This window comes from Limanda limanda, chromosome 7 (genome assembly GCF_963576545.1).
Source record: "Limanda limanda chromosome 7, fLimLim1.1, whole genome shotgun sequence".
Classification (NCBI taxonomy): domain Eukaryota; kingdom Metazoa; phylum Chordata; class Actinopteri; order Pleuronectiformes; family Pleuronectidae; genus Limanda; species Limanda limanda.
This window is the reverse complement of record NC_083642.1, coordinates 30,069,931-30,214,109: the sequence shown is the minus strand read 5'-3', so window position 1 is coordinate 30,214,109 and position 144,179 is coordinate 30,069,931. Positions and strand designations below refer to the sequence as shown.

The 144,179-nt window shown below is 39.7% G+C and overlaps 3 protein-coding genes across 5 annotated transcripts in view; all 3 read left to right on the top strand.

Annotated features, from left to right (window-relative positions):
- LOC133005479 (troponin C, slow skeletal and cardiac muscles-like) overlaps positions 1-34 on the top strand; it is a 6,665-nt gene extending 6,631 nt beyond the window's left edge. The window contains exon 6 of the mRNA XM_061075168.1: positions 3-34. Coding sequence (XP_060931151.1) covers positions 3-34 — 32 coding nt within the window. The remainder of the gene's footprint in view (positions 1-2) is intronic.
- Positions 35-12,602: 12,568 nt separating this feature from the next.
- Positions 12,603-47,706, top strand: mfn2 (mitofusin 2). Its single transcript, XM_061074207.1, has 18 exons — positions 12,603-12,780; positions 13,755-13,936; positions 16,204-16,339; positions 16,479-16,641; positions 16,726-16,850; positions 18,275-18,383; positions 18,525-18,632; positions 21,313-21,466; positions 22,181-22,248; positions 23,959-24,080; positions 24,184-24,310; positions 24,533-24,637; positions 36,512-36,614; positions 36,885-37,105; positions 37,683-37,838; positions 43,323-43,519; positions 44,152-44,286; positions 45,582-47,706. The coding sequence occupies exons 2-18, from the start codon at positions 13,759-13,761 to the stop codon at positions 45,649-45,651; spliced, it is 2,277 nt and encodes a 758-aa protein (XP_060930190.1). The 5' UTR covers positions 12,603-12,780; positions 13,755-13,758; the 3' UTR covers positions 45,652-47,706.
- Positions 47,707-65,330: 17,624 nt separating this feature from the next.
- On the top strand, positions 65,331-121,460 carry LOC133005140 (paired box protein Pax-7-like). Of its 3 annotated transcripts, none has more exons than XM_061074727.1 (9): positions 65,331-65,415; positions 65,935-66,170; positions 66,450-66,579; positions 66,820-66,948; positions 92,630-92,829; positions 95,653-95,818; positions 97,488-97,687; positions 115,115-115,382; positions 121,345-121,460. In XM_061074727.1, the coding sequence occupies exons 1-9, from the start codon at positions 65,331-65,333 to the stop codon at positions 121,458-121,460; spliced, it is 1,530 nt and encodes a 509-aa protein (XP_060930710.1). The 3 variants fall into 3 exon arrangements, with proteins under 3 accessions (XP_060930710.1, XP_060930709.1, XP_060930708.1); XM_061074726.1 differs by having other exon boundaries at positions 66,450-66,594; XM_061074725.1 differs by having other exon boundaries at positions 66,450-66,594; positions 115,115-115,388.
- The last annotated feature ends 22,719 nt before the right edge of the window (positions 121,461-144,179 follow it).

Here is a 144,179-nt window from a genome sequence, read left to right as displayed (position 1 = left end):
AGAATTTCTGGAGTTCATGAAAGGTGTGGAATAAAGGAGTAATCCGAAGTCCTTACACAGCACCATGTTCACTTTTTGAAATCATCATCTCAGGCAATTTTCTGAAGACAAGCTTTAGTCTTCTTATAAACTTTCAAACCACACACCTGTCCTCATCAGTACACAACTATCCTATCTACTGAGTCAAACAACTCCAAGGCCCTGAAGGTTTGTCTTGCACTGATATAAAGGCTATTTTCAATTAAAAGATGTTCACATTTGTGTATTTTTTTTGTCATAATAACCAAACCCCAATGTGTTCATACATATGGAGGACCATACATGACTTAAGTTTAAATAAATAAATAAATGTATAAATAAAAAATAAAATAAAAAAGGAAATACAGAAATAAATAAATAAATAAATACCTAAATAACAACCGAAATGTCTAAATAAATGTCTTAAATATATTTCCACATTTATTTATTCCCTCATTTCTGTGTGCTTATGCTAATGAGAAAGGCGGGCCCTACCGCAGTCACATGCAGGATTGGTCACAGGAGTGTGATGATCCAGTCCTAATTATTCTGCCTATCGATGCTGACTGGTGTCCAGTAGCTGTTTGCAGTGTTAAGCCGGTTCACACTTAAAATGAAGTAGTTCAAGTTCGGAAGGTTAGTTCAGGTTATTTTTTATTGGGATGATTAAGGTGTCAGTAATCCTGACTGTGAGCGTCACGTCTCGTATTCTACTGAGCACAATATATAAATGTTGAAATAAATAAATGTGAAAAAAGATAAATAAATAAATAAATACATGTGAACATAAATACAGAAGTAAATGAATCAATGTGTTAAACATATTCCCACATTTATTCCAACTTTTATTTATTTCAACATTTATATATTTCAACATTTAATTGTCCATATGTAAACGAGGTAGGCGATCCCAAACTCAGTCTCGATCAGGATTGGTCAACTGAGCTATACACACACACTCACACACAGGCCCCGGGGCTCCGCCCCTCACAGCGCAACACACTCGCTGAGAGACAGAAGCATTGACTGAGACATGGGCTCGTCACCGTGAAGCAGCTGCTCAGTGACTTTGTAGAACAGTGGAAACAGTGAAAACACAGAGTTTCTCTGTTCTCATCTGCTCAGAGATCAGCTGCTTCATGGGCAGAGCAGAATGCAGGTGGTTTGTACCAAGCTGAAGTTTTATGTTTCCTCCTCCTCTCTGCTCTCTCCTTGTGCTCAGTAGAACACGAGACGTGACGCTCACAGTCAGGATTACTGACACCTTAATCATCCCAATAAAAAATAACCTGAACCAACCCTCTGAACTTGAACTAGTTCATTTTAAGTGTGAACTGGCTCAACACTGCAAACAGCTACTGGACACCAGTCAGCATTGAAAGGCAGAAGTATTAGGACTGGATCATCACACTCCTGTGACCAATCCTGCATGGGACTGCGGTTAGGCCCGCCTTTCTCATTAGCATAAGCACACAGAAATGAGGGAATAAATAAATGTGGAAATATATTTACATAAATGATGTACGCATCGTACATCTACCTGAACCTATCCGCATTGATACAAATGTTATTAACTGTGAGTCTGTGGATATAACTGCAATATGCCCATCACAAGTTATTGCTTAAATCCCATATATATATACACTACCGTTCAAAAGTTTGGGGTCACTTAGAAATGTCCTTATTTTTCAAAGAAAAGCACTGTTTTTTTCAATGAAGATAACATTAAATTAACCAGAAATACACTCGATACAGTGTTAACTTGGTAAATGACTATTCTAGGGGGAAAAGTCTGGTTTTTAATGAAATATCTACATAGGTGTATAGAGGCCCATTTCCAGCAACTATCACTCCAGTGTTCTAATGGTACATTGTGTTTGCTAATCGCCTTAAAAGACTAATGGATGATTAGAAAACCTTGAAAACCCTTGTGCAATTATGTTAGCACAGCTGAAAACTGTTAAGCTGGCGAGAGAAGCTATAAAACTGGCCTTCTTTTGAGCTAGTTGAGTATCTGGAGCATCACATTTATGGGTTCGATTATACTCTCAAAATGGCCATAAAAAGAGAACTTTCATGTGAAACTTGCCAGTCTATTCTTGTTCTTGGAATTGAAGGCTAAGGCGAAGAAACTGAAAATTTCCTACAACAGTGTGTACTACTCCCTTCAGAGAACAGCACAAATCAGCTCTAACCTGAGTAGAAAAAGAAGTGGGAGGCCCCGGTGCACAACTCAGCAAGAAGACAAGTATATTAGAGTCTTTAGTTTGAGAAATAGATGCCTCACAGGTCCTCAACTGGCAGCTTCTTTAAATGGTACCCGCAAATCGCCAGTGTCAAGGTCTACAGTGAAGAGGCGACTCCGGGATGCTGGCCTTCTAGGCAGAGTGGCAAAGAAAAAGCCATATCTGAGATTGGCCAAATAAAAAGAAAAGATTGATATGGGCAAAAGAACACAGACATTGGACAGAGGAAGATTGGAAAAAAGTGTTATGGACAGAGGAATCAAAGTTTGAGGTGTTTGGATCACACAGAAGAACATTTGTGAGACGCAGAACAGGTGAAAAGATGCTGAAGAGTGCCTGACGCCATCTGTCAAGCATGGTGGAGGTAATGTGATGGTCTGGGGCTGCTTTGGTGCTGGTAAAGTGGGAGATTTGTACAAGGTAAAAGGGATTTTAAATAAGGAAGGCTATCACTCCATTTTGTAAGGCCATGCCATACCCTGTGGACAGCGCTTGATTGGAGCCAATTTCCTCCTACACCAGGACAATGACCCAAAGCACACCTCCAAATTATGCAAAAACAATTTAGGGAGAAGCAGGCAGCTGGTATGCTGTCTGTAATGGAGTGGCCAGCGCAGTCCCCAGATCTCAACCCCATTGAGCTGTTGTGGGAGCAGCTTGACCGTATGGTACGCAAGAAGTGCCAATCAAGCCAATCCAACTTGTGGGAGGTGCTTCAGGAAGCATGGGGTGAAATTTCTACAGATTACCTCAACAAATTAACAGCTAGAATGCAAAAGGTCTGCAATGCTGTAATTGCTGCAAATGGAGCATTCTTTGTCGAAAGCAAAGTTTGAAGAACAAAATTACTATTTCAAATAAAAATCGTTATTTCTAACCTTGTCGATGTCTTAACTATATTTTCTATTCATTCTGCAACTCATTTGATAAATAAAAGTGTGAGTTTTCATGAAAAACACGAAATTGTCTGGGTGACCCCAAACTTTTGAACGGTAGTGTACATACATATAATACATATAATAGCGTTACACCTGTTGCCTATTAGATTCTCACAAGGTATTAGGTAACAATCTGAGAAATGTCTACAAATGTGATTTTAAGTTTAAATATTTTTTTATCCAGCCTCACCTTTTCTGGTATTCTCATTGTGTTGTTTTGGTGATGGTTAATTTGCTATGAATCCTCAGATGGTCCATTTTGGGATAACTTTATTATGCATTACTCAGGGATGAAAAGTAAGTATTGCTCCTCCATATTCAGTCCACATAGAGCTTAAAATGGTCACAGAGATGCAGTTTTAGTTGAATGCTAATTCTGTGTTTAATTCAAAACAGTATTATGGATATAAAAATATTTACCAATGTTCTATAAGAATATGATTTGAACCTATGCATAAACATAATAAAGACTATGGGGGAATAAAAGAATATTGTACAAAAAAACTATTACAGAAACTTCAGTGCAACAGGCACAATATGCCTCATTTGCAGCACTTCCTGCTACATTGCTGGTGTCGGCTGTGGTGCAGGTACCAGGAGCACTTGCTGCTGTAGTGCTGGATGGTGCTGAGGTTGAGCTGTCTGCAATTTGAAGAGAATTTGGAGGGATGGGAAAAAATCTAACCGAAGAGAGAAAAGTATATATTGACTATACTGTATGTACATCTCTGACTATATTTATCTATATATATTTAAAAATATTGCTAATGCTACTTAAGTAATTTTAAAGGTAAAGGATCTGACTATTTCTCAGTTAGTATCAGCATCTTTTCCATTTATATATTGTGACACCCAGAGGTTGTTTGTACTCTTCTCTCTTCAGATAGACACTTTCCCTGCAATATATACATGCTGTAATGTTGAAGGTGGCGTTCTGATCGGTTTTGGGATCTTTGGGGCTTTTTATGCTTCTGCGCTGGCATCATTCCCGTGAACGCGATATCTGAAGGACGCCTTGAGAGAATTACTTTAAATTTTCCACAAATGTTACATTAAAATTAAATTATTACATGTCATTTAGCTGACGCTTTCGTCCAAAGCGACTTACATTTGTAGTACACTCAACATTTATGAGGGGCCATTTAGGGGTTCAGTATCTTGCCAATGACACTTCGGCATGCAGATGGGGAAGAGTGGGGATTGAACCGGCAACCTTCTTGTTGGAGAACACCCACTCTACCCACTAAGCCACACCCCCCCCATGTTCACTTGGACTTAAAAATGTACTGATTACATTTTGGTTGTCAAGGTCAAAGGGTCAAGGTCACATAACCTTGCATTGTTTTGAACTCAATATATCAGGGATGCCCAAAGGGAATTTCATTAAATGTGGCACAAACATTTACTTTGTCTCAAAGATGACCCGAATAGAATTTGGTCACTGTGACATCACAAAGCATATTTTGCCTTGTGTCTCCTGAACGGAATCTCTAAAAGGTCAAGTTCATGGTAACCTCACAAAGTATGTTTATGTCTCTCTTGAACATGATATCTTAAGATCACCTGAAGGGAATGTCTTTGGTGCAATTTGGTACAAACAAACATCACTTGGACTGAAAGATGAACTAATAGATTCTGGTGCTTGGAGATCAAAGCTCAACGGCACAATGACCACATGTTTCTATGAATATTAGGACTACCCACAGGGAATTTCATTACACCTGGTACATTCACCTGGACTCACTGATTAACTGATAAGATTTCGGTGGTCAAGGGTCAATGTCACGTGGCCCTCGAAAATCATGTTTCTGGCCCCTGAATGTGATATCTCAAGAGTGTTTGAAGGAATTTTTTCAACTTTCTATCAGTTGTCACAGATTTTCTGATAAAGTGATTACTTTTCAGTGGTGAAAGGTCAATAGTCATAGTGACCTTATATACATTTTGGAAAAAATAATGTAGAAATATGTACATGGAAACTGCAGTGGTTGGCGGAGGCATAAAACCACAGGGCGGTAATTTCTATTGGCTAATCAATGTTTGATTGTTAAAACATTACATTACAACCTATAACATTCTAAATAAAATCAGTATGAGTAATTATACCTGCATTTATGTATAAAACAGTTTTCAATTATAATATTTCACATATGCTTCTGTTTGCTTCAACTATTCATGAAAATGCAGAGGCAGTAACTATTACTTTCAAAACAGGATAGAAAAGGGCAGTGCTTTAATTGTTTAACTCCTTACAAGCAGGGATAACATAAATTAACTTGATTAAGATGTCAACAAATAAAGTGTCTTTGTCCAGAAACATACCGTTTGTTTCATTTAAAAGAAAATGTGTGTTTATCTTATAGGTTATTCCTCAAACAACAGTTCCAACTTTCCACTAGTCTATTAACCATTTCCCCCATGCTCTGCTCCTTTATTGTCTTCTCTAGCCACTAAATTGCTTTGGTCTTGACATGATATGTTACTAATAAGCTGATTTTAATCATATCAATTAAGGTAGCTGTTGTGCATTGATTCAGCTTTGTGGGCAGGGGAGTGATGTGCCACAGGTGTGAATAGAGAGGGAACCAAGAAAATAGGGCCCAGAATGGGTTGCAGAGCTATGTTGTTGTAATATTGTCTTAATGGTTTTAAACAGGGAATAACGATGAAAACCGCAGCTTTGATAAAGCTGAATATTTGTTATCACTCAGGTCCACAAAGAACTGGAAAATAATTAATACTGGAATAAAGACCAAAACTACAAATAAAGACCAAAACTGCAGAGTTGGTTAAGATGGTAACTTTTTCAATCACTGACTTACAGAAAATAAAATAAAGTCCCTGACACAGTAAAATTAGTTTAAAACTGAAATCTTGTATTAGATGGTAAACGTTGAATCACTCAGTTACACATACTGCCTGAAAATGTTTAAACAGCGAAAACTGCAGCATTGCATCAGATATTAACTTTTTTAGTCAATCAGCAGGAGGGGCCTTAAAAATTGCTACGTCAGAATATTAGGATTTTTGAAACAATCTGTTTCAAGGACAGAGTGAAGAAGTCAGTTGACTGACTGTTTTCATACTTTGAGGGTACCTACTAACCCATTTCAAGTATGTATGGATAGTAAAAGCCCAGAAAATGTATTTTAAATCAATATGGGGCCTTTAAGATGTTGCACTCTTCCAACTCGTGCTCACTTTCTGGGTTCAATGTCTTCCTATGAGCAGACCAGTTTCCCACTGTCCTCTGCCCCAGCATCTCCTTGCTGAACTTGAAGCGGTTGGCAATAAAGGCAGCATGTCTCATTCTTTTTATTTCAACATCAATCAAACAATCAATTGTTAAACTGTAAGTTGCAGGAGTTAGAAATGCAGAAATTTCCATGCCACGATCAATTAAAAGGACTTGCAAGTTCCATTCAAGAACAAATCAATCAAGATTTGTCAGTAAGAAGCACTGCCAACCCAGTCGACACAGTCTTTCATTGTGAGCAAAGGCTAACCGTCAGGTTTGGTCGCTCCCCAACCGGCCAGACTTATCAGATTTATTGACTATAAGACAGGGAGGACTCCACCAGCTGTAACAGGCCAGTGAACGAAATTAGTTTCAAACTTAGCTATAATCTGGAGTTATTCAACTACACCTTCTCTTTCTTTGAAAGCACCACAATATCCTCTTCCTCCTTCTATGTGTCAGTTCCTCCTAAGATCGACAGGGCTGACACTATCATCAGCAGAGAGCGCTACCACACAGGCTCACCCATTTCAGCACTGGACAGCTCCCCAGAAGGCACAGGAGTGACAGTTACAGATTACCGTGCATGATACAGTTTTACATTATACATATTATTGTGGCACAGCCTACTCCTACAACTTCTGTCCGGAGTAGCATTAAGATAATCATTATCACCTACTTTTTCTTGGACACGAAAGGGACCACTCAAATGAGCTGATAAGAATTAGACTAGAATGTCTGAAGTCAAAATGACCCAGGGGTGGGCCTGTGTCCTGCGCAAACATAATGTTCTCTTACTTTTGCTGTTTCAGAGCTTGCAGGAGTTAAAAAGGTATTCATAGAAAAGCCACTGGAGTCATCCATATTCCATTGAAAATAGAGTTTTTTTGTGTGAGGCAGCAGCTGATGTGTTACGCAAAAGAGTTTAATATAGACTTGATGCATCAAGGAGATCAGAAGGGGAAACAATACCAACGTTAACAGAGTAACATGTCTGAAGATGTCTCACACAGCATCCCAATAATCTAGAGACTACACAACCGAAGTGCTACAGAGAAAAACCCCCCCACATGTAACTCATTCACTAAATCAGGACACACCACTTAAAAAATACAATCTGGATTCAATTACCCAAAACGGATATAACAGCTGTTTGAAAGAGCCCCGAAATATGTAATGGCCACATCAATCATGGCTCTCTTTGCAACAGGTGACATATTTAAAAAGACGTCAGAGGCTGAGATAAACATTCAAACAAGTGTATTTATTAACAAAAGTGTCAATCTTAAATAAACAAAAAAAAACGTAAGGGTCAGGAGGGCTGGCCCAAAGAAATAAAAGCTTAGAAGGTCCACACCAACTACACAAAGGGTTGTCAGCCCTGGAGTCTTCTCCCCTAAACTAATAAACTGTACCTAAACTAGTATTAAAGCTGCATAAAAAACGTCCATGCCAAAGACACTAGTTATGCAGGATCTCCATTACCTCATGAAGGATGCCTTGTGAAGCCAGGACATAGCGTAGATCTCCAAGAGCTCCAGCACCTGAGTATGCACCTGGTTCGCCCATTATTTTATGGCCAGATTGTTCTGTGACAAACTTTAGAGGTAAAAGTTATAAATAATCCCGATATTGATTTAAAGTCATATCACCATCCCAGGTTTATGGTGTTACTTCACTACATTAGCAATTTGTGTTTGTCTTCTTCCATCTATAATCTTGAAAAGTTGTATCATTCTATGAGCAAAAAGTCAGAGAAGAACTTTGGGTGAGAATCGAGTGACACATGGAATGATAACAGGGTTTCCAGTAGATGAAGACTTGGAAAAACTCAAACAAAGTTGTCATGAGGGCGAGGTGAATAGAATGAAGAGATTGCTAAAACTGTTAATGGAGCAAGAGTTACTTGTTTTCTGCACTTATTGAGTTTCAGGAATCAATGCGATCTGAAAGAGTCAAAGTCAGAGGCATGAGTTTTCTTTTAAGGCATTACATCCCGCCACCACTTTGCTACTTTAAATGCCAGAGGTATGGACATATTGCAGCAGTTTGCAAAGGGAAACAGAGGTATCCCAAGTGTAGAGAGGGTCATAGGTTTGAGGATTGTAAGGATCATGGACGGGATAAATGTTGCAATTTTGGTGGAGAAGACAATTACATATGGATGATGTGAAGTCAGTAAGAGGGCTGTGGGAAACAGGTCAAAGCAGTAGACAAGATAAGCTATGCAGAGGCTGAGAAGAAGGAAGGACAAGGGGAAAGTAATAAAACACCTTACCGTGTTCAATCTTTAAGAGCTGAGGCAGGTCAGAAAGAGAAAACCTACACAGCTCTGACAGTGGGTAAGATGATTCTATTTATCGCGTATGTCATGTGTGTGTGTGTGTGTGTGTGTGTGTGTGTGTGTGTGTGTGTGTGTGTGTGTGTGTGTGTGTGTGTGTGTGTGTGTGTGTGTGTAGAGGGGGGGAGGGGGTGTAGTGGAGGAGGATGTATAATATTTGTAAAACGAGGAATACAGTATAAAGGTTTTGGGAAAGGAGCAGAGAAGGGATATTTGATCATTGAAATTTGGACAAGAGGAAGAACTATCAGAATTGCTAACTCGTATTAATTGTTCAATGGAATATCAATAGCATTACAAGACAAACTTGCAGTACATTTAGAAGGAAAGTGATATGTTGTGAAGATTTCAATGCTAAGCAAATTATGGGGTAGTAGTGATGATGATAATGGAATGGTGATTGAAGAATTAATGGAGATAAAATAAAAGGTGTTGGACAAAACATGAGAACAGGCACAGAGCCAGCCATACACCTCCCTTAGGTGTCAGATTCTTTGGCATTAGTTAATAAGAGGTTTAAAAAAAACGAGATAGAAGTCAATGTCAATGGATGAGATTATGTACAGCAGCATTACAGGTAGAAATGGAAGAAATGCCTCTAGATATGAAAAGGACTCAGCTTGCATTAAATAATGGGCTAATTTACAGGGACACAGTAAAGAACATCCAACACAGGACACTTTAAAACGTGGGGCGGAATAGGAGAAAGATAAAAAGCTTTGGATGGACAGTGGCACAAAGAGCAAGAAGGTCGCGCTCAGGAACCGCCGACGTCAAAGGGGAACACCCGCGCCTCCTCGCGGCTGGAGGAAGTAAACCATCCGGAAGTAAAATAAAATATAAATAAGAATAAAAGTAAGAATAAACAATATATATAAAAAAGTGCAGGGATAAAAGATGCATTAAATGAAGTGAAACAATTAAGACAAGTAGAATGAATCAGCAAAAAACTGAAACAAACACTTTACAGAATAAAAGGAGAAACCAGTAATGGCCTAATTATTCCTTGGGGTTAAGTAAAACCATAAGCTTTTATCTTATTTAAGCTCTTATCAATGTCTATTTGGACCTTTAACCCTAGAACACTAACGTAAAATTAGTTACACCATCACTAATATTGGGTAAATTTGACCCTATATAATATACCCGATAAAAAATACTTCTCATCAAAATATATTAAAGGTGACATATTATGAAAATTCCACTTTTTTAGTGCTTCTACACGTTAATTTGGGTATCTAGCATGTCTACCGTCCCAAAAACTCGGGAAAAAAACAACTCCTGCGATTTGTCAGAAACGACTCAAAACAGGTCAATCTGAGGAGGGCTGCTTAAGACAGGGTAAAAAAGGGTGCTGTTTTAAATTATCCTTGTGGTATTTTGACCAAAATATGTTTCAGACATTTCATTAAGACCCCAATGAACCATATCAACTGCGGTAAAATGGGCATTATATGTCACCTTTAATGTACAACAATACGTGGCAATTTGAAGTACTCTTCTTTTCTTCATTTACTAAAAGAAATGGAGGTCTAAAGCAGAATTGACTCTCAGCTGAGTAGAACAAGTTGTGAAAAGCAGGATAAAAAACACAGTCTGATACAGAAGCAGCCAAATTATTTTGAGATAGATTTGATGATGTAAGAGGCCAAGTTTGATACAAGTGTAAATTTACTGGAAGCACACATCCCAAAAAAGCCCTCAAAAAGCCAATTCATTTGGGTTACAACAATAAATGGGGCTGCAGAGCAGCACTGAACGGGCTCGAGCACATGAATTTTTAAGCCTGTTGCGGTTAGTGGAGAGAGCGATCATGACCAAGCGCACGTCTCTGTGTTGCATGCGTTTTGCGCACTGCAGCAAGGATAAACACTTCACTTCCTGCGTCCGTCACGTGATGTTGATTCTTGCCTTCTAATTGCTCATCACGGTAAACGCGATCAATTGCATAACACACTGTGAACATTTTATGTAAATAGAATGTTAGTTGTAAAACAAAGCTTATTTCCTGTTGCGAGTAGGTGGCGCCATCAGTATTATTACGTACAGACCAATAGATCTGTTCAAGTAGGGGCTCTGATGTTGCGTGAGCAATTTTGTGTCAATTGGACAATGTTACAACAACTTCATTTTCACACTGATCAGTAGGTGGCGATATGACCCTGCACTAATATTAATATATGGAGCTGTTCAGGTCAGGATGCGATCATAGGTTAGTAGTTCGGGGCCGGTTGTATTGGATTTACAAAGTACTTTGGCTTTGAAAGATTGATGGCAAATCGGTAGGTGGCGCTATCAAATTTTGACACATAGAGCTGTTCAGGCTTGGACTCTGATCATGGGACAGAAGTTTGGTGGTGATAGGACAATGCACAGTGGAGTTATGACAACATCGTCTCCTTTGGCGAAGGGAACCTTCGCCGTACCTCAATGTTTACATGGTTTGAGGAAATTTCCCAATTCTGAGAGAGAGAGAGAGAGAGAGAGAGAGAGAGAGAGAGAGAGAGAGATGTCACCTTTGCAAGAAATCATAGATTGCTTTGATCTATGACCACTGACAGTGTCACTGCAGGAGTGGAGTTGTTTGTTGACGGCTCAGCATCAAAGGATTCATGGTCCATGTATGTCTGAGATACAGAACATCGTGTTTTGATGACGCATAATCAAATTTTGACTCTACGCCACGATCACACCGTGTGACGAAAATTCGATCTTCAAGTTAGTTTGTATCTCAGTCTTGTTGAGATGACACTCATCTCAAGTTGAAGTTAATCTGATGAAAGCCCTGGCACAAGTTCGTCAAGGTAAAATGTGAAAAATGGCCACTAAATGCAAAATGGAGGGCTTCCTGTTGCGTTTTTCATAATGCCCTTGAGACTTTTTTGTCTGTCTGGTCATGATACACCTGTGTATCGATTTTTGTGAAGATTGGTCAATGTGAATGCGTTCCATGGGGCTCGCTGTTGAGCCATTTTGCCACGCCGATTTAAAATTTCTCCAGAATATGTACATTTTCACCACTTTCTAATTTTCTGCAAACGTTGGTAACAATTTGAGCATGTTAAAGCCATCAAAAAGCCAATTATTTTCCCTGAAAAAAAAAATGATCCTTACAATTTCAATAGGGCCTCAGTCCAACAGTACCATTACAAGTAATATTACTGTGGATAGTAGATGGTGCTACTGTATATTTCACACTATTAAAAAAGGGGGGAAAAAAGATAGAGGGTGTATTTTCAATTTGCATACAATAAAGGCACATATTCAATTACTAAAGTTATATCAAGGTTTATCGAATGTATCAAATAATTTATACAATAAGGTGAGAGTAGCAATTACATTCATGAATTTCATATTAAAGTAGGAAAAAAGATAAGTGAGGGGCTATCGGAATATAAAGGAGAAATGATTGCAATAATGTTAGTACGGCAGTGGATAGAGGACATATGAGCAACAAAGAATACAGCTAACTGTAACCGTGGCAATATTTAATGTAAAAGACATCCTACAAAATAACTCTGGCAGATATGAATTGTAATCAGCAGGAAACAGTGGAGCATATATTATTAGACTGTAGACAATATAGACAATAATATCGACAGAGATGAACACTTAAATACTCACTCCAAATAAACCGTTTAACGTTAAGTCTAAGGAAAATACTACAGAGGTACTCAGGTGATATTTCGGTTTCTAAAAAACACAGGACTCTGTAACAGAATTTCGATAAATGCATTCTGACTCACACTCCTGTCCAGACGGTGGCGGTAATGCACTGATAAGTTATTTGCCAACCGCTATTAAACAGCAGCAGAAGAAGACGAAGAATGAGGCCTATTCTCATGTGAAACGTTAAGTAACACTTCTTCTACTCTACGTTATTAGGGCTAAGTTCAAATTCCAGCTGTTCAACAACCTTCGTGGCTCGTTAACCTGCTTTAGAAAGCCACGAGACCAGGATGCAAGAGGAGTATTTGTGAAGAACGACCCCCGACCACGGTGAGTCCCGAACTGGGAACATTTAGACTACCTGTCAGCTAGCCGGTGCTGGACCTCACTGAAGGGACTAGTTAGCTTGTAACCTAGGAAATGTTTGTCTCCACTGGACGCACTGTCATGTTCGTCAGGTCCATGAAAGTTACACCACATGGACAAATGGTAAGAGGACATACATGGACAGCCCTCTGATATGAGAGTTTACCGCGAGTCTAACGCGAGCAGCTGAAAGGTAAAAAAGCTAGTTGGAGGACATGTATCCCAACAGGGCTGCCATGCTGTAGTGTTATGTGATTTAACAGATATTAGTTGGGTGTTTAGGTTTTGTTGATGTTGTATGTAGTACGTTAAAAGAATAAACTGTGAACTCTCCATCACGCTACATTGCTACCTTCAAACTGTGTGAAAGGTCACAGCCCATCTCTGGCCTTCAGCAGACAGGGGCGCGGACACTGGAACGTTACAGCCCTGCTGTTATTCACCTGACTGGTTGAGAAGCCTACGAGCTTTTGTTGACAGTGAGCCTGAAAGCTGCTGATGTGGTCATGTGAATTGTTTCTAGTGTTGGACCATGTTGTAATGCCTCCCTGTATTCTATCCTCTAAGTGTACATATCAGCACATTTTTACGAAAATATATTGCAGTACCAGACCTTGCTGACCAGATTCCCGAGTGTAAAACAGCTCTGCTTCTCTTAAATATCCTAAAATCTCTACTGGAGGGACAAAACTATTTGAAGCCAGATTAAACAAAAACAACACAACACAAATTATGCCAATCCTGTAGCCTTCATCTGGGTTGATGAGCAATGCCAAGCATTCTAACGTTTGACCCATAAATCTGGGATTCATCAATATACCTTAATTGTTCAAATTCTGGTTTTTGACATTTGTATCACTCCTACTCTGATTGTTTGAATGTCATTTTCTATCAGTGGATTTCAGTGAAACCTTTAAGGTAAATTTGTTTTCTTCTAGTGCCATGTCTCTGGTTTTCCTACGACCTAACACCAACGCAGTCCACAGTAAGAAGGATAAAAGACTGATGGCAGAGGTGAATGCATCACCGCTCAAGCACTTTGTAACAGCAAAGAAGAAGATCAACGGAATCTTTGAACAATTGGGCTCCTACATTAAGGAAAGCACGTCCTTTCTAGAAGGTAAACACCTACTACCTAGCCTTTGTATCTCATCATTTTGGTAATCTGAGGGCAGTTTAATAGGTTGGTGTCCGTTTCTGAGTAAGCACTCTCACTTAAAACTTGAAATATAAAAGTCACAGCATCTATTTATCTAGGCTAGAGCTGTAACATTGTCATCATCATGTTTAACACGACATAAAGCAACATCTGGTTAATGTACATTATACATATAACAGCAGCACAAGGTTCACAGAGAAAAGGCGAGCAAGAGAAATGGGTATTCCACCTTCAAATGGCACTGAAATACGTAATATCGCAAAACAAAATCAGTTTGATTAACCAGGAAATGGAACAAAAGTGCCAGTTTTAAGTTGTTTAGGAAGTGTACAAATCTCAAGGATTAAACAATTAACCCCACATTAAATCAAGAATAATGAATTTCCTAAAACGGCTGTGGTAAAGTTTATTGTCTTGAACCAAGCCGTGAAACTTATCAAGTTCTCTTCATCAATACTGAGAACCCAGGTATTTAATTTCTTTGTTTTTAATAATTGAAAAGAGCCCTGGACAATCATTTTCCTGAGGCTTCTTGTTTTTCCTTTTTGGTAAATTGCACCTAATGTAAATAGTTTAAGTCTGTGAAATTCACTTCTGGGCGGCTGTGGCTCAGGAGGTATCCACTTACCTGAGGGTAGTCGATTAAAATCTAGTCTCCCAATTTCTGCTAACTAAGTGTCCTTGAGCAAGTTGCTGAACCCAAAATGGCCACTGATGGTTGTACTAGCATTCTGTGATTGAATCTATGATGGAGACATGCGTACATGCTTTAAGTGGTATAGGTGTGCAAATTCACTAGCCTTTAGATTACGATTCAGCAGTCAACAATTACTTTCACAACAATGCAACCGGATGCATTTCAATGTATCACATCCACCATTTTCTATATTACTACACATGGCTGTTTTTTCAAAAAATAAGTCAGACAAACATGAACTCTTTTTATTTAGAAGTGCCAAAAAAAGTATTATAGACTGGTACTGTTATGACAATTGTGCCGTAATTTACAAATTTGCTTTTTCAATCAATATCTGACTACAGCAGTAACTGAATGACAGAGGTCAGTGCTCTCCACATTTATTCAGTTTAGACTTGTGAACTGCACCTAAGGCTTAAAAGGAAAAACTGTGATTATAACCTTCATTGCATTAAGGTGGCCCCGCCTGGCCCCCATCAGCAGCACCACTGCAATTAGGCGCATTACTACACTGGTCAACAAGTGACTCTGCTCCTCTTTCTAATCATCACACTTACAACTGATCTTTATAAAAACATGCTGAATTCATATTAATGTTCCTGGATAAATGACTTCTTCTGCGACAATGAACTTAACCACAGTGTTACGTCGTATCTGCGGGAGGAACCCTTACTGCAGGAGTGAGTGTGTATCAGCTTGTCTCTGTCCCTCTTCACACAAACTGATATCACATGTATTCATTTATTAATGGATGATGTCTGATCATGACTCCGGGCATTCCAGTCACTTTAACCCTGATGTCCTCACTGTGCGTGATATGTCTCGTGTTGTGTAGCAGGTTTAATCATTTGTCAAAAACTCTAGAGCGAATCAAACAAAAACAAAGTAACGTTGATCTGTACGTGTCCTAATAACTTGTGATCAGATCTGGTTTGTTAAATGCTAAAGTGTGAAGTGAATGCAGGTCAGAAGAGTGAGGAAGAAGCTCCAACAAAGACTCTGACACAGTACGACATACCTTTTTAATCTGCATCTGTCCTGAAGCAGCAGTGTTATTATTATGCAGCAGCGTGACATCGCTAAAACTATGAACTTAGCAGTATACATGAATCGATCATGTTCAGTCACTGCATCAATGCAGAGTTGTCCAAGTCCGCATCGCGATGCATCTAAGAATTGAGAAGTTTCCACACCTCTAGTGTATATATAGCGTTATATAAATAGAGACTATTTACTGTGCCTCCAATTTATTCGCTATTTCATGCTGTTTACTCACGTTGCCATTAATGTGCAAAGACCTTAACTAATATTTAAACGCCTGCTTAGTTAGCTGCCAGCTTGATCATGAGCATGGAGGATATTATTCAAACTCCCTTTGGTGATGAGAACAACTCTACACCTAGAACCAATTTTGACATTGATGTACGTAAGTCTTATACATGGTGTATGTTTTTTGGTATCATACTGTCTCTTCATGGAAACAGCTGTAACAAGATGCATTGTCTTCTGTCCGATCACCTCCACATATTAGATACGTACAAAAATGATGAGTTGGACCCAGTCACCACAGAGGAGCAGGTCCAGGAGGTGCAAGCTTACCTTGCAAAGGTGGCTGGGATCGGCGAAGTGCTCGCCCGCAGACATATGAAGGTGGTCTTCTTTGGGAGGTATGACTATCCGTTTCCTACCCTAACCGTTTAGTTTTGGAACTTCTGTTTATCTATATTCATCTTATTTAATTGAACCTTTTTTTATTCACTTTTCAAATGGACTGAGGAAACACTGACTGAACGGTTTGTTCTATAGGACCAGTAATGGGAAGAGCTCAGTGATCAATGCCATGCTATGTGATAAAGTGCTGCCGTCAGGAATAGGACACACCACCAACTGTTTCCTGAGGGTGGAGGGCACAGATGGCAACGAGGCCTTCCTCCTCACAGAAGGCTCTGAAGAGAGGAAGAACATAAAGGTAAGCAGAGCTCACTGAGGCCCTTGCATATATACTGGCCTTGCTGTATGTGTTAAAAAAAAGTGTGTGTGTGTGTTTTTACAGACGGTAAACCAACTAGCCCATGCTCTCCATCAGGATGAGGACTTAGATGCCGGCAGCTTGGTCTGTGTCATGTGGCCCAAAGCCAAGTGTGCTCTGCTCAGGGATGATCTGGTGTTGGTGGACAGGTGAGACACAAGTTGATCTCAATTAGCCAAATCTCATCAGTGTTTGAGATTGGTCTGACTGCACCCATTATAATTGTATATTGTAGTTCTCTATCACTCATACATTCGTACACTGTCAGCACATCAGCAGCAGTTTGGGATTCATTTATTTAGAAAATGTTAATGCGCTAAAAAAAGGAGAATGTTGGCTGAAATAGACACCTGGTTTTAGGCTTATAATTACAATCTACATGAACAAGAGTGATTCTGTTGGCTGTAGTGAATAATAGCAGGTATGATTATACGTAGGGTTGGGTATCGATTCGTATCGATTCCCCATTTGGATTCCAAAATGGTAAAAAATAAATAATCTAATGATTAGATAACAAATATATCTTTATTGGACTGGACCATTGCACAGTATCTGTGCTTCATGTTATACCGGGGCAGCACTGGTAATGCCTTATGATAGACAGGCAACATTACAAAAGAATACCCACACAACTCATCTCAGAGCATTATCAGACATGCTCAACTACTTCCCAACTGTGTAAATTAGTGGTGTTTAAATTAACCAAACACATTGTCGTATTTGTGGATAATTAGTAGGAGGTGAAGTCTAATTGTCCCTTTTCAACTAATGTTACATCAATAATTGTCAACTTTAAGATCTGTGATGAATATTAATCTCTCCTATATTTTATAACAACTGAGTGGAAACCAGCGAGAACTGCCGTCGCTTCTCGCTCTACTGGAGGTGCTAGCGAGGTGCTACTAACACTAGCTTAGCCACGTTAGCCATTCAGGCTAGGTCATGTCTAAGCAAACGAACAGGCTCTTGCGTGGTGTGTGACGTAGTCACATAGCCAGGTCCTGGCAGATACTTAGGGTGTCCTTGCAGTTTAGGAACCGATAAGCAGAACCGGGACTGACATTTTTTTTACACCGTCATTTACACTATGTTTTAAGCCTAAATGTCCACCATCGGAAGTAGTGATGCTAGCTGAAGTAGCAATGCTACTGCCCAACCCGCGCGTGTCTGTCTGCGGCGTGCATGCCGACATGGTTCTAGAGGAGGATAACAGAGGAAATTCAGGCCAATAAACATGGTGTTAATGACGCCGTTTCAAGTTGAAGTTGAAGTTGAATGCTGGGGCTTACGGACACATGGAAGAAACCACACAATCAGTATGGAGGCATTTTATGTATTTTTTACGTCACCAGTCCTAAAAAAAATTGTCGACTCAAACACTTCACCCACCACCTCCATTATGGAGATTAGATAATTAGTGTATTTTCATTTTTCAGTGAACTATCCCAATTCAGTACAGCCACAACAGTATGGTTTTTGTCCGGTCATAGCACAATCCCAGCTGCGGTTTCAGTAATTGATAACATAATCTCCTTCATAGATGATTTATCGTAGATCTTTCTTTCCGTTCCAGCCCAGGTATCGATGTTACCACAGAATTGGACAGCTGGATTGACAAGTTCTGCCTTGATGCTGATGTGTTCGTTCTGGTGGCAAACTCTGAGTCCACACTGATGCAGACGGTAAGACATGACAACTGTATATTTCATCCATTCAGACAGCTGTATAAATAGGTGAACTGTTTCATGATGAGATTATACTCAAGTTTTAATGTATGTCGTATTTTCAAATGCTGTCTTTAAAACTGCTATGTTTTCCTACAGGAGAAGTCCTTTTTTCACAAGGTCAATGAGCGGCTCTCCAGTCCCAACATTTTCATCCTCAACAACCGCTGGGATGCTTCAGCCTCAGAGCCTGAATACATGGAAGAGGTCAGTCTTTTGAACAGACTACAGTGTGACTGCGTTCAATATTAGCAAAGCAAATACATCTCAATGACAGCGTTTACTCAAAGAGTGTTCCGAATGCTTTTACGAAATTACCAAGTTTCTGAGTCCAAATTATATTTTTGAGACAATCCATTAGGGCTGGGTGATTAATGGAATTTCAGTTCGGCTTCCCATTATCATAAAAGCAGATAATCAACATAAAATGGTTATTGTTCTGCATGCTGTGTTGCTCTATTTTTGTTTGGTGATGTAAATGTAGGGCAAACCTTATTTAATCAGTGCGATCCGCCTCACAGTAGTTTCAGCTTGTGTTGAGAGGGAGGAGGGAGCCACGTCACTTTTCCCCAGTTATTTTTGAAACTGACATAAAATTTGAAATTCTTTTAGAAGATGGCAGAAAGGCAGCCTTTGGTTGACAAGAAAGGTAAAACAAATTCAGTCATCTGGAAACACATGATTTTAAAGAGTCAAACGAAAATACAGTACAAAATTTGTTCTTTAGTTGGGAAAGCACCACAATGCAACACGTCCAATATGTTTAATCATTTGGAATAGAGTTGCATCCACATATGACGCAGACAGCACAGTGTAAGATAAAAATTAGGGATGTGCGGATGACGATATGACTTGCAATAAATAAACAAACAGTCCCGGGCTACGAACTCAGAGACCACAGACAGCTCCACAGCCAGGAGAAGGCGCACAGTGCGTCCGCAGTGCCAGCAAGACCGCTGCAGACACCAGGGAACCATGCACAGCTCCACTAAAGGCCGGCGCATGCTTCTGCAACGGCGTCTGCGGCTTTTCACGCAGCTCTGTCGACGGACTCGTTTTAATTTATAGTTCCCCAAGGATTGTGCTTGATGCAAAGCAATTCACCGCCAGACCACTAGGCGGAGTAATGTTTTTTGTCGAAGTCGGCTCTTCTTCGTGTGTGGCAGTCGTCATCGACTGTTTATTTACATTGCCACAGCGGCTCCTCATAGCCTTTTTCTGGCGGACAAATCCGCCAGTCAGTGACGTGCTGAAAGTGCTGAAATGCAAATCTCTTAATCTGGACCGCATCCTTTCCAAATTCTTGATAAAAAGAAAGTTTTGCTACAGTATCATGTAGTAAGTTCAGGTGTCATACAATATTAACATGCTGCTGATTCAGCAGCAGCCTCAGATAAGAAGGTGAACTGTTAATCTGGTTTTACCTATCCTATTTCTGCTCTGTGATTGAACTGAGGATTACCTTCTGCCTCACAGGCCTCTGTGAATATCCTGTATTCAAGTTTAAAGCCATGCCAGTGTCCCCCACTGTTTATGTAGCTGTGTTCAGGATGAAGTTAGTATCTATTTGCACAGATCTGTAACTAAATGTACGTTTGAGACCTGACATTAGACCCACAGTTTGTGGTTCATTCAGATGATTAAATGAATACGCTTAACATGCACACTACATGATTTTGTAAGATTGTCTAGTTTTTTGTTTTCCATAAATTTCCCCCAACAAACAGAAAACGAAAGAAAGATCGCAGCCTGGTGGATCAGTGGTTTCCATTATTGCATTACAGCAAGAATGTCCTTGCCTTTACAACTCAACTTAACTCTTTGGTTTTGTTTGTAGAATTAAAAGCCTTTTTGAGATTATTTTAATATTCAAATTTTGTCCTAATTTTATAATAGTCCTCACAGGCTCCCAGCAACTCTTCAGATTTTTATCAGAACAGCCATGGTAAGCGGTATTACGTTTTCAGTTCGTCTTTCTTAATGCCATTCTGTCTGTCCAATTCTCATGAATGCAAGTTGTCAGGTATACCTTTTTTATTATTTTGATGTTTAGCTCCACTTTCTCAGTACAGTTCATCTCTGGAGGATGTCCCTGCTCAGACAATAGTCTCAGGAGGATTCAGACAGCGTGTGGAAGCACGATATCTTCAACATGTGTGGGTCCAGTCTTTCACCCTTACATATTTGTTTACTTTTGGTTTTCTGTCACGTGTAAGAAACATAATCAACCACCCACTCACTTGTGGGGAATCCTGCCAAGGCTCTCCTGCTGTGTTTTCACATCGGCTCCTTCAGACACTACGGTATTTACAGTATACTCGGGGTCTGGCCAACGAAACTCAGAAAGTCTGGATGCTCTCACTTAGATATTTGCGTTCTTGCATACAGCCCCTCCACAGAGTGTTTTGAGATTCTCCGAAGTTCTGTGCATGTATAGAAGCAGCTTAGGAATCGAGGACATATTGGAAGTCTACAGATTCTCCATATAGTCTCTAATAAGTCCATCCTCTGTCTGGTTGTTAAAATACACTGATCTTGAGGTGTACCATTGTACCCTTTCACAAAGCTTTCTGTGAACAGCCGCAAGCTGGTAATTTTAGTTACTCTTACATAACCTTCAACCTATCTGATATGATAGAAAAAGTAAGAAAGGTGGTAACGGTAAAATCAATGTCCTGCAGCCTGAGCCTCACTTCTGTCTGCTGTGCTGCCCTCAGTTTTGGTGCTAAATGACAAAATAGTCAGCTGAAATACACCTTGACTAAATTACACTGTGCCACTTCTTCTTCTTCTGTTGTCCTGAAAGATAGCTGACGTTGAAGTTTTCCTCCCTAATGAATCCCTTGTTGAAATTCATGTTCAATAAAGTGGGCTGTTTCTGTTTCAGGTTCGTAGGCAGCATATGGACCGCTGCACCAATTTCCTGGTGGATGAGCTGGCTGTAGTGGACCGGACCCAGGCCAGTGACCGCATCTTCTTTGTTTCTGCCAAGGAAGTACTGCAGGCTCGAGTGCAGAGAGCTCAAGGAATGCCTGAAGCAGGTGGGGATGGTAGTCGGTGCGGAATCTGATGTCCAGCAGCACTGCCTCATGATAGAGTTTATGCGTAAACATTAAAATTGCCAAAGTTAAATTCAAATTTTTTTTTTTTTTTTTTTTTTTTTTTTTTTTTACACCATTGCTTTATACCCCTCAGTTTGAGAGCAGACTTATATCTTTATAATTGAAGGCATTTTATACGCTTTTCATGTACACAGAAATCACTGAATGTGTTAGAATTACAATTTAATTAATTCAGGTTAACATTCCTACTGACATGTAGTGTGTTAATGAAGTTATGTTCAGTGACGATCTTGCATTAGTACTAGAGGTGAACAGCTTTTACTGTTTGATACAGTATATTTAATCAAATAACTGAATGTCTTTAGTAAGTACCACCTAAATGTTTGAAGAAAACAAATCAAGTGTAGAAAATTTATGTAAAATGTCTGGTTAGGTACAATTTCCATTACATATTCTTTGATGGGACGGCAGTAACTGTGTTTATGCCCATTCAGAATGTGCCACAGAGTGTAAGCAAGCAACATTGTGTGATGTTAGCTTATCATCAAAGTCACTGCTAATTTGTGAAACACACCTCGTACAGTTAAAAATAAATGTTGGTTTAGGGCCAGGGTCTTTTCCTTAACAGTTGGAACCTCGGGGTCTCCCAGGGTCCTCAGCAAATTGAACTGGATGTGATTCCATGTGTTTCAGGTGGAGCTCTTGCAGAGGGTTTTCAAGCCAGAATGTTTGAGTTCCAGAACTTTGAGAGGCGATTTGAGGTAAGATCCTCATCCCTATAACAATTAGGTTTAAGATTTATGTGCAGTATATGACAGGTGCGTCGCGGTTCTGCTGTGTATATGTTCACGCAGGGAGCATGTCCGCTGCGTTCCTACAGCAAAGCCGCTATTTACCGTTTCTGGTATAACTACTGTATTTTCTTGATTAAAACTAGGTCTATTTATCCAACTAAATGACAGGCTTCTTATTTTTAAGAGTTATTTATTTATTATTTGTGACATAGTCAACATATAGACATTGAAACTGTGGTGAAAGATCATTTTTTTAGATCTATTCTACTGAGAACCCTGCGCAGTACGCATAGAAAAATAGGCAAGACCCTGACACTCTAGAAAAGCAGTGCAGACGTCTTACATTGGCACCAAAATGAAAAACAAGAAATTCTGTGTCCCACATGCTTCCATTATGGATCCAGTGTGGCCTGAGCATTAGTTAAAAAAACTAAACAAAGAAGAGCCTGCACACTTATTTGTGCCACAGAAAATTGTATTAAGTAATGTTTTGTTCCAGAGTGGGCTCTTAGTCAGGTCCTTTTGTGGTTAAAAAAAGAGAACCACCCATATTTATATGGCGCTGCAATGGGCTGGTAGGCCAGGTGAAACACATCTACCAGCAATTACAAATACAATAATTCGTACAGGTGATAACCGTAGCCAGAGGTTATCATGGCCACGATGAACTAGTGTTTCCCCTTGAGTTCAGCCTTCAGAGAAGTAATGTTTTTCCTCAACTTTGACACGGTTAGATTGCAGGATTCACACGATCCAGCCATCATAATGTTATTTTGTCCATAAAGCTGCTTAAAACCTAGAATCCACAATAAGTCCATAAAGCTCTCAGAGATGAAGTTTTTACAGCGAAACAGCTGTCCTAGCCAAGCCGCCTGGATAAAAACAAACCTAGCAGCCAGTTAGCGCCAACTAGCCGAGCGAATGTCCATTGTTACAAGGTGTATATAGCTGGCAAGATCATCCACTGTTTATAAAATCTTAATCATGTCAATTGAATCTTGCCCGTAAGATGGCAAAGCAGTTACAAAAGGTTTTATGAAAAAATCTACGTAGTTAGAAATCTGTCCGTTAGTGATCCAATAGCAGAGACAACAGGTCTACCAGGTGGGTTTTGTGAATTTTTTGAAAGACTACGGGAGTAGTAGGATGTGACTCATTCATGAATTCACACTTTTTTTGTGATCTCTCCTGCTATTATAAAACTCCCACGCTGTCTTAAATTGTACAATGGAGTCTTGATGATACTCTTCTTCCTGGCTTTGTGCTCTTTTTTTGATATACATATTTTTTCTTCCTATTGTATTACTTGTTGCTTAGGTTTTACCCATTTATCTTTTATTTGTATTGGCCGATTGAATTATTGTATTTGTTATTGCTGGTAGATGTTTCACCTGTAGTGGCTGACACACACCACAGAGCCTACCATCCGTATAAATATGGGTTGTTCTCTTTTTTACCACAACCTGAAAAAGATCCCACTCTTGATCGAACTATAACTTAATTATATTTACTGTGGCACGAGCCTGTACACAAGCCTGTTCATTCATTGTGGAAAATGCACTCAGTAATTCAGATAACAAAAATGTATATCAGCTGCACATGGAGAATTGAAGCATCCAATCATTTGTGGCCATCCCTTTATCTTTTTTGGATTGTTGGCCAATGTGCTGTGTGCAGGAGTGTATCTCACAGTCAGCGGTGAAGACCAAGTTTGAGCAGCACACTGTGAGGGCCAAGCAGATCTCTGAAGCCCTGCGCCATATTATGGATTCTATACATATTGCTGCACAAGAACAGAGGTGAGTCAAGTCTGAAATGTATTGATTGAGTCTGTGTGAACCTAAGACTGGAGACAAATAAAATACCTACTCTGATATATTCACACTTTGTGTGTGTGTTTAGGGTCTACTGCCTTGAGACTAAAGAAGACCGTCATTGCCGATTGGAGTTCATCGATAAGCAGCTGGACCTGTTGACCATGGACTGTAAGGCTAAAATCAAGAAGATTACTGAGGAGGTGGAGAGACAGGTGAACTCCCAAATCATAACATGCCTACAACTGGGCTTCAAGTTATCTCCTTAATCCTATTACTCAGTTATCAAATGATATTAAACCCAGTGAAAATAATTTTTAAATTCAGGTTTGTTTTCATAATAAACATTGAGGAAAGAATCACATTGTGATTTGCTGTTAAAAGAGGGCAAACTTCAGCAGGAAGTGCAATTCATCCTGCTCTTTGCTTGTGTACAGGTCTCTAATGCCCTGGCAGAGGAAATCAGGAAGCTAAATGTTCTGGTGGATGACTTTCACATGGACTTCCACCCATCATCAGTAGTGATCAAGGTCTACAAGAATGTGAGTTTAACACATATGTTCAACAGAATTTATTGTATTTAATGTGAACTGAGGAGGAGGGCTGCACACCTTCTGTTTGCATAGGTGTGCACACAACATCAATACTGTCCATACTGTTCTTTCATGCAAGTGTTTGACTTGTGGTCATATACCATCTAAAACCAGATCTTGGTGTTAAATATCAAGAAAGACTCTTAGAGCATGGAGGGAGTGAAAGAAAATGGAGAGATCCAGCGAGTCTACGAGTGTTCAGAGACACAGAAACACTGAACCGAAACGAATCAGTTTACAAATGATGAAAGTGGACGCACTACCGACCAATATCCAACCTCACTTCCTGTCTGAAATCATCATGAAAGTTGTAGACAATCAGCTGTGTGAATTTCTCCAAGAAAGAAATGTACAGGTGCAGCTCAATAAATTAGAATATCATGGAAAAGTTTGTTTATTTTGATAATTAAATTTTATAGATTCATTACACACAGAATGAACTATTTCAAGCGTTTATTTCTTTTAATTTTGATGGTTATGGCTTACAGCTAATGAAAACCCAAAAGTCAGAAAATTTGAATATTGTCAGAAAATTTGAATATTGTAGACTCCCTATGGTAGATGTCCCACTCTAATCAATTGATTATCTCAAAACACCTGCAAAGTTTTCCTGAGTCTTTAAATGGTCTCTAAGGCTGGTTCAGTAGGATAAACAATCATGGGGAAGACTGCTGACTTGACCGTCATTGACACCCTCCACAAGGAGGGTAAGCCATGCATATTCATAGAAAAATTTGTGGAAGGAAAAGTGTGGTAGAAAAAGGTGCACAAGCAACAGGGAGAACCTGATAACGCAGCCTTGAGAGGATTGTGAAACAACGGCCATTAAAGAATTTGGGGGAGATTCACAAGGAGTGGACTTACGCTGGAGTCAGTGCATCAAGAGCCACCACACACAGACGCATCCAGGACATGGGCTACAACTGTAGCATTCCTCGTGTCAAGCCACTCCTGAACCAGAGACAACGTCAGAAGCGTCTTACCTTGGCTAAGGAGAAAAAGGACTGGACTGTTGCTAAGTGGTCCAAAGTCCTCTTTACAGATGAAAGTAAATTTTGCATTTCATTTGGAAATCAAGGTCCCAGAGTCTGAAGGAAGAGTCGAGAGGCCCAGCATCCAAGTTGCTTGTTGTGGAGTGTGAAGTTTCCACAGTCAGTGATGATTTGGGGAGCAATCTCATCTGCTGGTGTTGGTCCACTGTGTTTTATCAAGTCAAAAGTCAAAGCAGCCGTCTACCAGGACATTTTAGAGAACTTCATGCTTCCCTCCACTGACAAGGTTATTGGAGATGCTGATCTCCTTTTCCAGCAGGACTTGGCACCTGCCCACACTGCCAAAAGTATCAAAACCTGGTCTAATGACCATGGTATCACTGTGCTTCATTGGCCAGCAAGCTTTCCTGACCTGACACCCATAGGGAATCTATGGGGTATTGTCAAGAGGAAGATGAGCAACACCAGACCCAACATTGCAGACAAGCTGAAGGCCATTATCAAAGCAACCTGGGCTTCGATAACACCTCAGCAGAGCCACAGGCTGATCGCCTCCATTCCACGCCGCATTGATGCAGTAATTCATGCAAAAGGAACCCCAAAGCCCCCCCCCCAAGTATTGAGTGCATATATATATGAACATACTTTTCAGTAGGCATACATTTCTGTATTAAAAATCCTTTGTTTTATTGGTCTTATGTAATATTCAAATTTTCTGAGAAACTGAATTTTGGGTTTCCATTAGCTGTAAGCCATATTGATCAAAAATTAAAAGAAAAAAATGCTTGAAATATTTCACCCGTGTGCAATGAATCTATAATATATGAGTTTCACTTTTTGAATTGAAATATTGAGATAAATGTACTTTTCCATGATATTCTTATTTATTGAGGTGCCCCTGTATATGAAGACTCAGTCTTTAGCCAACTACAGAACAATATCCAACCTCCCTTCCTGTCTAAAATCCTCAAGAAAGTTATAGCTTATTACAGCTAGTAGGGCTGCTCAATTAATCGAAATTTAATCGTGATTACGATTATTGGGGCAAACGATCTCCGAACTACTATAATCCAGTTGAAACGATTATTTGGCATTTTTTTCGAAAGAGACGCGCATTCGCAATTCAGTCCCTCCCCTAAAGCATTCAATGCGGCCCCGCTGACTGGCACTCACTCTCAAGCAGCTGTGAAGTGAAGGAGGCGAGTTGTGTGTGTGTGGACCGGCGATGTTTAAAAAACAGCGCGAGTGGAAAATGGCAGAGAGAGGGCAGCCCCGTCTGATCGACTCTTCGAGTCCGACGAGCAGCAGCACCACAAAGTGTAGCGGCCGCGCTGCGCAGCGTCCATTCTACAGCGCGCAGCAGCCCGGCTGTTCACATCGGACCCGCACGGGTCAGCTCGCGATTCTCCCCTTTTTGTTGTATGGAACCCGTTCAATTCAGGAGAGACAGGGACACAAAAACTTAAAGGAATCATGATGTTAATGTGTTTCTTTTAATGATTTTGAACTTTACATTGGATTTCTGACCGGCGCTGACAGGCTATTCTGTGATTCTCAGACGTCATGTGTTTGTCCAGTTTGTCCTTTCTGTAGGACTGGCAGGGAGACTCTATAAGTGGCTGGGTTTGGAAGGGGAGGGTGAGGGGTATTCAGCTGCAGCATACAACTTCACCACAAGATATCACTAAATTCTACACACTAAACCTGACCTGACACAAACACTGACTCGAGATAGGTAGTACTGTTGATTCAAAGCACTTGGCTCTGAAGGCCAATTACTAAAAACTGTGGCAAGGGACGCTGCCACTGGGGTCTCCCAACAACAGCCAGACACAAATCACTCACTTTTTAACATTCTAATTGGAATAAATCCAAACTAACAAAGAAAAATTCATCAGACAAAACATAAATTGTCCGGCATAATATCATGTTCAGGTGGTTTGGCAGCTCTTTCAGCAGCTTTTTTAACCAGGGAAGTATCAGCCAACAGCTATCAGCTGCGCTGATTGCCCCCCTAGTACAAATGGAGGGGCTCCCATGCCCACCGTGACCCTACAACACTGTCTGTGTCCTTATTGCAATTGATAGCTTTATTCATTATCAAGATTTTTTCAGATGACTCTTTGAAACCTTTATCACTGTAATTCCAGTGACATTTGTATAGTGACATTTTTTAGTTTACCATTGAACTGTATGGTGTTGGGCAAGGCCCAGTGATCCGACTTAGAACAAAGGGTCGTAAAACCTTAGGCCAGGCTCGGGTAACCCCTAACATTTAAAAATCCAGCATGGGCCCTTATCTCCATGTGGCAAAAGATCACGTCCTGGTCCCCCACGGTAAGCCCGCCCCTGGGGGCCAAATCCTGACAACTCAATTGGCTGGAGGGCCACACTGACCCCTGACCCCTCCTCCCAGGGGGGAGTCACCTGAGACATGACTTAAAAGGGCTGAGCTCACAGAAATCTCTCTCTCTTCACTCAGATGCCCAAGCAACAACAGAACCCCTCCGGGGTTCTACTAGTTAACTCGGTATTTTTAAGAGACTCTCTTCGTCCTCCTCTTTTCCACGCTGCTCAAGTTGTCTTCTGACCTCAAGAGGTCTAACCACACGACTCAGTAACTAAGGAGGCGATTAGACGTTTGTTTAATATCATTTTTATTTGAAGTCGTTTCATTTTCTTCTTATCTCAGTCAAAGTTTTATCTTGATAGGACCTTTCCGGTTTTAACTTGAAATATCGAAACAGGAAGTGCCCCGCTGGACGGACTCCGACACTTCTATAGACTTCCCTTTTTCCAACGATCCACAAACGGCTTCCACAAAGCCGTTCCCTGCAGAAGCGCGACGTTCATCCCGCTGAGGAGTAAGAGGCAATCCACTCCGTTCCTGTAAAACAGCACGATCTCCGCTGTTACAGAAGAAGACGAAGTTTCATTCCGTCAAGGCAGCACGAATAATTCGCTTCCTTTTCCGGTCCAGCGGCCGAGCCCGGAGCTCCGCTCGTGAGAGAGACTACGTGATTCACTGGCCCCCGACACATTCGCGCCGAGGTGCAGACACACCGCGAGGGTGGTACAGTAAGAGGCTTGATTATCTGGGCAGATGTTAGTTTTGATACGTAGCATATTATTTAACATTTGATTGTATTTGTTGCGAGACCGCTGAGTCTCATTGTTTTAGCCGGCTACGACGAGCCGCTACTTCCGGTTCATTTCCGGGTTTTGTGTTAGTGCTTGAGGCCGCGAGGAAAGCCTCCAGCCACGCACTGTTAACGTCTGTGTGAGTCTGCAGTGATTTCACCGATCAGAACCTCGGCCCACAACGCTCGCTTGAGGGCTAAGGGGTGAATCACAGTTAACTCATCTCAGGCGTGTACTTTTAAGAGCTTCTTTGAACTCTCCTTACATGTTTTCTCATGTTTTCTCTCTCTCTCTCTCTCTCTCTCTCTCTCTCTCTCTCTCTCTCTCTCTCTCTCTCTCTCTCTCTCTCTCTCCTTCTAAACCGACCTATACACACTTCTGACCTGTATTTATAATACAGGTCATGTCACATAGTTAAATCTATGCTTAGAGAGGCTGAACACATCTGGAAACCATTCGGCCCCCAAAGCCAAGCAGAGATAAGAATTCTCTTTGTCTAAAATTTCCTTTGTGTAATTCATGTGACGACCACCAGTGTGCGCTCCGGCCACATGGTGTCATTAACATAGACTCCATCTTGAATAACGCAAGTTAACCCACCATTTTGAGTCTATTATTGCCACGCCTCCGCTCTCTCTCTCCTCCCATCCTGGCTCTAAATTCATAACGGCTCCGCCATCTTGTTTTGTAGTCAATCCGCCATTTTGAGAGTTTTTAGGCCTTGATTCCACGAATCATGATCGGCCTCCATCTTAGATGTGATGTCACTACGCGTCATCGCCACCCCCCTTCTTTTTCTCTCTCTCGCACACACACACACACACACACACACACACACACACACACACACACACACATTGATAGACACAGACAGACACACACACACACAGAGACACATAGATGGACCAGAGGTTACATGCGTGTTCTAAATTGTGATAAGCTGCTGTTGTTATCTTTGAAATATGGGAGTTTGTTAAGATGATGAATCATTAAATAACACTAACTTTATTTCACACACACGCACATAGACACACACACACAGAGAGACACTTTGACACAGACACACACACACATAGAGACAGACATACATAGGTAGACCGCAGGTTGTCCATGTATTTTCTGAATTGTGATAAGTGCTGCTGCTGTGTTTACCTTTGAAATATTGGAGCTTGTTAAAATGATAAATCATTGAATAACATTATAACTTTATTTCCCCTTTTTAATAAATACTTTTGTAATTAAAGTATCTGTAGTCTGTGATTATTTGTGCATATGTATGTGATTGCAGCTGGATTATGATCGCCTGTGCTCGAACTTAGAAGCCTTCACTGTTTATTAAGTAATCGTTAATATTAAAATATTGACATTATTAATTTGACATTTATCATTATGAGACTGATAATTATAGCTTGACATCGTTGGCCCCTGGAAAACCAGGGTGGTGCCCCCCTTTCTCAATTATTAATATAGATAGTATTATTCTTAAATTGATAATTTTATTGTTTTGGACTAATTATTTTCATTATTCTTGGTTGATAACCTTATCATTGTTAATTGATAGCTTGTACTTTCTAATTGATAATTCCTATTTTCTCATTAGTGGTTTTATTGTTATTTGATTACTGATCATCTTCAATTAATAATTTAATTATTTTTGATAGATAATTTTTATTATTTTAATAATCATATTTCATGATTATTATTAATTAGCCAACGTCAAGTCTACTCCTATTGCACAACATAAATGGTGCCCCGTGTGAGGGGATCTAACTCCAGCTGTATCATAATACTGTGTACAATAATCCAGATTCTTTTTTTCCAGAAATTTGATTTTTTTGAAAAATTTAAATTTTTTTGAAAATTTTTAATTTTTTTTCAAAACTTTTCCTTTCTCTCATTTGGTATTGATCATGATGCGTTGTTGAAGAAGAAAATAATTTTGGAAATTTATTCTTCTTTGCAAAGTTTTATTTTTAATTCATTTGAACTTTTACCAAACCGGTTTACCAGTGCCTGGTGTATCCGTAATTGGCTGCAGAGTGCAATCGTGGTTGTTTTCTCGAAGCACAAGAATCATAAATAATTTAAGAAAAGAGAAATACAATTCTGGAAATTTATTTCTCTTTGAAATTTTTATTGTAATCCCTTTGCACCTGTCCCAAGCAGGTATACTAGTGCCTTGTGTATCCGTGGTTGGTTGCTTCTAGCATATAAGTGGTTGTGTCATCTCAATGCACAATAATTATGATTAAATTTTTGAATAGAGACATAGGTTCGAAACTAATTTCTCTTTGAAGTTTCTTTATTCTTAATTCCCTTTGCTAAGCAGACTTTTGTGTAACTTTGGTTGGTTGCTGACTGGGTTTCAGTAGTTGGTAATTTTTATAGGAGATTTTCTGCATGCTTTTTGATCTTAAGGAGACAAACTAGATTTGAGAGACTAGTTTTGAGAAGACTAGTTGTTGACCAACTAGGTCTTAAGGATTGAGCCACCGAGCTATCCTTCATTGACACTTTATAGACACAGGGTGAAGCTCACCTGTGCATCTTGTTGTGTAGTTTTTTAATTAAGTGTTTTACCCACTTTTTCTAAGCAAGCGTGAGCAGTCCACCAGGTGCCTTTTCGCACTCAGAAGATGAGTAGCATGTAACACCGTGGGGCAAGTGCTCCCTCAGGACCAGAGGTCCTATTAGAGACTGTAGCCAGTCTGATTAATTTTTTCTAATGATGCGGTGAGTGAATTGAGTGAGTATGAAATAAGTACCTGCGATCGTAAGATCAAGAACTGTCCATGCACTCATCAACCCCACTGGCCCGCATCCGAAACTACCCCATGCTCTGGGTCAACTGACACTCCTCTACCAGCAGAGAGCCGAGCTGCAGACCCAAGAACATGCGAAGGCGCTCAGAGCCATGCAAAGCAGCATGTCGAGCGGAGCAGGAGAAAAACTCCCACCTGCGGCATATCATCGAGACCCGCAAAGAACAGGACCAGGCGGTGCAGGAGCATGCGCAGGTCAAAGGTCAGCAGAAAGGGGGGCACAGTCAAACGGAGCTGCCCCCCCCTCGAGCTGATATCCCTGATGACAGGGCCAGGAGCTGACGTCATTCCCGGTGGAGCCAGCAGAGCAGAGACACTGGGAGAACAGCTGCGAGCACAGCTACGCAACCCTCATGCAGAGGGAGCTTTGCTCTGGAGAGCCAGACACACCCAGCAGTCAACCGCTCCGACCCACTCAACACCAAAGGGGGAGCCGGACTCAACCCCTAGACGTGCAGTGACCTGGGACCGCTATGAGGCAACATCAAATGCTTGTCCAGCGGACACACAGCATCCACTCCAGCCAGAAGGAACACATCCTGCGCGGAGCCATGCTGATCCACATCACGACGACGGAAGGAATCCGTCCTGGAGGGCTGAAAGAGATTCCCAGTCTGTCACTCAGGCAGAGGCGCACCATGACTCACGGTCGCGTCCTGGATGGTCCTCCAACCCCGGTGCAAGAGATGGTGGCCACGAAGATGAGTACCGTGGCACATTCGAGTCAAAAGACACTGATGACTCAGCACCCCCTCAAAGAGAGGAAATCCGCAACCGGCGGCAAGAGCCCCTTGAAAAGACATTTATCGCTTCGACCCAGACAACCGAGGGTGTAACGAAGACGACACCGTGGTTCTGGCAGTTCAAGTCCAACTCAATGTGGACCCGGCGCTGGAAGATGACAACTTTCCCCACGCCAGGATGAACCCCAGCAAAGAGAACCAGAAACAACGACCCTTCCAACAGGGTGCCCCTCAAAACCAAGGGGGTGAGGATTTCAACCAGCCCCACAAACAGTTTCGACCTCAGCACCTGAATCCCTCTCCACAGAGAAGTAGGGGCTGTAACCAAAGGAAACCTCATCAATACCAGGAGTATAGTGATGGTGACCGAAATCCAACACATGGGATGCATCCTGGCACAGAGGAATTAATACGGAGATGTGTGGATGAAGCAATGAGAGACATTGTGCCACGTGTTCCTCCAGGCTCCCCTAAGAGACCAGACACTGAACCCCGTTGGCGAAACTAGAAGCAGTTGCCCTCCTTCTCCACTCCTAAAGATGACTTCAATGACTCGGAAGGACCGAGGCGCTGCCAGAAACCCCCTCTCACCTCCACACCTGAAAGGGGGGGGGGAAGAAATCCCAATTTTAAAACAAAGACCGCTCAAACCACTCACTCCATCAATAGCTGCATGCTTTAGACCCTCTGTCAGTAAATCGTATAACGTATGTTCAGGTAGTGAACTCCTTAGACCTCGTTGAGGATTTTGAAGTCGTTACCACTACGGTTGTGCAGCCCTCACGGGTACAGTTGGCAATTCAGTCTTGGCAGAAAAATTTCAATATCTGTAGATTTGCAAACCTAGAAATAGGATTTACCATATATTCACAGATTAGCGAACAACAGAACGTGACTCGCCGTTCTAAATGTTTTGGTTTGACAGAATAACACACATGATTACCTCAAAACACCAGCACCTACTCAAACATTTTCTTCTGTTCCTTTTTCCACTTTTCTTTCATTTCACTCTTCACCGAAATTCATCAGTATGTTAACAATAACTGCCGATAAGCATTATGTGAAATTGAAATGTGCGCCGTGTTTTAGAATATATGTTGTTTAGCCTCTGTCTGCCCAGACAATTACCTCTCTCTGTTTAGACTCATGCCTCAAAGACATTTATGCCTCATGATGAACTAACTTTCAATGCTTCAACTCCACTCAAGGATTACCTCTCATGGATTATCACTGGACTCTCGACCCTAGCGTGCCCTGGAAACTGGGTAACGACCCACTTCCCAGGTCAAAGGGGGACTGTTGGGCAAGGCCCAGTGATCCGACTTAGAACAAAGGGTCGTAAAACCTTAGGCCAGGCTCGGGTAACCCCTAACATTTAAAAATCCAGCATGGGCCCTTATCTCCATGTGGCAAAAGATCACGTCCTGGTCCCCCACGGTAAGCCCGCCCCTGGGGGCCAAATCCTGACAACTCAATTGGCTGGAGGGCCACACTGACCCCTGACCCCTCCTCCCAGGGGGGAGTCACCTGAGACATGACTTAAAAGGGCTGAGCTCACAGAAATCTCTCTCTCTTCACTCAGATGCCCAAGCAACAACAGAACCCCTCCGGGGTTCTACTAGTTAACTCGGTATTTTTAAGAGACTCTCTTCGTCCTCCTCTTTTCCACGCTGCTCAAGTTGTCTTCTGACCTCAAGAGGTCTAACCACACGACTCAGTAACTAAGGAGGCGATTAGACGTTTGTTTAATATCATTTTTATTTGAAGTCGTTTCATTTTCTTCTTATCTCAGTCAAAGTTTTATCTTGATAGGACCTTTCCGGTTTTAACTTGAAATATCGAAACAGGAAGTGCCCCGCTGGACGGACTCCGACACTTCTATAGACTTCCCTTTTTCCAACGATCCACAAACGGCTTCCACAAAGCCGTTCCCTGCAGAAGCGCGACGTTCATCCCGCTGAGGAGTAAGAGGCAATCCACTCCGTTCCTGTAAAACAGCACGATCTCCGCTGTTACAGAAGAAGACGAAGTTTCATTCCGTCAAGGCAGCACGAATAATTCGCTTCCTTTTCCGGTCCAGCGGCCGAGCCCGGAGCTCCGCTCGTGAGAGAGACTACGTGATTCACTGGCCCCCGACACATTCGCGCCGAGGTGCAGACACACCGCGAGGGTGGTACAGTAAGAGGCTTGATTATCTGGGCAGATGTTAGTTTTGATACGTAGCATATTATTTAACATTTGATTGTATTTGTTGCGAGACCGCTGAGTCTCATTGTTTTAGCCGGCTACGACGAGCCGCTACTTCCGGTTCATTTCCGGGTTTTGTGTTAGTGCTTGAGGCCGCGAGGAAAGCCTCCAGCCACGCACTGTTAACGTCTGTGTGAGTCTGCAGTGATTTCACCGATCAGAACCTCGGCCCACAACGCTCGCTTGAGGGCTGAGGGGTGAATCACAGTTAACTCATCTCAGGCGTGTACTTTTAAGAGCTTCTTTGAACTCTCCTTACATGTTTTCTCATGTTCTCTCTCTCTCTCTCTCTCTCTCTCTCTCTCTCTCTCTCTCTCTCTCTCTCTCTCTCTCTCTCTCTCTCTCTCTCTCTCTCTCCTTCTAAACCGACCTATACACACTTCTGACCTGTATTTATAATACAGGTCATGTCACATAGTTAAATCTATGCTTAGAGAGGCTGAACACATCTGGAAACCATTCGGCCCCCAAAGCCAAGCAGAGATAAGAATTCTCTTTGTCTAAAATTTCCTTTGTGTAATTCATGTGACGACCACCAGTGTGCGCTCCGGCCACATGGTGTCATTAACATAGACTCCATCTTGAATAACGCAAGTTAACCCACCATTTTGAGTCTATTATTGCCACGCCTCCGCTCTCTCTCTCCTCCCATCCTGGCTCTAAATTCATAACGGCTCCGCCATCTTGTTTTGTAGTCAATCCGCCATTTTGAGAGTTTTTAGGCCTTGATTCCACGAATCATGATCGGCCTCCATCTTAGATGTGATGTCACTACGCGTCATCGCCACCCCCCTTCTTTTTCTCTCTCTCGCACACACACACACACACACACACACACACACACACACACACACACACACACACACACACACATTGATAGACACAGACAGACACACACACACACAGAGACACATAGATGGACCAGAGGTTACATGCGTGTTCTAAATTGTGATAAGCTGCTGTTGTTATCTTTGAAATATGGGAGTTTGTTAAGATGATGAATCATTAAATAACACTAACTTTATTTCACACACACGCACATAGACACACACACACAGAGAGACACTTTGACACAGACACACACACACATAGAGACAGACATACATAGGTAGACCGCAGGTTGTCCATGTATTTTCTGAATTGTGATAAGTGCTGCTGCTGTGTTTACCTTTGAAATATTGGAGCTTGTTAAAATGATAAATCATTGAATAACATTATAACTTTATTTCCCCTTTTTAATAAATACTTTTGTAATTAAAGTATCTGTAGTCTGTGATTATTTGTGCATATGTATGTGATTGCAGCTGGATTATGATCGCCTGTGCTCGAACTTAGAAGCCTTCACTGTTTATTAAGTAATCGTTAATATTAAAATATTGACATTATTAATTTGACATTTATCATTATGAGACTGATAATTATAGCTTGACATCGTTGGCCCCTGGAAAACCAGGGTGGTGCCCCCCTTTCTCAATTATTAATATAGATAGTATTATTCTTAAATTGATAATTTTATTGTTTTGGACTAATTATTTTCATTATTCTTGGTTGATAACCTTATCATTGTTAATTGATAGCTTGTACTTTCTAATTGATAATTCCTATTTTCTCATTAGTGGTTTTATTGTTATTTGATTACTGATCATCTTCAATTAATAATTTAATTATTTTTGATAGATAATTTTTATTATTTTAATAATCATATTTCATGATTATTATTAATTAGCCAACGTCAAGTCTACTCCTATTGCACAACAATGGTTATAAGAACAGCTTTCAGGTTTGGCTGCTTTAGGCATCAGTGAAAAAGGAATGTTAGATTTCATCTAATGTGTGATTACAGCATTTGTGTTGACTGATTGTTTTCTTGTGTTCTAGGAGCTTCATCGGCACGTAGAAGAGGGTCTGGGAAAGAACATGTCACAGAGGTGTTCCACCTCTATTACCAGTTCGCTGCAAGCTACACAGAGTGACATGATTGGTAACAGTCCCCTTTACACCTGGAACAGACGTCCAATCTATTCTTGTCACTGCACAGGCTGCAATTTTCTTAAATGAGCTTAAATGTTTTACAAGCACAATACCCTAATAATTCTGGCCACACTCTTGTTGAACTGCTTACTGAGTGTAATTTGCATGCAGAGATGTGTAGGATTCATGAATGTCTTCTGTCAGCTTATGTAAAAAAATGTATTTAGCCAGACTGTGTCCCTAGTTTGGGTTGATCTGTTTGCTGTCTGTGTTTGTACAGATGGTCTGAAGCCTTTACTGCCCAGCCCAGTCAGAGAGCAGGTTGATAAGCTAGTTCCTCGCCAGTGCTTCAGTCTCAGTTATGACTTGGCCTGTGACAAGCTTTGCAGTGACTTTCAGGAGGATATCAGCTTCCACTTCTCTCTGGGCTGGACCATGCTGGTCAACCGCTTCCTGGGTCCCAAAAATACCAGACGGGCCCTTGTAGGCTACAATGACCAGGTAACACAGGATATAAAACTCCTCCCAGCTCAGTGTTTAAGTAGGGCTTCATGACTTTACAAAAAATCCTAATCACGGTTTTCTTGCTGAGCAATGAGATCAAATTTCCCCATCACTGTGTTTTTCCAATATAATAGAGTTTGATGATTGTCTGAATATATCGTTGAATCAGCTATTCCATAGAGTCCATAGTGTGTTTTTTTTCTGTTTGCGTGAGAGAGATAGAGAGCGAGAGAGAGATATGCACTTAGAGTGGTGAAGTGAGATCCAATCACAAGTGGTTAAAGCTCTCATACACTGGCCAGTGCTTGTGCATGCACACACATGCGTACAAATATATTGCATTGAGGTTTGTTTTTTTGACAGCAGCTATTTTTGCCTGTTTATCAATCATGAGGTAAAATCCAAGTAAGTAAATTAGTGAGGGTTAGACTTAATCTTCAGGCAGAGGAACACAAATGTTTTTTCATGTAGGATAGTGTCTTTTTGATTTTCAGTTTCATTATCCTGCACTGTCTCTAGTCCTCTGAGCCAGTCACTTTGCTCTGTGCCATTATTAACTGTGTTCTCCCTGTAGGTCCCTCGGCCCATGGCCCTGACTCCTGTCAGCACTACCATACCTCCTTTCCCGCAAAGCTCTGTGACCCAGGAGGAGCTCATGGTCTCCATGGTGACAGGTCTTGCATCCCTCACCTCCCGTACTTCTATGGGCGTCCTTGTGGTTGGTGGCGTGGTAAGGACACATACACACGCACTGAATACACATATTGGTAGTAGTAAATATCTTCATGGGGATTATGCTTTGAACTTGTTTTTGTTAGTTTTTTTCCCGATCCAAACATTATTCCCAGTGAAATCAATAAAATGTCAAAAAAACACTTAATCTTGCTGTAATAAAAATTGAAAATAATGTCCCGGATCTGCACCAAAATGTAAAGGCTTCTACCCTGACCCTTACTGCATATTTTTTAAAAGTTTTGTGCAAATCCGTCCGGTAGTTTTTGCATAATTCTGCTAACTATCAAACAAATGCAGATGAAACATAATGTTAACATAAGTGAGTGGATGAGGAAGATCCACAGAGGAACCCATGCTCAAGACAGCGTGGGTCAGGCTAGTGGATGTGACATCCAACCTGTATAACCTCGCAAATGTGAAGGGAAAAGACCAGCTAGCTGCAGAGCCAATGTATTGGATTGAGACTCCCTTGAACAGGGCCCAAGAGCTCGCAAAAGCTCTAGTAGAGTGTGCCCATAAACCAATCGGAACCTGAAGGCCCGAGCTGGAGTAGGCCAACGCGATGGCGTTCCACTATCCAGTGAGAAAGTCTTTGTTTGGTGATAGGTTTGCCCAGGACACAAACAACTGATCCCCTTTCCTAAAACTCCTTGTCCTCTCCACATATGTTTGTAAAGCACGGACAGGGCAAAGCGTGTGTAACTGCTGCGGTTCTGCAGAACCATTGGGAGGTGGCTGAAAAGCTGACAGTTCCACTGGATTAACAACGCCCTCGGCTGTGAGCCTGGATGCATCAGTGGAAAACATTTTGTTGACACAAACCGTGTGAGTGCTTGTGAGACATTGATGTGGCGTTGAACAGTCCCACATCTGAACCTTGTCTCTTCTCCTCTTGACTGGAAAGCACGAACTGAGGTCCGGGCCCACGCAACAACAAGAACAGGTGGGCTTGGTGTCAGGAGGTCCAGTGTTGCTCGCACCCAGTAACTGAGCACCAAGCAACAGACTTGTTGCTGATAGCAGAGCGGGCCTGATCCACCCAAAACAGGCTGAGCAGACCTGGTGTTTGTCCTTGCTCGAAATTTTATCTACACAGGCGAACATCGCCTTGTTGCAAGGTGAACGGAAGCTTAGCAGCCTGGTCCATTTAGCTTGGTGTGCTAAAGGGAAGCAATTATCTGGAAGGGTAACTCTGTAAACTAGCTCAGGTGGCAGGCACTGTGGTGACGCAGACCCCCGATCAGTTAGCTTGCTAGGAAGTTAATGAACTAGGTAGTTTTAATGAAAAAATACTAATGGTGAAGGCAGTCGGATCGGCATTTCTTACCACTAGTGTCTGGTGATGGAGGTGTTGGCTCTGATCTATGGACAGTAGCTAGTTAGCATCCAGGCAGATCAGAGTAGCTGGTTCTTGAAGCGAGAAGAGGTGTTTGAATGACGTGTGACGCCGGGTCCGTAGCTGTGCCACCTTGACACGGATGTCATGACTGCCAGCCACTCAGGGCTGGTGAATTGGTATAAGTGCTTCTGTGAATCGTAGAAGTGCTTCTGTGAATCTGCGCTAGGGGCAAATCTCATAGTGAGACATCAAAACGAATGCTAAAAAGAGAACTCCACCACTGCCTGACACTCTCCTTATAAAACCACAAATTCACTTGACCGTTATTTTAGTAGTACTGTTAAAATCAAACACCCTAATTCCAAGTGTCTTGTTATCTGATGATGTGTGTGCTGGGATTACTGTCATGTAGTCTGGTTACTATCGCCCAATCTAAATGTGAAGACTTTGCTTTATTATTGACATGTTAAGTGATATAGGAAATATACTGCAAAACTATTGGGGAACTGTTTTATATGTGTCTGCCTATGGCATGGGTGAGCAACAAACAGCCTTTTGTGTACAAGCTGAAATTATGTTATTGTTTGCATAAGGTTCAATCATAATCACATTGGTGTAATCAGCAAAAAATAGATAATACAACGTTTCAGTTTTCCCCCTTCCCATTTCATTTTTTCCCTCAATTCACCATTCTCCTAACCCATAAGCTGGTTTCAGACATGCACTGAACTCTGGAAATTCTGTCTGTGAAAATGCAACAGGAGTTCCACTGCAGAATTCACTGCAAGCGAACAGACCCAAAAAAGAAATAAAGGAAATCAAATATCTTGGGATGAAAATATGGTGCCATACAATTAGAAGACACCAACGAAGATGTCAAGAGAGTTTGTGGTCATGAGGGCAGACGCCTTTGTCAATCAGCAGCAGAATTAATGTTTTACATCAGGTATCTGTTTGTTGCACGACCCCTCGCCTGAATCCTGTGGAGTATTTGTTGCTTTTGTTAACATGTCTGAGCGGAGAATCTACCGCTTCATGTTCATGAGGACATCCAGACCGGACGTCATAATAACTCCTGATTTGGTGTTTTATGTAAAGTGTAAAGTGAGTGCAAGTCAGCAGGGGAGTGAGGTAGAAGGACATGAAGCGGGGTAATAAGGCACGGTATAAGGTACCTGGGCCACCACTTCAAAATGAACGTAGCTGAAATCGAATAGTTTGTGAATGCACACATTGTGGAAAGTATTAACCGAATCAACAAGCCTTGTTGAAGCTGTGAAATAGCTGCATCCAAACAAAGTAAAATTGTGTGAAAACTAGGGCTGTCAAAATTAAAGCGTTAATCTATGAGATTATTGTGACCTAGATTAATGCGATAAAATATTTTAACGCAGTTAACGCAGCTTTGTTTACATCCGGTGTGCGGAAGAAAATTCAGCTCCTCGAGCAAGCTGCCAGCGTCGCCCTAATGATTAGTCCCGTCTGAAAGCACAGCAAACTGCACAAGGACAGCAGGAAGAGTTGCTAGTTCAAGATGTTGCCACCCGGTGGAATTCTGCCTTGGAGATGATCAAACGGATCCAGCGAAACAAGGGTCCGCTCGCTGCCACCCTGGCTCAGCGCTGGCTGAACTGTATTTCTTTTATTTTGCCGTGTCTGTCTTATTTTGAAGGCCCACAGCAGGAACTTCTGGGGAATAGTGTAGGAGCGCACCCTTTATTATCTCAGAAGCAGATTCCCCCGGTCTGAGTGAGTTGTGTCGCTCTGTCTGTTAGTGTTTTAGTTAGTTTCTAATGGTTATTTTAGTGTATGAAACTTGTTTAGTAATATGCAACTTTTCTTTTGTAGATAACTGTGACTGTGTCCCGCTACAGAAAATAAAGTTAAACTGTTTCACTAAGCCTGAGTCAAGTGAAGTGAATGAAGAACGCAGCAGTGCAAACAGAGACCGTCACACAGGCAACTCCACTCTTTCCTTCCTCTCATGTGCATTTTTTTAACTTCCTCGAACTGTGTGTGTGTTTGTGTGCATGTTCGTGTGTGTAGTTCTACTCTGCGCTGCTGAAGCGCCGCGCAGCGCCAATAATATCACGTACTTTTGCTGTTATCAGCCTGCAGTAAAAACCGCATTTAATCATTTTTTTCAAGCATATACTTACTTGTTGCTCCAACATTAACTGCAACAGCGTCCCAACGTTTGTATTTTTGCCTCATATGTGCTGAGGATCATACAGCTCACTTTACTTCTCCACTTCAATTATTAATTTAATGTCATCCATCTTCAAGAATTCTCCGCAGTTTGCTCCGTTCAATGTCGGGTGTGGAGGGTAAATTACGTATTCTTCACTCAAGCCGATGTGGAGAATACGTATTCGTAATGGTGTCTCAAATACACCTTTTTTTTTTACCTTTTACTAATCTGGATGTTTCACTGAAGAAAGAAGCAGTGTTATTGTTTCCAAGGACATTGGGAATATTTTCAGCTGTTGTTTTTAAATATTTTTTTTACACAATTTATCATACATGATATTTAACAACCTGGCTGCCACTTTATAGGTAGGTGTTATAGGCCTGAGTCTCTTTGAAAACACAGCATTGTGTAAAATACAGGCTGTCTGAAGTGATTACTTGTTAATTCATTAGATTTAGTCTTTAGAAGAAAAACAAACTTTTAATTTAGATTTAGATTTAGATTAATGAATTTCAAAATGTGAGATTAATTAGTTAATTTTTTTTAATCTATTGACAGCCCTAGTGAAAACACAAGCCTGCTGCCTATAATTCATTCAGACATTTGTGAAGAGGAATTGACCATATCTGTTAAGTTGATTACACCAAGTCCTACATATTGGCTGCAATGACATCCACAGTCAGACATAAAATGTGCAAAAATCAGGCTATTCAACATCCTGAAGGTGTGTGAGTTCACAGTTCAATCTAACAGCTTAAATTTGTATATCTTGGGACTCTTTAATACAACAGTTCGTAGGATTAATACTAAAAGTACACGCTCTCACAAAAGCATGCACACCTGAAGGCAATGTTGCCTTTATAAATCAAAATCCACCTGGAAATGTGTGTACGTGAATCTGCCTCAAAGTCGACCCTCTACACGCCCAAATTCAACCATAAATGCTCAATGCAAAGCACCTAATGAATATTAAATGATCCTGCTGACCAATGGGTTTCTCGGCTGTGGCTGGGGGTAGAGTGGTCGTCCTCCAACCTGAAGGTCGGCAGTTAGATCCCCAGTCTGACCCATCTGCATACTGAAGTTTCCTTGGGCAAGATGCTGAAACCTGAATTGCCCCCCATAGAATAACAAAGTGCTGCGAATAGATGCACTGTATGGAGGCAAAAGAATATCGCTTCACACTGTCAGAATGTGAGCTTACTTGTTGTACCGCCTGTTCATATTTTAACAATCAAAACTGCAGGATTATTAAATTCAGGGACAGCTGTGTTATTCCCCAATCATTACAAATTATAAAATGAGGGTCTACAAAGAAAGGTAAATATTATAAAGTTGTAATCATACCATTTACATACCTGTTGGCTAATAAACCAGAGTGGTGAGTACTTGTGTTTGTACAGGTTTGATTTCATCGGGTCGATCTGTGTAATACTTCAGCCCAAGATCACAGATCTATAGAATCTATAGCAGCTGATTAGTTATCATCATGGGACAAAAAAATCTTTGTGATTGCTGAACATCTGTTTCCTCCGAATCCTTTCATTCGCGCACTCTATCAGTGCCAGGGCATTCATCACACAAGTGCCACCACAGTATTTTTATAATTAAGGCAATCAGACCGATTGCTTGGGATCAGTGGGATCCTAGCCTACACTCTGGGATATTTTTGGAAGTAAAAGTTACAATCTAAAGTTGGACTAAATGATATACACAGAGTGTTAGAAAATATTATTAAAAACTATTACTCTGCACCTCTGCTGTATAATGGTATCTGAAAATAATTTGTGTAAGGGTACATGTTTAGAATCCATTACCCACCAAAAACCTTTGTACTGAAGGAAGATATCATTCAACCATGATATCGCTGTTATCCCTGCATTCACAGTGTGTTTATGTATGAGGGGAATGGGGATTCAGTTGGACCTAAAGCTGTGTTGTGTGTTCAGATCTGGAAGGCAGTGGGTTGGCGGCTGATCGCCTTGTCAGTTGGCCTCTACGGGCTCCTCTATATTTACGAACGGCTCACCTGGACCACCAAGGCCAAGGAGAGATCCTTTAAGAGACAGTTTGTGGACTACGCCAGTGAGAAGCTGCAACTCATCGTCAGCTACACTGGATCCAACTGCAGCCACCAAGTCCAGCAGTGAGCATGTTAACTGACTATATACATTTGCTGTCTCACTTGCTCTCATATCAAATACAAAGTACACACACATAAGTGTATACATTCTGACATAGTGATCAAATCAGATGTTGCAAGATGAGGGTAAATTACAAATTTTATTTGCACATTTTGCACCAACAAAGTGTCCTCCTTACTTGGCTACCAATTTCACAAATTTGAAGCTTTCAGCCATAACTCCCAGTGAATGTACTGTCCAGATGAGAGATAAATAGAGAAAGAGGATACTACAAAAAGCTGTTTCTCCAACATGCCTCCACTGCTCTCGCAAAGAAAATATTTAAGAGGCACTCGATTATTTACATGATGTAAATTTATTAAGATATCTATCGTTCCTTTTTGTAAATATTCAAATTTTTTAAATACTGTGACAGCTATAATTGGGACATGCTGATAATAATGAAGAATTACAGTAGTCCTGTCTATCGTATAGGAAGTATGCAAATTGAAAAACAGCAACTGTAGCCCCTCAGAGCAGACAAATGTTTAATTTGATCAGTCTTTTTGATTTCGGTCTCGTAAAAAGAAACATGGTTAACTCTAGTTATTATTATGTTGTCTAACCCTTTTTCTGTTTCTGCTGTGCTCATCAGGGAGTTGGCCGGTGTGTTTGCCCAGCTCTGCCAGCAGGTAGATGTCACCCGTCAGAATCTCGAGGACGAGATCACTGACATGAATAAGAAGATAGAGCTGCTGGACAGCCTGCAGAGCAAGGCTAAGCTTCTGCGGTAAGTGCATCACCACACTCAGCGTACAAATTACTAAACAGCAGGACATGTCTACATGAAGTAGATGCACGTTGGAGTAGGGGTGGGTTTAAATCACACCTGTTAGACTGATATTAAAAAAGCAAGTTACTGGTTTGAAGTCACCTGGGGCCTTCATTCGTACTAAAAGTGTACTTCCGATTCAAATCAGGCGCGCACACATCTGAAGGCAATTTTTATATCCTTTTTAGGGCTGGGCAACGATTAAAAGTTTTAATTAATTGCATCGCATGATTTCCCTGATTAGTCACGATTAATCGCATTTGTATACGCAAAATCCAATAATGAATTAAAAAGTAGTGTATAGCGCAATTTTATTTTCAATGTTCTGCCATATGAATGAAAGTACCATAACATTTGTTGTGCAAACACTTTTAACATCAGCATTTAATACAGTAGCAGTTAAATAAAATAGTCAGTGTAAATCTCAACTTAACAATGTTATCAAAGCAAATACAAAATTAAAGCTCAATGCCACTGCCAGGGCATTAATGTTATCCTCTTCGTTATGAAAAATGTATAGTCCTCCCTGCGTCTAGCGTAGTCTGCCGAAGCCTCGCTCCGCTCGCTGTTTCGTTGAGTGATTTGCTGATATCAACTGTGTGTTTTGCATTTAGGTGATATTTTAGACTGGAAGTGCTCCGGTGATAAGAAAATTCACCTTGGCAGTGGCTACAAATTACTTTGGTTCTGTCGACTCCGCCGTCTGGAAGAACTTTAAAATGAAAATGGCCATGTAAGAGCTCCGTACCCTTATCCATGGTTGTTTATCCGCCAATTATTTTCTTTTTTCCGGTTCCGCAGCAGTCAGCAACAGACTTTCACAAAATAAAAGCCTGACTTTCCCAATAAAACAATAAATAATCAAACCTGAGTTAATGCGAGATAAAATTATTGTCTGAGTTAAATAAGTGATGAGTTAACTCGATTAAAACTAGTTAACTTGCCCAGCCCTAATCCTTTTATTTTTGATATATATTATATCAAACTGTTGCCCTAGTGGACTAATTTGAAAATGCTGACCCGTTTTGGAAAATTATTTAGTCATTGTTTCGGGAAATGTAATAGTTCATTGTTGGGCAGAGTAGGGAGGAATTGTTGAGAAGATATCTTTAACTCTACAGTTTGTGTACCCATAACTCAGAATCTGAATCAGTCTTCATGTTGCCTGCTGTAGAGACGTCCATTGGATTACACCTTCAAGACTTATTATTATGCTTCATGAATAAACTGGCAATTTTTGTGTGTGTGTTTAGGAACAAGGCTGGCTGGCTGGACAGTGAGCTGAATATGTTCACCCAACAGTACCTCCACCATAGCAAGTAAAGCAAGCAGAGGCTTCACCTGAGAGACTGAAGGACAGCAGAAGAACATCTGCTCGCTCCAGCTGTTGAAGTATCTCCTCTGGTTGCCACGCTGAATATAAAGAGAGGAAACGTTCGAAAATGTTCTGAACAGAAGAGTAGAAGTAGAATTGGCAGTTTAGATGTTACTGAATGGATGTGATATGGATTCATGGTAACAAGTTACGGATCAGCTGGTGAGTAACCACCCAAAAAATATTAAACATGAGGCACAACGTTATAAGTAGTTTTCAGTTACTCTGTCAGCCTCTCTAGTCAGGCCTTGTATTTGTCCCGGTCAGCTATGCCAAATTGAACCTGTGTACATTTGATTTTGTAAATACATTTTGACAATGGAAAAGTGCCATGAAGTGAGAGGCAGAGCACATGAGGGAAATGAAAAGAATGTGTCTCGTTTTATGAGGATAATGCAATGAACTAAAGACATGCAAACTAATTTATTCCTCCAGCAGCTGAAATAGATTTAAATATTGAAGATATTGTACTTCAGTTGGAGGTTGTTTAACATTTAAAATGGACTTTTCCACACTGTCTCTTTTGGTAATAGTTTAAGTAATGAAAGGGAAACTACTGCTCACTCTTAAAGTCTCGCTAATGAGCACCAAGTAGAGCTGATCTGATTGGATATGTCACATGCTGATGGTCGTCATTCAAACTGTTTGCTCTGCTGTGTGTAATCTGGATATATGAGACCCCTGAATGTAACCTCTAAAAGCATCACGCTGGTGTTATTCTGCACTTTTCCTGACTCCCATACTCCCTGTGGCCTCCACCTTCAAGCCCAGTGAAATACATACATCTTTAAAACTGCACTTATTGCATTATACAGTATCGTTTCATTTAAAAAAAGGGGGGGGGGGCAGTAATTCTTTAATTGGCTGAGCACTGTTGTCTTCATTTAAAAAGGAGAGAGGTGTGTTTGTTCTCAGCTGCAGCAGTCGAGCAACACGATTCAAAGGAATCTACCTGATACAAAGGACTTGTTAGGACACATAGATTTTTGGCTTGTCTTTTCATGTAAACAAGAAGTACTATATAGAATATCAAAAAGCTGATTCCTTAACTGGTCACCATTATAGATAATCTGTCAGTCAGTATAGTTGCCATGGCTACAAGAGAGAATTGGAACCCTTTGGTCAGTGTTAAATAATCCAACTGAAGCTCCTTCTGAGATTAAAGTTTTACTTTAAAAACATCCAATTTTATGCCGACACTCTCAGTGTTCCCAGATTGCTTGAGTCTGTCTCATAGATCTACCCCTGTTAGCTTCTCGCTAAGACGTCAGTAAAGATATGCCAAAGAAATGTTTGAGGTCAGTTTCTATCAAACCGGTGAACACTACTGAGCACATCTCCAGGGCCTTGATAACCCAATGCAAGTATTTTTTAGTAGATATGTTAAATTAGTGTATTTATATAAATCAATGGCTCTGAATCAGCTGAAACATCATCACATTTTAATGTTAATATTTTTAAAATGTCTATGGTTCATGTATGAAGTCGGCTCAGTGGTAACATGATCAACCTGCACTGGAGGCAAATGTGGCTCAGGCTCAGTTACTGTCTGCATACTCTGTGTCACATATAGATGTGATGGAGAACTCCGCTACACAAGATGTAAAAGTCCTGCAACAGACCCCCTTGATGAAACAAACTTGTACTTTTGCTTTCCAAAATGGGTATATGTAATTTATAAATTTGCCTTTATAATTGGAAACTGGGGAAAGATAAAATGGATGTGCCTGATTTGTCTAATATTTGGGTATTGTTGATGGGAGATGATGTAAAATTAAGCCATAGACTATTATGCCAACACTTCCTTTAGGGTGAAGACGAGCACTTTAATTTTTTTTTCTTCTCAATAAAGGTAGTGTTTTCCTGCAATGTAAAACCATTCTGTAGTTGTATTTGGCTTCAGGAAAGTGACAGTACCTGCATGCTGTGATTATTGTAGTGTGTTGAACTGTCACACTGTACATACATATGAATATAAAAAATAAAGGGGAATTTGCTGGAAAGGTTTATTTGCAGACCATGTGGCAAAAGTTGCAAGAGAAAATAGTTTAATTTCTGGAGCTTGATTGCTCATCAAGTAATAAGTGTTTGTAATGCAGACTACTAGTCTGAATGTTTGATTAGAAGAATTAATATTAACTGGCAATCAATATCTCACTGATTCAGTGCTTAGCATGCATGGAAAAATCATTGTCATCATAGCAATCAAGACAAACACATTAACAGGAGAGCTCTCATCTGAACTAACATCCTGATGAGATGCAGGGATCGGCTCTGCCCTCATTCATATCTGCACACATTCTGGATTTATCCTTCCCATTCACCCACCTGAAGGAATTATTTCCCTCAATTAAGAGACCATGAACATTCCAAAAAATAGTAGCATCCTCAGATTCTCTTTGCAAGGTTGGAATGAGGGGCCTTGTCCTCTGATGACATTTGGCCTATTTCACCCACACAAAACCATCTGCTGTTAATTAAGAAATGTTCATAATTCATGACCTTACCCAACCAATCGCAGATCAACCGTGAGTCTATGGCTGCAGTTTGCACATCACACACTGTGTGTGTGTCAGAACTACTGACTCATCTACAGCAGTCCAGAATATGAATTCCAGCAGGAGTCTCCAGATATTGAGGTTCTACAGGAGACGCCAGATGCTGACTTCAGCCAGAGACTCAAGATGTTGTGGTTCTCAACCGTCAATTTCTGCATCCATCAACCATCACTGTCTCTCCATCCATCAACCATTACTGTTTCTACCAACAACCTTCTTGACCCTCACCAGTCTGGTTTCAAGGCAGGCCACTCAACTGAGACTCCCCACTTGGCTGTCTCTGAGCAGCTTCACACTATTAGAGCAGTCTCACTCTCCTCTGTCCTTATCCTTCTAGACCTCTCTGCTGCATTTGAAACACTGAACCACCAGATCCTTATTTCCTCCCTTCAGGATCTGGGTATCTCAGGCTCTGCTCTCTCCCTGCTGTCATCCTACTTCAACTACCACACTTAACGGGTAACTTATAGAGGATCTGTGTCTGAACCCTGTCCTCTCACCACTGGGGTCCCTCAAGGCTCTGCTCTCTGTACACCAACTCTCTGGGCTCTGTCATTCAGTCACATGGCTTTTCCTACCATAGCTATGCTGATGACACCCAACTAATCCTCTATTTTCCCCAATCTGAAACACAGGCAGCAGGCACAAATATCTGCCTGTCTGACTGACATTTCTCAACGGATGTCCGCACACCAACTGAAAATGAACCCTGACAAGACTGAACTACTTTTCGTTCCAGGGAAAGGCTCTGTGTTAGCCCCCACCCATACTGCCATGAACCTGGTTGTGACACTCGACAGTCAACTCTCTCTTAGTGCCGACATTACTGCAACAACAGGTATCCTTTGTAGATACATGATGCACAACATCAGGATAATACGTCCCCTTCTCACTCAAGGCAGCGCAGGTTCTGGTCCAGGCTCTGGTCGTCTCACGCCTAGAATATTGTAACTCCCTCCTGGCAGGTCTACCTGCTAGTGCCATCGGACCTCTGCAACTCATAGAGAATGCAGCAGCTCGACTGGTCTTTAACCCTTAATTCACTCACACTACTCCGCTCTTCCGCTCCCTTCAATGGTTACATTATTACTTGCGTACCGTGCTACGGATCGGATCCAGTCTACATCCAGGACATGGTCAAACCTTGCACCCCAGCCCGTTCACTCCGCTCTGCATTTGCCAATCGGCTTGATGCTCCCTCACTGGCTCCTAAATGGTGAAACGAGCTCCTCAATGACCTCTGGACAGCAAAAAGTCTACACATCTTCTGCCGCAAAGGAAAAACATTCTCTTCCGACTTTACCTTGATAAAAATAGTTTAAAGTAAAAATTTAGTAGTACTTAAATGGCACTTACTTATAGCACTTTGTGTTTGGCTTTCTTGAAGAAATTGTACTTTCATGATTCTTGTTCTGGGTTTGTAACCTCATGGTTGAATGCACTTATTGTAAGTCGCTTTGGAATAAAGCGTCAGCTAAATTAAATATAATGTAATGTTTCTGCATCCATCAATAATCGGTTTGATCCCTGTCTTCCCCATTTCTTGTGCAAAAAACTCAAATCAATCAAATTGTATCTACGACATTTAGAAGAAACTGTTTGTATGAATTGAAGGAGTTGTGAATTTATTAAGGAGTTATTGTCAGTCATTGTAGAGTATGTAAGTAGGCATTTGTAAAGCAGTCCACGATCAGCTGTCACAAAGATCAGGATCCACCAAGAAAAAGTGCTACCTATAGATGCACTGTATTATTTGTGCGTGTGTATGTGTCTGTGCGAATGAGTGAATGGCAGAAACTGTACTGTAATGCTGTGAGTGGTCATAAGACTAGAAAAACATTATATAAATACAGATGATTTACAATTTTGCCCCGGATAAATACATCTATATTCACTGTAACATACACTCCTTCTAAACCTGAACACTAAACTCAGGTTTCTACAAATGTAGTTTGTAGAAACAAAGTAAACATTCTATTACTTTGATGTTGTACTTCAGTTATGTGCCATAAATGTACTGAACTTAAATTTACAGTTTATCTTGCCATTTTCTAAGCACATTACGACAGCATGCAGCTTTTCTTCATTTTATCTTTTGAACAGCAGATGGCAGTATGATATCACTAACCACTGAGCATGACCACCATCATTTTCCTTGGTGTCCTGTTTGACACATTCTCAAACTGTCAAAAGCTTTTAACATTTTAGGGCAGGGGTCCTCAACGTTTTTCAGGCCAAGGACCCCCAAACTGATGGAGAGATGGAGCAGGGACCCCCTACTATATATATTGTATCAAATTGTATTTTATACTAAACTGGGCCTAGTGCCATGCATACAAATAGCTACCCTGTTATTGTGCATTCAATACTAAGCTATTCAAATATTAAACAGGTTCATATATGCATGTTTTTAATTTAAACATGTGCAAGGTACAGGGTGGCCGTGCCACTGCCATTTATAAACATACATCTTGCATACAACACTGAGCTATTAAAATAATTCACAGATTCATATTTATATTTTAAACCTACATGTAGAAGGGACAGTGAATCCTCAAGCCATCTGTGGATGGCACACATACTCCCACAGTAGTGAGATGTCGGACCCTGATGGGTAGCACACAACCTATCTTACCTTGGGTGGATGGAGGTTGTCAGGCATAGGGTCATATCAGCCTCATAATATGTTGGATGCATGTTAATGTGTATTTAAAGACATCTAAATTTGTGGCAAAAAAAATGGTTGAAAAAACAAAATTTTGCAACACCCCTGCACTACCTTCGCGGATCTCCTAGGGGTCGCATACCCCCTGTTGAGGACCTCTGTTTTAGGGCATCTTTTCCAGAAAGGTCCACAGAGAATGGTTTAATGTAACAGAATATTTTAAGAATTGATTGAAAGATTGAAATGTATTCTCATTATATTGGAAATAGACTGCACCAGTGGTAAAGTACAGCTTTCAGTGTTCATACAAAATGGATATGGTGCTTTTATTTCCTCCGAACCTGCAGTCTATAGCTACACAGTACAATGTTTGTATTATTGTCAGCCGTCTCACATCAGCTGCCAACATCTGAGCACATGCATACTAAAACTTTTAAACTATTTTAAGAAAGAAATAACATACACAGAGGTGTTCGCTGCAACGTACACTCACCGGACACTTTATTAGGCACACCTGTTCAATGGCTTGTTAACACAAATAGCTAGTCAGCCAATCACATGGCAGTAAATCAATGCATTTAGGCATCTAGACGTGGTGAAGACGACTTGCTGAAGTTCAAACCGAGCATCAGAATGGGGAAGAAAAGGGATTTAAGTGACTTTGAAAGTGGCATGGTTGTTGATGCCATACGGGCTGCTCTGAGTATTTCAAAAACTGCTGATCTACGGGATTTTCACGTACAACGATCTCTAGGGTTTACAGAGAATGGTCCGAAAAAGAGAAAATACCCAGTGAGCGGCGGTTTTAAATTTATATTTACATTTTTCATTTAGCTGACGCTTTTATCCAAAGCGACTTATAATAAGTGCATTCAACCATGAGGGTACAAACCCAAAACAACAAGAATCAACAAAGTAAGATTTCTTAAAAAAAGCAAAATTACAAAGTGCTATAAGTAAGTGCCATTTAAGTGCTACTAAATTGTTAGATTCAAAATTTTATTCAAGGTATAGACGGAAGAGGTGTGTTTTTAGTTTGCGGTGGAAGATGTGTAAACTTTCTGATGTCCGGATGTCAATGGGGAGCTCATTCCACCATTTAGGAGCCAGGACAGCAAACAGTCGTGATTTTGATGAGTGTTTAGCTCGCAGTGAGGGAGCAACAAGCCGATTGGCCGAAGCAGAGCGGAGGGAACGGGCTCGGGTCTAACGTTTGACCATGTTCTAGATGTAGACTCGACCTGATCCGTTAACAGAACAGCTGGACCGGCTCACCAAAATTGGACAATAGAAGATTGGACAAATGTTGGCTGGTCTGATGAGTCTCGATTTCAGCTGCGACATTCACATGGTAGGGTCAGAATTTGGCGTAAACAATATGAAAGCATGGATCCATCCTGCCTTGTATCAACGACAAGGCTGGTGGTGTAATGATGTGGGGGATATTTTCTTATTTTCTTGGCACACTTTCGGCCCCTAAGTACCAATTGAGCATTGTTTAAACGCCAGGCCTTGTTGAATCTATGCTACAAAGAATTAAGGCAGTTATGAAGGCAAAAGGAATATTGCACCTGCCCTAAAAACAATTAAAATGATGAAACATTATTTGACCCTGGAAAGTGAGCTATTAACATTCACCTGCTGGGTTCTGTTTGTTAATAAAAACCAGTAGGTCAAGTTGGATAGGGTTTAAAGCTGAAGATAAGTCTACAAACCGGAATTGAGTGTTTTTTCTATATGTTTGAAGACGTGGTTGTGGTCTTCAATTGTATTGGACTAGGCTGCAACACTGTTTACCGTTGATAAAGAGTGAATTTTCATTTTTGTGTGAACTTGCCCTTTAAGTCAACATTTAAATCTCACTTCCTACTTACAAGCTAAACATCATTTAAAAATCAAGAGACACAAAGAAAAATTACCTAGCTTTGACACAATGGATAGTTGTGAACACCCTTTACCCTTTCTTAAACATTTTGTCAGTTTTATTCTTGTTTCTACTTAAAGTACAGCACTTTGTAACCCTATAAAGTTATTTATCATCATCATCATCATAACTATTATTATCATTAATGTTATTATTAGCATAATTGAAGACAGGGAAAACCACATTCAGCCTTTAATTAATATAGTACAAACATTGTACCAAACAGATCTCATGCAGACTGGAGATATTATTCAACCGCTCAGCATCATCATCATGCTACCCAGTTTTACTCCTGTGAAAAATTGCTCAATGAATAGGCGCTTCAGACAGCCATTTAGCAAACGAAATGCATCTTGCATGGTGGATCCGCATTGCTTGATCTACAAAATGCCAACATTGATGCTGGAGGTGGCCCTCAGCCTCATGAAGGTCCCATGCTCTGCTGGCCTGAGAGCCAGTTTTGTTCTCGCTGTAATCGCGTGTGAAAAAACAAGTTAGCGATGCTTTCGACAGAGCCATAACACGCCAGCAAACAGAAAATAGCCAACCATAAGAAATTGGCTATGTTTCCAGTGCTGGCATTAAGCTTTTTGAAATCTTTGACTTGCGTTTTATACTTCTCACTGGGCTCAGGATGGCAGATTTTGTATCTATTCTCCTCAGTACTGCTGAATATTGTTACCTCACAGAGGAGAATAAGAAATGAGGCGTATCCACTTCAGTGTTTGAACCTCCATTGTTTTCACCTCCATTCTCCTGGAGTCCTCAGTGTTGTGCAGTGGAATGATCATGCTGCTGTCTGTATATGTTCATGTTGCAGGGCCCCCTGACTTGTACCAGTGAATCCTGACCCTGCATGCTATATCAGAGTTGAGGTTTTAAAGTGAGACGTTGACACACATCAGGTTTTGTTTGGCTAACTGCGGGAAAACCAAAAGCCAAAAAATGCAATGGCAGATTATACACCATGTCTCTGTATCTAATGTCTACTCATAATCTTGATTACTAAGGTTTGGCTATGGTGGCCAAAACATTCAATGCCCCCCCACAACTCAAAAATGGATGTTGAAGTTGTATGGAAATAATTATTTCCATTTGAAATTGGATTAGGGTTTGAGCTAACGTTTTTGTTTCACTTGTTTAGTGAGACCTCCATGCTTTATGAGAAAAGCAAATTAAGCAGCATATTTGTGAGTCAGAAACAGCAAGTCAAATGCAAGAGAGGAGGGGAAGTCCAAATCTGCCACATATTGTGTGTGTCAAGTTCAAACTGACTCTCAGGAATACTGAGGGTACAGGAGCCCGGCACCTCAATGGCCTGTTGCTAAGCATTGTTCCTTTTTCCATTTACTTTAAAGTGCTGCAACATATGAAAAGTAAACTTATAAACCAACACTTTTAATTCCTCCTGACTGAGAGTGATGTTAAATTGATATAAACATTCCATGACAGACATACGTTCTCTTCTCTAAAGAAGATACTTGTTATCATTTTTCAGTTGTCTGGAGCAGACCGAACTGGGACTTTTAAACTTGGGCACTGTGGGGCTTCAGACACATCACTTTTCATGGCTCAGTCACAAAGCACGATTAAGTGAAACCAATCGACACACTCTGTGGTAAATGGGGGCTGCTACTTTCAAGTGGATCACACTGACTCTTTTCTTTTTGACATTTGTGAAGGCAAGCCTCATCTAACTGATTAAGACAAAAACAAGCAGCGAGCCCATCACATGATATGGAGGCTGCAGGACAGTACACTCTGCTGTCAAGCACAATCTCATCAGTGGTTAATGTTCAACTTCGTAACCTTTAGGTTGTAGAGAGAAACATCTGTTTTAAACTTGAAAATGATATTGTACTTTCTAAAAATCTCCTCACCGTTATTTTCTGCTTATGTGTTTCTAATTGTGGTAGTGCTTGGTCTTCACTACACACTTTTAAACTGAACATTGCTGCTGTCAGGAAATAACAATAAGAATATACAGAGAGTTCTCAGCCTCTGTGGATCTCAAAGTAAAATCCTATTGTCAACAGTTACATACACCTGTTATATACTTTTTGTTATATTTCCACTAGTTATCTGAATAAACATTATTGTTTAACAAATACACAATGGTAGAGGAACATTAGAATTGTATGCAGTAAATGTTTATTTACCAATTTTTGTAAACAAACTGAAGCCAGGCTCAACAAAAACAACATAACACAATATGCCAGTCATGTAGCCTGCATCAAAAATGTAGCCTAACTGTCCTTGTAACTGACAACTTTCATTTAGTTTGCCTTTTTCTCATAACAAGTGAGAGAAACCACTGGTGTAAGCTCGTCCCCATCACTTGCTGCTGCATCTGTATATCAGATCGGCCTGTTTCTTTATTGTTAAGGTGTTTTTGTAAAGAAATCTCCGGATTTGCCCCTGTTCCTCCTGAAGCCAGTGAGCGCCCAGCGGACGTAACTCTGTGAGTTTCAGGACCCAAATTTACCTCCACTTGGCCGGCACCCTGCACCAGGAAGTATTATGTATTTAGACACAAATTGACCAAATACAATTGGAAAACAACTTATTTTGAATGCTCATAGGCGCTTACGGTCTACCAGGAGCATTGTACGTGTCTATTATTATAAAATTAAATTATGTTTAATACTTTTATACAGCGGGCAATGCACAGCACGCCAATTTAAGCAGCTGCCACTGGTCAAGGTACTGAAACACTCTGTGGTATAAGATATAACTTCCAAACGGCAGTAGTCTGGTGGATTTGTCAGACAACAGAAGTTGTCCAAGTGTACGTAGGCAACTGGAGTTGCTTGTGTTTCTTGAAGACGTTTCACCTCTCATCCAAGAGGCTTCTTGGGGGCACTGGCTGAAAGGGTGGAGCCGTCGTCCTCTCACAGAAGTGTCCTTGGGCAAGATACTGAACCCCAAATGTCCCCTAAAAGAAAGAAAAGGGCTGCTCATAGATGCACTCTATGAATGTGTGTGAATCACACACACATATATTGTGGGTGAATGGCAAAAATGGCAAAAATTTGTAGTGTAAACTGCTTTGAGCGGTCATCAAGAATAGAAAAGGGCTATATAAATACAGACCATTTACCATTCTTCATTTCTGACTGATTAATGGTAGGTTTATCAACTCTCAACACAGGTAAGGTATGTAAAAGCTCACTAAACATTTAGACATTTTTCCAGCAAGGCCCACTTTGTTGCTGACTTTTTTCGTGGTGGCTGTACACCTGGGACTGGTCTGCGTCTCACAATGTATTCGGTGATGTCTACTGAAAAAGCAGAGGCATTCATCACTTCCTGGGTCACCTGTTCGACAGCCCATCCTCTGATTGGGGCTCGCTATTTACAACTACTCTCTAGAACGCAGTTTGAGAGAACCTGGTGGTGAATGGTAGCATTACTGCATTCCACCTACAGGTTAGTGGCTTGTGTGAAGGGTTTCATCACTTCATGAAGGCCTTTTAGGTGATTTTGCCAGCAACATCAGAGCTCCCAGGTCTGAAACCCATCTAGATACCACACTCCTGGTTCCTGTAGTTTTTGCCTCAGGTCCTATTTCATTAAATGATCTACAACAGTCTCATAACCCAACAAGTCTGCAGTTGGCAAAGTAATATTTCATCCGTCACAATGCCCAGTGTGATCTCCTAAAATCTCCCTACAACAGTCTGTTGTGCGTCTTAAAGAGCAGGAAAGAACAGACCGACCTGCTGCACTGGCCTTGACCGTCATGCCATGTTTCCCCACCCATCATTGGGCAACCACCATGCCACCACAGATTATTAAAGGGTATCTAAGTGTTTTTAAGGATCCCTCTTCATGTATGTTCAACACATGCAGTTATATTGCACACCTTTCTGTCCGTTTATTAATGTTTAGTTAGGACCATGTTTTTCTCTCTCACTTATGTGTACTGAAGTAGGTGACACATGTGCAGTCAAGGAGAGCAATTACAACAATTTGTTTACCCTCCATTAATTAATTTATTTATTATGATGTGATTTACATATATATTATATTAATAATGCAACTTCAACCCAAACCTTTAACAACCTGATTGAAGCATATATACCTCCGCCAAGAAGGTTGTGTTTTCTTTAGTTTATTTCTTTGTTGGCAGAATTAGACAAAATCTACTCAATCAATTTCCATGAAATTTTGTGGTGGGGAATAACCCAAAGAATAATCCATAAAATGTTGGTGCAGATCCAGATCAGGGAGTGGATCCAGGAATATATTCCCCCTAGTAGGGCAAGGTAGGGGGTTTTGCAACATATTATTTATGAGTCTGGTCTATTTGGTGCAGATCAACATAAAATGCAACACTAGTTAATGTGGTTTCATGAGGGGAGTCAGCAGAATTACTGGATGTATTACCATCAAACGTAGTGAAACGATGCAGTATGTCTGTATGTATAGGGGAATGACCTATTCAATTTAAGTGTAGCTGAAAGGCCTGTAAAGGCATGTTTATCACCTTCTTCAACATTGGATTCAACATTTTTTTACATTTTCACAAATTTCTTAGGGAATCATTCATAGATGTTGATAAACCAACAGACAGAGAACTCAACAGTGCGACACAAATCTCAAAATGCAGCACAGAAAATAGTTAAGGCTAAGGTATCCAAATTAGTAAACAAAGGTGAAGTTGAAAAACAAAAATAAGTCAAAAACACAAAGTACTGCAACAATCTGGAAAACAGAAGTGGGAGAACAAAGACTAAACTACAGAGGGAAGCTCATGGGGTCAGGTTGGAACTAATCAGGGCAATCAACAGGTGGAGGAACATAGGCAGGAATAGAAGTACAAATGTACTGAAACTGTTCAAGCTGTATTAAAGGTTAAGTGTGTAGAATTTAGTGACATCTAATGGTGAAGTTGTATATTGTAGCTGAATACCCCTTAGCTCAGCCTCCCTTCCAAACATGAAAGAAAACCTTCAGTTGTCATAGAAAAAAGGTGTTTAGTTTATCCAGTTTGGACTATTGCCAAAACATGGCGGCCTCCATAGAGAGGACCTACTCCCGAAGTAAATATAAAGTATTTAAATTTAAAGAACCCATTCTAGGGTAAAGAAAAAAATAATTTGTACAATATAGATGAAACACACTAGTGAAAACATTTCAAGGATTATTTTATATTCAATTTCTGCTAAAAGGTCCTTTTCACCTAAATCTTCCACACTGGATATTTAAGTTAAGGTAAGCAGTTTTGTAAGGTATCTGAGTGATTAAAATATATATATATATATATATATATATATATATATATATATATATATATATATATATATATATATATGTGTGTGGCAGTTTCCACCTTTCCTCTTTAATAAAATATTTAAAAGAAACACTGTTTCCCTCTTGTCCTTTCCTTCAAATTGTCGGTGTGGAAAGGTTTAAACATCTGTCACCCTCTAGTGTCAAACTCAGCACTTATCATGCACATTCTTACAGTGCTGCAACATTTGCCTGTCTGAAAAAGCAGCTAACTTAACAAGGTGTGACATCCTCTGTCCTTAACCCTCCAAAAAACTTTAAACAGGGTAAAAAGAACGTAGAAACATCAGAGAAAGCCACATGTGAGGGATCCCTCTCCCAGGACGGACAGGAGTGCAATAGATGCGATGTGTAATTGAGAACATCAGAAAGATGAATACCATTTACAACATTGGTTACAAAAACCATTTTGTAGCATAATGGAAGGTAGTTGAATTGATGAATTAATGTCAGTAATCAGAGTATCTGAGCAGACATATTGTTTAATCAAGAAGTCTTGTTGTAATCAAAGTCCATGGTCAGCAGCCACCACGATCAGGATCCACCATCACAATCAGATGCCACTATAGTCCACAATCATGATTCCAGCCATCAGGATCCACCATCAGCTGCCACCTTGATCGTGGTCCACCACCACTATCAGATGCCAACATGATACAGGATCCAGCATTATGATCACGATCTCTGATACGTGATCCACCATCATTATCCACAGTGTGGACACAGCCGCGGCCCTGAATCTGTGGACAATAAGGCAAAGGGACTCTGGGGAAGAAAGAAGTCAATAACATGTATTGATGGGATTTAATTTCTTTAATGAGTTGGAGGGAGAAGAGGAAGGAGAAGCTGGAAAGAGAAGCTCTGTGTGTCATAATTATGTAATATTATTAAGGGCCTTGAAGGTGAGGAGCAGAATTTTGAATTCTATTCTAGATTTAAGGTGGCTGTGGCTGAGGAGTAGAGCGGCTGTCCTCCAATCTGAAGGTCAGCAGTTCTCTACCCATCTGCATGCAGAAGTGTCCTTGGGCTAGATGCTGAACCCCGAATTGCCCCTCATAGAACAATAAAGTGCTGCTAATAGATGGGATTTATGAATGAATGAATGAGATGTGTGGTGTGTTTTTTTACCATTTAACCAGAGGCCAGTGAAGTGAAGCTAATACAGGAGAAATATATATTTCATGTTCAATGTGGTGCGTTCAGAGTAAAAAGAGAGAGAGAGAATGAAAGAATGAGGATGCGGCAGGGAGAGCCGTGACATGGAGGTGAGTGAGAAAAGGTTCATGTTGATGATTATAACCAAATAAAGACACCATACCAGTCTAATCCGAATGTACAGACTTCGCCTACATGTATTTGTATGTCAATATTTTTTGAAGTTAGTAGTTGTTAATAATAGACAGTACACAATTACAGTACCAGTCAAAAGTTTGGACACATCTTCTCATTCAATGGTTATTCTTTCTTTCTACATTGCAGATTAATATTGAAGACATCAAAACTATGAAGAAACACATACGGAATTATGTGGTAAACAAAAAAGTGTTAAATAAACCAGAATATGTTTTATATCTTAGATTCTTCAAAGTAGCCAGCTTTTTCTTTGATGACAGCTTTGCTGCTCTTGGCCTTATTTCAATCAGCTTCATGCTGTCGTCACCTAGAATGGTTTTCAATCAACAGGTTTGCCTTGTCAAGAGTTAATTTGTGGAATTTCTTGCCTTCTTAATGTGTTTGAGACCATCAGTTGTGTTGTGCAGAGGCAGGATTTGTGCACAGTTCTATACAGTGAATAGGCCTATTCGACTACAGTTCTAATCCATATTATGGCAAGAACCACTCAACTAAGTGAAGAGAAACGACAGTCCATCATTACTGTAATACAAGAAGGTCAGTAAATCTGGAAAATTTTAAGAATTTTGAATGTATCCTCAAGTTCAGTCCAAATTTTAGATTTTTGGTTCCAACAGCCATGTCTTTGTAAGACACGGAAAAGGTGAGTGGATGGTCTCTATATTTGTGGTTCCCACCGTGAAGCATGGAGGAGGAGGTTTGATGGTGTGGGGGGGGCTTTGCTGGTGATACTGTTGGTGATTTATTCAAATTCAAGGCACACTTAACCAGTATGGCTACCACAGCATTCTGCAGCAACATGCCATCCCATCTGGTTTGTGCTTAGTGGGACCAGCATTTGTATTTCAACAGGACAATGACCCCAAACACACCTCCAGGCTATGTAAGGGATATTTGACCAAGAAGCAGAGTGATGGAGTGCTGCGTCAGATGACCTGGCCTCCACAGCAACCCGACCTAAACCCAATTGAGATGGTCTGGGATGAGGTGGACCGCAGAGTGAAGGCAAAGCAGCCAACAACTGCTCAGAACCTCTGGGAACACTTCAAGACTGTTGGAAAACCATTCCAGGTGACTACCTCATGAAGCTGATTGAAAGAAGGCCAAGAGTGTGTATCAATAAAATCTTAAAAATCAATCCTTAAACAGAGTGATATGCTCTCTTCTCCTTGAACGACCTGCCTGAGGAGCTCAGGCTTGCTAAATCAGTGTCTTCATTTAAAACACTTCTTTAAACGAATTTTAATCTGAAGCAATTCCATAGTTTAAAACTTTGATATTGTCTTTAATTTTCTTGGTGTTTTAATTTCAACGGCATTTTAAATGTTTTATTCTGTCGCCAATGTTATTGTTATTTTTTCTCTATTTTATGTAAGCAGTTTTGATAGGTGCTTTATAAATAAAGTTTATTATTATTATTGTATTCCATTCATATTCACTGAGTGCGTTCAGAGTAAAGAGAAAGAGGGAGAGGGAGATAACTTGGTTGCTGCAGGGAGAGCAGGTGACATGGAAGTGAGTGAGACAAAGAACCAATGCTGATGATTATAACCAAATAAGGACATCACACCAGTATAATCCAAATATACAGACTTGACCTACATGTATTTGTATTAGGGTTGTCAATTGATTCAAATATTCAATCGCGATTAATCACATGATTGTCCATAGTAAACTTGCGATTAATCGCAAATTAATTAAAATGTTTGTATCTGTTCTAAATGTAACATAAAGGGATATTTTTCTAGTTTTTCATACCCTTGTCAACATGTGAGTGGATAAATACAACATGTTTGTTTATTATTTTTGTAACAATCCAAAACAAATACAAATACTGTCCACAATATACTCCAGAATACCCTCAAAGGTACTGCATGCTCAAAAAAACTACGCTGAATGCATAACATGGCAAACTCAAGCCCAACAAGAAAAAACAGATGGGAATATTGACAGTAGTAATCGACCTGCAAGCTGAGGCGACCAATTTAGCTATCGCTGTTGAAAGTTTGTTGCCTCTGGAGTTGTCCATGCGCCTCCGTTGCAAACTATCCAACGTGGTCTGCCTTTGGCGAGGGGGAGGAGTGCTCTCTGCATCAGCTGAATGCATGGCCAGCAAGTGATATCTAAGACTAGACATACTCCAGTGGTAACTCATTTCACAGCGAAAGTAAATACATATAACTTTGGTCGTGTCGAGAGAACCATCTGGCTTGGCTTTGAAGCTGAACTTGCTATTCAAAAGACCCCTTTCTTTATCCATTTCAGGCTTGTTTCTGCTTGCGTTCCACATCATTACAGCTCCATCCTGATTTCACAAACTACAAGGAGGGGCGAGGGTCATGATCACAGAATGTGCGCTCATTAATCGCCCATCGAAAAAATGTGTGTCGTTAAAAGGAATTTGTGTAAATCGTTATTATAGTGTTAACTTTGACTGCCCTGATTTGTATCTCAATATTTTACATATTTATGTATATTTTATATAATTTGATAATTGTATTTTTAAGAATACAAAAAATGTATTTATAAAGTTATATACATCCACATAAACATGTTTATATTACCAAGCACTAGACTTACAATACAGTATTAAACATTATTTTAAATAGCAAAATACATAACAAATGTATCTTTTGTGTTAATAATGAGTTGTGAAATTTTGGTACTCCCCAATGTTCACTTCATGACTCGGCCTTTGTTTGTACACTTCAGCTTCGCATTTATGGGTCAAGGCAGATGGTAGCCCTCATGAGTCTGGTTCTGCTAGAGGTTTCTTCCAGTTATTGAGGAGGTTTGTTCTCTCCACAGTCTCCAAAGTCGCCAAAGAGCTGCTCGGATCCACCATCCCCCAGGACCAGAGGTGCACTACCACCATCACCAAGAAGGCTCAGCAGCCTCTTATTCAGTTCTACAAAGCTGTCATTCAGTCCTTTCTCTGCTAATCTAAAAGCATCTGGTTTGGGTTGGCCATGGTACAGGATAGGAACTGACATCAACAGACCATCATGACTGTAGAAAAAGTCATTGGTGCCAACCTTCCCTCCGTTCAGGACTTATACACCTCTGGACTGAAGAAACAGTCCCCTCTGGGAGGCACTACAGAACACTGAACAGTAAGATAACCAGACATAAGAATGGACTCTTTCCACAGGCCGTCACCCTGTTGAACACTTTACCAAATCAGTTGCATAATATCAGAATTGAATATGTTTATGCAAGTACATGGTCACCATATCCTGTACACTGTAAATAACATACTTATGTTATTTATACAAATAATATGCACATGTCCATATCATATTTATATTTAATACTTCTTTGCACTACTTTTTTATTGCACAACTTGTACAGTGTAAACATACAGAGCAGCTGGTATATTCGTTTCCCATTCATCACTTATTGTATATATTTTCATGGTTTATTTTTTGCACTATGCTTAACTTAATATTCAGAATGAAATAGAAATGTGTGTTTACTATGTAAGTCCATTGAGATTAATGTAAATATTAAGTTAAATTCCCTATACGTGCACTTACATAATTGGCTGATTTTGTTTTTGTATCAGCACTGGGTATGCATGTCTTTAATGTGTAGACTAATCTAAAAGTTATCTTGGTGCCCTCCCGAACTATAGCCCTTGTTCCAAATTGTAAATGGGACATAATTACTGTCTCCCAGCATTGGAAAACTCCCCAAGCGTCAGGAAAGCAGACGAGAGATTGGTCTTCTTCAGACTGTGTAGATAAATTGATAAAAAGGACTGCGAGCACAGAGACTTAATAAGCAGGGAAGGCAACGGATATCTGGACACAAGTGAAACATCAGACACATAGAAACACAAAGACAGGAAGAAAAACAACAAATAAACACAGAAGGTATAACTTCAAAGTAAAATAGCTAACAATAACTAATAAAAAAGTAAAAGGTCCAGTGGTTCAAAAATCATTTGAGAGGTGGCAGATCATGAGGGACGATAACAAGCAAGTTTTAGGCACCATGAAGGTTCCATGAAGACCTGGAAAGGGGGACAATTACACAACCAAAAAATCAAGCCCTATGAGATAAATTGTGATTTGTGAATAAGGGCTATACAATTCAAATTTGGTTGATTGATTTGATGTCAGATGTAAGTCAATCAATCAATAAAATTTTGTTTGTAAAATAAAAAAAATAAAAACTTTTAACAGGGTAAGTGATAAATTAATAACATAAAGTATTGTTTGTTTCACAACTTGCAAGATTAGCTTGTTGAACACGAGTTTAGACAATAATTCCAGAGATATAGACCTAAGCTTGTTTAAACAGAAATTATCGGGATTCATCACGTTTTTTACAACTGGAAAAGTTGTTCTACTGTTATTCATAATAACAAAACAGGGCCAGAGATTTAGTTTGGAAGTGGTAAAGTACAGTCAATTGGCCAAAGTGAAGTGTTTTATAATTATAATCATTATTATTATTATTATTATTATTATTATTATTATTATTATTATTATTATTATTATTAATAATAATATAACTACTACAGCACATATATTTCATTTAATTAACTTTAAATTATTAAGCTTTTTTTCTTGTAATGGCAGTGCTGTTTACTGCATATTTAGCCTGTGTGATCCAATGGCCTGCATTCCCTGAATAATCACTATCTGTACTTTATTAGTGTGCTGTTGAAAAACTACTGCTATTCACTTATGAACTACTACCTTCAAGGTGTACGCTACATTACATCGTATTTTTAAATTAATTTTGAAGTTTATTTTGGTCTTTCACAGAGTGCATATTCATAATCAGTTCTGCTTTTCATATGGGTCTACATTTTATAGCCTGTATGTTCTACAGCCACTAACTAGCCTCATTTCCTTTTCTGCCTAGTGAATATTGTATTTGTTTTTCTAATGTTTTTTTATTTGCTCTGTGTATTTTGTGTGTTTTTCTATATTGTGTTATATTTTACATACATTACATAGTTTTTCCTTCTTGTAACTGCACCATATACAGCCAGAGGAAAAATCAATAAACACAAAGGTCTATCTCTCAACTCTCAGCTACTGAACACAAGTCAGGCAAAGTAACTGTCTCTAACCCCCCTCAGTTGATATTAGATTCCATCCATTTCTTATGTATCACGATGCTCAGTAGCATCATAGTGATGTGTCTGTCTTCAGCTGTAGATACAAACTGAAGAGAAATACCACAGGTCTGCACCAACAAGCTGATCGCCTGTATAGCTGCTTTGCATTTAATAACATATGACAGCGGTTTATGTGTCCAGTTTGTTAGGTGAGCTGCTATCGAGGCTGTGCAGTGTGTTTCAGTCTGACTGTATTGTGTAAGCTCCGTGCTGTGTGTGTGTGTGTGTGTGTGTGTGTGTGTGTGTGCGCGCATCTTCATCCATTCGTTTCAATTGGCTGCTGAAACTTGTTGGAGCTTTTCCCTCTCGAATAAGAGAAGGTTCCGTGAACCTATCGGTGCTCGCAGTCCGCCCCCCCCCCCCCCCCCCCCCCCCCCTCCTACAGCCTGCATGGCCCAGACTTGTTCTGGAGACTGAGACAGAGTCCAGCCTTCACAGCGGTTAAATAAGCTGGTGTCAGAGACGGAGCAGCTGTGTAGTGTGAACACATTAACAGTGTAAGGACTGTCTCACTCTGCTTCGGGGCTTTCACACTCACATTAAACCTCCCTCTCCTCCTGCACCTCTCTCTGGATCTCTCTTTCATTTTCTATCTCCTTAAATACTTGACCAACAGGACTGCAATTGAACTGGACATCTAGAAACTTTTTTTTATTTTGTTTTATATTTTTGTATATTTTCTTTTTGTTAATGGTGCAATGTCGTCTTTGCCAGGAACGGTACCGCGGATGATGCGCCCGGCTCCCGGACAGAACTATCCCCGCACTGGATTCCCTCTGGAAGGTAGGCCGTACACAGCCTCAGTGAGAGGAGAATGGACATCAGGTCAAAGAGGAAAGGAACATTTACCTGGAAAAGACATCTTCTGATTAAATACAGTAACATACTTTGCTGGGAGGAAACTCCATCACCTCTTCCTATTGAAAATTATTTTATTTGGTTGAAAATTTGATAATCTGCAATAACATCATCTTAATATTGGCTATATGGTATATAACGTATAGGTGCACTTCATTGATTAATTGTGCACTGGCTATTTGGCCAAGAAATTCCCAGAAAAGTGTCTTTACAGAAAAAATAAGGGATTTCTTCGAGTGTCTGGAAATTAAAATCAAACCCAAAAGGAGAAGCAGATTATCTCATCAGTATTTGGTTGACGTGATGTGAATAATAAAGACGGTATAAATGTATCTTCACCTCCTCAGGGTCATAAAAATAATAACAGCAGCGCCACTTTCATATGTTAGGCCTTCAGCCAGATCAGCCCGACACAGTCCAACTGTCTGTCTGTCCCCCCTACAGTGTCCACTCCTCTGGGCCAGGGACGTGTCAACCAGCTCGGAGGGGTCTTTATCAACGGCCGCCCGCTACCCAACCACATCCGACACAAGATCGTGGAGATGGCCCATCACGGGATCCGGCCCTGCGTCATCTCCCGCCAGTTGCGCGTCTCCCACGGCTGCGTCTCCAAGATTCTGTGCCGCTACCAGGAGACCGGTTCCATCCGGCCCGGAGCTATCGGAGGCAGCAAGCCCAGGGTAAGAGGAGCCGGCAATAATATTAATTTTAAAAAGAATAATAATGATAACAACAACAACAAGAAGAAGAAGAAGAAGAAGAAGAAGAAGAAGAAGAAGAAGAAGAAGAAGAAGAAGAAGAAGAAGAAGAAGAAGAAGAAGAAGAAGAAGAAGAAGAAGAAGATGTTGAATAAATTGAATGTTCATATTTAATTTCTTTCTTTCCTTCTCCCTACCTCTCTCCTTCTCTCTCTCGTATCATTATACTGATATTCGTTCCGGTCTCTGTTCGATCTACAGCAGGGAGCCACGCCGGACGTTGAAAAGCGGATAGAGGAGTACAAGCGGGACAACCCCGGAATGTTCAGCTGGGAGATCAGGGATAAACTGCTGAAGGACGGAGTGTGTGACAGAAGCACAGTCCCTTCAGGTGAGGCCTCCCCTGGTAAGCCCCATTTAATTATACTCTTTACTTGTACTGTTTCCCCATATGAATAAAACAAAAAATAAGGCCATGGTTGTCGCCTTTATATTATTATTTTTATTATTATTATAATTATTTTTATTTTTATTTTTATTTTTATTTTTATTTTTATTTTTATTTTTATTTTTATTTTTATTTTTATTTTTATCATTATTAGTGTGACTGAAGATGCTCTTATGTTGGCAGTGAGTTCAATCAGCCGTGTGCTTCGAGCTCGCTTTGGGAAGAAGGACGAGGAGGATGAATGTGATAAAAAGGATGAAGATGGGGAGAAGAAAACGAAACACAGTATCGACGGTATTCTCGGGGACAAAGGTACGTGCTGCTTTCAGCGCTCATACAAATTGGCCTGTAAATGGTCGTTTAGTCGCCGCGCTTCTCCTGCTGTAAGCGGCTCTCCCAGCAGACACAGCAGCACCTTAATTATTTATGACTGGGAGCGGGAGTGGATGCAGCTCCCGTGGTGCTGGTTAAACGCTCTGTTGAAAGCGGCGCTGACACATGACCGATGTGCCCGTCAATATCAATTACAGGCGGCCTGACAGCAACACCAGGACCGCTGCGGAGCGGGGGGCTAGCCGCCTCACTGCGGCCTGTGTGAGAGCTGTGCGTCGGCCACGAGAAATGTATTGGATTTATAAAGGGCAACGCTAACAATAATTAAAACAATCCACACATTGCAGGGCCTTTATATAAAAATCAAGATATGTGTACTTAAATTTTAGCTCATATAGTGTAATTTGAAATAAGCAAATAATTCACATCAAGTCAAATTAATTATATATATATATATATTTATGAAGCATTAATAATGAAACTAAATTAAGATTCATTTATAGGTAATTTCTTGACGATACATTTTTTCTATAAAATATAGATACATATTTAGTGTCTAGTATTGAGCTATATATAGGCTATATGTATTACGAGATCATAATGACATAATTTTTAACACCCATTTTCACAGTGAATTCAAAGTTTTTATATATATATATATATTTGTAGCTGAATCAATCAATCAAATTGTATTTGTACAGCCCATATTCACAAATCCCAATTTGCCCTATTTACAAGATGTGAAAACAACCAAAACATGTAAAGCTTGCTGGGAGACACTGTAGAAGCTGTTTTTTGTAGTGGGCCTGCCAGTAGCATCTAACTCCTGACCACTGGCTCAACTGGAGACATGTTCTCTTTTCAAATCAAAATTATTCACAACTGTCCTCTTTTCGTTCTTCCTCCTTTCCCTCTCCCTTCTTCAGCCTTCTTCGTGTCTTTCTGTCATCCTGGCCTGGCATTTAATAATTTGAAGACTTAGCCTATTACAGCTGGTAATGAAACTGGTGTCTGTTGAATAGGTGTCTGTGTTGGAGAGGGGTGTAATAGCTCAAAGGCATGGTAAGAAATATATTTATCCCCTATCAGCCCTCACTCTCACAGTTCCAGGCACATGCATTCAGTTGAAGAGCTTTAAAGCAGATTAAATTGAGCCTTTTATTTCTTTTCACTTTCATCTTTCAGTGGCTGACTTCGTGGTGTAAAGCCTGCAGCGCAAATTCATGAGATTTTAAGGTTTCCTCTCGTGTTGTTTAGATTGTACTTTTGAATATTCATTTAATTTGTTTTTGTGGGATTGCTTTTGGTGGCAAGTTGGCAGAATGTGAGGGAGAGGGTGTGTATTTCAGCTGCAGTGTTAGTCTCGATATGTGACAAACACATTTAGTCTCATTTTCATCGGATGAGATACCGCTTTTTATGCCAGCACTAATGTACAGCAGGGGCAGGCTGCATATACAAATTAGTCCAATATATATTTGTAAAAACCCATCACAGACTGCTTATACACATAGAATAAATATACATTATAGGAGATTTATCATGACATGTTAACAATTAGCCAATTTATAATTGGCTCATATCACAAATACATGCTGCTCATCGATCTTGATGTACTCATATTTGCATAAAAGAAATGACTCCAGATATTTAACATCTACTATACCTGTTGTAAAGTACAGGCCTGCACTGCACATAATTGTATTTCTCATCTTACGCTTTATTGTTAACTTTCGATTTTTGATAGAAGTCAGTGTTTATGCATATATATATAACACATAAAGTAACATTTTATTATATTACGCCTCTGCACATGGAAGATATATTTCATTCCATATAGGGTCCCATATAATGGAGCTGTCTTTTTTTGGTCAAACCACACACTGTACCTGTTTTGATGTCTCCATTGTCAGTGACTGCTATATAGTCTATTCATTTGCACTTAAAGGCAGCACTGAATCAATATGCTGTATTCCAAAGAAATGCATACATGTACTGTAGTACTATGAATTTAGGAGTCCAGAGTAAGCCTTCCTGAAAGAAAAAAAAAGGTCGGGGATGACTTCAAACAAATTCAGTGGAAATGATGAGAGGCAGCTTTAAGGAGAGCGCAGGCTGTGGGAAGTTCTATTGCAGCTATTAATAACACTTTTCCCCGGGCATCCACACATACTCTATTCCATCTGCACTTTCTCCCAGCTATTTTGCCGGGTTGAAATTGAGGGGGACCCAAATGTTGGCTGGAGATAACACAATCATCACAACCTTGGTCCTGGGCTGTGCATCTGTGTATTAAACTCGGATTAACCTCCCCTTTCCTCCCTGCTGCCTTGCACCAAAAACTCACATTATAAATGGTTTTGTATTTATATAGTGCTTTTCTAGTCTTTTATGACCACTCAAAGCGCTTTACAGTACAGTTTTAAATTCACCCACTCACACACACATTCATACAGTGCATCTATTCGCAGCACTTTGTTATTCTATGGGGGGCCATTCGGGGTTCAGCATCAAGGACACTTCGGCATGCAGATGGGTCAGACTGGGGATTGAACTGCAGACCTTCAGGTTGGAGGACGACCACTCTACCCCTTAGCCACAGCCGCCCTATAAGGGACATATTAAAAAAGAGATGAGGGAATTGGAAGCCAATGTACAATACAAAGGAGTTGTATAAGCATTCATAATTATGTCACATGCTCATCTCCTTTGTGAGTGTAAAGTGTTTGGACTGTGGGTTGGACTAAATGAGCAGTTTAGACACATCAAAAACATGAATGTCTTATTTTGACCTCACTAAACAAATAATTAGAATAAACAGATGAAACTTATTTAATATCATTTTCATTTTTCAGCTGCAATCTTGGGCCCATGTTTTTCAGACCGGAAGTTATTTAAATGTAAAGGTGATGTCTTTAAACATCCTAAAAAACAGGCATCAGGCAGTTATTCTAGTCATTTAGTGATTGAAAGGCTAATAAATACGAGCAGACATAAGACACTAACACCTTTGTATAAATGTTGATAGAGACACCTAACCATAACATCATATAGCACACCTTATATTCATAAGATGAACGTTTGGTGGTCTGCAATAGTTTTCTAATTATCATTGATCATGTTCTTACATCTAATAATTCTTGAGCATGACAAAATTGTTGTAGCTAAACATGTATATTATTGCTTCCTAAAGCTGTCTGATTTAAAGTCTGTTCAAATAACCTTTATAATAAATAATTTTTATATTTGTGACGAAATAAATTGTGGCGGATCTGTGCTTGGTCACTGTAGGTGCAGAAGTTTAGTGTTTAGCAAATGGGATTTTACCCCCTCTAGGGACATCAGTTCTAAAAGTGGCTTCTATGGAATGAAAATAATTCTCTCCAATAAGAATATTGTGTCATGAAAAGCCAATGAAATATGGCTTGGAATCGCGCATCAAGACTAGCGTACAGAGATGTTTTTTTGATTAGTGAGCGTGATGAACGCTGAGGCTGTTTCTGTTGTGTTCATGCAGCAGCTGTGGTGACGTGCTGACCTGAGGACAGCATTCATGTGCTGTCTCCAGGTTTGCCTCAGCACCCAGTCTAAGAGCACATGAGCAAAAAGTAGGTGAGGAGAGGAGGAACATGTTGGAGAAAAGTGAGGAGCTTAAAGGCTTTGATCCCCTCCTGCTTTTGCTTATCAGAGACATTTGAGATGACACTGCCACAATGAGAGTTCATCATATTAGCTGGTGCCATTGCTGCTTTCAGGCTTGCCTATCTATTAATTAAAGCTCATTTACCACATGAGACAGGATCTGTCTGGGCCCCCGATGTAAAAGTATGAGAACAAGTTTTTAGTTTTAGGTTTCAACATATGAAACATTACATTAAAAACACAACTGAAATTTTCAGTTAATACTTTGTTTTACATATGTAATATATTTTCATTCATAGTACTCCATGGGAACCATTTAACATGTGTTTCCTACATGTCAAATTCTATTAATTACACATTAATTAAAACATATATAAATACATTTGATCACTAACACACTGCCAGCACAACTGTCAAGGGAACTTTGGGGTTCGATATTTTGCCCAAGAACACTTTAGCAAGCAAGTGATATGGAGTATACTGCGATTGAACCGCTGACCCTCTGGTTAATTAGAAAATTATCCTAGTAAAAATAATAATAATAATAATAATAATAGTGATAGTCATTACAATAATCGGTTGATTAACTGATAATTCAACTATGAAATGATTCTTCTTGATTCAGCCCTATGTGATGCTTTAAAAGAAAATACTTAATTCACAGCTGTAATAGTGGTCATTACAACCTTGAATATAGTTTCTGCTGTTTCTCAACACCCATTAGCATTTTTGTCAGGTCTGACCTACTTGTTGATTTTCCTTTATTTCTTGTAGCACTCTGGACTTCTCAGTGATATGTTTGAGAAAACAAACATGTATAAAGGCTAGCTGCTGAACAGAGAGGGGGCTTAGAATAGGAGAATAGCAGTCCACTCTTTGCTATGGAGTGTTCAGTAGCCATCCCTTAATCCTCCTTTCATTTCGCCGACAAATGCCAAGAATCTTGTCTGGTGACCCATTGGGAAGCTGATCAGCCAACAAAAGAGGAGCGTTGCACAAAGAGCAAACAGGCAAAATGGGGTTGAGGGCAATCAAAAGCATTGGGCATCCCATTAACATCCCATTTGCAAAGGATACACACAGGATAAAGGCAAACAGAGAAACACAACGCATAACATAAACAATATGGCAACAGCAAATTAATAAAATGTCAACACTTTCGCTGGTCTTTAATTGAGCTGAGCCCTCGCTGCATGTTGTGGTGAAGCCCCAGTTGTGGAGAGAGCTCATGAACGGCAGCTGTGCCACTCCAGTGTGAAATACATGCTGTTTTTCTACACACACACTACTAGATGGTGTCAGTAGAGCAGTTTTAACAAAAACATTTCATGGTAAAGGTCTGTTCAAACAGATGGAACTTATTTTAAATGAGCAGAGATCGTATAGCTTCCAAGCTTATCAAATATGTCAACCAGAAAAATACAGCCTTAGTCGGAATATTTTCAATTGATAGAATGGTGCCATCATATACATTTTAGGGTTTGAATGTTTTTCTCAGTTATTTTTATTTAACATTTTTTATTTGAGAAAAGTGAAATTCTTGAATCTTGTTCTTGATATGTTTGTTAGCTGCCACTGTGTCAGGGTTTGGCAGGAGACATTTGCTTTCATCCAACTAATTTGATCCAAGAGCACATTACAGACAAACGAGAGAATGAGAGGTTCCTTCCTCATACTTTGCTGAAGGATCAAACAGTGACATCAAGCCCTGACCACAGGATTCGGCACTACACCACTTCACCATGGTCTTTTAGGTTTGTTCTTTCATCCACACATTCATTTATTTTCACATATGCGACATGTCTTTCAAATCATATAATGGATAATATAATGGGCATATTGTTAATATCTACTTTAGATTATGTTGATTATTGATTTGATAATTGTCTTTGATAATTGAAAAGTTTATTGAAAGATGATATTCAGAATTTAAAAAATCGATTTGTATATTATACAATCAATTATAATATTAAGTCCCAAACTTAGCCAATCAGAATATGACCTCAGCACCCTGAGTGACCTGATAACATTAGGCAAACAAGTATTATATCAGTAACTGAAATTATTATAATTTATTTAAAGGGAACTGCTGTATATTGTATTTTCTTTTTTAATCCTATTATCATCTGCTTTTTTCTGTTTTTCTTTTTCAAAGAAATGACCAAACATATTGACAGAGTGATGATAAAGTGTGTATAACTGATTATTCATATTAGCGTTTCCTGTGTTTGGGAAATGGATGAAGGAATTATTTTCAGAGTGGCCTAATTCATCTCAGAATCCTGATTGAAATTTCCATACAGAGGTCTGTGTGGTTGGATCTATTAGATGGCTTATTCATGGTTTTCTCCATCAATCCATGTAAGAAATCACATTCACCAAATGCAGCCATCCAGTGTAATTGGCTAGAAAATGACCTTAAATATACAGAGATTACTGGGGCATAAAAGCCTGGTATTCCTGTATTTTTTTTTCTCGGGGTAGGGGTGTATATGTTCACGCTACTGAAAGGTATGAAAGTGGATTAATGGCCATGTCTCCGTCACTGCATTGAAATAATTTGAGGCACATGTTCAAATATTTGCGACACACACAAGAACTGAACATTGTTCATAGTGCATCTTTAGGAAAATAAATCAGGGAGCGCGCTCTTAACAGAAGCACTGGATTAATGAGCTGCTGATCATATTTGATTGATATGCTGTATACTTTTCTTGTATGAATAAGGTACCAACAAAATTAAGGGTTAATGCTGATACTGACCGCTATGTAAAATACAATATTACTATAATTTGCTCTAAATTGTTCAAATGGTCCTAAATTCTCTAAATTGACTTTAATTGATAAATAATACATTACTAGTAGCATCAAATTATATTATTCTAATGAATTGCTTTCTCCTTCTCTAATTACACTGTTAAAAATGTTTCAAATTTTATTTGTATAGTGCCAAATTACAATATGCATTGTCTCAAGGCACTTTGCATAGAAGGTCGAGATCTTAAAAATTATAGAGAAACCCAACAATTCCGTTTTGTCTTTCACAACTGTAACTGTCGCTATTCAGCAATTACTAAAAACTCAAGCAAATAATTTATTTACATTTACATCATTAACATTTAAGAATCCACATGCAGTGAAATTAAAATGAAATTGTAAATTAATTGTTACCAGATTTTATGACTATTTGCTCTCATAAGTAATGAGGTCCTATCAGAGATACCTGTACGGTAGTTGTAATAATTATGATTGTGGTGGACACATTGCACAAAAATATGATAGCATTCTTATTGCAAGATGATTTAATAACCTGAATCAGTTGTATTGCATTTGTCTGTGTGGAGGTAAGCTGGTTTCTTTTTTATTAAACTACAAATATCTAAATTGATACAAAAAAATATGTTTTGAAGTGCAGGACAGCTAGATAGAGGTATTATTATTATCGGAATTGTAATTATTATTATTGTTGTTAATATTTGTATTATACAGGCCATAGTAATCATCTTTGATATTCAATGATATTGCCTGCATTTTAAAAAACAATTGACAATGATGTATAGTAAGAAAACGTAGGTTTGCTACCTGAGGTTTTTGTTGTGTTATGTTACTTTGTGGAAAAACATATCTAGCAAAAATATATTTCAGATTTTATGAGCAATGCTGTAGATGTAGAACTTTGGAATGGATTTACAGATTTACATTTTTATGGCAACACTGTGTTCAAGTAGCCTACTTTTATTTTTCAGCTTTTATCTCATTGCTCCACAACAAACAGGCCTGCCTTTTCAATGCATTAATTCCACAACATTGCAAAATAAACAAAATAAACAATACAAGCACAGTTATCAGGATTTTATTCTAATTTCATACTCTAAATTTATTCTGAGATGTAATCTGAGCCTTCTCCTCTGTATGATGAAGCTGAGTGTGCGAGCATCATGTACAAAATTATGTTTGAAAAGTGATACAGTTCTAAACAGAAAAGTACTAAAGTCCAATTTCAAAACTTGATCTCTGTACAAGGAACGTGTTGATTTTCAATAAGTTAATAAATGTTACCACTCCTTATTCATTCAGTTTATTTATTCGAACTAATTATTGGTATATATACATTTTGTGTGATGTTCTGTGGAAGGACTTTCCTCAGCGTGATCATGTGATTTTAGAAGGAATAATCACAGAAAAATTGAAAAGATTTGGATCTAAGAAACTTACCTTTACACAAATGCCAGTCTCAACATCAGCATTGTGGAATATTTGTAGCCCCAATCTGGCAGCTACAGACAATAGGCAAGCATGTGTGCTTTTAGATGTGGCCCTCTGATACACTAACAAGAGAAAGAAAGCTCATACAGCCTGTCATTTATTTTGTGCCTGGATTTGCTGTTAAAGGAGCTGATGAACTCCTCCAAGTTTATTAAGGAAAAGGAAACAATATAAACCAAAGACTTCAGGCAAGTAGGCTGACAGTTTATAAAGTGGCAGCCATTGTAGCCTGAAGGCAGATGCATGAATACCTCTGAATAGACTCCCTCAAAGTGACACGATTGAGCTAGACAACAGCAAAACGCTGAAAGGAAAGCTTCTCCTCTGTGCCGCTGAGCTGATTTCTAATGCTCCGGCTTTGAATGAACATGAATCTGCAGGGGGAGGGTGTGCAGGGTGTGCAGGGGTCCACTCACCACACTGCTGTTCTGACTCCTGTCTTGGCTGGAAGTAAAACAAAAACTTTGTTACAGAGTCCAATGCAACATTTCCTACATGTTGAAATGGTTAATTTGATGAGAAAATGTGGTTTAACAGTGTCCTGTAACATCAGTCAGTCTTTTGTTTGTTTAAGTCATGTGTTTTCTCACACCTGTTTTTTTAATGCTGTGACAAAATAGTGACAGTGTACTACAGACTAAAGGGAATTCAGCAAAAACAATAAAATGTTTGTAAGTAGTTTAAACATTGATATTCAAATAACTTACAGCATATTAGTGTAGAATAATTGTTCAATGTTGAAATGGTTGCAATTTTTTTATCTAAAATATGAATGCTTGAACATTTTGGGAAATATAATGAAGACAGTTAACTAATTTCTATACTACTCCCATGTATGATGTGGAAATAAGACACTGCCAGAAAGCAGTTATCTAAGCTTAGCATAAAGACTGGAGGCAGGGGTTCCACAGCTCTGTGTGAAGGTTACCTACCAAGCCCTGTAAAACTCACTTACACACTTCATGTGTTTCAACCATACACAGACAGTTACAGGCTGCAGTTCTACAGGCTCTTACATGCCGCTCGATTTCGTGGCTGTGGGAGCAGTGATTTCCTGAAGTCACATCAGAAAATCACTGCAGAAAATGACTATTGTTTCCCCCCTGAACCTGTTGTCACTATCGTTCAACATAGATTACCTACATTTAGTTCAGTAAAGAGCTTTCACAACATATGTTGAGTTACGATTGTTTTGAGTTTTAGTACAGAGGTGGTAAGAATCGAGGCCTCAAAGTAGCAACCCGCTACATTGAGGCCTAGATTTTGTGAGAATAATTTTACCTCTAGGAAACTCCTGCTGGACAAAAGCAAAAAAAATTACCCATAGGTTAGACAGCAGGGAAGGTCATGGGGCCATTCATAACGACTATGAATGTAAATTTGATATCAATTTAACTTTTGTGTGCTTCTCAGATATTGAACTGACATGGACGTTTAGACTTCCAATGCTGCACCAAATATATTGGTGTATTTCAAATATTTGAAACCTGAATTCGGAAAGAGTGTCAACAAGCACAAGTCATTTCATTTTATTTGCACTGCTTTGATTGTTGATCTACTTTCTCCCAAAGAAAGATTATTCTATTGCTTTTTAAAACTTTCTGCAATTGCTTTCTTTAAGCCTGCAGCTGTCCAGTGAGAGCTTTGCTGTGTTGAGTATATCTTAAGAGTGCTTCATATTATTATATTTGCTCCCAGCTCTAATCTTTATCAGTATTTATATTGACAGTCAGCAGTTTTTGTTTATGGCTTATGTTTTTATCTACTAAATAAAGACACATGCATGCCAGTGCCTGTGGAGGAAAGAAGATAAAGACTTTGCATTAATAGTTTGCTAAGACATAATGCCCTGATAAAGCCAACATCTTTGTGTGGGCTGGATTGAGTTCAGTGCCTGTTCTATCCAGAGCACACGACTCGCCTAACAGCTCCATATAGTTCACTTTGAGATTTTATGTTTGTGGCTGCACTCAAATGTTTTTTTTATAGTAAACCAACAATAGTTTGGATTTCTCAGCACAGTTCCTCCATCTGCTGGAAAATATTTTACTCATGATTGTGAAACTGCCTACGTTGCAATCACTCCACTCCTGCTGCTTACTGTACACTTTTGCTGCATTAGTTGTGACTAAATACCATTGTGTGGGGCTGTATTGGAACAAAGGAGGAAACAATGCTGAACTGTATGAATGGGAGCATGTGCAGAGGCTTCAACGTTGTTGCTGCGCGGGTCTCAGCGTCGTCTCAGTTTTGCCCATTTGGGCTTGAATTTGAGGCCATTGTTGATTGAGGAGCTTCTCTTGCCAACTGGCAGATTTTATTTTCTTTTCTTTTGTGTTCTTGGAATCATTTTCAAAACTTTGGATTCAGTCTCATTAGTCAAGTGTTCAGACCTACAATTCAAGGCCCTGTAATGTACACGCATAGACAAATCTGCAACTTAAATGAAAATATACTGTTATTAAATATAAACCACCCGGACTTAGCTACAGAAAACAATTTGTCAAGACACTATTCATTTATTCATATTCCCATATCAATAGGTGACATAAATACTAGGTGATGGCATATTGTGTGTTTATCGTAATTCACATATATTATGGGAGAAATGTATGAGCAAATGAAGATTAATGCTGAGATATGACAACACCTCCAGTCTGGGCTTTGTTAAGACTCTTTATAAACTATGATAATCTGTGTTGGAATGGGAGATTTTATGTTAAATTGAAAATTGAGAAAAAACAAATCTGAATCATGTCCCAACAACCTCCCCCATCTGTCAGTTCCATGTCATGCCTCTTCACAGTTTGACCTCTATAATGCTTACACTGCTTGGCTGCTTAGCTTTAGGGACTCCGTCTGCAAGTGTTTGCTGAAGTCTTGCAGAGTGCAGCAGAGCAGTTTGTGGTCTTTTATGTCCAACGGCCTCCTGGGGGACTTCCTCTGTTGGCCCTGAAAGGCCCGGGGAGGCTCCTGGGCCTCCGTTATTTAAAGTGAGCCAACTTTGTCACTGAGGCAGCTGACCAATAAGAGGTGTAAAAAGACCTGTAGTGCCAAGACAAGATGTCTAAAAGAGGCACAGCTTCCACTTCAGTCTGTCCACATTGTTTCTCATGCCTCTAGTCGAAAGTCTTCAGCTGCTAAAGATAGAAAAAACCTTGAACACACTGTTTATCTGGTCTGTTAGATTTTGTCTTTGGAATGAATGGTCAATATAATGGAAGTAATAAGCGAGCATGTTGAGTGAAGTGTCCAATTAGTTTTGCAATCCAGCTTCTGAGATCTTAGTGCTGTGGAGTTAAATATAGTTTCGTTTTATAATCATCCAGATAATAAAAGCATGTAGAGTAAGTATACATATGTGTACCACAGGTGTAGTGGTATTTATGTATGTATAGGAGCCCAACTATGACACACATGCACAGTTAAGTTTTGGCTAATTTTGAAGGTTATAACCTCTGTTCATACAGAGGCGGGTTTACATGTATTAGTCCACTGTAAGCACAGATCAAATTTTGATGACTCTGTGAATATTCATCATGTTGACAATATGATGCAGCTATCAGCTCTGTATTAGACCATGTTGTAGTAGGTTGTGGACAACCTACTACTGCAGAGCAGCAGAGGTGAAGCTCATCTAACAGGGAAGGCTGAGGATATGTAGCTGCTAGCTTTCATTCCCAACAGCATTGTGACTCAGCCTCAGCATTTGAACAGGCTTAGTATTGTTTCTACTGGCTACTTTTAAGGTGATATGTTTTTTGTGTGTTACCCACTATAAGAATTTATGTTGAATGGTCTTGAATGTCAATAAGGCAACTTTGACCTTTCAATTTGTTTATTAATTGCTCTCTTGCCGATTACACTTTAATGACTTGCATTTGAAAAGTTCAAGGGATTTCAACGTTTTTTATTCGACTAAAGTATACATAATGTTCAGTACAATATATACAGTACATTGTCATTACATAGTGAGTGTAAGTTTTGCAGTGTAAATAATTATTTTTCAAAACATGTTGTCAGTGTAATAGCCCACATGTTCTATTTTTTAATCAAAATCATGAATGAATGAATGATGAAAACATTTTAGGACCATGTCTGCAAGTCACAAAATGTTGACTACATCTGCACATGTGCAATGTTAATGTGCAGAAAGGGGTTGCTAATTCAGTTCTTTGTTCAATGAAAAGTAAACTAAGAAAAATCTCTTAACACCATCACACAGTATTGCATACAAATAAAACTGTAATGACATTTTGCATGACATGTCAGCACATGCTTCATTTAACAACATTGTAGTAAGGGTTTAAGTACAATAATTATGTGGTGTGAAATAACATGCAAAACCCAAAAATGCGAGGAAATAACAAGCAAAATGTCATATTGTGTTTGACATTTTATCATAAACTCTATGCTTGGGAAATCACGTTTCCTACATGCAGAGTATTTAAATATCCACGTTTTCTTTTTAAACTTGTGCATCGTGTTATAGATTCTCTGCAATATAAATAAAACGGACTTGACTGGACTTGGCAGTCTGCTGTGTTGAAGGGAGGTGTGTACAATTATGGTATGAAAAAGAAGAGTGTCAGTGGTGATGAGAGCAGGCAGGTTGGTTAAATCATGCCCTAAAGCTGAGCAGAAAGAGATCCTTATCACAGACTGCACAAAGGAAAATACCTTTACGACAACTTTCTCCTTCTCATGTCTCACAGAAACAAACCAAACAACTATGGGCCAAAAACCTAATAATCAACAGCCTATTTTTTCAAGAAGAGGTAGTTTTGCACTAATAAATTCATCATTGTTGAGCAACTGGTCAGAGCCTATGAAGCAAAACTGAAAGGAGTGTTATTGGATTGGAACCAAAAAATATTTTCAAAATACCCCATAATTTGTTTTATGGAACAACCTCAGAGCTCTGTCAGTCTTTGGCCCATTTCTTTAGTAAAAGTGGAAACAGTAGTGTCAGTTTTCTCCACCAGAATCAACAATGTCGTTTTACAACAGCCACTCAGTGCATAACATGGCTCATCTATCTACTCCTCCAATGCCCCATCTCTCCACCAGATTTTCAGTAATTTTTGCAAAACCTGACAGATCAACAAACACATGTGCTGCCAAAAGTATCTATTCTGGTGTGTGGTGTCCCAGTTGGGGACCTTTTCTGGGGGGACAGCTACAACCTCTGTATTTCTGGAATTACAGTTCTATTTTCATGAAGACATAAAGAGAGTGAATTAGAGGAGAGATTGTTTGCATCTCCACTGACTTTATAAAGCTAATTTTTATCAGCCGAGTTGGACACTGTGCGGTTGCAGTTATTTCCCAAAATGTTTTTATGTAGAAAATATTATTAGCAGCCATTTGGTTAATTCTTAAAACATATCTGCAGCATTGAAATACTTTTCAGTAATTTTTGTGTGTAAATTTGATCTGAATCAAGCCCCTTAATGATGCTAAGCTAAATGAGTCACATGTCACTATGTTTTTGTCCCCTTATGGTTGTAAGTCTACTCTACAGGGCTCTTTTATAAAAAACGCAATAAACAAATTAATCTGAGGGGTATATTTCATAATGTAATTTTACCCAATGTGTTATTTTATTTACATTGTATACCTTGTGTCTTGAGAAGCTACCTCTATTGCAATTACGGCTTATAGATTTCCTACATTTTCACCCAGCTAAAATAATTATCCTATTTAAGAAGAACACTTATTATATCATAATCAAACTAAAGCACTTTGTTTCAATTGATTCCATTTTAGATTTTTCAAGTTAAATAAAAGCCTGACTCTGTGGGACACAGCAGGCTTTGTGATCTCAGTGCACATTCTGAAAAACATAATAGGGTGGTAATTTGGTGATAAATGACTCTCCCTGGAACAGGAAAATTGAATTACAGCTATCGCTATTAAGTAATCAGAATGTCCATAATTGTTTAATTAGACTGTTTTTTTAGAGGAAGACTGTGTGTTGGTGTGTGTGTGTGTGTGTCAGTCTGTGTGTGTGTGTGTACTTGCTGCACATGATGCCAGCGATCTGAGCGTGGATGTGTTTCTATATAAACGTATTCACTCTGTAACAAAACCAGGCTGTTGTGTAAAACCAAAGCGTACTGTTTGTTATTTATACCACAGCACATTTGCAAACCCCCTCTCTCTGTGTGTGTGTGAGGAGCTGCTCCATGCTCCCATTCTCCTGATAAGACGTAGCATGCCAATCGAGGGATCTGCTTGAGACAAAGATGAAGTCCAGGTTTAGCCCCTCTATCGGCTCTAGGCGTCTGTCTCATTACCATAATCTCTGCTATGTGGCTGACCCTCCTGATCCACCGGCCTGTCAAACTTTATTCTGCTCCATCCTGAGATCCTTATTGTGCTGCCATCCAAAGCAAGTGTGAGGCTGCTGCTACCATGTGATACCAAACCACCAGTGCAGCTCAGTTTGTCAGTGCAGCTGCCCGCAAACTGCCGGCAACATTATACCGGTTGTGCACTGTCATTTACACGCCCAATCATTTTGAGCTTCATGGCTGGCTTTGCTCTTCTAATCTGCTCAGGTTACCCAATTTTTTTTATAGTCTCCACTATTGCAAAGCAACCCCAAGGGAGAAAACTCATATAAGTGAAAATTATGCAGAAACACAAATTCTCACAAACCTGTGCAAATAAAACCAAAACTAGCTACATGAAACTTTTAATTAAAAAGAAGGTATGACTATGTACCAGTGAATCTGATATCTTAAATATAGCTCATTCATACGCATATGTTTTGATGTTCATATGTGTGTTGTGTAGACCTTATAGCAATGCAATTATTTAATATACAGCTCTCACATTTCACATACATTTCACAACATTGTCATGATGCTCCTGCAGGGAGCGTATTATGAAGTGATGTATGAACCAAACATAATGAATTATGCTGGCCTACTTCTGGAAAATTAAATACACAAATATAATAACTGACACATTTTATTTTGTGCATTGTTATTATCATTAAATAATGTAATTTTAGGCTGACATGTGACTTTCTCATTCAAAAACAGATTGGATTAAGATTTTCAAAATATATCTGTAGCCGTATTTTGGAACCTTTAACAAATAATTCACATACATGTGAACAAAGTATATATATATAAATCAGATAACATGATTATGGTCTCCTTGGTGTATATAGGCTACATAATTCAATTAAGTGGGTTAGCATGAGCGCTTGTAAAAGTCTGCACCTTTCCACGTATTTAAGGTTGGGAACCGAAACTCTGTTCCAAATTAAACCAAATCCAAAATACCCGTAAAAAAATGTATCTGCCAGGACCTGGATATGTGACTACGTCATGTACTATGCAACACCCCGTCCATTTGTTCAGACGCGACCTAGCATGCATGGCTAACGTGGCTAAGATGAGCCGCGATAAACATGTGGCTTCACTTTAAAAAAGACAACGAGGACAAGGCAAAGTGCAATGCATGTGGGAAGCTCACCAAACATTTAAGGCAGCAAGACTGTTAAGTGTTTAATGTCCTGCGGTCTCCGAGCCCAAGTATGTCATCTTCAGCTAGTGCTAGTAGCACCTCGCTAGCACCTCCAGTAGAGCTCGGGAGAGCGAGCTGCGATGGTTGTGTGGGTTTTCTTTTGTAATCTTGCCTGTCTACCACAAGGCTTTACCACTGCTGCCCCAGTGTAACATGAAGCACAGGTACTGTGCATCCGACCAGTCCAATAAAGATATTTTTGTCATCTTAATATTTTACCTATTGTTTTTAACATTTTGGAATCGAAATGGGGAATCGTTAAGAACCGGCATCGATAAGCAGAATCGGGATTAATAAAATTTAAACGATACCCAACCCTACTTGTATTGGAGGCAAACACTGTTTGATGTCAACTCTTTTGCAGTGTGAGTTTGTTTGTCACTCCTAAAACTGCCATGAGATGATTCAAAAGAAAGAACGAAGGCAGACAAAAAATAACAAGCCTCAAAGCAGATTGCTTCAGGTGGAGGCCAAATTCATGTGTGTGGGCTGACAGAGACAGTGAGGAAGACAGAAAATACTGCTAGGCGAGGAAGCCTCATTTTCACTCATATCCCTCCCTCTCCTCCACCTCTGCGCCTCTCCTCCCCAAAATCCAGCAGCATGTGGAGGGAAAACAAATAGAGTCCATCCCATTGCAGCTGCACCCCGAGGATTGGTGATACCTTTTGGATACTGATCCCACCCTACTGCAGCCGCCTCAAGTGTTGTCACGCTGAGTTAGTGACAAATTGCTCTGCAAGCTAACACCATCATCCCCAAGCCCCCCACCCGACAATGCCTGCACCAACCTACCAGCAAAAAACAAGACATAGATTGTATATATAAATATACAGTATTTTTTTACATTGGTGTATAAGAAAAACAAATCTTTGCATGCTAAAAGAATTGAGTTAATTAATGCAGAAGCGTGTCCTGCGGCCACATGTAATCCATTGAGAATTCTCTAGTGGGAGGTTTCAAGGGGTGCAGCTAGGGGGGAATACAAAAAGATATTCTCCCTGAGTCTCTTCCAGTGGCCTGTAATGGGAGCCTTGCACTAATCCTATAATTCCTTGTTTAATTAAACTACAGAGCCGACCCTCTAGTTGTCTCAGCCAGTTTGACAGGGCTTTTCTATCCTTCCTTCACCAGCACATGACCGACATCTGTAGTGAATAAAATACATTCATAAAGATAAACTAATACAGGGTAGAAGAATATCCATGTCCGCCCTCTACTTTTCACTGTCTACAACCCAGTGTCAATGCACTGCACCCAAACACCTTCATATTACACATATTTACAACAAATACTGGACTTCACATTCGCAAAACTGTGATCCTCTGAAGACCCCTTCACTGTATAAACAGATTTTATATGCCCATGATCCATGAAAAGCAAAGTCCGCTATTCAGGTTCACTATACTGTATGTCACATACTTGAAATTTAGCCATAAATATGTTTTTTCCATTCTGTATGCTTTTCTTCACCACCATATTTTTATTGTTGTTGTTTTAAAGCCGTTGGCTGTGATTTGTCCGCTAACGACATAATTTCTGTACGACGTCCTTTCCGTACAATGTCATTTCCGGACCTCAAACTTCTTGCTTCTTTTCCTGTGTCACAACAAGCCCAAACACAACTATGATTCTACGATTAATGTGAAGTGTGTAAGCCATGGAGTTGCTGACGGTGGCTGGTGTGAGCACTGACGGCATGTGTGCACGGTCACATACGGTTATAACGAGCTTTCGTAAAGTCGCTAGCGGGCTAGCCACTATGCTAACTGCGGTGGTAACAGTGCAAAAACCCGCTGTCACGACTTTAATTCCACTTCTATCATGACACTGTTTCTGCAATACCGTCAGGTTAGAAGCAAACACTGAGTAGTAGTTAGTGTCGGGAGTCCCTGCTGACTGTGTGTGGAAGCTGGGGTCGAAGCTAGCTGGGGGGGAAGCTAGCTAGCTCCGTGTAACTTCAAGCTACATGTAGCCTCAAGCAGCTTCAAGCTTTGGGATTAGCAACATAGTTCGGAAACAAGACCGGGGAACCGCTGCGCTAAGAAACGATTACATCAGCATTTTGACCCACTGGGTGTCACTTTATTTTATTTAGTTGCCATCATAGCCTACACTGTGTGTGAGGAAAGTGGGGAGTAAGTAAATAAACAGCGTGGACTTCTTCTGATTAATCGTGAGGTAGGCTTCTCCAAGCTTGTCTTCCGTTGCGCCACCTACTGTTTTGGCGGTGAATTGTTTTCAACACGTAGAAGTATAAATGAAAAAGTGTCCGTCCGATCCGTCCATTTGTCCGTCCGTAACGGATTCGGAGTAGCATAATGGAGCCTTAAGGCTGCCCTGCTGCCTCCTATCTGTCAGGAAATTAGTGATCAACTGACACGTGGAGGCTGGCGCAGAGAGCTGGGAGAGTTTGGGAAAGATCACATCCAGCACCCGGAATATCAGCACCGGCGCCCACCAGGGAAGTGTGCTCTCCCCAATGGTCGTCTCCCTCCACACTACCGACTGCACCTCAGGAGACCTGTCTGTTCCTCCTGAAGTTCGCAGACGACACAGCTGTCATCAGCCTCATGGGGACGGTGACAGCTGAGTCTGCGTACAGATGGGAGATTGAACAGCTGGCCCTCTGTAGTGTCTGAACAACTGGAGCTGAACAAGCTCAAAACTGTGGAGATGACAGTGGACTTCAGGAGGAGTTAGGGTGTCAAATTCCTTGTATGTGTACAAGCTGATTCTGATTTGATTCTGTTTGTTTTTGTTATAGCAGCTATCCTGTCTTGAGAGAACACTTCAACATTAGACATTTAAAGGCGTAAATGGTGACCTGGCTCTGCTATGTTTTTTCTTTTTCAAAATATGTATTGTGATATAGTCACCTCTTTAAACAGGCAGGTAATAACGTTAGGTTGTGGGAGCGGGATATGGAGGGGAAACTCCTTTTAAATGGGCTGTTTTTACAGTATATAGCGCTTTTCTAGTCTTGATGACCACTCAAAGTGCTTTTCAGTACAGTTTGCCATTCACACACACATTCATACAGTGTATCTAGGTGAATTTCTATGAGGGGAAATTCAGGGGGTCCAAGGACACTTTGGCATACAGATGAGGAAGACTGTGATTAAACTGCTGATGTTCTGGTTGGAGGACGAGCGCTTTACCGCTCAAATATAAGTGCATTGTATTAATGGTTCACTTCTGTTTGGTCTGGTTCATTTTTATTTGATGGCTGACCAATCAACAACTTAATGAGTAACAGAAGTTGACTTCGCTACTTCCGGTAGTGGAGTTAAAACATGGTGTAAATAACCTAGTTACGAGACAAATATAATTGTAGGGGGTGCAGACAATTTGATGACACCACATGAGCAGTCATATCCATTCAATTAAATTGTATTTGAATAGCGCCAAATCAAAATATAAATTATCTCAAGGCACTTTACATAGAAATTGAAGACCTTCGAAATTATCGAGGGAACCCAACAGTTCCCACAATGAGCAGCACTTTGGCGAGTGTGGCGTGATATCACATACAACATAGAAGCTTGAGTGATTTTTGATCAGCAATACAACCTTTAACTAAGAATAAGCTTTCCCTCCAGGCATAGGAATGAATATTTTCAATGACTGGTATTCAAAGCAACTTGGATTTGTTTCTGAATTATTTGAAAATGATAATTTAATGTCTCTCAAGATCTAAATCAAAATTTAAAATAGTGTTGATGGCGTATGTTGGTGTATTTGTGTGACATTATGGTAAATGGTAAATGGTTTTGTATTTATATAGCGCTTTTCTAGTCTTGTTGACCACTTAAAGCGCCTTAGAGTACAGTTTTACATTCACCCATTCACACACACATTCATTCAGTGCATCTATTCCCTAGCCTGACGTTGTCATACTCAATTCTAGTCAGAATATGAGTCTGAGACCGCTCCATTGGGCTGTGATTATGGGGCGTGTTTCAACCGCTCCAGGAAAAAAAATGCCTCTTCGCTCAATTGGATAGACCTACAACCAATCAGAGCAACGTAGTATGTGACGTATGTTGAGCGACGCATCGGGGCCAGCTGATAAATTAAACTTTTCCCGAATCCCGTAGGAAGGACGGCAAAAACATCTTTTCCATCTAAAAATGCCTTGATCCCGTTTCTCTGTTCCTCTTTCAAAATTAGTTCCCATGTTGATGTCTCTAAAACAGACTCAATGGCAGCATCTACACATCTCAGCTCTCCAGCGGAAGGCATGTCTGTGGAAAACAAAGTCAACCCAAGCGCTCTTTGATGACGTAGTTGATTACGTAACTACTGATCACATATCTATGGTTGATCATCTGTCCATCATCGTATAAAGCCCGCCCTGACAATGTGAAGCTGTTCGGAGCATAATTTCTCTCCAATGGAGCGACTCCAGACCGAACTTCCCTACCAAAAAATGTTGTGGGCGGGGCTAAGTTCGTCTGGCACCCAGGCTATCTATTCGCAGCACTTTGTTATTCTATGGGGGGCCATTCGGGGTTCAGCATCTTGCCCAAGGACTCTTCGGCATGCAGATGGGTCAGACTGGGGATCGAACTGCTGACCTTCAGGTTGGAGGACGACCACTCTACCCCTCAGCCACAGCCGCCCCCATTTATGCTAATTGTTCATGAAACAGACATTGTACACATGGGTCATATTTTAGGAGTTCGGCCTCCTAAGATGAATGATCACAAACAAATATTTGTTTCTCATGATTGTCACATTTCATTCAAACAGCTCAAAATAACAGTGGGGGCTTCACTTAGTGTGCATTCAGTAATTGTCTCTCTATAAAACACTTGAACACTCTACAATAGTTTAAACATTTTACAGGTGGATTTTTTGAAATATACACTACACAAAATGTCATTTAGCTTTTTCCAAAGTCCAAAGTGACTTTCAACTGGTGCATTCAACATCTATTAGGGGCCATTTTTTGGGGGAGGGGAAGTTCAGCATCTTGGCCAAGGTCACCTTGGCATGGGCCGAGGTGTCTGTTCCTGGTCTGTCTGCCCACCCCCCCCCTAAATCTTTGTTAGAATGGTTGTTATATTGAAAATAATATATATATATATATATATATATATATATATATAATGATATTATCAATAATAGCAGCACCAGTTAATAACAATAATAATAATACTAACAAACAGACAGTAAGAGAGTGAGAGAGAGAGAGAGAGAGAGAGAGAGAGAGAGAGAGAGAGAGAGAGAGAGAGAGAGAGACAGATATCTCGAACAGTGATTTGTTAAACCATCAGTAGTAGGTTTATTGTGTTCAGATTTGTTTGTAAAGTCGGAAATGTGAAATATGACTCATTGTGATATCTGGTCCCATGTCCAAGCTGATGTGTTTTTATCTGTAATATGACATCATACCACACTCTAGAATAACAGACACTCTATATACAATTATAAATACTCTTGAATCCTGGTAAGAGTTTAGTAGCTTTATTGGAAAGGGATATCTACATGTATATAATGTAGATAATATGTCGATAATCTCCCATGGCTCCTCATGAACAGCAGTGTGGACACATTGTGTGTGAGTGAAATCAAATCAGCTGTGCAGTAAATGTTTTGGGACTATTTACAGCCTGCCAGTGTGCTTGTCTGGGCTGCCCTCGGGCACACAGTTCAAGAATGGTGTTACACACATCACCAAGGTGGTCTGGAGAGATTAGCACCCCTCATTACACTGCATCTCTCAGCAATGTGCCCTGGGGGATGCAGGTTTTGATATTGTAGCACCGTTTGATCCTCCTCCATCTGATCCCTCTTTAAGAGTCGAAAGTTGTGAACAAGTCTATTGCTTCTCGCTGTGCCACACAATGTCACCTCTCTCTCTTACTCTATCTATCTATCTATCTATCTATCTATCTATCTATCTATCTATCTATCTATCTATCTATCTATCTATCTATCTATCTATCTATCTATCTATCTATCTATCTATCTATCTATCTATCTATCTATCTCTCTCTCTCTCTCTCTCTATCTATCTATCTATCTATCTATCTATCTATCTATCTATCTATCTATCTCTCTCTCTCTCTCTCTCTCTCTCTCTCTCTATCTCACTATGACTTTTGTATTATACTTCTTTGTAAGTCCTAATTAACTCCTAACAGAGTTTATATGAATATAATGTAGATATAATGAATGACATTTAGTAATATTTGACAGAGCATTAAAACTGTGTTTCAGACCTGCAATCTGAAAAAGTTTAAGAATGCTTTATTTTGTGTTTATAATAAGCCAACATACATTCAGTACACAATATGTAACTATTTATTATTACAATTGCTTAAATTGCTACAGAATGCCTCATTAAGAGATCCTATCTATGTTAATCCTAAACTGCCAAATTCTGTACTCACATGCAAAATCAAGCTCTCTCTAGGGATTTCAAATCTAACCATGAAAAGTAGATCTTTTAACTCTAAATTAAGATCATCTCTAAACAGCAAATGGATTGGTAAATGGATTTGTATTTATGTAGCGCTTTTCTAGTCTGATGATGACCACTCAAAGCTCTTTACAGTACAGTTTCACATTCACCCATTCACACACACATTCATACAGTGCATCTACTTGCAGCACTTTGTTATTCTATGGGGGGCCATTCAGGGTTCAGCATCTTGCCCAAGGACACTTCGGCATGCACATGGTTCAGACTGGGGATCGAACCACCGACCTTCAGGTTGGAGGACGACCACTCTACCCCTCAGCCACAGCCGCACAGTGTGACACCTTAGAAATCCAGAAAGAAATCACAGACTAAAGGCCGATAAATGCTACTCCGTTTTTACGGACGCGGATAGAAAGGACCGCCCTCTCCGCCGTGGAACGCCCTCTCCAAGCACCTCGGAGAGCTTTTCGTGCACCTCTGATTTTTCTAACTACACGACGGCATGGTGAAGAGCCTACGGATTGGTCCGCTAACGACAGCATTTCGGAACGACATCATTTCCGGACCTCAAACTTCCTGTTTTATTCCCTATATCACAATAAACCCAAACACAACTATGATTCTACGATTAATGTGACAAGGGTGTTAAGCCAGCGGAGTTGTCCGGCTGACGGTGGCTGTTCAGAGCACTGACGGCATGTGTGTACGGTTATAACGAACTTTCATTACGGCGCTAGCGTGCTAGCCACCATGCTAACTGCGGTGGTCACAGCACTGCAGTTAGCATGTCACGACTTTAATTCCACGACTATCATGACACTGTTTCTCAAAAACCTTCAGGTTAGAAGCAAACACTTGGTAGTAGTTAGTATCGGGAGTCCCTGCTGACTGTGTGTAGAAGCTGGGGGGGAAGCTAGCTGCCTCTGTGTAGCTTCAAGCTGTGGAATTAGCAACGCAGTTTGGAAACAAGACCGGGGAACCACTGCGCTAAGAAACGATAACATCAGCATTTTGACCAGCTGGGTGTCACTTTATTTAGTTCTGTTAGTTGCCATCGTTCACTGTGTGTGAGGAAAGCTGGTTGTTTGTTGTAAACAAACAAACGTGGACTTCTTCTACGCACATAGAGGTATGCTTGTCTAAGCTCGACTTCCGTTGCGCCACCTACTGTTCTGGCGGTGAATTGTTTTCAGCACCGGAGAACTATAAATGAAAAAGTGTCCGTCCGAGCCGTCCGGGCGTCCCTAACGGATTCGGAGTAGCATACTGGAGCCTTAAAGAGGAAATCCCGTAGAGCTGAGAGAATATGGAGAAAAAGCTAATTAACAACCCACAGAGATCGTCCCTCCTCAACAACAAAGCTCTGAATACACATGTCCCGCTTCACAATAAGGTAACTTTCCAGATGCACTTCAATCCGCTCTGGTTAAGCCCCTTCTTGAAAAAGCAAATCTTGATTCCTCTATGCTGAACAACTACAGACTCATTTCCAACCTGCCTTTCCTTAAATCAATCAGGATGAACTTAAAATTAACGCTTTAACAACATTCATTGACATATGCACAGAAAGTAATGTGAAAGTTATAGTCTATTGGAGTTTTAGACCCCTATGTGATGTCATCAGTATTGGATGGGGGTATTGCAGAACGTTGTACACGAATTCCCCCGGGGTCTAGATGTAGCAGGTATTAAAAGTATTATTTCATTTCACCAGAAATACCTCTGTTTTTGTTTATCATTGATTTTGTATTGGGTGTTTTACGTGTATTTGGCAACCTCTATAGGTCGCGGGTGGTCATTGTATTTATTTTCACCGATTTCACAAGAATGTTCTGGAAGTGACAGAGACCAAGAAATAAAAGTCCTGTTACCTAAGAACAAGTTCCGGTCATCAATTCATAAGACACAACCCAGAGTTCCAAGACACCTAGAAAAGACCGGTTACATAGACACTGGTGGTGGTTGAGGATCCAGATAATGTGATGAGTATTCTGCATTCTGTAGTTTTGCGCATCACTGAATGACAGCCGACCACGGAAAAGCGGAGAAGGGATTTAAAGTTAGACCGCAGGCACATGATTGGCTGTAAGAGACTTTGGCAAAATCTGATTGGCCATTTCGAATCGCCCACAGTGAGCTTATCAATAAGCATAGAGAGAGTGAGAGATTAGACATTGATTGATTCCCGATGATGTTTTCCTACACTTGACATCTATTGCACTTCTGTCCGTCCTGGGAGAAGGATCCCTCACATGTGGCTCTCTCTGAGGTTTCTACGTATTTTTACCTGTTAAAAGGGTTTTTAGTAGTTTTTCCTTACTCTTGCTGAGGGTTAAGGACAGAGGATGGCTACCATGTTAAAGCCCTATGAGACGAATTGTGATTTGTGAATATGGGCTATACAAATAAAATTTGATTGATTGATTGAATGGGGATAAAGTCTTCCTGCCTGAACTTTGAAAATTCTTGAAAAGGTCAAATCTTTGATGAGAGTTCCTACATATGACCCATACAACCGATTTCAGTCTTAGAAAGGGACACCGCACCAAAATAGCACTCAGAATAATAAATGAGCGTAGACTGAGCTCAGATAACAAAGATGCATCTATCCTGATGCTGCTCGACTTATCTGCTGCATTTGACACAGTAGATCACAAGATTATTTTACACAGACTCTAAAGTTGTATTGGTATCAAAAGCACAGCTCTAAACTGGTTCAACACATACCTTACTGGCTGAACAGTTGACTCGTTTTTATTCTTTCTCACCTGGACTACTGTAATGCACTATATTCAGAATTACCCAAATATCCATTGTCCAACTCCAGCTTGTACAAAATTCAGCAGCCAGGGTTTTAATGAGAAAAAGGAAGAGCCCTATCTCTATGATCTTGCTTTAAATTAATTTGAATAAAAATAATGAATCTTCTTTTTTAACAGCATTGTTTTTATTTTATATTTTTTTAATTATTTTTATACCTTTTGCTATTTTTATTAGTTGTTTTGTTTTTTATCCCAAGTCTTTGTTTTATTGCTAACGTATTAGGGTTAAGTCTAGACCCCCCTATCCACCCAGGAAAGCCGCCCCTGAGTGGTATGCCGTTTCACTTTAAAGGGAATGATAAACAGTTTGAAAAGGTCACCAAATCAAAGGATATGTTTATTGTGTTACAACTTGCTCATGGGCCGCAACAAAGGATAGTGATGCACTCTGCATTCTGTTCTCATTAACATTTATTAAAGAAAATGCAAATAATTAACATGGTATATGGGGCGGCTGTGGCTCAGAGGTTAGAGCGGTCGTACTCTAACCAAAAGGTTACAAGTAGGCAATTCGATCCCTAGTTTGCATGCCAAAGTGTCCTTTGGCAAGATACTGAATCTCAAATTGCCCCTTCTCTTAGAGAAAATGCTGCACATAGATGCACTGTACGACTGTGTGTGTGAAAGCGTGAACGTAAAACTGTATTGTAAAGCCCTTTGAATGGTCATCAGGACTAGAAAAGCGTTATATACAGAAAATACGGACCATTACCATTTACCATTTATGTGGTAGTTGGGATTCAGTAGTGAATGTGAGTGCCTGGTTTAAAAAATCATGGTGTGGAGCCTGTGTGAGTGCGAACAAATATAATACAAGGGCAGCAAAAAGGATACTGGCACACTGGTGTCAGGGTAGGTGGGTTAAAGTAACGGGTAGCACACATTAATTACACCTTTATATGTTCACAGCTAAAATCATGCTGACATAATATGCCCCTTCCATGTGTTTGTCCAGGTAGTCGGATGGATGAAGTGTCTGATGTAGAGTCAGAGCCTGACCTCCCTCTGAAGAGGAAGCAGCGAAGGAGTCGCACCACGTTCACAGCGGAGCAGCTGGAGGAGCTGGAAAAGGCTTTTGAAAGAACCCACTACCCTGACATCTATACCAGGGAAGAGCTAGCCCAGAGGACCAAATTGACTGAGGCCAGGGTCCAGGTAACACTGTAACATCCATCATCAGTCCATCCATGATGTTGCCTGTGTCATCTGTGCGATTGTTTGACAATTCGTGCTTTAACAGCAAAGGCTTTGTCACTCTCTGGCAACAACGTGACCAACAGGAAAAGCTCCATCCACTGATCCATAAGGGGTTAATAAATCATTGCTGTAATTTAGGGTGAGGCCATATATGCTTTAAATGCGATAAGTAGAATTTCTTAATCAATGCACAATGTAAAAGGCAGTCGGTGTATGTTTGCAGCTACAAGAGTAATGTCACTATGGCTTTGTGCCAGTTAACATTTGAGAAGCAATTTTCTGTAGCATGTCAAGATAGCGAAGGACGCTTGACCTGTTTGACCTAAATTATTTGTACATGTACACAATGTCAGATTATTGTGATACTTTACAGACCATCTAGCATTCACCCAAACTGGACATTCATCCAACACTCTCAGTTAAGGGAACTGTTTTGACAGTTCCAGTGTCCCAATAAATCTCGGGAAAGTACAGTGGAGCACTGACAACAGCTGTTCAGCTGTGGGGTTTTGGGCGCATTCCTCAAGCATGTCTCACTCCCTAACATCTTGGCTGTAGTCTGTTTTTCCCACCACTTTCAAGCGCACTTCTCACTGAAGCATTAATAGCAGATCAAGAGTGGGCTGTCTAGGAGCTTTAATCCACAGCCGCAAAAATGGATAAATCAAGAGACAGTAAAACAGAGACAATGAGAAACCAGTGAGGCTTGAAACAGTGCACTGAACATTTAACCTATAGACACGGGTCATCATAAATTCCCTGACGCTGTTTTCAGTCAGATATTTATAAAAAGAAAACAGGTAATCTAAACTTGCCAAGTCTGGTCTTGATTCAAGGTCCACGTTCCTTCTTGTTCTTGAGCTATTAATCCTATCAAATGGTCGCCAGTGTGTGAGAATTGGTCAGTCAAGTGCAAGGACTAATGGACATGATTTTGCTACAAATACTGATTGTTAATAGAATACATGTAGAGAGCAATGACAAGTAAATGTAAAAAAAACGGGCTTGGCACTGATTCTCTAAGGGAACTTAAAACCTGAATGATTGCACAAATCTCTTACTGTGTAAGATGGTTTTAATAAGGTCGTGGTTACAGTCTGTGTCAAACTGTAGCATTTCACATTTAAAGCTTGTCAGATGTCAGGTGTTGAATGTTGCACTTTGATTTAAACAAAAAAAATATGCAAGCAGAGACTTGTCATCAACCTGCAACACTCTCATCTTGTGAAAATGTCAGTAGTGGAATGTGTCGAAGTACTTCACTCAGTTCATATTTAAGGTACTTGTACCTGAATAATGAATTTTCTTTCATGTAATTACATTCAGATATTGTTCTCTTATTATTTCCCTACAATGATTAATATAATAATTGACATGTGGCTGTACTTGTACATTTACAATAGAGACATTGTATTATATTATTTAACAGGTTGAAATTAATGAGGAGCTTTTAGAATACGATGCTTTGTTGGTAAAACAGTAAATGCAGCAAAAGTAAATAGGATTTTATCATTGCATTGCATTAACCATTCAATGCTACCAAACACTGTTTGTGTCTGCAAACGAAGAATATCACATTGAAATGTATTTTTGATCATTTTTAAAGGTTTGGACTATGTGTGACTTGCTGAACATCTGTGCACCTACCCATTTCAAAAAATGGTTCCGCAGTGTAAATAGTTTATTTTCCGTTTGCTACACTAATAAGTTTTAGGTCTACTAAGACTATGGGATAATACATTAAATAATTAAGTATATTCGTACCTTTACTTTGCATCAAATTCCTAACACACCCACACACAGTCCTACCATTGCTCTGCAGAAGGAATTGGACTGGTGAGCTGATCAGACTCTACTTCTTCTGCCTTTTTTACAGAAGTACCTCTGGGCAACAACACCTTTTCTAATTATTTGAGTCTCCTGTACAGAAATAGGAGTCCAAATGATGTTCTCTACTTGAAAGGCATATTTTCATTTGCTCCAAATGAAAAAGGCTGATTCCTGGAGAAAGTGAGCGCGTAGAGAGCTGCAGGCAATTCAGATTCGTGCAACGACTCTGGATGTTTGCTATGTGCATGTATTAACTTGTGAGTGATATTGTATGGACTGATTCAAATAGCATAAATGAAAAAGAATCACGTGCCTGTATTTTGTAATGTGGGACAGTGTGTGTGAGGAGCACACGGTGCAACAGAGACACATCCGGGCTGTGTCAGTGTGATTTCTGCAGAGTGCCAGACTGAAAGCTGCTCAGAGCGTCTGACTTTTCGTTAGCATAAATTACAAAATTGGAAATAAGTGCACCGATGAGTTAAGATGAACACAGTTTCGCTTTTGGCTGTAAACGCACCTTTGTCTTTTCACAATCTGCCTGATTTGGCTCACATTGGTGGACTTGGATGTAGATGTGTGTGTGCCTGAACTATTGACCAGATAATCAACTCACATCTGTAAAACCATGTTGAACTATCAGCTACTGCTGTTATCTTTCATATCGAGACAATCTATCCACTCTGTTACATATGCCATATGTTCAGGTTTCCTGCTTTTATTGCTAACATGTTCTTATTGATCTCTTATTTTGTGTCTTTGATTCTATTGATTTTATTGTCAAGCACTTTGAGCAGCATTTTATGTATGAAAGGTGCTTTATAAATACATTTATTATTATTACGCTGTATAAATATTCATTTCACAATTACAATACAAATCTGTCCAGGCAGAGGATTCTAATTTATAATTATTAAAGTTGAGTGACTCATGCTTTCGTTTTCTTTTTAGGTCTGGTTCAGCAACCGAAGAGCCAGATGGCGAAAACAAGCAGGAGCCAATCAGCTAGCAGCATTCAACCATCTGTTGCCAGGTGGATTTCCTCCTACAGGGATGCCAACACTTCAGACTTACCAGCTTCCAGAATCTAGCTACCAAACCAACAGTCTGTCTCAAGGTAGAGCACATAACACTTTGACACTTGTTATATGAGTGACAAATAAAAATGTTGAAAAGGTGTTGCTCCTTGTTATAGTTTGTTGGAAGCTATGCACTGTTGATTAGTATCTTTGTCGACACATTTTTTTACAGGCTACATATTGTAAATAAAAAAGGTTCTGGTTCTGGACCGTTTAATACTCATTACATTATTAAACTCATGGAAATAGTTGGTTCAGATTCCTGAAATTTACTATCACAGAGATGTTCCATGATGTTGGATTTTGTAAACAACAAAATTAGTGTTACAAATGATAAATGATAGCAGAGTACACAGGTTAAAAAATAGAGGCTGCTTGCTAAATATTTTGTACACTTCTGCTGTTTGGGCCAGGGTTAATTGTTGATTTCTCACGTTTACTCAATTTATAATAATAATTTTCTCTTGCATACTGTATATGTAGCTAAATTAGTATAGTGCTCATCATACTTGCTATTTACAGAGAATGCAGCCCTTGTGACTCACACTGATATTGCAGTGCAGATATGCTATGTTCCCCTCCAACAAAAATGTCTTTCCCAATGTTGTGGACAAATTCACTCAACTGGGTTCCCTAATCAACAATCAAGATCCTCTCGCTCAATGTCAAACTTGACAGGCAGCTTCATGGCTAGACTGACAAAAAGGTTGCAAATATAATGTGCAGATCTCTTGTTTCCAACATGAACAGTTACCAATCAGCTATTGATTTAATTCAGCTTTATTGCCATGAAATCATATAGCTAGTGGACCCAAATACTCATAAACTCTTACATAGTCTCAGTAATTTCTGTCCGGCTAACTGGACCAAACGACACAAACCAGGAAAAGGCACCAGATTTCTTTCAAACCAAACCAAAGACATAAGTTGTAAAAGAACCCTATTAACACAAACAAATCATTTAGTTATAGTTCTACACTCTATTGGTACATTCTTCTTTTGTCCACATGTATCCTTGTTTTCATCCTTGTGGTGCAATGTCAGTGTCAAAACCATATTTCCTGCCCTTCTACTTACCTGAAAAATTGAGCATAATATTATATCAGGCAGGTGACGAAGTCGATCTCAACCACAATTCAGTCCGTCAGCTGACAGCAGCGTATCTGTATGCCTGATGACTCAGATTATCCTGTCCTTTGCTTTCAATTGGTAAAACTTATATTGTGGTCTATTTTAGCTACTGACCTTCAGCACCTACTTTTCATTCTGATTCTGACCTAATCATTGATATATATTGAAATTGATGCTCTGTTCTGTGCCAGGGTCTTTAAGCGGCTGCTCTCTGCGTCACTTCCCATGAAGGCTCATGGAAGGGTAGAAAGGTGTGCTCTTCCAACCTTAAGTTTTCCAAGTATGCATATGGAAGAGCAGGGAGGTCCAAGAACAGAGTCGTACTGCCAAATAAAAAATTTCAATTATTGAAATCAAATACATTTTGAAGAAAGGGGTGCTTACGAAAATGTTTACTGATAAATCAACAATTTGTGTGGTTCAGTTGAGCACACCGACAACAGACGTTGCATGCTTGAGCAATTAAAAAAAGAGATCTGTGTTAAAAACACTGACTGGAGCACAGGGAGTTTTTAGATGGTATACAGTATCTTTAAGTACTAAGCTATGTATGCACTGTTGTATTTTGCTCTTTAGATGGTATTGGTACAGTTCACCGTCCCCAGCCGTTACCTCCATCCACCATGCACCAGAGTAGTCTGTCTAGCACTGACAGCAGCTCCGCCTACGGTCTGGCCTCAAACCGCCACAGCTTCTCCACCTACTCTGACACTTTTATGACCTCCGCAGCACCAAGCAGCCACATCAACCCTGTCAGCAATGGACTCGCCCCACAGGTAAGACCTAATAGACTCAACATTAGAGCATGAGGATTTGAGCTCTTGTTAACATTAACTCCTGAATCGACCTGTACATTATCCTGATCACTCGTGGGCTGTAATTTATTTCTGTAATCTCAGTCATGCTCTGTCATTGTGACACTCTGGTAAATTTGCTTGTTAGCTTCCTCGCTAGAAGTTAAAAAAGGACTGTCCATATAATTTTCTTCTGTGTTTTGTGTAGAAACTGGCTTAGAATATGTTCACTGTCAACAGGGCTGTAGTGCCTAGAGGTAGCTAGTCACTAATAACAGATGTATTGACCTTCTGGCAACCTTGTTACAAGTTGTATCTTGTCACGTGTATGTCCCAAATATTCTCTGGCTGTTTTTATTGTTATAGTGTGTGTGTAAGGTTGTAAGCTAAGTTGAGATTTAAGGAGAATCATGGTGAGTAAAAATGTGTTGTTTGAGGTAACTGAATTGCGTCAGTGCTTTTCTAATTATGGTGAGGTTCCAACACATACAATGTAGATTAAATAACATTTGTTGGTAGTCACCTGTGGCACGCTGATATTTTGTCCCAATGACATGGGGTCCACGTCTGAACTCAACATAAGAAGTTGTCGACCTTTGATAGATAATAAAAATACTGTCATCATTTTTATTGATAATAAATATTATTGCAATATAAAACAGCTTGTTTAGTAATATATAGCAATTTTAACAGTACATCAATAATAATGATAACGTGATAATTTTGGTCTCAATAATTGTGATAATACATTTCACACCATTTAATCCCTATATTATCATATTCCAAAGTACATACAGCAGTGCGGGCTTTTTTTCAGCTGCACTGATATCACAAATGGTAGACCTCTAGCTCGCTGATGTTGATTCTCTCGAGTTAATGTCTATATTTGGGTGAACCTCTATGTCCAGAATAACAATGTCATTAATGGTATTTGAATGTACTATGATGACTGTGTTGTTGAAATGAGTAGATATGACCTCAAACCTCCCAGTGCTAATGGGTTAATTAAATACAATGTTACAATTAATTTTATCCTCCATCCCTTTGCAATTAACCAGATCGTTGACCCCATGGCCTCTAATGGATTCTGGCTTGAGCTATCAACCAGAAAGATGTCCATTTGAAGAAAAAATAAATGTCATTCTTTAGGGGAAAAGATAAAAAAGACTAATGACTATGATTTAACAGTGTGCCTCCTTTTGTAATGAACAGATGCTGCTGTCACTGCAGGCTGCCCTAATGAAATGTACCTGACATCTGACAACCATATCCTGTAGTTCTTATATAAGTGACATTTGTTTTGATTTTCATCTGAAAAACGACACCCTGCGTGTTTACATGGAGCTCCTTGAAGAATATGATTGCAGCTGACCTTGTGTTATCGATACATAACTTTTGATATTCAATTTCTATGGTAATAAGTGTACAACTGATGAGTTATCTGTGTTTCACAAAATATTTTTTCATCACAGCAATACAATAAGATTTTCTTTTATATTTTAGACATTAAATAAGTGGTTTACAACATTAGGAGTGAGAAAAGCTGTCAACCCTCAAATAACACTTTAGAATCTGTAATATACAAAAATAAACCTTAACTCATTTGTTTGTGAATGAAAGCACATATTAGAGAAGTAACCACAGTATTTCACTAATAAGTCACAAAACCAAGGAGGTAATGTTTTCCCTGTGTGACTGTCCGTTAGTTTGCAGGATTATGCAATAACTACTGGACAAATTACCATGACATTTGGTAGAAGTGTGGGTCAAGAAAGAATTCATAAAAATTTGATATGGATCCAAATAAATTAGTGGATCAAGGTATTTTATTTAACTTTCTCTGCAGCATTTCCTGTTTAACTCTTTTGTTGGTTTTCTTTTGGTAATTTTGGTTCTCTCAAAGCTCTGTATGGAACCTTTCAGAGTATATCAGATTTTCTCCAGTTTCAAGAAAGACATGGTGTCTCTAATCCATCTATTGAATGTGGGAGGTGTTTGCTCCTTCCATAAGAGTAGTATCAGAAGTCTGGCAAGCAGAGAGGTGAAAGCTATGACAACATGGGCCCTGCCTTGACAATTGGTGTGAATTGACATTGTATCTCTGCAGCATTTCCCACAGAATGAATTCAATATATGGTCTTACACGAAACAGATTCCAAGAGAACACAGACTAAAGAGTGAAAGGCAAGTTCTTGAGTGAGAGAGAGAACTGTATTGCATGCCTATTACAGGTATGTTACAGGTATGATCCCAGTCTCCCCCATTTCTGTGTTCTTGGGCAAGTTACTGAACCCCAAATTACCCCTGACGATATTGCTGGCAGTCTATGAGTTATGCATGATAGAGAAAGTGACATCTTGACTTGACACAAACTTAAAATGTATATAAAAATATATAACCATGATCTATTCGTAACCACAACCAACCAATAGCTGCCTTATAAAGATTACGAGTATTTTTTGCAGCAGCAGCAATTTTGTGTCACTGTGTTTGTGTCCACACTGTTATGGAAGTTTTCTGGAAGCTGGTGAAAGGAGAACTCAGGCAGCAGCTGATGTCTTATGCAGAAGTTTAAATGTAGACTTGATGCATCAGGGAGACCAGAAGGTGGAACAATATAGCAATGCCAACAGAGTAACATGAGTAATTGTCACCGCCAAGTCTGAAGATGTCTCCCACAGCACCCCCATATATCTCCCTCTACTTTCGTCACCCATCCTATCACCACATCCATGATTGGCTATAATTGCTGTCACTCTAAGTTACATGTAGGTGTTTGCATCATATTGGATAGTTAAGGCTAAAGTATGCATTCCTAAATCAAATGTGTCCTAACATCTGGACACTGGTGAATTATGCAAAAAATAGTTAAAGTTGGTGCCTCTCTGTCTGGAGCATCTGAGTTAGATATGAAAGTCCCTCAAAGAGGGGCTTTCATATCTGCTTAGAGAGCGAATGGAGTATCTGTGGAATTAGACAGGCACTACTCTACTCTACAGATGTACTGTGTAATATACAATATCCATAATATACAATGGCCTATACAGTAATGTGTGAGGTTGGTCAAAAAACACATACTACATTACAACATACATAAATAAATACATACATACATAATTCTTATATGCACAACTTTCAAAATTTGATTTCTTTAACATTTCTTTAACATTTTAGGGCTAAATGCTTATAAATTCGTGTACTCATTCATATACTCCTGGTGTTGCGCTCATTGATGGCTCTTTCACTACTTGGAGAAACAATTGACACAAAGCTGTGTATATGGGCTGAAGAAAATATGGCACTGAAATAATAGGACAAAGACATGATTTTACTGTTTTGTGTCAGAAAGGAGCACCAGTACATGAGATGATGGGAAAAAAATGAATAAAAATCTCATCACTTTTAAATCGAAGTAGCTCCATTGTGTTTATCTGACTGAAATTGTATTCATCGATGACATGCAGTGAGTATGTAGCATTCTGTGTTTATTGTCCTTTCGGTCTATTCTTAATCCCTCTAAGTCATACTTGAAGCTTTTTTCAGTGTGGGTTCACATGCCGTTGACCCTTTCATCATATTCTCAGGAATTTACATGAGATAACAATGTTGGTGTATTTTCTTTTCAAAATTGCAGGAAGACCACATGCTGTATGTCTGACAGGCAATAATTCAATTTGAAACAGCTATATTGCATTTGAAATGGAATTCATACGAGCCATTTCTGCACCTCCTCCTCTCAATTTGAATGGGATAGAATTAGTGGCTGACTGAGTATGCAGCCAATTCCAAGTCTTATTGACAGAAAGACAAAATTACAGAATGAAAAGGCCTCCCTGTGATGGCAGTGCATGTGTAAATAGAAACCCTTTTTCACAGCTTCACCATCAGAGTTTTTACAAGCCCCCTCCTCCAAAGAAAGCCTGCAAAGTAAAGCTTTTTATTTTCAACCACACTTTTTTGACAAATTCCAACATATCTATTCTGCTTTGGAGCTCTCTTAGTGGTGAGGAGTTATTTTCTCCACTTAGACAGACAGTGATGCTGGACCACTAATCCCTTTCCGTCAGGTCAGACAACTCAGTGACCTGCCACTGAAAATGAAACTATCACTTCCCACAGCGACCTCAACACATCACACAACTAAAAGCAGAAAACATTTCTCCTCTTGCAGTCTCATTTCCTCTCTGGTTTGTTGTGAGAGGAAGATTTAGCCTGCTTTGGAATGGTGGAGCTCTCTGGCTCACTATTTGATGTCAGGGTGAGAGATAGAGAGAGAGAGGCGGGCGAGTAAGGATAGAATAGAGTGGGTTTCAGTGTTGGGGGATCAGAGCTGCTTTGGTTCTCCAGCTCTGTCTCTTTGATCCATATCCCTAGGCCTGCCTGCCTGCCTCGCTAACTCAGGCCTCTGCTCGTGATTCCTGACAACTGTCGGCCTGAGATAAGGAGGTGGGGTGGGGGGATGTGGGAGGCCTCTTCCACTACCCCCCACCCTCCATCCCCCGTATCCCCCACCCTACCCTGCACCACTTCTCTTTATAAACTTCTTTAAATATTAACAATTACCTCTTTAAAAAAAACCAGTGAGGAAATGTGTTGAATTTTATTCAAGAAGGCTGAGCACAGAGGGACCTACCCCCCCACCCCCTCCCATAACAAAATATATAAGCTCCCCCTTTCTAGTGCCCGTTCTCATGCAGCCCCCAGTTCACAGGGTGTTGACATGGCTGCATGCACCTGAATGTCAATGAGAGTGGTGCCTATTAGTCTCAGCTGCTATTAGAATTTGCACTAAGTACTAACCCTTTGACTGGGCGCACTGTCAACTGGCACACTTCCATGTCAACAAATCCAAAAGGATGAGGAGGGTATATTTACATCATTCCCATAATGAGGAATAGAGTGGTGGCAGGGGGGAGATGTTAATTAGAAAATGCCTGGCAATTTTGGCAAGAAGCAAAGCAAAGAGCTTTAGCAAATAAATAAATAAACGACAAGTCCTACTCAGGAAATCTGCCAGAAAAGCAGAGGAATTTAAATCATTCCTACTGATGGAATGTTTGTAGGATATATTTCTCAGTTTGCTCTCCATAGAACAGAGCACAGGGTGTTGTCTGACTGAGTGGCTGAGTGAGTGGGTAGAGAAGTGTAAAGCCCCTCTATTTCCTGTAGTGTGATTGTAGGCGTTGACTGGCTGCAGTACAACGTGAAACTTACATCTACAGTTTCATAAGATCAGTTTTTACAAACACTTGACTTCATGACTACAGAGACTCCGTGTTTCTGGCTTAGTGTTGAACAGTGTTGGGCAAGTTACTGAAAATTAGTAATTAGTTACAGTTACTAGTTACTTCTTTTAAAGGTAATTGAATTACTTCACCAGTTACTGTATATCAAAAGTAATTAGTTACTAGGGAAAGTAACTTTTAAGTTACTGTTCAGTTACTTCTGTTATTTTATTGTGAAAATGTTACATGATTTTATTTTGAAACGGTTCTGGTAGAGTCAAGGACATCCTGTGATGACGACGCTACTGAAAAGGTTTTTGTTTTTAGCGACCCTCCGAAGAAGCACAAATTATTACAGTGTCCACGGTTGTTTTAAGGGGTTTCTAAGTTGTTCAAAGTTGTTTTACAAGGTGTTACAAGGACGGCTCAAATAAACGACCAGAACATCAGTTTAAGTCTCGACTATCTTTCGGGGATCTGCTTCACTTGTCTTCTTGTCTGCAAGTGTTCATTTTTCACAAAAGAGAGTAACACGAGTAACGAACTCATTTAAATTTCAGTAATTATAACTGCGTTACTTGATTTAAAAAAATACTTTGTTACATGCTCGTTACCGCTTAAAGTAGTGGAATTACAGTAACGCGTTACTCCCAACACTGGTGTTGAACATGCGTTTCTTCTGGTTTTACCTGTAACCAGGCTGCTGCTAGCCTGGCTGGACATATCTGAAGCTGCTTTCAGATGTGCACTGAACATAGAACATGCAGACATTCTCCAGAGGGGTCATCAGAGTGAGACCATCATGAGTGTCACTGTAGTTTCTGCGGCCAGCTCCAAGTAAGAACCATGCAGAATGTCATAAGGAACAGTGTGACAAAACGGCAACCTCCACGCGACAGAATCAAAACTGAAAAAAAAATAAAAGGAAAGACATATCTGAGGATGAAAAACTATAAATGGTCTGTATTTATATAGCGCTTTTCTTGTCTTGATGACCACTCAAGGTGCTTTACATTAAAGTTTATTGCTATTCACCAATTCAAACACAATCATACAGTGCATCTATTAGCAGCACTTTTTCTATGATGGGGAATTTTGGGTTCAGTATCTTGCCCAAGAACACTTCGGCATGCAGATGGGGAAGACTGGGAACGCACTGCCGACCTTCTGGTTGGAGGACGACCACTCTACCCTCAGCCACTGCCGCCCTGTAAAAAAACTGTGTAATTAATACATTAGGTCTTGCCTTTCTGCCTGCTGCACCAACTCTAACCTGAATGCTCTCTAGATTTATGTGTGGTTGTGAATGAAAGCGGAGAACCTCCAGACCCAATACTTGGGACATCCTCTGGAGTTCATGTCTGAAAATGGCTTGAGTTGCTGCTTACGTCTCTGATCCACTTACGGTTCAGTTCAGTTATTTAGTCAGCCTGATGTGACTAGTAGCCATGAATGTAGCAGCTAAGGTCACTGTCACTCCTGGGTGGCGAACAGAAAGTTGATAACATCAACCATGATTACATATGAAAATTATCTGTGATAAACAAAACAAAAACAAAAAAATGGAATGATAAAATGAATGATAGATCGAGGAAATGTTGCATTTAGATTAGAAGCAAATTTGAATGTCCCCTATCCTAATTTTTGAAGGTCTTGACCTTCTAGGTAAAGTGCCTTGAGATAATGTATATTATGATTTTGTGCAATACAAATAAAAATGAATTCAATTCGATTGAAAAAGGAGCTTTGACACACATCACATGGTGTCACCAGTAGTTAAAGTTGTTGAGTTGTTGAGTTGTCATGGATAAACCACACTTCACCATCAGGTGAAGGAAAGCACCACATGTTTGTTTGATATGTGTGAAAGCAACATAACATTTGAGTAACTAGACCTTGAATTGTGATTATTGTCTCACATATATATATTCAGAATCTACTAACCACCAAAACTGTCAAATTTTTCCATATTTTGCTGTGGTAGTAACACCGCTCTGTCATTTTGTCAGATAAGTTTAATTAATTTCTGAATGCATTTGTTTGGTGTTACAGCTCTGAATGTTTACATCTTCCTTCTACATGTCTTTGAATCACTGATTGAGGGTTGTCTTTTTCAGGATTGCCTCATGTGACCAAAAACATATTCTGCTCATATTAAAACAGTATAAGCTGATCACAGAATTACCTCGGATTGCATTAGATATCCTGCATTCAAAGCTGACATACTCAAAGGGTTTTCCAATTAGTGTCTGCTTTAAGATTTCATGGAAGGAAGTGAATCCTGTCTGACACCAGCAACATCTCAACATCAGCCTTAATCAAAGTCAGTGTATCCACCCACAGCACAAACTCAATCTGAAACTGTTAGGTTGATAACAACCAAGAAACATTGGCTCAAAATGCAAATATAATACACATGCATAGTGCAGCAAAAGTCAACATCAAAATTCTGCACACTGCTCTGTTACGAACGTCTCATGCGACAGTCCGGTCTCAAAAATCATGTATGCTCGATAAAATGTGGTCTGAGGCTAGAATGCAGACTCTGCAGATTACTCATTGATTTGTGAACATATGCGTTTATTGAACTTTAACAGTGGTGTTTCATTCTAAAACAATATCTTTGAACTTTAAGTATAATTGAACTGATTTACAAGATATACAATAAAATAAATACAGTATATTATATACAAATAAAAACAATGTATAAAAATAATACAAATAAATTCATACCACCAACATGGTCTAGCTTCAGAGATGAATGCAGGCAGGTGACAATATTTCCACCTGTACTGAAAACCCTCACCGAAGAGGCACTTGTGGCTGGGAAGCAAAGATATTTCTTAACCAGTTTAGCCGTGGGTAGAGCCGTGGTAGAGCTTCTGGGATACCTTCCACCACTCCAGTGTCCAAAATCCCTGCTTTGAGGTAGGACTCTAGCTATGGCCTTGTCCGTTGCAGAACTGGTCCTGGAGCTGTGGCTTCACTGACCATGAAGAAGCTGCCCAGAGCCTTCTTCTTCTTCCTTGGAGAGGAAAAATAGAGGCCATGTCGACTAGCTGTTGTTTTGGGACTTCATTATATTTCTCATTGAGAAATGTTCTTTTTGATGCTTCTGGTGAGATCTGTGTCATCCTCCTGCACTGCCAAGGTGGAGAGTTGGTGAGAGTGAATCCGTCAATTCAACCAGAGGGCTAATTGACTTATTGATGGCCTCCAGTACATCTCTGTCCTGCCACGAGGGGGTGAGGTTTTTCGGTCATTGGAGAGGAAATGGGAAATGGCCTTTTGCTGCTTGAGGACCCTGCATATCATGGCCTGCCGAGATCCTGGGATCTTTCATTGCAATCTCTTAAGATGACAAAAAATATATACATAACCATTTATTATCAGGATGATCATCATCATAATCTTCATCAAAATATAATTTGGCTGTGGAAAAGGAATCATTAAGATTTTATTATCATTTGGTTGTGTGTGTGTTAGTGTGTGTGTATGTGTGTGGGAGAGAGAGAGAGAGAGCATAGAGTAGCTCACATGAAATATCTTAATTACCTAATTTGTTATTAATGTCAAACACAATCAGGAGGAAGGAAACCTTCCCCAAAAGTGACTATGGCCAAGTGGAGTCTTTGCCCAAAGCACTGCAGCCTCATCCACCTATTTACTTTAGCCACTAGCCTTAAGTTTAAGGCTCTCTCCTTTAAATCCCATGCAGCCATCACTTGCCTCAAGCCATCTGCAATGTTTTGGCCCATGTGTTCTTCGGGGAAAAGGCAGTTCAGGGAGACATCTTGTCTTCACACTGAAATCCCGTCAATTTAATGTAGCGTGAGGCTTATAGAGGGCTCCAAAGCGTGGCTTGACAAAAGGTCTGTGCAAAATACTCAGCTGTACAAACATCTTTAGCAACTTTCTCACAACGTTCCTAAAATAGTGCAGGCAGTGCAACTCTGTTGAAATGGTGATGCGATGGCAAGACGTAACGCTTGTTTAAAGTGTTTACTAATTACTTGAACAGTGTTGATTAGATATCTCCTTGGCTAGCATGAATGTAATGGCATCTGTAATTTATTTATTTCTCCAGGAGATTGGTGGATAGGCTGTTGCTTTATAATGAATGCCCTTAATGGATTTCTTATAAGATCATTGACGTTTTTTTATGTCAATGAATCATTATTGGAAGAAGAGACAGTAGAAAGTAACACGCACACAAACACATACACTGACTTCGCTGATCTCTCTCTCTCTGTGTGTGTGTGTGTCTGTGTGTCTGTCTTTCTCTCTCAACTGAAGTGTCTGACTTGCTACAGTTTAAAAGTTGATTTGTTTAAAATGACGCCACAATATCAATACAGATTTTCACATAATGATCTATACTTTTATCAATAAGTAAAATCTTTCTTCAGAGCAGCGCGTGCATTCATAATTTCCCTCTCTCTCTCTCTCTCTCTCTCTCTCTCTCTCTCTCTCTCTCTCTCTCTCTCTCTCTCCTGTTCAGTGTGACGGGTGAACTAAACACATGTTCAGTCTATATTGATAATGATATTGAAAGCTCAGTTTCAGTTCAGATTTATGATTGTATTTGGATCCTCATCAGCCCCTCAATAAAAACATCACAGCAGATTAGAGATAAACAAACACATGAAATAAACATAAGAAATATATAACTGACAATAATCTTCATGGAAAAATATTATATATGCTTATATCTTATATATTCTAAATACATTGCTAATATTCCTATATATAACATTTACAGAGGAGACTATCAGGATTGGGGTCATTAACTGTGGCTTCATAGCTTGGTAATTGTCGGCTTTAGCAGTCTGAAATAGAAGTCAACCATAGTTCAATACAATACTGTGCAGAGGTTTATTGTCCTCTAGATGTAGAAACTGTGGAGAGACCTGTCTGCTTGGGGCGTGCATGTGTTTTAGAGCTGAATGTGAGTCGACTGTATGAACAAAAATAATTCCGTGCCCTATTTTATCCCTATTAGAGGAAAAGATATGTGGATGTAGAGCAGTCGTAACCAACCTTTTTAAGCTCAAGATCCCCAACCTTGGCCTAGTTGAAAGGTAAGATCAACCTATAGAAGCACTGAGAGAAGAAGATGGCCAGATTGAATTTCCTCCTTGCAGCCTTTAATTTGGGATAACTGATTTGAATTACATGGAATGCTATGGTCCAACTTTAAAATTGATGCAACCAAGAAAACAATGTAACTAGCATATTAAATAGGCCTGTCTTACTTTAAGAATTTTACGACACACTTTAAATTCTAAGTGTCATTATTTCATTTCATTCCAACACCAACAAAAGGCCTGTGGCCTATTTTGTATAAGGACATTATTTAGTTCATAGTAGACAACAAAGAAAATAAAATCAACACACTTGCATTGAGCAGATCATTTCAGCTGCCATTGTTAACTGTAAATGTTTATGCCTTGAAATTTCATGCAAATTACTACTTTTTAAATTACCATTTTAGAAAGTAGAAATGTAATGTGCACAACAAACAACAAAATTCTCAGTCAGTTCAATGAACAGAAGTGCAGTTGTACGTCCCATCTTATGCAGCCTCACTTTTCACAATGCCACAATGACATCAGAAGGCAAAACTGTTGCAGTCATGTTACTCACTCAGGTCAATGTTTGATTTGATTATTTTCATTTGTGGAAACACAACTTCAAAGAGGTAAATGGATCCAAAGTAGCCACTCACTCTTAGTCAGCAGATCGAGAGAAACTTCTCTTTGCTGACAAGTCCCCAAAAGTCACTGTCCCTTGATCTGGCTTTCAGCTCTATGCCATTTGGCAAAACAACCATCAACAACCATCAACTCGACATGGCAAAGCAAATACTTGCTGGAATTTGGCTGCTACTTGTTCTATTTCAATGGGCAGAAATGGATTTGAGACAAATGCAGCAATATCTTCCATGACATCTAGCTCACCAAAAGCCAACTGAACTCTGTTGCCACGTTGTCCAGGTGAGCACAGTACTGCTCAGGGTGAAAAGCATCCTAGTCTTTGATGGCCTGAGAAATTTTCTCCAGGTTGGGAAAGTGTGTCATTCTCCCATTCTTTAAATGTTTGGTCCAAACACCAAGATTGGCTTTGAACACATTCACTGCACTTGGGGCAGGTGTCGCCCTTCTCCTTGGAGCTCGTTGTTGAGTGCGCTCAGTTTTGTTGTTAGTTCGGTCAGAAACCCCAGGTCCAGTAGCCACGCATCATCTGACTGGTGCTCCTTGTTCTTTCTAGACAGAAAATCTTTATCTCATGAAGCAAGTCAACAAATAGCCCTTTGGCCAACCACATTACATCCGCATGGAGGAGCGATCTCAGTAAGCCGCATCGAGCTCATCCAATCACACCTTGAACAAGCGCACCTCTTGAAGCGGTTTTGCTTGAATAGTTTATCAGTTTGACCACTAGTGTTATTACATGACAAAAAGTCCACAACCTGCTCTCTGCTAATGAATGACACAGTGATGGTAAATGGTTTTGTATTTATATAGCGCTTTTCTAGTCTTGAAGACCACTCAAAGCGCTTAACAGAACAATTTTACATTCACCCATTCACACACAGATTCATACAGTGCATCAAATCGCAGCACTTTGTTATTCTATGGGGGGCCGTTCAGCATCTTGCCAAGGACACTTCGGCATGCAGATGGGTCAGACTGGGGATCGAACCGCCGACCTTCAGGTTGGAGGCCAACCACTCTACCCCTCAGCCACAGCGGCCCGTAATTTATGAAGTTGGGAAAATAAGGGTCATTACGGCACAGTGCTATAAAACCAGTGCACACACCGTGGATTGCCGGTGCCCAATCACTAATAATTGCCACAGTTTATAAATGGGGCGAGCATGTTTTTAAAGTCATTGTAAATATCCTCACCTCTAGTTCTCTCCTTCAAGTGCAAAAGAAGTCCTCCTTTGTTGTAGAATCCTGGAAAGGCATTCTGAGAAATACACAAGCTGAGCTGTGTCTATAACATCTAGAGATTCGTCAAACTGTAGTGAAATATCTTCAGAGTGACAAGTCCTTGTTGATCCACATCCTCTGATAGTGACTCGACCCTCCTTGTCACTGTGGCAGGGCTAAGCGGTATACATCGGAGTGTGGTTTTGATGTCGTCTTTGTTTTTGAAGTCTTGAATACAGTCTCTGCTGTAATGGCCATTGCTTCCTTGAACTTGCAGGTTTTGTGAAAAGATTTGCTGAGCCTTCAACTCCGTCATCTCTTGAACTTTCCTTGTACGGATTTTGCTTTTCGCTGGGTAGCGGTCTTAAAATTTCTGGTGGTTGCTGTTGTGGTGCCTCTTCAGATTTCCTCTTTTATACAGTGCTTATGTATGGTGGCACAACATGCATACACACTGGTCTCACCAAGGTGAAAATAAATTCCTCAGCTCATTCTGAATGGAAATTGTAAGTTTTAATCTTCTTTCATGGAGCCTCAGCCATGCTAGCTAACAGTTAGCTATCTATCATCAGTGAGTACCGCATATTGACATTAACGACAGTTAACTTACCGGCACTTATCCCTTATCGCATTGCTCAAGGCAGCAACTGATATTCTCAGCAGCTGAATCGAGAGACAAGGAGAGAGAGGGAGGGAGAGAGGTGGGGAGAGATATAGGCAGAGGTAGCGAGAGGTAATGCTCTTGCAAACCGGAACACACATTTTTTTCTATTAATTTTGGGAGCTTCAGGGAAGTCTCAAAGATCTCAGCCATGCCAGCTAATTGTTAGCTGTTTGTCACTGGTGAGTGCCGTATATTGACTTTTGCGACAGTTAACTCACGGACAATTATTTCTTATCTCATTGGTCAAGGCAGCACCTTTTACTCGCAAAACGGAACATTTATTTTTTTCTATTAATTTTGGGATCTACAGGGGTAGTCTCAAAGACGATCACAATCGACGGGTTGGCGACCACTGAAAGTAGGGAATAGGGCTGTGTGGTTCAGACATAATAAACACACCTCTGCTCCTGTCCCATCTCTTCATTTGTTTAAGACTCCTCACACTGTTTGAGATGGGCTCTTATTGCCTTATCCACCTACTATCTCTCTCTCAATCTCTCTCTATTTCTCTCTGTGTATGTGTTTGTGTCCTTGTGTTTTTGTGTGTATTTTTTGAATGTCTCAATATCACTGTCTAGCTGTTATATTGTATGGTCTGGTACATTTGGGATTGGTACTCGTTTAGCTCTGCACCACAGCTGATTTCATATGCTCTTCAGTGCAGTTGTTTTAAGATTTGAGAAGGATTTTTTACATCCACAGACTATAAATAAAGATGGAGGCTGCATCCTCCTCCCACTGTACAAAAATATTATCAAAATACGGAAGCCGCCATCTTGCAAGGTTATGTGGAGTCAGACTCTGCACATTAGTGATTATGGTGTGTTAATTGCAACTGTTAACTGATTAATAAGCAATCAAAACAAAAGTTATCAGAAAAATTACTCTTGAACAAACATCAGTGTGATGTGAACTATTTGAAATGACAGAAACCATTATTGAGAAAAATATTTTACTGACTTTTTAGTAGTTCATGTTCAGTCCACTAACACAGAGTAGGCTGGGTTTATGACCTACTGTATATTGCAGTAAGCCACCATCGGGCGCTCAAGATTATTTGGCCTCACTTTTTGGCAGCTGTGAAGTCATCCATCATTATATAGAGTCATGATTATATCCCCAAAGTATTTTACTCACCAGTTTATTTACAAAGGTCTGGAAGTTACACTGATACCAGTAGTCATTTACAAATTCTAACAAATCCACAATTGAACCCACATATTTATTTATATGTTTATGTTTAAAATAGCACTTTCCCAATTTAATCAGTCACTCAAAGTGCTTTAGAGCCACATTCACCCATACCTTCATAAAGTGTTGCTATATTCAAAACATTTTTGTATTATTACACCATTCAGCTGTCGGGGGCAATATTGGGTTCACTATCTTGCACAAACCTGACCTTCTGGCTAGTAGACAACCTTCTCTACCTTCTGACCCTGCGGAGGCTTTTACCTGTTTGTGGCTGACCACTTTCTTGACAACCTGGCCAGCACATTATTACAACTCCCATACTGTGAGCTATTAATGAACATCTATAAATATGGCACTCCATATGGTCATGAACAGTGTGATGAGGTGTGTATTGGAGGTAATATCAGGGTTGTTGTTTAAATAAGACAACAGACTGAATTAAAACGTCTTCAAATCACATATCAGAAGTATGGCAGCTGTTATTAGCATATGTGCATCTTATTCCTTCAGTTTCAGGTATGAAGTGAATATCTAAAATAATGAAAATAATATCACCTTCTCCTGCCTACTTACCTTTTATATGTTACCAAACGGCAAAACAGTCAAAACGGCCATTGACTGTAAATGAACACACTAGAACAATAAATAATGTCTTATTGTGTCTTCATAAAAATATAATAGATTTTTATTATATTTAGCAGTTTAGTTAGAGTAGCAGCAACGTAATCTGACAAAGAAAATAATAACAATAATAATAATAATGATAATCATCATAATACATTTGATGACAATGTAGCACACTGCAAAGCTTTACAAACCAGGGAATAAACTTGACTCTGCTGCTGCTTATAGCAGCTCCTCTACATGTGGTGTATGTGTGTTCTGTCTGCTGATACCTCGGCTCTCGGGACTTCTGTAAGGTAGAGGCAGAGAGATGGACCAGATCTCAGTTAAAAAAAAACACATTATGTTTGAGGTAGGCTCATATGTAGACTCTTCACCAGAATGTACAAGTGAACATCAGCCTCTAGAGTTGTGTATTATTTTGTTTTACTGTGATGCCAGCCTTGCACCAAGAACAAGTATTTTGTAACATACATGCCTGTTAATGAAAAGCTTATAGTCTGCAGTAAAATGTCATGTCATTTTCATTGGTAAGCCTCAGTAATGATGTAGTGATGGGTCTGTCTTATCATTTCACTCTGAAAGAGAGCAAATAAGGATAGTATTGTTTAACTCATCCTATTACAAGTGACTGAAAAATCATCTTGTACAGAGAATCTAAAAATGTCTCACTAGACCAGCACTCAATTCACATTTTCAACAGATTATGACTGAATTTAGGTAATCATGTTACTGTTAAACAAAGGGGAAAATATGATCAACTATAATATCAATACAAACCTACATACATATAGTAAGTAAGGCCACTGTTTATAATAGCTAAGCACATAAGCAAACTGTTTCAGGGCACAGACCTTAGCTCTGAAGATTTTAGCTATTCCCCAACAGTGGCAGGAACCCTGGTGCTTTCTTTATTATGGTCGCCCAAATATTTCACCCCCTAATCCAGGCGCCTTTAATTGATGTGTGTGAGCTTATGCTAAATATGAAGATTTGAATAATTTCCACTTACAAGCACTACAATGTGCTGCTATGCAGTGACAGACCACCTTCATGTTAACCTCAATAGAAGTGCCAGGCTGCTGTAAACCCCTCACCTTCTCACCCAAAGTCTAGCTTGGACGCCCTTTGGGATCCTGTAGTGTAGGGGATCTACCCCCTCCTCACTTTTCTACCTGTGTCTCTCTGCCACTCTTCCCCCAACAACCCTTACTCTTTTTACTCTAAAGCAAAACCACCATTACCGGATCAACCAGGCAACATACCAGCATTCCCATTACAAACAAAATTGAAAAAGCTGTCAAAGTTGTATTATCTACAACTGAATTTCTATAACTAAATAATTTATTTAAAAAATCAAATTGCTTGATTAACTCAGTTATACTGCTGACACTAACTCAACTCAACAGAAGACACTTAACAGGTGGCTAAAAAATCGGCAACAATCAGCAAGGTTACCTACAAACCTACAACTCTACAGTAACCACATTAACGTTAAATAATTTCATGTATTGATAATCTTAAATTGTACAGCAGCCTCATGTACTCTAAAAAAAAGACCTCTCTAAAACAGGTAATAAATCAGAGGAGATTAGCTCCATTGCATTCACCAACACAAGCTTTAAGATTTTAGTGATAGCAGCAGCAGTTAATATAATAATAATACAAGCAATAGTTGCTCAGTGCATGTTCTGAGCTGTGGCTCAAGCATAAGAGCTGTCGCCCTCAAACCAGAAAGTTGGCAGTACGATCCCAGTCTTCGAACCACCAAGTGTGCTTGGGTAAGATACTGGACCAGTAAAGCATGTTATGCATCAAGACTAGAAAAGTGCTATTTAAATACACACCATACACAATTACCCCAGAAATCTAGACCAATAACAGCATAACTAAGAGATGGTTCAGGACTAACCAGAACCAACTATAGGTTTGATCAAAAAGGAAGGTTTTAAATCTAACCTTTAATGTAGAGATGGTGTCTGCCTCCTGAACCCTGAGTGGGAGCTGGTTCCACAGGAACCTGGTAGCTAGAGGCTCCACCTCCCATTCTACTCTTACAGACTCTATGAACCACAAGAGAGCCTGTGTTTAAAGAGAGAAGTGATCTGTTGGGACAATACAGTGTTATGAGCTCTTTGACATATGAGGGGGCTTGATTGTTTAGGGTTTTACATGTCACAGGATCTTTAATTCTATTCTGAATTTTACAGGGAGCCAATGAAGAGGAGCTAAGACAGGAGTTATATGATCTCTCCTTCTAATTCTTGTCAGCATTCTTGCTGCAGCATTTTGTAACAACTGGAGGCTTTTCACAGACTTACTGGGACATCCTGATAATAAAGTATTCATACCCTTTTAGATTAATTCCAAATTTTCTTAATATTACGCAGGTGAAAGTAAGCTGTCTTAGTTAGTAGTTTTGCCATTATTGTTATGTTAACACCAGATGTTGATAATTAGACAGTTTTATTTGAGAGGTATTCATAATATAATTAGTTAGTTTTTGTTGAATCTGACAGATTGTCTGACTACACGTGGCTGTATCCCGTAACTGCAGAGTTGTCAGATATATCATTAAAGCCCACAGTTCACTACATTTAGAAGGGTTCATCTTCTAAGAATGATTATGGAATATCTTGCGATCATTGTTAACATGTTGCTTATAGTTTTCAAAATAATCTGACCATTGTTTGTTGCTGTGTAAAAAGTGATCAGAAGAAGCCTGGTAAAAATATTGCTGAAAGCGTATTCTGTGTCTTTGCAGGTGATGAGCATTCTGAGTAACCCAAGTGGAGTCTCCTCACAGCCACAACACGACTTCTCCATTTCACCGCTCCATAGCGCCCTGGACTCCTCTCCATCCAACGTAATCTCAGGCAGCTGCAGCCAGCGTTCAGCCGAGGCCTCTATTAAGACGGTGGACAGCCTTCCCTCATCCCAGTCCTACTGCCCTCCCACATACAGCACCACCAGCTACAGCATGGACTCAGCTGTGGCAGCTGCCGGCTACCAGTACAGTCAGTATGGCCAGAGTGAGTGCTGCTATCCGAGGTTAAGCAACATTTTGATATGAAACATGCCCTTTTTTAAAGCTCTCTGTCATTAATTGATACCGCACAGTTATTCCCCTCAGTTAATTATTTCAATAAATAATAATGCCACATTTATTCAGAGCTAGACAAAGTATCTGCTGCTAGCAGTCAAGCATAGTCTACAGTACAGAATGAGACAAACCACTGAGAGAAAACGGCACAGTTAGTGTCAGAGTACAGACAGCACAGTCAAATAAACAATCACACACACATAAACTGTGCTGTAAATTAAATTTAAAAAAGGGTTTAGTTCTTGGACGCTTCCTGGTGTATTTTTCACAGGAACAATCAAACAAATAGAGGGAAGGAGGGTTGACCATCACTCTGTATCCTCCTCATAGTTTGGTAATGCATAAACAATTTATAGCCTACTATAGAGTCAACGGCAGTGTAAAATATCACTTTAGCATGGTGGGACAGCACATCCCAAGACACCGTGCTGCAGTGGGGTTACCTGTAAAAAGTAGTGTGTTAGCAACAACACTTAGGAAGATAGGAAATTTATGGAGAAGTGGATTATGATAAGGTCTGGAATTTCAGCACCATGGACAGCACCACTGATTTATTCGTACACAGTGACCAACTTATATCTAAGAAGCACAACTCCAAGTACGCTATCCAATAAAAGATGAGTCGAGGGCAACTGGACTTTGCTGTAGACTTTTAATTAACGCTCATCCAAGAGGTCTCTTCAGTTATTACTGCCTGGTGGGAAAACCTATGCATTTAAATTCTGTGGGGTCGTTTTTAAAGTCATCAATGTTACATGGTTCATTATTGCTCCTTACAGTCTTTAGACTTGTTGGAGTCAATTTAGGCCAAGTGTGAATGCTTGTTGAAGGGTTGAAACATTGTGGGTGAGCGACAAGTGATGTTTTAGACCTCCACCTCTAATGGGAAATAATTTCTCTACTTTGACATAAATGGCCTCTCTCACTACTCTTTCAAACCACATGTCCTCCCTATCTTAAATGTGTATTGTTGTTGCCATCAAGGGAATGACCCTCCTCCCTCATATTTAGGTGAAATGTTAAGGCTTGAACTTGGTAACTGACACTCCTGATTAACGCCATGATTTTGGCTTTTTTGATTACACCAATATCTCTACTGTCGATCTGTTCATGACTCACATGGCTTACATTGCTTTAATAGGTTTCCATTCTTTCAGATGTACCAATGTTTTATGTTACTGTTTTGGTGTGTTTCACATTGTTGGTGCTGTTCAAGGTTCTTGCAACCTTTTCACAAAGGTCAAGCTGTCATTGAATCCAACCCAGCGAAAAAATAACATGGAATCAAATGGAACCCTAATAAAGAGTTACCATGAGGCCACAAGATTCTACCTCTGCTCTTTTTTTCTCCTATTTTAGCCAACAAATATACAATAGCTATCATATTTGTTTAAATATCACTAACATTATTAAACATACTGAGTTAAAAGTGATCACAGATCTGGTTTGACTCAAGTCAGTGTTTGAGATTTGTCATTAAAGGCTGGTACACTCAAGCAAATGATAGCACACTCGCCGAAGGGAACAAACCACAGCACAGGAGGTGCCAAAAGCAATGCCACATAGGAGTTTATCCACGGCTGGTTTGAGCCCTGAGAATGTCAAGGGATAGTAAACTAAGGGTACATTGAGCAACAATGACTGGTAGCCCTGCTGGTGGTTTAGTAATTGGGCTAATGTCAGCCATTAATTGTGGGCAATGATTAAGTTATATTTCACCAGCCAATGGTAGTATTATGACAATTGAACAAATCCCAGGCATGGGTTGGCTGGTAGCATCTCCTTTCACATGTGTGAGGGCACTATGCAGTAATGATCAATTCACATCCCTCACATGACAAACAAAGAGAGCGACAGAACTACAATGGACAGGCATAACTGCGAAGGAATCAGAGCAGCAGGGGATCTATTATGGTAAGGGTGGAATCAATCACTGCTATCATACATGCATTGAACCCCAGAGATCCTCTGTAGTTTCTCCGGAGGACAAGTATGTGTGGGCAGGGTTTCCGCACCTGGCCCCCTAGTATAAAGTCCAGAGAAAATCAGGAGGCACAATGCTTCTGCTTGTCCTATTTGCTGCATGAGTAACTATCACTTTGGTTGGGGGCTTTTTTCCCTTTTGATGAGGTCTGACTTTTTAATTTGTTTAACACAATCAAGACACATAGATCCAATTTTATAATTTGGGAGACCTGTGAATCTGCTCTCCCATTCACTCCGCAACAGATGACATTGTAACATGTGCCAACTGCATTTAAGGGGGTGGAAATGCGATACCACTGTATTATGGTAAAAAGCATGATTCCAGATTATAACAATTTAGCTATGCTAGCTATATACTAAAACATGTCTATTACAAAATCTCTCTTATGCTATGACTGATCCTCTGTAATGAAAAGTTCGTGGTTGGGCTGTACCCCCAACCCAACCCACCCCACCCCACCCCATTCCTGCAGTCAGATTTAACAGTTTACTTGAGACATTTGACTCCTCTCTTGTTCTAATTCAGAAAGCTCCTGACAGATTAAAGTATATACTGTCAAAATAGCTGAGGCTAGAGTGTGTGCCTGCACCTGTATTTGTACGTGTGCATATGTTTTAGTGTGTATTATCAGATGAGCTGTATCTTGGTGGCAGAGGACTCTCGGTGTGACTGCTCAACAGGGATTTAAGGTATAAACCTGGCTGACAGGAAAAACAGCTTCCTTTACAGGGCCTACTAAACCCTTGTGAAACATACACACACATGCATACACGCACACACTGCTCCCCCACTAGCTGTCTGGCTGACTGGCATCTTGGCAGACAGACCTGCCCACCCATAGGTGCTCTTCTTTCTCTCATTCCTCAGCATCGAGTGACAGCTTCCTTTTTGTGCACACTAACATCCTAACTGACATGTCTTACTTATTGCCCCCAATAGCCTAAACACACACACATGCACACCATGTCACATCCCTTCTGCTGTCAGCCCCCCTCTCTGCAGCCCTTTTTAAGAGAAGTTATTGCCAGCTAAACCAGGGAGGGGCAACATACACCACTCCAAGAGAAAAATATACTGAGCATTAATGCCAGGTTTTTCGAAGAAAGTGACTACCTGTCTCTATCTTTGTTTGTGGAAGCAGAACTGTTGGCTGCTTTCGTCTTTCTGTCAGTGTTATGTTGTCAGTCAGTGTGAATGAACAAACAATTCTGCAACTATACAATATATGTTTTGTTTTGTGGATTAAGTACTATTTATGTGTGTGAATGTGAACATCAACACCTTTTATCTCTTATTTATCTGTGCCATAGAACTCCATTGTTTGTAAAAAGTATTAAAAACACATCAGTGAGACACACTGGGTCACAGGTTCCTTTATTTTCATCAACGTTTAATTCCCTGTCCCAATTCTTCTCCCTTGGCCCTACCCCTAGTTATGAAGTTCCCCTTCGCTTGGAGTGTCCCCCTTCAAACTGAGCCACAAAGGGTAGGCTTAGAAAATACTTCCTAGGAATAGGGACACCACTCGCTACTTCATCAGCAGCCAACCAACTTTATTACAGTGACAAACAATATCAACTATCAGCTGTTATCAACCAATGTTATAATAGTGACACATCTGACAACTGCAGGAGAGATGGGACAGATTGATCTTTTGATCAATAAAGTCAGTGTTTACATTGGTTATTTCCAAGTTATTTCAATTCCAACACACATGAATTAAAACAAGCATCAAGAAAACTAGAAAGGAAGAGGCGCTCCAACAACCGTGTTGAAAATCTGTTAAAGCAAATTAAAAGTCCCTCCACAAACCAAGAGCTGCCTACTACTCCAAATTAATAGAAGGAAATAAAAACAACCCCAGGTTTCTCTTCAGCACTGTAGCCAGGCTGACAGAGAGTCACACCTCCACCGAACCCAGTATTCCTCGATCCCTAAATAGAAATATCTTTATGACCTTATTTTATGATAAAATTATAACTGTTAGAAATAAAATCAACCATCTCCTGCCCCCAGTTGGCACTAATACCCTATCATGAATAGAAATCTTAGAAACAGCTGAGAATCTTACTAATTATTTAGACAGCTTCTCTCTGATCACCCTTGATCAGCTGACAAAAATAATGTCATCTTCTAAACCCACAACTTGTATCTTAGATTCCATTCATACAAAATTACTTAAAGACATTTTGCCCCAAATTGATAGTACGTTACTGAAGACAGTCAGTCTCTGATTATCATCAGGATATGTAGCACAGTCCTTTAAACTAGCTGTATTCAAACACCTTCTCAAAAAACCCACCCTGGACCCGGAGGTTTTAGCAAACTACAGACCGATATCCAACCTCCCCTTCCTGTCTAAAATCCTGGAAAAGGATGTAGCCAATCAGCTGTGTGAGTTTCTCCAGGAAAGTAATGTATATGAAGACTTTCAGTCTGGGTTTAGAGCCAATCACAGCACAGAGACAGCCTTGGCAAAAGTCACTAACAGCTTCAGATTAGGGATTTGTGTCTGTCCTCGTTCTGTTAGATCTTACTGCAGCATTCAACAATATTGACCATCAAATTGTATTACAGAGACTAGAACAGTTAATTAACATTAAAGAAACCGCCCTTAACTGGTTGAAATCATATTTTTCAGGTCGATTTCAATTCTTGTAAATTAATGATGAGTCATCTGTGCACACCAAAGTTAACCATGGTGTTCCACAGGGCTCTGTGCTCGGCCCAATTTTATTCTCATTATATATGCTTCCACTAGCATCGGATGGTGGTGGTGGACCACGACCGAGGCAGCGGCTGATGATGGATCCTAATAAGCGGCAGTGGACAATGACTGTGGACTATAGTGGCATCATCCGATCTTGATGCTGGATCATGATCTTGCTGGCTGCTGACCATAGACTATGATTGCAGCAGGACTGCTTGATATATAGTATTGAAGTTATTCTTCAAAATGTTTACCCTCATCGATGCTGCTAAAAACTTTAATCCCAATGATGTTTTCCTACACTTGACATCTATTGCACTTCTGTCCGTCCTGGGAGAGGGATCCCTCACATGTGGCTCTCTCTGAGGTTTCTACGTATTTTTACCTGTTAAAAGGGTTTTTAGTAGTTTTTCCTTACTTTTGCTGAGGGTTAAGGACAGAGGATGTCACACCATGTTAAAGCCCTATGAGACGAATTGTGATTTGGGTATATGGGATATACAAATATGATTTGATTTATCCAATGTAACGTTAGTCCTGTCCATAGAAACTTCTGTTCCGCACTGAAAACTTTATCACAAGAGCAGGGAAGGTTTTTCAAACTTCATATACGGATATGGGAGTAACAAGCATTACTTATTATTCTCAATCAGACATCCTTGTTTTGCTGAAATACTTGTTACAGCAATTCAATTACGTATGAATTTGTTAATGGATTAGACTAAGAATCAGTATTACTTTGCAGGATTTCCTACATTAATGAACATTTTACGATCAGCAGTTGCCATGTAGATGCATTTGGTCCCTTTGGAAAGCATTAGGGAATTTCCGTCTACCCTTTCATATTCAGAGAGTTCCTGAACACACTATGGTTAAAGGGGTGTTTAAAGGGCTAGATGGTGTCTACTACGTCACACAGAGATATTGGACAAAACTATTCCCTTCACAGCCACGCGAAAAACGAAGGGGTAGGGGTAGATAAAACCTGACAAGGTCAACTGTGTATGTTGTACTGTATATACACTGCACCAATTCCATCAAAACAACAACACAGTCATGTTCGACTCTCTAGTCTGCTGCTGAGTTTGTCTTTAACCAGAGTCACTACATATTCTTCTTCAAGATGTCACAATGTCGAGTGTCTGAGTAGCAGCTGAAAGATATTAACTCTGGCTCCTGTCTCATCCTCTCCAGCTGCTGTGGATTACCTGGCAAAGAACGTCAGCCTGTCCAGTCAGCGCAGGATGAAGCTGGCCGACCACACAGCTGTACTGGGACTGCTGCAGGTCGAGACTGGCCAGGCCTACTAGTGCTTGTCTGACATGTTTAAACAACATGATATCTGGTCACCAGCACAACCTGCACCTCCTGCTGCCATCCATACAAATAAATCTGTGTGTGAGTGTATGTGTGTGTCATAGACTGACTACATGGGGCTGATATTTAGATATTTTATACTTTATGTAAGTGCTTGTTTAAGGATCGAATAATGCAGCTGTCCAAGCTTTAAACATTCCCCATTGTACCAATCAAATCCACAATAAGGATTTCCACTGTTAGTAGTACAGTTTTCATTTGTTCCTCACATTTTTAAAAACAAGTTTACTGTATAGCTTTAAACAAGTGATAAAAATCAATAGTTGTGATCCCTGAGTCAACCAGTTAGGGTGTCATCTAAAATATTACTCACAAAACCTGGGACAGATGTTAATTATAAAACAAGCAAAAACAAGCAAACCATCATCTATCAGATATCTAAGCTTATACAGTGTGACAATGACCGATGAATGTTTTCAGGTTGTCACTGCCCACAATGAAACAGAGAAAATTATGCATGTCAGTCATCCTGTGAAAGTGCATTCAGACTGAAGGAGAAGCACCTTTTTTAACTCACATTGATGCATTTTTGAGTCCTTTCACATTTGTTTGTGTTAATTGTGCTGTTGAATATTATTCAATAATATTATTATTGAATATTATTGAATATATTAAAATTACCTACTCACCACTATGCCGATGGAGGGGTGGATAAAGTGTTTGAGTCCACAAGACACTTGAGGCGTTTCAGGGGTAAACAGCGTTGCAGCAAAATCCAATAAAATTGAATTAAGTGGCGACCACGATTTCAAATGTATATTAAAAAGACAGAATAGTGTCCATAAGCCCTAACATTCAAATTCGACTTGAAACAGCGTCAGTTACACCATGTTTCTAGCCTAAATGTCCTCTGATGTCCTCCTTCGGTGGTGTGTTCACGTTCGCACGTAAACACACCGCACGCACACAAGCGCTCACGCTGGGTTTGCGGTAGCATCAATACTTTTCACGTGCCCCTTGAGCAAGAGCATACAGGCGCAAGCTTGTGCGGTGTGCATGCGCACGAACGTGAACGCGGCTCCAGGCCCCCCCATTGGCATAGTGGTAAATATACCTATTTCGGTGAAATAACCCTTTAAGAAAGCACAGCCCAGTTACTCTGCTGAGTCACCTCGTGACTGCTGCCTCAAATTCAAGTGTTCATCTTCTGATAGCACACTTTCACAGATGTGTTGGTGCTAACACTGGAGGTGAGATTTTCTGCCAAATAGACGGATCAGGGCCAGGTCCTAGCTGAGTTTTAAGATGCCCATATTTTGGCCATTTATAGTGTAAATTTACAAATTTAATCTGAGGGTCTACTGAAAAGGTTTACATGCTGTAATGTTAAAATACAATTATAATTGTAATTTTGTGCTTTATAAGCAAGCGCTTATCTTAAGAAGCGCATCTTTTCTTCCTCTGTTTTAGTTCTTGGTCCAGTCTGCTGTAATCGATCAGCGGCCTGCCACAAGTATGTTCTGCAAATGTCATGGCCCTTGCCCAGAGGCTTCTTGATCGCTTGTAGCCAGCTTCCACTTCTACTTTATAGCCCTGTTTCAAGCTACATGTCACTTGGTGATTTAGATGCTTTATGAAAAAAGCCAGAAGTGCAAAGGATGCGTTTCAGGATTTTATGTAGAATAGAAGGATTCCCTTTGCGGCAGACATTTAGTCAACATAGCAGAACTTTTAAACGCACAAAAACTATGACACAGGAAATGAGAAAAGGGACAAAATATATGCATTTTGAAAAATAGTGGGTTCGGTTTTTCTTTTTACCTTTTGAAGAATAATATTCTAGGGTCTAAATAATTTCAATGTCTTGAGTCAAACTTGACAAATACTGAATATCAGCACAACATAATGGCAGCTTACAGGAAAAAAATCGGACATCAGGAATCCATATGTGCATATGTTTTTCCGAAGGAGATAACACCCCTGTAGCAGACAGGAGTTGGTATTATTCAGCCATTCCTCAAGAGATGTTTCTAATCAGACATTAGAGTCCCTCTCATCACTGGGACCTCCCAAAAGGCACTGAGAATATTTGTATATCAAACATTCAGAGATAGTCCCTGCTAAACATTCAGAACATATTTAAAAAAACAGCTGTTATTCCTAATTTGCACATAAAACTTTTTTTATACTTTAGCAGAAGAAGTCGTGTTTTCTGATGTGCTCCTGTCCTAATTTACTGTTGATGCAAATCCTACCTATTATCTTGATACATTTAATATCAGCCCAGTAAATCTATCAGTTAAGACTTACTGTTGTTTATTTATGTCAGTAAAATGCTTCCTGCAAACAGTAATATGCTTCTACATTATTATTATTATTACTATGTCTTTCTTTCTTTCTTCTGTATTTAATTCCATTCCAGATTGATGCTGTGTTTAGTCATGGGTTTATGTGAGGATGATGCCATGTAATTACCGTCACCGTAGGGCACAGGTGTCCAGTCATCACATTATAAGAGCATCCTTCTTCATCTCCACAACGTCCTGTTTGGACGCTGACTGTGTTAACCTTCTACCTTGTATATATATATATATTTATATATATGTATATAAACATATATATATATATATATGTTTATTCACCTGACCTCTTCTGTTTACCTCTTGGTCATTGCTCTGCTTGTTTAGTTTTGCTTTCTGTTTGGCATGTGTGTAATATAATTTATTCTACCTGTATGATGTATTAGACTAGTGCGAATTTTCTATTGGCATTTATTCCCCTCAGCCTCTTGGTGTGTACACTGTAACACTGGCGTAACTGTTCATTAAAGCTCTACAATTGGACCAAGATCACAGGGCTGTGCTAGCTTCCTGCTCTACATTGAAGTTGATGTTCGTATTTAATGTAGAAATAACTACTACAATCTCCCATACTAATGTGGTATTAACCACTGCATAATCATGTATTGGCTACTGAGAACTAAACATGTAACAATTTAGTACTGTTTTTCAACTCAGACAAATACAAATCTAATTTTAATGTAGTCTGTAATTGTGTCATATTGACTACTAAGTACTCATGTCATAATGTACTACTCAAATTATAACTTAGTAATGACTTTTGAGCGCTCATTTAAAATACTATAGACAATATATTGACTTTATAGTACTCATATGATAGTGTAGTCTATGACTACTAAGTATTAATGATAACTACTAAAAACCATGTAATAATGTAGTATTGTCTACAGAGTGCTCAAGCAATAATGACATAATTAAATACTAAGAATTGCCTACTAATGTAGTATGACTATTGAGTACTCAGGTAATAATGTAGTGATGACTACTAAGGTCATGGAGTAATACTTGAGTAACTGAGGACTCATGCAATTATTTCATACTGACTGCTGAGTAATAATGTAGTCATAAATAATGAGTACTAACTGAATACTGTTGTATTGACAACTGATGCAAAACATAGTAATGAATACTGAGTTCTAACTTAATAATGTAGTAAAGACTTCGGAGGATTAATGTAGTAAGGAATGAGTTATCGGATAATAGTAGGTAGTTTGTCATATAAATGAGCTGTAAATGTAATTGAAATCTATATAGATACTTTATAAAAAAGTTTAATATTAAACTTAAGGTTAGGTATGTAAAGTTTCATGGTTGTGTAAGTGTATGATTTTGTAATGTTCACAAATTAACCCTAGAACACTAACGTCGGGTGTTTTTTACGTTCGCACAAGTGGGCATGGGATTTTCATTGTGCTGTCTGAGTGGCGTGGGTCCTTGGGTAGCTTCAGTATACTCACTGAAGTCATAGAAGTTAGGCTAGTTTCCCTGCTCCCATCCCTGTTTTTTTCAAAAGGCACTTGTTTGGTTAATTTTTACCCGACGTTAGTGATAGAGGGTAAAATATTTGTTGAATATGATATAAGTTGTAAATGATGCAGGGAGACTGTGCCTTCACTGGAAATGTCCCAGGAACAGCTGGACCGAAGAACAAGTTCCCAGATTATTTATTTTTTTTTTTTTAACGACCCTAATTTTTAACAAATTTTAGCTCCTATTTGAAGGGTTTCCCCATGATACAATTTTTTTGGGTTTTATGAGATGTTTTATCGGGGAAAATAAAAGAAGAGTACTTCAAATTGCTATGTATTGTTGTACATTAATATATTTTGATCTGGTTTATTATATCGGGTAAAATGTACCCAACGTTAGTGATGGTGTAACTAATTTTACGTCAGTGTTCTAGGGTTAAGAGGCATACGCTGTTGGAGAAAGTGTAAACTTTTACACTTTTGAATTACTTTCAGAATTTTAAACATGCATTAATGAAATCATTACATCCTGCAACTTCCATCTTCCATCTGTCTATTTGCAAAATCAAATCAGGGGTCTTCTATTGTAATGCACTTTTTACATGCCTTAGTCAAACCTTGGTAACTCGTTTGCAGCTTGTTCAAAATGCTGCTGCTCATATTTTAACTAAAACAAACCATAGTTCTCATATCATGTCAATACTTGCATCCATTCAGTATTTGCTAGTTAAATTCAGGATTGATTTTAAGATTCTTTTAATAACTTTCAAAGCTCAATATGGGTTGGCCCCCACTTACATTTTGCAGCTCTTGACTACCTAAAGTCTAGTCACAACCTGAGATTGGCCAGCATATCCTCGTTGGCTGGCTGTCCCTTAGCAAGGCTGGCTACTCAAGATGACCGGGCTTTCTCTGCCTATGAAACAAACGTTTTTATAACACTTCCCGAACCCGTTTCAAAGTAAAAGCAGTCGATGGGTTTGCGACCACTGTGCTAGAGGTTTCTTCCAGTTCATGAGTTTTTTCTCTCCACAGTCATTGTGCTGATTGTGGGAACTGTTGGGTTTCTCTACACATTTTAAGGTCTTGACCTTATTTTGTTTTGATTTAGCCCTTATAATTGTCCTAAATTTATTATAATTCATTCATCTTTTTTGACATAGGTTTTTTGTGAAGCACTTTGTAACCTTGTTTAGATAAGTGCTATACAAATACAGTTCTTATTATTATACCTCCTTTAAGATAAATATGCTGTTCTTCCATTAATAACCTCAACTCGACCTCATGGTTTCAGCTGCAGTTGTTTGTGTACCCAAAAGGGGCATCAATACAGTTCTCTCTCTCATTCGATAACTGTCGAATGAAAAAAAAATTGTTATGTCTGTGTATCTGTCACTTGGAATTTATCATAGATGGAATGAGTTGAAAATGTTGCAGAGAAAGTAAAAACAAGTTCCTGGGTCTGAAAAAAAATCTTAAATGGATATTTCCTGACCCACACTGCATCCTTCCCCAGTTTCTATGCTAACCAACAGACAGACAAACCAAATTCCTTGGAGAAGGTAACAGCTGGGTGCAAATGAAAGGCAATTTATTTACTATTATTTACTGACATTAAATAAATGCAGTGGCTGATAATGAATTCAAGATGAACAGCGCATATTTGGGAATCTACTAAGAAAGACAAAATGAGCTGTGTGATAACTTGAGCAATGATGCAAGATTTATGTTTTTTAATGTTAATACTCACAGACTAGAAATCCAATACAACTTTCTGCTGATTTTGCTTGAAGAATAAGTGAAACACTGCACAAGAAATATGTCTCAAAGGACAGGTGGTGAAAGAAAAGAAAACAAGATGAGGACAGATGATACTGGAGAAGCAAAGAAAGGTTAGGTGAGTTGTAGTTAAATGTGCATTATTTACTGAATTAAAAACAATTTATCTGCTATCTATATAAGATGGATGGTGAATTCAGCATAACATACTATATTAGTGTTACCAAGGATAACAGAAACTCCCTGGATCAGCAGCACCGGGTGCACAGCCAGCCTGGCTTCACCATAAAATAAATCACAGTCCAGCATTACACTGTGCAATGGAACCCACAAAATATTCAAATCCATCCAACAAAACCGGAATACCCATTTCTGTGTCCTTTGACAAGGGCACAACTCCAGCCTTAATGAAAGAATCAGAAGCACCTGTGTCCCCAAAACCTTTAAGCAAAAATAGACGATAGGATTCCAACCTTTTATGACAAAAGCCTTCACATAAATCAGATTTACCGCACTGAGGAGTAAAGGCAAGAGATACGGATGCAGATAAATAGACCCCTTTTACATGGACCACAGATTCAGCCTTATTTTTGTTTAAAGGGCCCATATTTTACACCTTTCTGTTACTTAATTAGAGTTATTGGTACCCCTAAGATGATATATCAGTGGTTTAAAGTTAAAAAAAAACTTTTAAAATTTGTATTTCCATGTGCTCTCTTCTGCCTCTCTCTGGCCCTCCAGACAGGACAGGCGGTTTTCGCCTGCCTGTTTAATTATTTAGAAGCCCCTCAACTGATTGGCTGACTTCACTTTAAGTGACAGGCCAGCTGGTTGGGCCTGAGAAAGGAGTGCGATTCCATGATGACATCATACGGAGAGGAAGTACGAAACGCAATGTTTCAATAACATATTTCTTCGAATGGACTGAGTGATAAAGTCCGCGGAGTGACTGTTTTCATACTTTTTCATACTGCCCCCCTTCAAGTAATTACAGATAGTAAAAGTCCAGAAATTTTTTTACACAATATGGGCCCTTTAAGTGACTAGCAGTCCACCTTCCAGTGTCCCGGTATTTGACTGTAATAAGAGTTTTTGCTGAATAACGTAAGTTACCGTTGACATTATTACCAACCTGACATTTTTTACCATGCTGGCCATATAAAAGAGCTGTCTCTGCCAGAAGTACCACTCCTTAACTCTCCAAAATTGGCTCTGTGTAATCATCAGCCAGGATTGCCGCTTCCGAGACGTTCCTTGGCTTCTGCTCACTGATGTATGTCGCCACAAGCACAGGTACAGAATATTTATAATGCTCAAGCACTATGAGATCACACCTGCCTCAAAATCATTTACACCAGAGGAAGAACACCACAGAGTAGAGGGAGAGGCCAAGTCCTGAGCCAGCTCAAGAAGACTCTGCTTCTCCCCTCTTCTCCAGGTTCCAAACCGTTGCCGGTAAGCCTCCGGAACCAACTCATATGCCCTCATCACAGCTGACTAGAATACTTACAACCTTCATCATCAGTCAACTTTAAGAGTGCTTCCTGCGCTCTGCACATCATCACACGCTGCAGCTTCAGTGTGCGCACGCAATCTGGCCAGGTGCGCACATCAGCCATACGCTCAAACAACGAAGAACGACTCCAGGTCTCTTTCAGAGAATTAAGGCAAAAAAACATTGCCCAGGACATCAAATTCATCAACAGACTGTTTGGGGAGGAGAGACTTACCCTTAAACTCACCAGCTGAAAGCTTGCTGTCCTTAATTAAATTCAGTCTATACTGTTCAGTTTGCTGACAAATTTATTTCCATTTCTAATTGAAATACTTAACCAGATCTGGAGTATAATCATTTTTAATGGAGTAAGGTAAGATTGCTGATGTCGTACACCGGGATCACACTGGGAGCGCCGCGCTAAGAAAAGCCGTGCGCCTCTTTCCGTCCCCATGTTACTCAACTGTGCTGTTCACAACGGCTGTGATGTGCCACACAGTGCCGACTCTGCACCGATGGTTTCGGCGTCAGGTAAAAAAAATTCCGCTCACAGTGAGCGTACCTCCCCAGGAAACACACTGAGAAATGATTTTAAATGATAAAACATCCATCCCATACTTTGAATTTCTCTGCTGTTGTCCTGGAGTTTAAATTTCCCAGATTTTTTCCCTCACCTGATTAAATGTCCCCCTCTGCCCATCCACTACAAGCAGACAGACAGAGAGAGAAAGAGAGGGGGGAAATGAAGACCATCATCATTTACCCTCGAACCCCTACATTGATTGGAGCCGACAACAACCAGTGGAGAAAGCAGAAACCGCAGGCTGACAGAGGCGAAGAAATGCACGACCGGTGTGAGCAAACCTTAAGACACTTAACTGAGTATATCATGTGGTTAGACAGAAGACATTCAAGCATTTACGTTTGTTTGTTGTCAACCATTAAGTCACAGATCTGTCTGAGTAGAGAAAGTGCCACAAAGCATGCAGTGATTACAGGACTTGTTAGTAGAAGTTCAACTACCCCCACCCAAAACCCCCAGGGATATTGTGCATCGGAAAAACTGCTTTGTCAGACACTCCACACTGTCACAATGAAAGGACTTACAAAGCCTAATATCTCCCTAAATCCCATAATTATTCCAGGATACATTATGTACCTGGGCTCCAGCTGTCTGATCACCACTGTGAGGGGATTGCACCTTCTACAATCAGCTTACAGGAGACAGATTGTTACGATTGGCTAATAATATTAGCTTGTAAGTACTGTGCTTAAGCAGTGTGAAACAGACGTAAGAATAAATGGGAAATAAATTGCTGGAGCCTCTCTCTGCTCCACTGTCATTCCCGCTGTTCCTGCAGATTACAATTTCTACAACAAAAGAAAGTGAGATGTACTATCATTTTGTAACCACTTCACCCCCCCACCACCACAATCCCTTCCCATCCTTAGCCACCGCTCTGCTGCTGCTATCACATTCCATGTCTTGCATTGAGTGTCAGGGTTTTCCTTAAATCCCGGGTCTTTATTGTGTTATTGCAGCAGCCCCCTGAATGTACGATTACTAAGATCCGCCGTTGTTGCGAGCCCTGCTCTCACACCCTGCCCCCTCACTCCCACTACCACACTCATTCTAATCTCATTGCAGTAGCACTTTGAAATGAAGCCAGGAGGAGGCTCGGTGTCTTCCTAACCTCTATGCCCCTACACCAGGCCCTCAATCAGCCTCACCGTGGAAAAGGATTTTTGAGCTGACAGTCACACTGAAAACCTGGGCTTTAAAAGACAGAATGGAGACACTGGTCATGGACATTAAATATTGACTGCGTATATTAAAACAATAGCATAGGTTTAATTTAGCTGAACACAGAATGACCAGATCAATATCACAGTTAACTGTAAAAGATGACTGAGCTTTAAGCTCAACTAAACAGACACAGCGCACTCAGATTTTCTTTTTCACATTATCGTATGTTGCAGCCTAATGAAGATTAAGACAAAAATCCCCCATCAATCTACACTCAATAATCAATAATGACATTTGACAATCCATTTTTTATCTAAAAACAAAGGTTGAAATATACCACTTTCTAACTGATACTTTTAATTTCTGGATCATCTTTGTTTCTAAACCCTAGCTGTGGGCAACTGAGACCACCTCTTAGGATCCTACTGTATAGTATAAGTTTTTATAATAAGATCCCATCAGAAAGTAAGATTTTTACGGGGCAAATCATGCAAAATATTGTTTGTTACTTTAAAGGGATAGTTCACAGCAGAAGAAGTGGGAGGAGGGTAAAAAGGTACACTGCCAAAGGTAAAAACCTTTTTCAGGGTGCTGGCAGGTACTGAGAACAACATTGATAAAAAGCAGCAAGAAGTCACTGCTTGAGCAAGCAATGGCGACATCGCTATCAGCTACCTGTTGCCGGTTGTTCAAGCTATGCTGATACAGATAGGCCTAATCAACAAAGTGATGAAGATGGCCATCAACAACTAATGAGTAGCAGTCCCCTTACTAACCAATTTCTTATAGGCTTACTTGAACATGACCGAGCACTCTGGCCCAAAGAGCTGAGAGACTAAGAGCGTTGCTCGATAGTGCAGAGAGGACCAGTTTAGGTAAAGAATTTATCCAAAATAACATAACATACAAATCAAGAATGGAGCATAAAAAACAGATAAACATTCAAGGAAGAGAAAGAGAAAACAGAGACAAAGCAAGTGAGTAGGATAAATATAGGGACAAAGGAGGAGAGGTTGAGAAAGACAGGGACTAAGAGAAATGGTAATCATCAACAGTATATTCTTTTAATTATTTCTGTCACCCAATAATTGACCTCATATTGTCATGTGTGTGTTATCTTCTCACCTTAGTGAAAAAAAAATACAAGACAGGAGCCCATCATCAATTTCTATCAGAGATCCTGCACGAAAACCAAAGAAGACAGATCTTCCATGTGAATGGACCATACAGTATATTCTTATTGTACAGTGATTATATTGTTAATGAAAATCAGATTTGACTGTTAGTGCATTTGATAATGTCAATATGTTTTGTTGGGTTGGGAAGAAGTTACAAGTAGGGCTTTCTTAGATAAGGATGGAAGAAAAAGATGTGGAACAACAGATGCAGAGGGACTGATTAATAATTAAATTAATAACATAACAAAAGTTACCATACAGAAGTTAGCAAAGTTGAAGAATCTGGAGTTCTAGAGAATGTAGAGTTTGGCAAAAATTCACACTTATGCAACATTAACGAAGACAACATTTGTGTTAAAAAACAAATGTATTATGAAAATAATAAAAGTAGAAACAGACAAACTAACTAAGTTTACCTACTATATACATGTGTATGTGTGTGTGTGAGTGAATGAGTGAGTGATGGCGGCTGGCCACGACGAAACAAAAGAACACATGGAATGGTGGAGTCATGTCATCGATGTCACATGAATATGGTTGCGGAGATGTGTGTGAGGTGTTGGTGCCAGCTGGTTAGAGAAAGTAGTAAGTGGCATGCAAAGAAAGACTATGAAGAGCATAACCTAACTAACATTAACTTTCAAATAACTTATGACCAAAATATCACAGCAACACAAATCAAATGTATAAACACCACATTAATAGAATTGTCTTCGCTTAGCCTAGTATAATTATTAAGACCAGTTGTGTTACCCGTCCATGAAAAGGGGGAACGGTCCTTATTGATGTTTGAAATCCAGTGAAGTGGTCTTGCTAGTTTGTGGCTCCTGTTGTTGTGGTTCTGCTGGCAAGACTTTTTGTCGATGCAGCTCGTGCTAAAGTTCTTAGGCAGGCTCTCGCGTAGCTGCCTTTTGGAAAGTTTCAGCAGTCTGCTCCAGGCAGGCCTGCTTGGAGGTTGGTATAGCTTGGGTAGGGAGGAAGTTTCCCTGGCTGGGTGAGCTGGAGAGCTAGACCCAACCTCCAGGAGAAGTGACTAGAAAGAGGAAGAAGAGAGAGGGAACTGGGCTTATATTGGCCTGGTGACCAATGGGTCATGGGGCCCAGAGTGAAAGGGGGTTGAAAGTTGTGTCTAGGGGCAGTTTTACCACCTAGGTGTGAAGTTGAGGCACACTGGGAGACTGAGTTCTGGAAGCTCTTCTTTGTCTGCAGAACAATGGGGCTTCAGGGTTTGGTTACACATATAGGCCCAACTATAGTTCACAAATACTAGGTCCCAACACAGTTGTAAGATGTTTTCACAACACAGTGATCTACAGCCATCATTGTTTCACAATCATAGACTTTGCACTCCTTTGGATCCTTGTCCTGAGCTCCATAAAGTTCTGTCTAACAACCTAATATTTCAATATTACCCCCCCCCCCCCCCTACAAACCATGGAGTTAGATGACACAGCTGGAGCCAGCCTCTTATGCATTCATGAGCAATGTGCTATTGTGGCGCCGTAAAATAGCATCATTAAATTGCTAAATTGTTATTATTCATATTTATCTACCCTTCAGGCCCCTGCAGAAATGAAATGTGACACACCCAAATGAAAAACCTGTACTGCAGCCGTATTCCACTCACCCTTTTTATTTTCACTATTCTGTCACCTTGATATTAATCTAAGTTATTTACAATGTCTGTCATGACCCTTATGTTCACCAAATATTAATCCTTTCCAGTTCAAAATAAGGCCAGAATCTAGGGAAGGAGACTCCAGTAGAGCATTGTCCAAGACAACCTTTCTTATTATACTGCTTTCATATTAAATGGACACTGAGCAAAACGAAGTACAGGCAAATGGTTGTTTGGACTTTGCTTGTGGCTCAGGAGGTTGACAGGGTCGTCCAGGGTTAGGGGTACAATCCCCAGCTCCACCAATTCTGTCCCTTCAATTCAATTTGACTCTCCTCCTTTTCCTCCACCTCCTCCTCATCCTCCTCTTATTCCTCTCTCCGATTGTAATGCCTTGATGGAGGTGCCATCCCAGGCTGCGACCGCAGAAACGGTCTTGAACTGGTGGACCATGTTGCGGGGGAGGAAGTAGATGTCATCTTGGCACAGGCAGATGCCGGCTGCCCTCTTTTGACTCCAACATCTATCTTAAAAACAAATCGCTGTAAAAACAAATATAAGAGGACTTTTCCTCTTTTTTTTTTACCTTGGTTCTGTAAATATATGATTTAAATAAAACTAAAATGTCTTATTTAAGTCAAAAAGCTATTTTTTCATAAAATCAAATGCACCTGATCACCTAACAAAATGTGAAATGTAAAAATATGCAATAAAATGCTAAATCTGACTTGTTAGATAAGCACTGACGCTAGCTTGTATCAGTGCAATTTTCAGATATTATTCATGTTGTGGGGACCTAAATCTGTTTACACAGTCACATTATGGAGACTTGTCTTCCTTATGGAGACTGTAATGTCATGTGTGATAGAAAAAGCACTATGTGACAGACAGCTATTGATCAAATAATGCCACATGCATATAATTTTAAATTATTTATGTACAATACACAAACAAATGCTTTCCTGATGGGAACATGTTGAGGGTTTAGAAACATAGTTGCATCCCAACATTATCCCGGGAAAAAAAGCTACATCTCGAACTCCATCAACGTCTTCTGCTTCTATATCTCTACCAATCAACTAAAAATAACTCTTCAGTGATACCAGAGTAAATTCCATTATTGAGTGGATACTGGAAATACTATGATTGTTCTTTTGAGTCTAACTTTGCTAATTGCTCCACCAATATGTTTCCTTTTCATCTGTCAAATCTTTATTTGTTTTTTTAATCTAGTAGTTCATTTCCCTTGTGTTGTGCACGCTCACACACACACACACTGCCTGTGCCCTATTGTGATAGTGAAGCACTGGGGCTTGAGACTCTAGGTACTTTTTTGGCGAGATCAGTGGAGGCCTGACTATGTGATGTACATGTAAGCAGGCTTCAGCCATCAGGGAGTGAATTGTGGATGCTCCAGATTAAACTGCTACAATAGAGGGGCATAAGAACGTAAATGTTGGTTTGCAACGCTGCAAAATGCACACAGAGAATTTTAAAGCAACTTCTGCCGGGTTTATAATGGAGGACAACCTCCCACCTAATCTCGCCCTCGCTCATGTCATCACATCACTGTAATATGGCAATTTATAATTTCTACTTCTGTCCATTAGTCTGCAGTCACTTTACCACTCTGCAGACACAAATGCAAGTCCAGCATGATCTGGAATAAAAACATTGCAAGCGCTGTAAACCACTATCTGCACAGTATATGGCTTTTACATAGAGGCATATAGTTTTTTAATTACATGGAACATTTTATTCTATATGAAAATGCATCCGGATGGGGCATGTGTGATAATGATTGTCAACAAAACTGTTGTCCAGTAAATAAATTGAAGAACAGACAGATAGTTGGATGATGTGAGGAAACAGACATTTGTGGATTTTGGGTTATCTTCAAGTTGTATTGATGCATGGTTCTGAATACTGGATATGGTTGCCATCACTTCAAATTGTGATAATGTTGTATTTATAAGGAGGAAGAAATATGAATTTTTTTTCAAGTGGGTATCTGTAATCTATATATGAAAATAGATATGTTTATGTTCAATTAACAAATCAAATTGTGCTGTATGCTGTATGTATGTTCATGTACATAAATAGGTTCAAATATGTATTACAAAGCGACATAGACTATAGCTACAACAACAAATCACACCTATTATTCATATCTGTTTTCAGTTGCAGCTTATTCGTCCTTTGAAGCTGTTCAATTCATGCTTTTATGATTTTCATGCTAAACTTTATTATGCCACACAGCTGCGCTCAGCATGTATTGTCAGAACATACAGAGATTTTCGAAATCACCTGCACTAAAGATATTCAGCATGTGCGAGTATCTGCATATAATAAATCCCCTGCTTTGTCCTTGTGAGCTGCCCTGAGAGTGGTGAATATCTTAGCTCTAACTGACCTGCCTTTGGGAAGAAAGGCAATTACAGCAGGATTTCATGTACAGCACTGCTCAGGATTACAAAAGCCTTATATCAGAGATAGTGCGACCCCACCCTCCATTGTGGCTCCACCGGAGGTATCCATGGTATCCACCTGGAATGAAAAACATCCAGACCTTGGACGTAAATTTAATCTTTGAAGATCACAAGCCTTTATGATAATCAGTATCCTAGCAGGACTGTGAGAGATTTCAAGAAACAAGATTACCAGGGCTAGGTGACTCAATTTTAAAAAAGGACAAGACTAATTTAGGGGTTATAGTACATGAGGAGACAGTAGAGAAAACAATGGAAATTCTTTTCACCCCTATCTACAGTGATGACCCTGTCGCAACATAGTACACTGTGTTTCCAAAATGTACCATGCAAAATTACATCATTCTACATCCAGCATATTTCAATGAAAGCTTTTCTTCACAGCTGAAACAAGAGAGTCAATTCCTTGAATACTGAGCAGGGATACTGATATGGAGTATCTGCAATATCATATTTATGAGCGAAGGGAGCAGTTACAGTGCATGCTAATGCTGCTTTGTGTAACCTCCACTTTTATCAAACAGGTGGAGGTTTGTGAGCAGCATTTTAATGACACATTAAAAGAAAGCATCACAAACACATATACAACAGTCTGATGACAGTAACCCCACAGAGGAGAATGGTACTAGCAAAAAAATGTATTTAAAAAACAGAATCACACCAAAACAAAGATTGAAATTTAACAAAATACGCAGAAAAAAACAAGAAATGATGAAGGAAATTCGTAGTTTAAGCATGGAAATATAAGAATTAACTCTGAAAAGAAGAGGGGAAGTGGCAATAACAAGTGAGGCCATAGCCATGCATTAAACTGGCCTTAATGATTTAGTGTTAAAATAACTCATGGACTAAGTCAAAGTTTTTTTCAGCACATTTGTGGCAGGAGCCACAAATAACGTCTAAATTGAGAGACTATAATGCTATGGAATCAATGGTATAAAATGGACAAGATTTGTAAATACCTCTTTATTGTAAATGGAAACAACTTCTAACATTTGTCGTGAATAGCGATATTTTTGGAACACAAACAGGTACAGATTTTAGCTTTAGATCACACAACGTAGATTGGGTTCAGTATACTGTCTCTGGGTCTTGGCTATCTCATCATGCGGAGGGGCCTCTGAATTTCATTGAACAAAAATTCAAATCAAACCAGACCAGACGCAAAAAAGCTTATTGTGTTAACACATAATTTTTACAAGAGCTGTAACATTGTGTGTATAGTGCATAACAAGATTAGATCTCTGTGATGCTCTCTATACCGGTGTTTCTGTGATGTTCTGTCATTTTTGTTTGTTATTTCACTCTCTTTGGGTTTTCTGTTTCCTGTCTTATTTTGTAGTCTCGTTTTCATTGTGTTGTTCCAGCTTCTCGGTTGTGTCACTTCCTGTCTTGGTGATTGTCTTGCCCATTCCTCTTGTGTTGCACCTGTGGCTAATTACCCCTGCCTTCCCTGTGCCTCTGTGATCCCCTTTGTCCCTTGTCGGGTTGTACTCGATTTTACACGTCGTCATTCTATGGTTAGTCTTGTCTGCTGTCCCGTCCAGCTTCCCCTTCTTCTTTCCTTGTTCTCCGTGCGCCCTGTCGCCAGTGTTTACCTGCTAGTGTTTCTGTTTTGTTTTGTGTCTTGTTAAAGACTTTTGTTATATTAAATTACCTTTATTTTATACCTATGCATCCTGGGTCCATTTCTCCCTCAACTAACCATGACAGTTTCAGGCTTCCTCAATTGGTCCATACATCCATATGTTTGATTTTGCACTGATTGTAGGATTTTTCTGATCACAATCAAGGTTTTACTTATCCAAACCCTTATATATGTCCATGATATACCTTGCAAAATATTAATTGTTTTAAATTTGCACCACATATTACTAGGAGAGAAGTGAGATGACTGCTTGTGCCACATATTCATATATGGGATCCTTACCTTATCACCATCCTTCACAATTGGTCCAAGTTGATTTATACCATGACACTGCCTAGTATTATTTATTGTTTCAGGTTGAAAAATACTACAATCTCTGTGTAGGCTAATAATTATGTAAACTCCATTGCTCACTTTTATGGTTATTTGCAGCAAGATGGAGTTGGACCATCAAGGGATGTTCTGAAATGATGATATCACTAGTGCAGTGTACTTTAGTAACGTTCTTGAAACCTGGAGTTTGAAATTGTTTGTTCTCTTGGCCAGTGTTGATGCTCTGGAGCTACTTCAGAATGATTTCTTGTCATTATTTAGTCCTCCACAAAGAGTTCACTTTTTTTGTTTGTGTTCTGTAAGTTGTGTGTAGACCTTTTTATAAACAGTCTATGGTGCAGAGTAAAATAAGAAAACGTTCTGGTTTATCTGCAATGAAGATTTCACATTCAATGTTTTTCGGAAAATGATGCAGACTTTTATTTACTACTATTCACATGTGGGGTCTATATATAAGTTTGAATGATTTACTTAACAGGTGTTATTTTTTTCACAAGTCGGCTATCTTGAGTCTGTTAAGCAATCAACACAACCTTCAGATCCTGGGTCACAACTTTTTGTAATGAAGGCTTTGCATTCCTGCTCAGTACAAGGCACTGCAGCAACAAAATCAATTTTGTGGGTGGCTGAGGGGGTAAAGACGGATCCTTGGGCAAGATACTGACAGTGTTGTGCAAGTTCACACCTCATGAACTAGTTCAAAGTTCAGTTCATACAAGTAAACATGCATAGTTCAAGTTCATAGTTCACCATTTAAATTCTGAACTAGTTCATATTTCAGTTCATTTCATAGTTTTAAGGTGGAAAGTGAGAATAAAAGACTTAACTTTTTTTGAAGAAAAGTTTAAAGAAAAGTTTATCCATCACTACCCCTTGCCTTTACTGTCGGAATCTTTAACAGACAGTGTTTAAAGATACCTCAGATAATAATAAGGTACATCAGATGTGGGCGCTGAGTCTGCGTCTCTGCTTTCACTTGCCATTTTTATATGAGACCAAGAGCTGTTGTCTTAGGTTGCAGGTATGGCCTGCTCCTTTAAGGAAAGTTTGTAGTGTGTGACGTAGTGCACCTGGGTATTGTGGGAAAAGACACTACAAGTGTGTGTATAACGAGAGGTGACGGACCACCTAGAGGTGATGCGAGTGGTGCTCCTGCTGTATATCCCAGAAATAAAGTGGCCGGATTCCAAGTAAAGAAACGTCTCCTAATTCACGGAGTGGCCGGACAGCTGGTTACAGCGAGCCAAGATAACCAGTGAGCTGAGCTCCCCACTACGGCTCGGAGCCAAGACACTGGCCAGAGAAGAAAACACTTGGAATACATTGCTTGTTTGGTCTACACGTGTGTGTGACAAATAATGGGTAACGTAGTGCGAAGTCGAGTTAGTTGGTTTAGGTTAGGCAGGCTACATCGCGGACATTTTATGGGCACTGAGCAACAACATGGTGCAAGCGTTCGATTTAGACTCTCCTCAGGAGAAGTAAAACATTCTTTAACGTTTTAGCTAGACCTCAGATAATATTGTCACGGACTGGTAGTTAGGTTTATGTTCTGTTTGACTGCTATGTGTTTGTTATGACTTATGTTCAGCTAAGTACACTATGTTAAGTATTATTATAAGTATTGAGATGTCCTGAGGGTCAGTGAACTGGTCGGGGTGGGGCAAGTGACAGTTCTAGACCAATGGCTGTAGGGTTATGTGGGATGGCATTCTCTCATTGGCTGATGAGTTAGCGGGTCAAGGGTGAATGAGGAAGGGGAGTGAAGAATACGGTGGTGGATATTAGGGGTGTCGGAGTTACGAACAAGAAGTGTGTCGTGTTCGTTGGACTTTAATAAAGTAACACATAAAGAGAGAAGTTCCCTGTCGTCTATAAGCGAGGAAGCTACAATATGAACGTGTTCATCGTTTAAATTCATTATTTGTCATTAGATTGCTTTCAGTTCATCGTTCTCATAAAAATGAGCGTGTTCATTGAAATCTTCCACACTTTATGGATTAGTTCTCCCTTTACCTCCCATATTCGCCCTGACATCAACACTGTCCATGCAAATCGAACATATCTCTTTTCCAATTTCAGTGTTCACTTTGTTCAGAACTTCATATTTGGTCAATCCCCCACACTCATTGCATACGTTGTGACGTATGCATTTCACACTGTATTTAACTTTTACTTAATTTCTGTTCATCCAGCTGACTGTAATTTCTGCTCGGTCGCTGTACCATTTTTATAATTTCTGTTGGCATTTTATATAATTTGGTCCTCTGACCTTAATTTTCGTTCGGTCATATTACTTTTAATTTAAGTTTAGTCATTTGCTGACCTTTCATTAAGTTCTACATTTAGATCTCGCACTCAGCCTTCTATTTAACGTTCGGTCAAATTACCTTAATTTCTGTTGTCATTGCTGATAAAATAATGTTGGGGTCATAGTTTCTGTTGGCATTTTATTTAATTGTGGTCCTTGGACCCTATTTTTGTTCAGTCGAATGACATTTATTTTATTTTGGTTTTTGCTGACCTTTTGTTGTGTTCTACATTTTGACCCAATATCACTCATGCAACATATATTCTGTTTGCCAACACTTATTTGGTTCTCTGTTCACCTAAATTTATTTCGATTATGATCTTTACTTCGTTTTGTCTCCAGGACCTTTATCTCATTTAAAAAATATATTTTTAGCACTTGGTCTGCACCTGCATTCTAAAAAGAGCTAAATTCTTTATTCTGACATTGCCTAAAATACTACATTTACAAGGTTAGAATCATTTATCAATTGCTCTTCTCCTTCAATGTCATCCACTCATCTTCACTTTCTTTCCTTCTCTTTTCTTACTACGTTCTGCTCCACCCCCTTCTATTCCTGATGACATCACATAGGGGTCTAACATTTGCATGTCAATAAATGTTAAAACGTTGAATTGAAGTCTCTCCTGATTGAAATATTGTTAGAAATTAGTTATAGATAACAAAGAAATTCCCAAAAGATGACAAAAAGGAAACAAAAGTGCCTCTGAGCAAATTGATGAGCACAGCTATTTGCAAAGATCACACCATGTCCTAATTAATGCGGGATCAGTGCGTCCTGAATTATAAAAATATTTACAGGGAAAAAAGAGGACACATGATCTTGCTTTCACCTGCACCAAATCCATTCTTTAAACCAAAAGAAAAAAACAAAAACAATCCTCTTAGTATGACCTTTTTATTTAATTTAACTAATTTAATTAAAAATAATTGTAACCTTTGGTGATTTTTTTTTTTTACATTTGTTAGGAATATTACTATACAAGTGAAACTTTGTATCGTTATAAATATATAATTCAGTGTGGACTACCTCTTTAAAATGACATGGATTGTATGATTTAAAAAGTAGTTCTTGAATATACTATACAATTACACACTCATGACTTCCCATGAATCACTAGCAAATAAAAGCTCATATGTTTGAGTCCAAATTTTTGTTTAAGACCTCGAGTGGTGCCCTGGTGTCCCAGCACAGTCATCTCTAAAATATGATCAGAATCATGGTTTTAGGTTTCACACAGACATGAGTTAGGGCTGAGGGGAAACAGTGATCCGGCTGGACTGAGGAGTCAAGGCCAGCATGAGGAGGTACGTGTCACTTTCCCAGGCTTTTGACAAGACAAACAGCTGAGCTACCCCTGCCCCCACAGCCCATGCACAGATGTATGCATGTATGTACTTTACTGTGTGTGTGTGTGTGTGTGTGTGTGTGTGTGTGTGTGTGTGTGTGTGTGTGTGTGTGTGTGTGTGTGTGTGTGTGTGTGTGTGTGTGTGTGTGTGTGTGTGTGTGTGGTGTGTTGATGCCTGTGATGTTGTGACATCTCAGGGTGTGCTGCGTAATGAGAAAGAGAGGGAGAGAGCTGAGAGAGATTATGTTTTTCTTCCCATCAGCAGCAGGATGATGAGAGTTGAACAGCAGCTGTGCTCTTTCTCTCTCTCTCTCTCTCTCTCTCTTTCCCCCTCTCTCTCTCACCAATTCTGTTCACTGTTTAAAGCTTATATTGTTGAAAATGCACAGATAAATACAAAATACAAGATTAGAATAACAATCTGGTGTTAATCTGTACTCTACCTACAAAAGGCCAAAAATCAACAATATCCTCAATCATTTTTCAGTCCTCTACCAACAATAAAAGCAAAAAAAATGTACTTGCCTGTCAGGCCTACGGCAGGTGACCAAAGCTTTGGAAAAGTGATCTTTGTGACAAAAACATGAAAATTTGGTCAAGCGTATTGTAGTAGACACATGCAGCTTAATTTAGTTTGCTGCTGGATAATATGATACAGACAGTAAATTGGTAGGAAAGGAAGCTCAAACTGATTTCAGAGAAAAATTTAGATTTCAGTTTCATTCAGAGGCCTTGTATTACCTCATGGTACTCACACTTCGGCTGAACCTTGTTTGATCACAGCTTGTATTTAGGGCCCGAGCACTGACAGGCACTGACAGACGTGAGTCCCTATTGAAATTGTAAAGATTATTATTTTATTTTATTTTTTTCAGGCAAATAAATTAGCTTTCTGAGGGCTTTAACATGCTCGAATCCTTACCAAAATTTGCAAAAAGTTAAAAAGTGGTGAATGTTTACGTATTCTGGAGGAATTTTCAATGGACGTCGCAAAATGGCTTAACAGCTCCCCCCGGGACCTGCGGAACATGTTCACATTGACCGATCTTCACAAAAATCGATACACAGGTGTTTCATGACCAGACAAACAAAAAAGCGCAATTCGAAAAATGCAACAGGAAGCCTGCTATTTTCCATTAAGTGGCCATTTTGGCCATATTCACATTTCCTGTTGCACTAACAGTGGTGACTGAGGCATATTTCACATCCTCGAGTTTCAACTTAAAATTAGGTGTGTGTTCTCCTCACATGTGTTTCAGTGTCCTGTGTTAATAATAAAGTTACATGGATAACTGTAAAGGATTACACAATTTAAATGACTTGAGGCCAACAGATGTCGGACACTGATAAAACTGATAAAATATATTCCAATACATACAACGTATCAGAATGGTCTGGGTCAATCGATTAGAACCACATTATTGGTACAAGCATCAACACAGGCTTCAAATTAAATAAATGCCAGTGTAATCAAAACATTTCTGACGCTCACAAACACATACTGATTAGGTCTTTTCAGTCATGATGTAGCCGCAGCTGTTGTGTAGTAAAATTCTGTATTTAACAACGATACCACTGCTCACATGTGTATGAGACAAGCTACTATTCCATATTTACATATATATATATACATGTTATAGGTGTTTCATGTGCATTCATTTTAAACCTGAGACAAGTTTTGCATGTTTTTATCTCTGGTTAAGAGAATCGTTGTTTGTGTTTGCTTTGGGTATTTGTGGCAATTGTTACAGCTCAAGTGTGAATTTTGATGTTCGTAGTAAAGTGAGGGAATGCTCGTGGATGCTTTGTTATATTTCCGTAAGAGTCACACAGCAATATGTTTTATCTTACTTTCCGTATAATATGTAATTAAGGTATGTACAGGACTGAAGCTGAGGTTAACTATCATCTACTGCTGGTCAATATTTCTTTGTGTGAATGAAACTCATTCTTATCATCTAACAATTTGCCCTATGATAATAACTGACTGGATGCCATTGTGTATCTACACTTACATCATTGTTGCTATAGCTACACCCTCAGGGTATACTGTACATACCTATACTGTGATTGTATATTCTGCAATAGCAAGGAAACTGATGGTGAGTATATATCTTAAACTGCTCATGAGATGAGAGTATTTTCTACCTTGATGCATTACAATCCACACTACTCTACTGCAAGTACACTCACAATGCATTAGTCAACCAGTGCAGCTTTTCAGTGCAGACCCAATCGTAAAGACACACACGTACACACACATGCATGCACACAGGTTTGCTGTGGCAGTCTCCATCCAAACAGTGTTGAGAGGAAACAGTGCTGAAGCCAGTATGTTAGGACATATATGTGCTGACAGCCTGCCTCAGCTGCAGACGCTACAGCATGACACGACTGAATCCACAGCCTCTATCTAATACATTACTGAAAATGATGCACAGCCACTTAGAGCTGGAGTTATATATTTATTTATTTTGTTTTTGTGCCTATCCTGACAAAAAAAAAATTCTGTCTGCCAAGAACAAGCATGATGCATATTTTTTTTTTCTCATACTATTAACTTAGTATAACTAAAGATAAATGTGGGTGTTCCTGTCCCATTTCAGTCAATAGTGATATGGTTCAGCCTAACTGTAGTGCCCGTTCCACTAAGTTCGAATACGATGGCCACTTGCTTGTGTCTGAGGAGTAATTTCTCACAGCTGGGGTCCAAACATCAGACCCTGTCCCGTTGTAACCCAATGTTAACGAATCCAGGAGGCTGATTACACTTGAAGTGATGGATTTTTATTTTCCTTTCCAACACGTACATTCCACATAAAAGTCACGTAAATGTCACGTAAAGCTCACGTAAATGTCACGGTCAAAACTTGTTTGAGTCTACTCCTGCAGACTCCTCACTCACCACTCTTCTTGCACGTCACTAACCAGCCACG

Excerpts from the sequence above, each read along its gene's own strand:
- mfn2 (XM_061074207.1), top strand. The coding sequence starts at position 13,759 with ATGTCTCTGGTTTTCCTACGACCTAACACCAACGCAGTCCACAGTAAG. Across the intron at positions 13,937-16,203 it reads AAGCACGTCCTTTCTAGAAG|ATACGTACAAAAATGATGAG; the intron begins GTAAACACCTAC and ends TCCACATATTAG. Across the intron at positions 22,249-23,958 it reads ACTTTGAGAGGCGATTTGAG|GAGTGTATCTCACAGTCAGC; the intron begins GTAAGATCCTCA and ends TGCTGTGTGCAG.
- LOC133005140 (XM_061074725.1), top strand. The coding sequence starts at position 65,331 with ATGTCGTCTTTGCCAGGAACGGTACCGCGGATGATGCGCCCGGCTCCC. Across the intron at positions 66,595-66,819 it reads TTCAGGTGAGGCCTCCCCTG|TGAGTTCAATCAGCCGTGTG; the intron begins GTAAGCCCCATT and ends TTATGTTGGCAG. Across the intron at positions 97,688-115,114 it reads GCAATGGACTCGCCCCACAG|GTGATGAGCATTCTGAGTAA; the intron begins GTAAGACCTAAT and ends GTGTCTTTGCAG.